At 40.8% G+C, this 110,867-nt stretch overlaps 1 protein-coding gene across 5 annotated transcripts; it reads left to right on the forward strand.

Moving 5' to 3' along the window:
• Positions 1 to 38,788: 38,788 nt before the first annotated feature.
• Positions 38,789 to 96,269, forward strand: TUBGCP5 (tubulin gamma complex component 5). 5 transcript variants are annotated; one of them, XM_007182898.2, is made up of 23 exons: positions 38,789 to 38,955; positions 48,438 to 48,491; positions 48,611 to 48,719; positions 63,797 to 63,893; positions 64,301 to 64,380; positions 64,781 to 64,916; positions 67,604 to 67,718; positions 72,704 to 72,793; positions 73,559 to 73,652; positions 74,156 to 74,402; positions 75,902 to 76,104; positions 77,179 to 77,294; positions 78,850 to 79,118; positions 80,092 to 80,290; positions 81,814 to 82,002; positions 82,804 to 82,986; positions 88,585 to 88,669; positions 88,908 to 89,028; positions 89,504 to 89,679; positions 91,123 to 91,248; positions 91,867 to 91,955; positions 93,747 to 93,847; positions 95,722 to 96,269. In XM_007182898.2, the coding sequence occupies exons 1-23, from the start codon at positions 38,810 to 38,812 to the stop codon at positions 95,775 to 95,777; spliced, it is 3,081 nt and encodes a 1,026-aa protein (XP_007182960.2). In that variant the 5' UTR covers positions 38,789 to 38,809; the 3' UTR covers positions 95,778 to 96,269. The 5 variants fall into 5 exon arrangements, with proteins under 5 accessions (XP_007182960.2, XP_057407569.1, XP_057407568.1 ...); XM_057551585.1 differs by lacking the exon at positions 38,789 to 38,955 and adding an exon at positions 48,815 to 48,907 and having other exon boundaries at positions 48,476 to 48,491; XM_057551583.1 differs by lacking the exons at positions 38,789 to 38,955; positions 48,438 to 48,491 and adding exons at positions 48,815 to 48,907; positions 50,293 to 50,427.
• The last annotated feature ends 14,598 nt before the right edge of the window (positions 96,270 to 110,867 follow it).

The following is a 110,867-nucleotide window of genomic DNA, read 5'->3' on the forward strand; positions in this document are numbered from 1 at the left end:
CTCACACTAAAAGCCTATTTACCTCAGTTCCTTCTACCCGATACATCATGTGTAGCTCTTAACAAAAATTTAAAAGACATGATAAAACAGGGACCGTTTCTATGCCCTTGAGCCCCTGAAATTATTCAGACTAGCCAATCCTAAATCCCGTTGCCCTGCCTCTGCCTCTTGACTTCACCTTGGTCAGTCTCTCTGTCCCAGGCCTCCACATTCGTCCCTACTCCCTCTCTTGGGAATATTGAGCACAATAAACTGTTTTCAGTGGCAATTGTCTCCTGATCTGTTGGCCTTACAATACCTAAGTAATAATAATAAAACATTGAAACAATTGGTCCAGCAAGCAGAATGGTTTGATCTCAGACCGAATGACTGCTCCTGACTTTCTAACAGGTCTTCCAGATGGCAGCAGCAGGCACGCTGCTGGCTGGCATGTTGTTGCTGTAGCCAAAACTGCTTTTTGTTGCCTCTACCAGATGTTGCTGTGAATCCCGTTCATAAATTTTGGAACTTGTGAACAAAGTCCTCCCCTGGTTCCCATCTGAGTCAAGGTGTCAAGTGTCCAGGACAGAGTACCTGGGGGTAGTTCAAATTAATTGGCTACTTGTGACAGTTGAAAGGCTCCTCCAAGGAGAGTGAGGGGTAACTCTTTCCAAGTGCCACGGGATGGATCTGAGCAGCCCACTGGGCAACACTGAGAAGTGGTGGGGCCATCAGAGTCATAATATTCTGTAACTGAGTTGGTTTCTTTGGCTTATTCCACATGATGGCAAGGGACTACTCTGAGACTACTCTGTCTCAAGCCATTCATGGGGTCAGTGTAAGGGCATCCCAGCTACGATGACACCCCCAAGTGTTGCCCAGTAGAGTATTTGCCCTTCCAGAATTTGAAATGAAATCTTTAAAAAAAAATTTTTATTGTGATAAAATATACTTCATAAAATTTACCATCATAACCATTTTTTTCTCTTTTAAAAAATTTATTGAAATGTAGTTGATTTGGGGCTTCCCTGGTGGCGCAGTGGTTGAGAGTCTGCCTGCCAATGCAGGAAACACGGGTTCGAGCCCTGGTCTGGGAAGATCCCACATGCCGCGGAGCAGCTGGGTCCGTGAGCCACAACTGCTGAGCCTGCGCGTCTGGAGCCTGTGCTCTGCAACGGGAGAGGCCACGATAGTGAGAGGCCTGCGCACCGCAATGAAGAGTGGCCCCCGCTCGCTGCAAATAGAGAAGGTCCTCGCACAGAAACGAAGACCCAACACAGCTAAAATAAATAAATAAATAAATTTATAAAAAAAGAAAGAAAGAAAGAAATATAGTTGATTTAAAATGTTGTTAGGGCTTCCCTGGTGGCGCAGTGGTTGAGAATCTGCCTGCCAATGCAGGGTACACGGGTTCGAGCCCTGGTCTGAGAAGATCCCACATGCCGCAGAGCAGCTGGGCCCGTGAGCCACAACTACTGAGCCTGCGCGTCTGGAGCCTGTGCTCCCAACAAGAGAGGCCACGAGAGTGAGAGGAAGAGTGGCCCCCACTCGCCGCAGCTAGAGAAAGCCTTCGCACAGAAACGAAGACCCAACACAGCCAAAAATAAATAAATTAATTAATAAATACTGAATGTTCTCCAGCTCCTGTAATAACCTGCAGCTGTTTGACCGCTCGGTGCAAGAGGCTGAATGTTGTCCATTGTCCCTGGAGCTGCTTCAGACCAAAGCAAAAAAAAAAAAAAAAAAGTTAGTTTCTGGTGTACAGCAAAGTGATTCAGTTATACATATATATATATATTTTTTTAAATATTTATTTATATTTTATTTTGCCGTGTGAGGTTTTAGTTGCGGCATGCGGGATCTTCGTTGTGGTGTGCAGGATCTTTAGCTGTGGCATGCTAACTCTTAGTTGTGGCAGGTAGGATCTAGTTCCCTGATTAGGGATTGAACCTGGGCCCCCTGCATTGGGAGTACAGAGTCTTAGCCATTGGACCACCAGGGAAGTCCCTGGTTATACATATATATATTATAATAGTTTGCATCTGCTAATCCCAAACTCCCAATCCATCCCTCCCCCACCCCCCTTCCGCTTGGCAACCATAAGTCTGTTCTGAGTCTATTTCTGTTTTGTAGACAAGTTCATTTATGTCATATTTTAGATTCCACATGTAAGTGATATCACATGGTATTTGTCTTTCTCTTTCTGACTTACTTCACTTAGTATGACAATCTCTGTGTCCATCCATGTTGCTGCAAATGGCCTTATTTCATTCTTTTTTATGGCTGAGTAGTATTCCATTGTGTGTGTGTGTGTGTGTGTGTGTGTGTGTGTGTGCCACATCTTCTTTATCCATTCATCTGTCAATGGACGTTTAGGTTGTTTCCATGTCTTGGCTATTGTAAATAGTGCTGCTATGAACATAGGGGTGCATGTATCTTTTCAAATTAGAGTTTTGTCCAGATATATGCCCAGGAGTGGGATTGCTGGATCACATGGTAACTCTATTTTTAGTTTTTTGAGGAACCTCCATACTGTTTTCCATAGTGGCTGCACCAGTTTACATTCCCACCAACAGTGCAGGAGGGTTCACTTTTCTCCAACACCCTCTCCAGCATTTGTTATTTGTAGACTTTTTAATGATGGCCATGCTGACCAGTGTGAGGTGGTACCTCATGGTAGTTTTGATTTGCATGTCTCTAATAATTAGCGACGTTGAGCATCTTTTCATGTGCCTGTTGGCCATCTGTATGTCTTCTTTGGAGAAATGTCTAGTTAGGTCTTCTGCCCATTTTTTTGATTGAGTTGTTTGGTTTTTTGTTATTGAGTTGTATGAGCTGTTTGTATATTTTGGAAATTAAGTCCTTGTCAGTCACATCGTTTGCAAATATTTTTCTCCCAATCTGTAGGTTGTCTTTTCATTTTGTTTATGGTTTCCTTTGCCGTGCAAAAACTTATAAGTTTGATTAGGTCCCATTTGTTTATTTCTGGTTTTATTTCTATTGCCTTCATAGACTGACCTAAGAAAACATTGGTATGATTTATGTCAAAGAGTGTTTTGCCTATGTTCAGTCCCCTCAGCTTGGGTCTTTGCTTGAGTGGAAAGGACAGATGCCAGGACCCTAATGATCTTTCTAGCTCTAACAGCCTGTAATTCCAGTTAAATTAAAAGGAAGGAAATCATTTTGGCCCCCCTCTCAATGTTAATTTTTTTAATAATTAGCAGGAAATCTTCAGGACCGGTCCCCAGAATTGGTGGGCTTGTCTTCTGTGGAGGTTTGGCGCTGTTCTGGGTGGGCCAGAACTTTCAGCCCAGCCTATGCTCCTAGAGAATGTGTGCCGGGCTCAAGAGAATGAGATTAAGTGGGCAGTGAAGTTAGCTGGATCCTCTGTAGAGGCATAGCAAACTCCTGGGGGGTGGCCCTTGGCACCTCAAAATCCTTACCAGACCCTGGTCCAGCATCTGGAAACTCTTGTTTCCAATTTTTTTCAAAATTCAAAACTTTTTCTCCCTGTTTTCTACTAGCCTCTGAAATTTCTAAAGTAGAATTTGGACCCAGCTGGGGGGAAATTTTTTTTTTTTAAGGTACATCTATATCTTGTTTACCCAGAAATAACTTTTCACTTTCATTTCTACCCATCAGAAATATGGTTAAAAAAGAAAGTTCTGAATGTGTTCGGAGAGAGTGAGCAGTTTGGGGTGGAGGCATATTTTGGGCCAGCATGACCCAGGGGTCCCTGCATCCGAGAGTCCTACTTCATTACTGGAGAGACCAGCCAAATACTCATAGAACAACTAGAAAATGACCAAGTGCTAAACAGGCTTCCAGAGCAAGAGAAGGTCCTGGACTGGACAGAACTCACTCACAGAGCTCCTTAGGTTTCAATAAGCCTCGAAGGGGAGAGTTCAGGCAGAGAAGGTTCTTGAAGAACAGCCTCTCAGAACACTGTGCAAGGACAGGTCGACAAGGTACCCAGGTTTTGTAAGGTCTGGGGTCGCTCATTCCTTCATCATCCAGTTCTGCCTGTTCTGGTGGAAAGAGAAGAAGGGAATGAAAAAGAAAAGTGGGGAAGAGCCCTAGAGCTGGGCTGTGCCCTCTGGGCCCTGCTGGCTCCAGGTGGGTTGGGGCAAGTGGCGCCCTGCAGTAGAGGCTGTCAGGGCTCTGGCTGGGCTGTATGACGGCCCGGCGGACGATCGTACGACCAAGGGCCCAAGGCCCTGAAGTCCCTACCCCCTCAGCCCCAGCAGCTGGACCTCGTGAGCCCTCGGAACCCAGCAGGGCCGGATCCGGAGTATCCCGTGATGGGAGGGCACAGAGAACACCAGGACCTCGAAATGCTGGAGCCCCTGGTCTCAGGCACACAGCAGGCTGGCCCGCCTCCTACTTTCCAGATGCAGGTGGTAGGAGGCATGGGCAGCAGAAGCGAGGCCTAGCGCCTGGGCCAGCTGGTGTTGCGCCCAGACCTGGCAAGCAGGAACCTCGCTGTGCCTGGTCCAGAGCCACGTGGGGAGCCAGAGTGGCCAGAGCAGGCCGTGGGCTTCTGGGGCCCTGGCGTCAGAACATATCACCTGGAACCTGCCCCATCTCCCCTGACCTCAGGAGCAGGGTTACTGACCTGGTTATTACTTGGTTTGCAGACCTCCTGGGGACACCAGCTGCTGAAGGCTTTAGCCTCCCACCCCCTCCCTCTCCCGCAGCTCTTTCCAAAGACACCCCCCCCCCCCCGGCCCTCCTCCCTCCCCGCCCTCCAGGCACTGCCCTCCCCATCCTAAAATCTCACCTTCCCGCTACATCCCAGTGGCCTTCGGCGCCCCCTGCGGCAACACTGGCAGGAGGCAGCATTCCAGCCCCTCAACCTCACAGCCCCACCCAGACTCAGGGCAATGGGGTGGGCGGGGGCGCTGACCGAGGGGACCCCTAACGTGCAGGCAGCCGGCTCCCTACGTCCTTGAGTTCCTCCTGTACTGGGAGCTCTGAGAAATTCACAAAGCAGGGGCTGCAGGCCGCAGCCGACTCCAGCACAGTCATTCCCTTTCCCAAGGGAAGGACATTCCCTTGGCAAGGCAGGGACAAGCCAAGAGGACGACTGTCCTTTTGCACCTGGACCCCATAGTACAAACTTGTGTGCCCTTTGGTCCCAAGGACACAAGACCTATCTGAGGCCTCAGGCCCCGCTGGCGTGCTCATCGATATTGCTCTTACAGAGCAGCGGGTGGGGCTGGCAGGGCACCTTGCGAGCAGCAGCTGCAGCACTTCCTGGCCCAGCTGGAGCAGACTGCCCTCCCTCAGGGAGCTGCCCTCTCCCCCACAGCCTGCCCTCTCTCCCTCTCTCTCTCTCCCCCCCTCTCTCCTCTCTTGGCCACCTGTGGGCAGGGTTCTGGTCTGGGTGGGTTGCATGGTGGGTTTGCAGGAAAGGATGAGATACTGCCCTCTGGACTTCCCGGCTGGCTTCCATCGGATGGAGCAAGTCTGAGCTGAACTGGAACACAGTACTCAATGCTAGCAAACCGTATGCTCAAAATGGACCAATGGCTGACGTGAAATTTGGAATACTTCTTACAACTACCATTAAATATGTAGTTTCCATGTACTGAAAGTGACCTCCATCCCACATCTTCAAATTAAGGGGAATAAAATGGTTCATATGTGACTCATATAATTGTAGTGATAAGTGCAGGCAATTTAGTCATGAAGGAGAATGACCCTGTGTGATTCTCTTTGTTCAGTTCCATGAGTCTCTGAGGACTTTGTGAGGTGTCACACTTTAAGTATCATTACTGCAGCTCAAGAGATCATTTGAAATGCATTTCATAGACCAGTAAATGAAAGTGTGAGAGATGAGTCCAAGGTCAACAGATCCAAAATAAGAAACCAGATAGTTATGTTTTTTTCAAAGGCATGCATCAGCCACTTGGATAGTTGGTATGCTAACACTGTCCACCTAGACTTTAAATCCAACCTCACTGACCCATATATGAGGTGGTCGAGAAACATTTGGGTGCTTACTTGAAGTCTTATTTTAAAATTACCCTTTACTGCTGCAACAGTGAAGTACAGTTCCTTAGTACATAACACTCCTTTTTTTTCTGGTCTACATTCTGGTTCCTTGTCACCATCCTAGGTTCCAAGTGAATATGAAAACACAAGGGGAAATAGTTTCCTCAAAATCACTAGTTCAACTGGTTTAACCTATTTACAAAAACAGGAAGGTCTGTCAGAATGAGAAAGTTCTTAGAGATCAAGGAGTTGGTACATGGGCACTCCAGCAGGTGACCACTACACCAACCATTCTTTTTTCAGATCATTATTCCTAGGGGTTTATTGATTTTATAAATCAAGTTTGGGCTTTGTTAATTTTCTCTATGGTTATTCATTTTCTATTTAACTAATTTCTGCTCTTTTTATTTACTTCACTTACTTGGGTTTGATTTGCTCATTTTTTTTTTCTAGCTTCTTAAGAGGAAACTTGGATAACTGTTTTTTTTTTTTTTTTTTTTAATAGCTACTTTATTTATTTATTTCTTTATTTTTGGCTGTGTTGGGTCTTCGGTTCGTGCGAGGGCTTTCTCTAGTTACGGCAAGTGGGGGCCACTCTTCATCGCGGTGCGCGGGCCTTTCACTATCGCGGCCCCTCCCGTTGCGGGGCACAGGCTCCAGACGCGCAGGCTCAGTAGTTGTGGCTCACGGGCCCAGCTGCTCCGTGGCATGTGGGATCTTCCCAGACCAGGGCTCGAACCCATGTCCCCTGCATTAGCAGGCGGATTCTCAACCACTGCGCCACCAGGGAAGCCCCTGGATAACTGGTTTTAAACTTATATTTTTTCTTTTTTTAATGTAAGTATTTAAAGCTATACATTTCCCTCGAAGCACCACTGTAGCTACATCTTACCAAATTTGATATGTTACATTTTTATTATCATTATTTGAAATATTATATAATTTCTTCGTTATTTCTTCTCTAAAGCATGGGGTTTTATAAAATGTATTGTTCAATTTCCAAATATTTAGGGCTTTTCTAGATATCTTATTATTACTGTGTTCTAATTTAATTCCAGTGTGGTCAGAGAACATTTGTAATATTTTAATATATTGGTTTACATTGACCCAGAATATCTCAGTGTAATGGAAATAAATGGAAATGCTAGAGTAATGGAAATAAAAACAAAAATAAACAAATGGGACCTAATGAAACTTAAAAGCTTTTGCACAGCCAAGGAAACCGTAAACAAGACCAAAAGACAACCCTCTGAATGGGAGAAAATATTTGCAAATGAAGCAACGGACAAAGGATTAATCTCCAAGATTTACAAGCAGCTCATGCAGCTCAATAACAAAAAAACAAACAACCCAATCCAAAAATGGGCAGAAGACCTAAATAGACATTTCTCCAAAGAAGATATACAGATTGCCAACAGACACATGAAAGAATGCTCAACATCATTTATCATTAGAGAAGTGCAAATCAAAACTACAATGAGATATCATCTCACACCGGTCAGAATGGCCATCATCAAAAAAATCTATAAACAATAAATGCTGGAGAGGGTGTGGAGAAAAGGGAACACTCTTGCACTGTTGGTGGGAATGTAAATTCATACAGCCACTATGGAGAACAGTATGGAGGTTCCTTAAGAAACTAAACATAGAACTACCATACGACCCTGCAATCCCACTACTGAGCATATACCCTGAGAAAACCATAATTCAAAAAGAGTCATGTACCACAATGTTCACTGCAGCACTATTTATAATAGCCAGGACATGGAAGCAACCTAAGTGTCCATCAACAGATGAATGGAGAAAGAAGATGTGGCACATATATACAATGGACTATTGCTCAGCCATAAAAAGAAATGAAATTGACTTATTTATAGTGAGGTGGATGGACCTAGAGTCTGTCATACAAAGTGAAGTAAGTCAGAAAGAGAAAAACAAACACTGGATGCTAACACATATATATGGAATCTAAAAATGGTTCTGACAAACCTAGGGGCAGGACAGGAATAAAGACGCAGATGTTGAGAATGGACTTGAGGGCACGGGGAGGGGGGAGGGTAAGCTAGGATGAAGTGAGAGAGTGGCATGGACATATATACACTACCAAATGTAAAATAGCTAGTGGGAAGCAGCTGCATCCCACAGGGCGATGAGCTCGGTGCTTTGTGACCACCTAGAGGGGTAGGATAAGGAGGGTGGGAGGGAGATGCAAGAGGGAGGAGATATGGGGATATATGTATATGTATAGCTGATTCACTGTGTTATACAGCAGAAACTAACACACCATTGTAAAGCAATTATACTCCAATAAAGATGTTAAAAAAAAAAGAATGCTAGAGAAACAGAGGCATGTTGCTCAGTGAAAAGGCTTGCTCTTATCTTGAAAGCTGGGGATCGTCACTGAAAGCTTTTAGCATGGGAGTGACATGATCTGTGTTGTAGAAAAATCACTTTTTCTAAATGTAAGCCTGGCTTGACAAGAGGAAGACCGGTTAGGAGATGGTTGCATCCAGGTGAGGATGGGAGTGAATGAAGTAAGTCAGGGCAGAGGTTTGAACAGGAGCTAATATGAGAGCCACTCAAATCTTCAGGTTCTGGCATTGGGTTGGGCAAAAGTGGTGAGAGGGAGGCACTGAGGACGACCCTGAGGTTTCTGGCATGGGCAAATGAGCAGTGTAGGATGGTGGGTGAGACCTCCAGCCTGGGAGTCAGAGACATTTGGTTCTGTATACAAACTTTAAAAAAAAAAAGGATCCCTGTCCTGGTGGGGGATACAGACTGAAAAATACTCACTTTCAATACCAAGTAGTCACAGCAAAGATAAAGATAAGTACAGGACCCAGCCTGGGATGGGGAGGCGTGGTGGGAGAGTGGTTTAAGGCATGCTTGCTAGAATTTTACGGCATTGGAGTAAAGAAGGTGAGAAAGGTGCTCAGGATGGAGGGGGCTACATGCCTAAGACACAAAGGAACAAACAGGATGGTGGCCTGGGAGATGTCCTTGACTCTCTGGCTTGGGTTCCACTCACCTGCTAACAGAACCCAGATCTACATTTCAAGGCAGACTGCTGCCTCTGTCCACTGGCCACCGCCACATCAAAGTCCCACCTCAAAGCAGTGTATCCGGTGAGCCTTCCCTGCACGTGCAGCCCCCCATCCTGAAGTGCCCACTCAGTCTGCTCCTCATCTTCCTGACCCGCCTTGCTCAGTGACGCTCCCAGTCACACAGGCTAACACTTCTGGGATCCTGAGAACCAGCCTCGACTCCTCTCTCTCATGCCCCATATCCAACCTGTCACCAAATTCTATTCCACTTTTTCAAAAGTTCTAGAACCTTGTAAAGCAATTATAGTCCAATAAAGATGTTAAAAAAAAAAGTTCTAGAACCTGCTCCATCGCCATTACCATCTTTATTCCAGTTTCCAGCAGCCGTAGGAGCACCTCTCTCTTTTCACATTATTTTAATTGAAATATAGTCTATATACCATAATATATCCTTTTAACGTGTCCGATTCAGTGTTTTTTTAGTATTTTCACCATGTTGTGCAGCCATCACCCTTATCTAATTCCAGAACATTTTCATCACCGCAAAAGAGAAGCTCTGTACCCATCAGCAGTCCCCATTCCCTCCTCCCCCTTCCCTCTGTCAACCACTAATCTACTTTATGGCTCTATAAAGTTCCCTGTTATGGACATTTCACATAAAGGAAATCATACAATATGTAGCCTTTTGTGTGTTTGCTCAAGAATCCATCTCAGGAATTTCTCGGATTTCTTCAATATTACGGCAGTGATTTCAAAGCCTGCTTCACTGTGAATTTCATATCAAAATGAATTAAGCATAACGTTTTTAAGTTTCATCTATGTTGTAGCATGTATTAAACATGTTTTTTATTTTCTGTTTTCTGATGCTTTGACATCTGGGGCCTTGCTGACTCTGGAGGGATGGCCTCTCCCAAGGCTAGCTAATTCCTAGAGATAGTAAATGACTCCTCTGCAAATGCACCTTTCATTTGCAAACCAACCAATTCACTGCCCACCTCCTTTATCAGGGTCAATACCAATATCCACCTGTCCTAATCACCCCAGGTCCAGGTACCAGACAACTAGGGACAGCCTCTATGCCCCAGAGCCCACTGAAATTATTCAAAGTAGTCAATCTTAAACCTGTTTCCCCTGCCTTGCCCATTACTTCCCATGGAAACCACAATAAAGTTTCTTGCCCATGTTTTCTCCTCACTCCCTCTGCCTCTTGACCAACGCAGTGCTGTGTGACTCCCCGTGGCAGGGTGTGCCCCCTTCTTTTGGGAATTGTGAGTAACAATTATCTATTCAATGCTAATTGTCTCCTGATCTGTTGCCCTTACTAAAACCCTCAAAATTTCTACTAATACACTGTATTTTTTAACAGTTGGAAAACCACTTATCCTTATTATCAGTGTCAGGGGTCCACCTTCAAGAAGGTGAGGCTCACCTGCATCACATCAGGATTCCCAAGTGCACCTAGGTACCTAGATCTGACCTTCATTTGTCGAACTTGTTCCAGGAAAATCCTATGGTTTCTTCTTTTGCTTCCTCAGCCCTGATTAACCTGGACAAGAGCGAGATTTTAGCCACTCTGGTTTGTGATGGAATCCAAGATTGATTCAACATTCTTCGTTCTCACCTCTCCTGCACTGACTGACCCAGTCAGTCACAATTTGTTTATTTTGTTTTCCAAGCTGGGCTCTAGCACCATCCTGGTGGAGGAAGCACCTTAGCAGACTGTCCAATCTGCGTACAAACATGGAGTAGTCTTTCCTTACCGTTGACACACAGCTATCAATCCAGTATATAAATGCTGCTACTTTGCAGCCCGCTTTACCCTCTCTCCAGGGCAGCCAGGGAAGTGAGGGGTTCCAAAGCAGAGGTCCTAGGGACACTAAGTCAGTACACAGTCTTCAGGCTGACCTCCATCCACTCACACAGAAACACATTTCTCTCCTTCAACAATCATCATCCTTGTACCATTTCAATGGTGTGATCTAATCATGACTCAGCATGCTGTTTGTCTATTGCTATGTAACAAACCACCTCCAAATTTGGTGGCTTGAATTGAAAATAGAGTCTCAAATACATATTTCTGTACCCATATTCATAGCTGCATTATTCACAATAGCCAAAAAGTAGAAGCAACCCAAGTGTCCATTGACGGATGGATAAACAAAATGTGGTATATCCATAAAATGGAGCCTTTAAAAGGAAGGAAATTCTACACATGCTACAACATGGATGAACCTTGAGGACATTATGCTAAGTGAAATAAGCCAGTCACAAAAGGACAAATACAGTGATTCCAGTTATATAAGGTACCTAGAAGAGTCAAATTCATAGAAACAGAAAGGAGAATAGTGATTGCCAGAGGCTTGGAGGAGGGAGGATGGGAAATTATTGCTTAATGGGTCTAAAGTTTCAGTTTTGCAAGATGAAAGAGTTCTGGAGATGGATGGTGGTGATGGCTGCACAACATTATGAATGTACTTAATGCCACTGAACTGTACACTTTAAAATGGTTAGGATAGTACATTTTATGTTATGCATATTTTACCACAATTTTAAATTTTTACTGGCTTAAAATTATACTCTGTTATTATTTCTCATAGTTGTGTGGACTGACCAGGCGGGGAGCCATATTTGGAGACTAGCTACCACAACCCATCTCAGGGATTTCTTAAGTTTATTCTTTTTTTTTCTTTCTTTTTTTTGGCTGCGTCAGATCTTATTTGCATCACATGGGCTCTTCCTTGTGGTGTGTGGGCTTCTCTCTAGTTGTGGCATGCGGGTTTTCTCTCTCTAGTTGTGGTGCACAGGCTCCAGGGTGCGTGGGCTCCGTAGTTGTGGCACGCAGGTTCCAGAGCATGTGGGCTCCGTAGTTTGCTGCAGTCAGGCTCTCTAGCTGAGGCACAAGCTCAGTAGTTGTGGCGCACGGGCTTAGTTACCCCATGGCATGTGGAAACTTAGTCCCCTGACCAGGGATCGAACCTGTGTCCCCTGCATCGGAAGGTGGATTCTTTACCACTGGACCACCAGGGAAGTCCTTCAAGTTTACTCAATATTACAGCAGTGACTTCAAAGCCTGCTTCATTGTGAATTTCATAGCAGCAGCCAAGTTCCCAGAGAGCTTGTTTCAACTTATAAAGCACTGGAAAAGTTGTGAGCTCTTCTTGGCATATCTGCTACCAACCTCCTTTCCCATTCTAGAAAAAAAAATCTCAATTTCTTATGAAACTATGTGTCCTTCGAGATTAGCTTAGAAGTCAACTTCTAGTTGGTAATTTCATGAGGGCATCTTTTAGATAGGGTAACCACTCATATTTCAGAGTATATTTTGTGTTTCTATTATCAATGCCTGGCCCTTTCTCAGTTAGCATCGAGTTTCCTGCAAACCAGGAAACCCATCAGCCTTAGGCAAACCAGGATGGGTGGTCACTCTACTTTTAGACCTTCTCAATTTTATGAACTCACCTAATGTTACATAAGGCTGATATTCTCAAACCATGTATATGTCTTAAAATTGTGATTCCAATCTTGAGATCTCTACAAAATTCCTTTGTCTTTCTGGTGGTTGTCCCAATCCATGATGCTTTGTGTCTGGTGCACTTGACTCCAGAGCTCTGTAAATCCAATAATCAGGCAATAAAGGTGCATTTTTAGATTGGGCCTATGGTGATTATTTTAATCCAAGATACACTTGGACACCATATCTTAGATCCACATTCTCATATGGTAAGCCAAGTGTTAAAATGTAACGCATATAAACCAGGGAGTTCACACAACCCAGTCTTGATGGGGTTGTCGTAGTCACAGAACCAACAATTTGGCAGGAAAATATAACAAAAAGCAATTCAAATTTTATTTGGCTTGTGAATACTAATAAACTACTAGTTTTCTCCTTGTTATAATAGCATCAAACATCACAAAGTAGAAAGATTTCTGAGTAGACTAGAATCCTGCTGAGCGGCTCTGTGCCCTGGGCAAGGACAGTGAGGAAGGATACCCAGCTCTGCTCCCTGAGGTCCTCATTAGAATTAGAAGACCCCTCAGAAATCAGTCAGCATCAGTCTCTTTTACTAGTTTTCTATGATGTCTCTATTCAATAAATTCTGGATGACAATGTTCTTGGATAAATTTAATCTCTCTTAGCTTCAATGCCTAACATATTTCATATTTTGGTAAAGTTATGAGCATCTATATTCTAAGATTTTAAAAATATAGATAATATATTAAAATTTTAATGACAAAGCATGATGATCCTATGGGAACTTTCCCATACGAGCACTCTTTTTCATGACTACATTGGCTTCAGCAATATTACGTTTGGAGATAAGCTCTACTTTGACTCTTTGTGTTTCCATTATCAGTACATTGTCTTATCCATAACTAACCCCTACGTCACCTCATCATTTTTGACTCAAGGAGGCAGACAGCAGCCCACAGGAGGGTAGGTATAGCTGAATAGTATGAACCTCAAAGGAAGGAGGCTATTGCTTAATGCAAGGTAAATGAGGGCTTGAAAGTAAAAAGGGGGAAGGAGAGAAAGACAACAGCCCTGCTGGGCTCATGGAACTTGGGAATATGCGGAAAAATTATCAGTACTTGTTCCAGAGGACTGCAAGGGAACAATACCCTCAGGGAAAACCAGGAGGTAGAGCAGGACTTTAGGAAATTGGGAAGGAAGTTGAGGACAAGGAGAATTTCAATTGCAGGGAAAGAAAGATTTAAGAGGGCTCATTGGAGCATTGGGAAGAAGAGCATAGTGAGGTGGTGGTGATCCCACAGGCCTGATGTTCTCCAGGACTACAGGATTTCTCCTCCACCCATGGTCCAAGGAGAGCTGCATCACTGGAGAAGCTGCTTCCTCCTCTTCAGAGACAACTTGAAGCTCCCACCAACCCCATGCTGAGACTGAGGCACTGCCAAGTGCGACCCAGCCCCCAGGACCTTGAGCTTCCCACCTAGGCCACTGAATACGATGTGCTGTTCCAAGTCCTCTTTGCATCCTTCCACCCTCACAAAAACATCCCCTGGCAACAGAGAACAGTAACTGAGATCAAAGGCTTTAGAATTAGTAGGACTTGACACATAGCAGCCACAGAACCTACAACAGGTGAGTTACTAGCCATTCTAACCCTCAGTTTCCTCATCTGAACCATAGGGATAACCATAACTCCTTATAATAGTACTGGCCTCTTTCTCTGAGAACTTAATTTGGTTTGGGCGGTGGCGCTCTTGTAGAATGTTGAGGTTTGGGCCTTCTAGCACAGGTATGCAAACTCTGCATTCACAGCCCTGGGCCCTCCGGAGCCTCTTCTCCTACCCGTTCTTGCTGTCCTTCATGCCTGCCCACTTCAGTTCTGCGGAGGGGAGCACTCGTTTTTGGACTTACTCCCATTGGCTGCTTCCATTTTACTAATGCCTTTTTTTTTTCTCTTTCAGTCATTTCTTTTTTTTTTTTAATTAATTAATTTATTTATTTATTTATTTTTGGCTGTGTTGGGTCTTCATTTCTGTGCGAGGGCTTTCTCTAGTTGCGGCAAGCGGGGACCACTCTTCATCAGGTGCACGGGCCTCTCACTATCGCGGCCTCTCTTGTTGCGGAGCACAGTCTCCAGACGCGCAGGCTCAGTAGTTGTGGCGCACGGGCTTAGTTGCTCCGCAGCATGTGGGATCTTCCCAGACCAGGGCTCGAACCCGTGTCCCCTGCATTGGCAGGCAGATTCTCAACCACTGAGCCACCAGGGAAGCCCTCTTTCCGTCATTTCTAATGGAGAAACATATGCTACAGCTGCTGCCACTTGATGTTACAGAGCCAAAGGAACTGAAAACCATATTATGATTATGTGTGATATGAAGACAGGCAAGATATTTCTACTTATTTTGGTGCTTACATAGTACTCACTGGTAGATATAAAATGGTTAAGCAGTCATCCTCTTGGAGCCCTTGCAGAAAACGGCGGGCGGGGATTTTTTAAATGGTATTAAACAGAAAATGTTGTGATGTCCTTGTTTTTGATGGGTTTTCACGTTCAGCTCCTACCCTGAATTGGGAAATTCTTTTTCCTACCAAAGAGTGAACCAGATAAATCCTTTCCTTCACCACAGTACAATAGGAGTTTCACAAAAAGCAGGAATGGCTGGCTATAGGGTCAAACCTCTGACTTCAGCCTCAGGGTCAATAATACAGGGGAGGTGGTGGACACAGAGAGATAGAGGGGGAGAGAGAGGAGGAGACATAGGAGAGAGAGAGACAGAGAGAAAGAGACAAAGACAGAAAGAGGGAAAAAGAGAGGCCACTCCCTGGAGAATAAGTAGCAACAAACCTTTGAAAGAACTAGTAGAAGCAGACTTCTCTGTAACACCACAGGTTAGGACCCTGTTCTTAAATTCTGAGCAAACATATAAGCAGAGGCACAATACAGAAACATTCATTAGGAAATTGGAATTGAAACCAGAATCTCTGGGAAAATTGTTTATAGTATGTCTAATATTGTTTCCAAGTTAACTGTACGGACAGTTGCACGTAGCTCCCATTCTGTTTGAAGGCTCTCAGCCACTTTCAACTAATCCTTTTGTTGTCTCCATAAAATCCCAAGTTAAGTCCCCACTCCCTGGATATGCCTTAAGCAGACTAAATATGGCCTCATTATCCCACCTCAAATTCTGATAATAATCTCTGTGCTCTACTGACTTGTCACTAACAGAGAATTATTAAAGTGGCTATTCACATATGGCATGTATTCTGTTTTCTAGTCTAGTTAACTTCTTACCTTAACCCAGGAACTAAAGCCAGGATGGCTCTGACCTCACAGCTGTGGTTGGTCATCACTGAATCCCAGACTGAGTGTCTCTGCAGGAGAGAGGGAGGTGGTGGGAAAGGAGGGAAAGTAGTCAGTATTTACCACGTGACTGCCTCGTCCCCGGCCCTGTGCTACCATGGATGTTCTGATTAATTGTCCAAACCACTCTATATCTACCTTCCAGATGGGGAAACAGGCTTAAAATGTTTGAGTAATTTGCTCAAGATCCCAGGTTAAGGACAGAGGAAAGCCAGAATTTCAACAGAGCTCTGTCCTATTCCAGTGCCTATGGTCTCTTCACGGGAGATTTGTGCAAATATCACCTAATCTCGAGCCTTTACTCTCAGTCTCAAATCACACAGAGCATTTCCAAATACACTTCTGACAATAGCATTATTCTAAGGCATGCCAAGGAGTCATGGGAATGATGTTTCATTATGGGAAGAGACACAGAGATGGAAAGAAGAGTAGACAAAGGCAGACAAGAACTGAAGCGGTTTTACTGGGATAAAGCCAGTGTACCTAAGATTGCCTCAGACCTGTGTATCCTGTACTGCCTGGCTATCCATCAAGCTTTGGCTCAAAGGCTGCCTGACCCCTGTGCTGTCCCCACTTCATACTCCCCACCCCTGAATCCCCTTGACTCAATTAAAAGACATTCATATACCTGACTGCCATCCCAGGGTGAATCTATTCCACCATGCCTTCCTTCGCCCCACCCCACAATGCCCCAGGCAGAAATAGCTTCTAAGTGGGTAGAAAGGATCCTGAGCTATGTAGGCCTCTGTCCCCATGCCAAAATGAACTCAGAGGTTCAGCTTGTGGCTTCAGTTCAAGGGGGCAGGAAGGAGAGGACCAAAGGGGACCTACTAAAATGTAACTTTGGAACAGGCAAAATCCATGCGCATCTTGCCAGATAAACCTATTAGTGTTACTCCCAGACTGGTGGTTCTTAAACTCTTTGAACCTCTAGTAGTAATAGTAGTAGTAGTAAATACTCCAAAGAGGTTTATGTGAGTACAAGAGTTTAGCCAACTCTGAAATTAGAGGGAACACAGTACACAAGATTTCCCTTACTTCTGTCAACAACTGCAAGTTTAGGGGTCCCTAAGATCACCCTTGGGTGTGATATTTCCCTGGAAAGACTCACAGAATTCACTGAAAGCAGTTATACTCATGGTTATAGTTTATTACAAGAATACAGATTGAAATCATCTTACTGAAGAGCACAAAGGGCAGAGTCCAGGAAAAATACCACACCTGGAGCTTCTACAGTCTTCTCGCCATGGGGTCAGGATGTCTCACCTTCCTGGCATGTGTGACAGCATGCACAGAGTGCTACCTACCAGGGGGGCTCACTCAAGTGTCAGTGTTCAGCGTCTTTACTGGGGCTCTATTAAATAGGCATGGGTGATCTCAGGCTCCAGCCCCTCCGAGGGTGACACAAAGAAAGACCCCACTCACACATTGATAGTCTTTCTGGTGTGGCCAGCGCCCGGTCTAAATCATATTGTTAGACTATCCAGTGTGACCCAAGGCTTGCAAGCAAACAAAGGTTATCTCCCGGGAGCTAAGCGTAAAGGCCAGACCTTTCTTTGGGCAAGGTTAAATTCTTAACTATGCAGTGGGTTATATCTATGGATGTTTACTAAATTAGAAATTAAAACAAAAGTTTTAAAATATTTACTGATTTGTGTAAAAAATATATACCAATTACATGTTAACATAAAAAAGTAATTTAGGGCTTCCCTGGTGGCGCAGTGGATAAGAATCTGCCTGCCAGTGCAGGGGACACGGGTTCAAGCCCTGGTCTGGGAAGATCCCACATGCCGCGGACCAACTGGGCCCGTGAGCCACAATTGCTGAGCCTGTGCGTCTGGAGCCTGTGCTCCGCAACAAGAGAGGCCGCGACAGTGAGAGGCCTGCGCACCACGATGAAGAGTGGCCCCCGCTCGCCGCAACTGGAGAAAGCCCTCGCACAGAAACGAAGACCCAACACAGCCATAAATAAATACATAAATAAATAAATAAAATTAAAAAAAAAAAAAAAAAAAGTAATTTAATGAAAAGCTATTTTCCCAAAACAAAAAAGAAATCAGTAAGAAGAGTTGCAATGTTTTAAATTTTTGCAAATCTCTTTAATGATTGGCTTACTTTAACTTGTCTTTTCAGGTAGCTGTGGATACTCTTCTTTGATATGACACTAAAACAAAACTAGCTGTAGTTTCTTAAAGGTTAATTACCGTGTGGAATCTGAAGCCTTAACAATGAACTTTGTGGATTGTTATATTACGGTTTGGCTTATCTTGCACTTTAGATGGATTTTTTACCCATAAATGATTGTAAAACATCACTGTGATGGTTAATTTTATGTATCAACTTGACTGGGCCACAGGGTGCCCAGATATAAGGTTAAACATTATTCTGGGTATGTCTGGATGAAACTAACATTTGAAGCAGTAGACTGAGTAAAGCAGATTGTCCTTACAATGTGGGCAGGCCTCATCCAATTCACTGAAGGTCTGAATAGAACAAAAATTTGAGCAATAGAGAATTGCTCTCTCTGCCTACAGTCTTTGAGCTGGGACAGTTCCTCTGGTCAGACTCGGACTCAGACTAGAATTTACACCATCCGCTCTCCTGGTTTTCAGGTCTTTAGACTTAGTCTAGAATGATACATAACTCTCCTGGATCTCTCTCTATCCTGCAGATCTTGGGACTTCTCAACCTCCATAATCGCGTGAGCCAATTTCTTCATAAATATTCTGTTTCTCTGGGAAACCCCAACTAATATAACCATGCATTGATCATTTGAAAAATACGGGTTCAATGAGTTATGCAGATATTCCAAGTATTAATATACTTCCTTATCCAATATCAAAAATCACATTTGCTTCACTGTTGAATAGAAAAGCCTTTAAGTACTGGGAAGCCGTCAAGCTCATGGTGAATACAAGTATTCCAAAATCATAATTTTTCCTTCCAAGCCCAGATTTTAACACTGGCAACACATTCTTTCAGTTGTTTTCCTTGAAGTCAGAGACTCACTTTGATTATTTTTAAAAAATGACTACCAAACACCCAAGTTTGAATATTCATAGAGTTACTGAGTCTAAGCTCGTACTGCTCACCGCACGACAGGCCAATAATCGAGAGACGAGTTTTTGGGACAAAGAATAAGACTTTATTTGGAAAGCCAGCAAACCGAGAAGATGGTGGGCTCGTGCCCCAAAGAACCATCTTGCCTGAGTTAGAATTCAGGCTCCTTTTATACTAGAAGGGGAGGAAATAAAGTCAAACACTTCCTATTTCCCATCAGCCTCCGGAGGGAAAGTGTAATTTCTTCCTCCCTGCAGTCATTCACAGGTGGGCCTGGTCGGGATGTTTCCTGTGAGCTAAACAAAGGTATTTTAGCTTAATGCTCATTACCTGGGAAGCAGGGTTCCCAGACATGGGCCATTATGTATTATTTAAGCTTATAGGCAACATCCCTGTAGTGATTAACTTGTAATAGAATACAAAATGTTCTTCCCTATTACAATAGTTTATCATAGTTGTTCTTCTGAGTAAAAATGGTGTTTCATTAAAAAAAAAAAAAAAAACACAGTTAGTACAAATCACAACTCAACAATCACCCCAGTGTGCTCCTCAAGAGCCCATCTGGTCTGGGACAGAAGTAACAGGCACAAGGCTGGCAACAAGGAGCCACTGACCTCAACAACACTGCCCTGCCCAAGCACAGGTAACGTGAACTCACCTAGCAACTGGTACCTAAGCACTCAGAGATTAGGGGCCCATGATAAGCACCCCATTCTCACAAGGGGCTGCCCACTTCATGCCACTGAAGGGCTTGATCAGCTCACTGAGCCACCAGCAGGCAGCTGGGCATATCTGAGTCAAATTCTAGTTTCCTGTTGCCTGTTCTGATGGAGCGCTGGGAGACTGCCCACAGAGCATCTGGAAGCCCTGAGTGGTCCACAGGGGCACCTTTTCCCTGGGGTTTGATAGGGCACCTTGGGAAAGAAAACAATGTTGTTGAGGCCAGCAGTTCCTTTGTTGTGTTTACAACAGTGGAAACTCAGGGAAAACTCAGCTTACAAGTGCTACAGTTAGGGTGGAGGTCATGGCAAAACCTCAGACAATAGCAAACAGGTGGCAGTGGTCAAAGCACAAGCACTCCAGCAGGGAGTGATGCCTTCCAGGCTGCTTCCACCGTTCAGCAAATCCTGTTAGTAAGGCAGGAGCAATCAGGTGTCATCTGTCTCTGGGGACAAACCACCCTGCTCACTGCACTGATTGTTTTAACCATAATACCTCGGGTGAGGTATGGTAAGGTCAGGGGCAGATCAAGAGAGAAAATGGGAAGAATTTTACAGTTTGTTATACTCAGAGTCCCCTGAGAGAACGTGCATGCCACACAGGCCCACTCAGGGGAAGCACCGGGTTCAGTCGGGAGGCAGAGGGAGATAGAGGAACAGTGGGCACTTTACTGTGGTTTCCACAGGAAGGAACAGGCAGGGCAGAATAAGCAGGCTCATTAGCTAGTTTGAATACTTTCACCAGCTCTGGGGCATAGGGGCTGTCCCTGGTTATCTGGTACCTCCCCCTGGGTGATCAGGGAATGTCAATAGTGAGTCAGAGTGTGAGAGTCAGATAAGGTAGGTAGTTGGGGGTGTGGACTTCATTGGCTGCTCAAGAAGGGAAACTGACCAGCCTCTAGCCAGGGCCTCAAAACTAGGTCAAGAAGGCATTTATAAAAACTTTATTACAAGTGGCATTGAGTATATTCACAATGTTGTGTAACCATCACCACCATCTTTTTCCAGGACATTTTTATCATCCTAAACAGTAACTCTGCACCCATTAAACAATAACCCTCCACTCTTCTCTACACACACACCCCCAGTTAACCCCTATTCTACAATACTTCTGGCTCTATGAATTCGCCTGTCTTAGATGCTTCATCTAAGTGGAATCATACAATATTTGTTCTTTTTAATGTTCGAGGTTCATCCATGTTGTAGCATTCTCTTCGGTTCCTTTATGATTTTTATCTCTTTACTGATATTCTCTATTTGGTGAGAAATGTTTCTCCTGGTTTCCTTCATTTCTTTGTGGATGGTTTCCTTTCATTCTTTGAGCATATATAAGACAGTTGGTTTAAAGTCTTTGTCTATTATGTCCAACGTTTGAGCTTCCTTGGGGACAGTTTCTGTTAATTTCTTTTTTCCTATTAACGGACCATACTTTCTTGTTTCTTTACATGCTTCACAATTTTTTTGTTAAAAACTGGACATTTTGAACATTATAATGTGGCAAATCTAGAAATCAGATATTTCCTCCTCTCCAGAGTTTGTTGTTGCTACTTACTGTAGAGTGTTTGCTTAGTGACTTTTCTAAACTATATTTGTAAAGACTGTATTCTTTGTTATGTGAAGTCCCTGAAAAGAAGAAAGAAAAAAGAAAAGCCTCTTTACAAACTTTTAAGATTCTGGCAGGCAGAGATCTACACTTGTCTTATGGGCCCTAAGACAAGCCTGGTATGTAAGTTCCCTTGCTTACGAAACCTGTCACTTACCAGTCTGGAGTGGTCTGCCTCTTTCTTCAGTTTCTCTCTGCCCTCCATGCAAGGGAGCAGGTTTCAGATTTTACCCAGGAAGCCCCTGAGTGTGTGAACCAACAAAATGCTAGCAAACATAATTTAACAGACTATTAAAAGGATTATATAATGGTGTTGGGAAAACTGGATACACGCATGTAAAAGAATGAGGCTGAAATCTTACCTTACACTACATACAAAAATCAACTCAAAATGGGTCAAAGAACTCAACATAGAGCTAAATGTATAAAACTCAGAAGAAAACACAGGGGAAAACCTCATGGCATTGAATATGACACCAAGAGCATAGGCAACAAAAGGAAAAAAATAGACAAATTGGACCCCATAAAAATTAAAAACTTCAAAGTTTTTGTTTATTTTTTTATTTTAATAAATTTATTTATTTTATTTATTTATTTTTGGCTGCGTTGGGTCTTCGTTGCTGCGCGCGGGCTTTCTCTAGTTGGTGTGAGTGGGGGCTACTCTTCGTTGTGGTGTGTGGGCTTCTCATTGCAGTGGCTTCTCTTGTTGTGGAGTACGGGCTCTAGGTGCGTGGGCTTCAGTAGTTGTGGCTCACACGCTCAGTAGTTGTGGCGCATGGGCTTAGTTGCTCCGCGGCATGTGGGATCTTCCCGGACCAAGGATCGAACCCATGTCCCCTGCATTGACAGGCAGACTTTTAACCACTGTGCCACCAGGGAAGTCTCAAAGGAAAGTTCTTATGAGACACTGTTTCTTTGTGAGAGGCTCTACCTGGAAAAGCATTGTGCTAGGAGGTTTTGCTCTATGGGGATATATTGTGTTTCTGCCCCCTTCCAGAGCTGAGACCTCTCTGGAGGCCTTAGGGGTACTCTCTCCTTTGGTTGTGTCTGCCCCAGTGCCCAACACATACCTTCCAGAGTCACAGATACATCTAATTCAAGTGGTACCCCTGACTGGGAGGTGCTCAGAGCTTTAATCTGCTTCACTAGCATCTTTCCCTTGTCAAAGGTAGCTTGTTGCTCTGATACCCAGTCCTATATGTGCCTTTCTTTACCAGATGGTGAGAGATGGAGGCATTGTGCCAGATGGGGAATGAAAGTCCTCCAAACCCCAAAATTCCTACAAAAGCTTGCACCTCTTTTACATTCTTAGGGATTGGATAGGTTTGTACCTTACCAATCACAGCTTCTGAGACAATGTGCATCTTATCCAACAAAACAACTCCCCAAAACTTTACCATGTTGCCTGGGCCTTGAATTTTCTGTGGGTTCACCACCCATCTTCTCCCTTGCCGATGTTAGCAAAGTCTGCAGAGTGTCCTGCAGCAGAGGCAAGTCTTCACATTCAACATTATATCATCAATGTAAGGGGCCTGTTTTACTGATGTGGGAAGGAGAACAGGGGCAGGTCTCAGGCTACCATCCATGACATATGGTGGGGCTGTGCAGGCAGCCTTGGGGAACTACTTGAAAGGCCCACTATTGTCCCTCTCACATGAAGGCAAATAGATCTTAGTTACAAAAACCTGTATTTGTCAGAGTCTTTTCCACGAATCTCCTTGAAGATGAAGACTTTTGCAGGAACTTTTGCAAAAGCAACAAAATAAACAATAACTGTCTGTAAATGAGAAAAGACTTTAAAATAGCCATGGTTAAAGATCTGATGAGAGTTCATTATAATGCAATTGACAAGGAAACTTCATTATCTCTGTGACATACAATTAAAAATTATGAATGATAACATCATACCAGGATATATCAGATTTTTAGGAATTTCATACAAATATACCCTAAAGAAAGTTTAGCATCTGCTTCCCGGGTAATTTAACATATAAAATAAGCCCAATTAGTTTAATATCTCTCTTTTATAAGGAAAAAGAACATATCTTTTGAGATATTTCAGGGGCCCTCTAAAAAATCCCAAAGTTAGTTCAAGGTCAACAAGACCTCATTTAGAATTTGATTTTGGGGAAGCTTGTCAAAAATATCAAAAGGCTTTAAAACACTTGATTAAATAGGATCATAGTTCACTGTGAAACAATACTTAGTTATCCATTTAACTAGAAAAATATAGAAAGTTACATAGTTGTAAAAAAAATAACTCTTTTAACAGTTTTCTTAAGTAATCAAAAACCTGATAAAGACAACATGAAGCACAGGAAATTATTTTACTAGAACACAGAATCTTTGTTTTTAGGCAAATTACTTAAAAGGTAAAAAAAAAAAAAAAGCAGTTCCAAATCCCATCAAAAACAGACCAATAGTCCAATAAAAGTTTGTGCTTCTAGCAGATGAAAGAAAATTAAGTTCTTAGTTTTACATAAGTGCACTATTGATATCAAAGCTTATTTTTCCTTTAAACCAATTAGAGACCTTTTACAAATTAATTTTGGTAATACCCTCTGAAGGTTAAAAAAAACCACATATACATAACATATATCCATAGACATACATAAACTTAGAGACAGACACGGAGATCCCATAGCATTCATTCCAAAACCTTAGCCATACATCAGGTATAACAATACAAAACTCACTAGTTTATAAATAACAGTTGAATCCAAATTGTGTCCCTGGCAGGCAGAATGAGTTAAGGTTACCCATTCATACAGCTAAAGATTTTACTAATATTTATGTAGAAGACTTAATACTTGTATTTGCTCATGACAAATAATCTTATGGAGGCTGTGGACTAAATCTGGGGTGAGAAAGCTTCTGTATTTTAAAAAGTCTGTTTACCCCCTTTTTCCCTCAGAATCTGTGGGCAGTGTTTTAGTTATCTCCTGGCATGTTTACATTTCAAAGACATGATAAGATTTACAACTGCAAAGGACAGAGAAACAATGAAGTTTTCTTCCAAGAATTTTGGGGTATATTCCTCTACTATCAGAAGTCTAGAGCAATTACTATTTAAATTTTTCCTTTGTATTAGGGCACAGGGCGCTCCAACCATTTCACTGTTAATATAACAATTCACCTTCCTCACTTTCCCAGGGATTTCACTTCTTAGTGTCCCAATCAGGATTTATCACAAATGCTTGGATTTTCATCCATAGCAACTTGCACCCTCCCAGCTTTGCAAAACAACACACTAAGGTCTGCAACTTATTATCCTGCTTTCCCACCTAGTCTGCTAACCCTGAAGCCAGCAGAGCAGTGGACACCACCAGTCATTCTCTAACCTCAGCTCTTCTTCCAACATTCTAACTCGACCTTCAGCTTCTAGCTGGGCATTGGTGGCCAGCCCACTGTGCAGCCGTGCATTCCACTTCTCTGCCACAGTGAGCTCTGCACAGTTCCTCAAACAAGTGAATTAGACCAGCCAGCATTTGGTGCATCCCCATGTTCACGTGGCAGTCCACAAGCACCTAACATACAGATCACCCTCCCCACATAGAGACTGATGGCCAGCTCAGGATTTCCCCTGAGTATGCCTCTTTCCCAAGGCCCATTTCTTTGGTCGCCTGGCTGGCTCACCAATTGTTAGTTCACACACTCAAGAGTTTCCTGGGTGAAATCTGAAATGGGCCCCCATATACAGATGGTACGGAGAGACTAAAGAAAGAGGCAGACACTCTAAATTGGTAGGTAGCACGTTTAATAAGCAAGGGGACCTGCATACAAGGCTTGTCTTGGGCAGCCACAAGTAGACCTCCATACTCACCCACCAGAATCTTAGAAGTTTATATAGATGTCTTAACTGAGTTCCGTCAGACGTATGCCATCCAGATGGTCTCAACAGCACTTTATTATCTGAAAGCTGTGTCCCTGTGGCAACTTCTAGTATGGGGAAGGCAAGTGAATAAACAATCCAAGGACTGGGCAGGGGGTGAGGAGCCTCAGGTTGCCTGGGTCTAGCTCACGGGTCAACCAGCAGTGACGTCTTCTCAATGACTTCCTCCAGCACATTTTGTGGAGAGTCTTTGCATCAATAGTCACAAGGAATATTGGTCTGTAGTTTTCTTTTCTTACAGTTTCTTTGTCCAGTGTTAGTATAAAAGAAATTCTGGCTTCAGAATGAGTTTGGAAGTATCCCCACCTCTTCAATTTTTTAAAGAGTTTGAGAAGGATTGGTGTTTATTCTTCTTTAAATGTCGGGTAGAATTCTGCCAGTGAAGTTATCTAGTCCACGCCTTTTCTTTGTTGGGAGGTTTTGGTGATTGTTTAAAAAATTGTGGTAAAATACATTCTTTGTTGGGAAGTTTTTGATTACTGTTTCAATCTCCTTGCTAGTAATAGGTCTATTCAGATTTTCCATTTCTTCATGATTCAGTTTTGGTAGATTGTTTTTCCAGGAATTTGTCCATTTCGTCTAGGTTATCCAATTTTTGGCATACAACTGTCCACGGTACTCTCTAATAACCCTTTTCATTTCTGTAAAATCCATATTAATATCCCCACTTCCATTTTAGTTATTTGAATTTTTGTTTTTTGTTATCTGAGTCTTCTTTTTTCTTAATCTAGCTAAAAAATGTTTATCACTTTTGTTGATCTGTTCAAATAACTAACTTTTGGTTGTATTGATCTCTCTACTGTTTTCCTATTTTCTATTTCATTTATCTCTGCAGTAATTTTTATTATTTCCTTCCCTCTACTATCTTTGAGTTTAGTTTGTTCTTCTTTTTCTAGTTCCTTAATGTGTGAAGTTAAGTTGCTGATTTGAGATCTTCCTTCTTTTTTTTTTTTAAATATCTAACTGGGCCAGAGATGCCTTTGCATGTCGTTTCTAGGAGCAGTCTCCGCTCACAGTTTTTTGTTTTTTTGGTTTTTTTTAAAATTTATTTATTTTTTTGGCTGTGTTGGGTCTTCGTTTCTGTGCGAGGGCTTTCTCTAGTCGCGGCAAGCGGGGGCCACTCTTCATCGCGGTGCGCGGGCCTCTCTTGTCGCGGAGCACAGGCTCCAGACGCGCAGGCTCAGTAGTTGTGGCTCACGGGCCTAGTTGCTCCGTGGCATGTGGGATCTTCCCAGACCAGGGCTTGAACCCGTGTCTCCTGCATTGGCAGGCAGATTCTCAACCACTGCGCCACCAGGGAAGCCCCCTTCTTTTTTAATGTAAGCATTTACAGCTATGAATTTCCCACTGAGCACTGTTTTTGCTGCATTCCATAAGGTTTTTTTTAATATAAAATTTATTTATTTATTTTTGGCTGCATTGGGTCTTCATTGCTGCGTGCGGGCTTTTCTCTAGTAGCAGTGAGGAGGGGCTACTCTTTGTTGTGGTGCACGGGCTTCTCATTGCAGTGGCTTCTCTTGTTGTAGAGCATGGGCTCTAGGCACGTGGGCTTCAGTAGTTGTAGCACATGGGTTTAGTTGCTCCGCGGCATGTGGGATCTTCCCGGACCAGGGCTCGATCCCATGTCCCCTGCATTGGCAGGTGGATTCTTAACCACTGTGCCACCAGGGAAGCCCCTTCCATAAGGTTTTGTATGCTGTGTTTTTGTTTTATTTTGTCTCAAGATATTTTCTAATTTCCCTTGTGATTTTTTTCTTTGACTCATGGGTTGTTTGGAGTATGTTGTTCAATTTCCACACACTGTGAAATTTTCAGTTTTCCTTTTGCTATTGATTTCTAGTTTCATTCCACTGCAATCAGAAAATATACTTTGTATGGCTTCAATTTTTTTAATTTTTAAGATTTGTGTATCCTAACATATGGTCTATCCTGGACAGTGTTTCATGTGCACCTGAGAAGAATGTGTATTCTGCTTTTCTTGGGCAGAGTGTTCTGTATATACCTGTTATGTTCTAACCATTATTGAAAGTAGGGTATTGCAGTATCCAACTACTGTTGTAGAACTATTTCTCCTTTCAATTCTGTTAATGTTTGCTTCACATATTTAGGAACGCTGATGTTTGGTGCACATATATTTATAATTGTTAATATCTTCTTGGTGATTTGACCCTTTTATCAATATATTATGTCCTTTTTTGTCTCAAACAACAGTTTTTGACTTAAAGTCTACTTTGTCTGGTATTAGATAGCCACCTCTGCTCTCTTTTGATTACTGTTTGCACGGAATACATTTTCTATCCTTTCACTTTCTACCTATACACGTCTTTTAAACACAGGTATGCAGGTCTAATTCAACAAGTAATTGATATTTGAAATATCAATGTAATTCATCACATCAACAGGCGAAAGAAAAAATCATATGATTATATCAATAGATGCAGAAAAAGCATTTGACAAAATCCTACACCAATTCTTTTTCTTTTTTTTTTTTTTTTTTTGGCCATGCTGTGTGGCTTGTGGGATCTTAGCTCCATGACCAGGGATTGGACCCGGGCTCTCGGCAGTGAAAGTGCGGAGTCTTAACCAGTGGACTGCCAGGGAATTCCCTAACACCAATTCATATTAAAAACTCTCAGTAAAATAAGAATAGAGGGGAATTCCTTAAGTTGATAATAAACATCTACAAAAAAACCTACAGCTAACATCATACTTAATGGTGAGAAACCAGATACAAAGAACTCTTAAAACTCAACAATAAGAAAACAAAAACTCAGTAAAAATAGGCAAAAGATCCGAACAGAACCTCACCAAAGAAAATATATAGATGGCAAATAAGCACGTGAAAAGATGCTCAACATGATAACTGCCAAAAATGGAAAGAGGTGAATGTCCTAGGTGAATGGATTAAAAAAACTATGATGCATACATATAATGGGATATTATTCATCAATAAAAAGAAATGAGCTATTAAGCCATGAAAAGACATGGGGGAAACTTGAATGCATATTACTAAGTGAAAGGAACCAATCTGAAAAGGCTACATACTGTGTGATTCCAACTATATGATATTCATGAAAAGACAAAACTATAAAGACAGTAAAAGTATCAGTGCTTGCCAAAGGTTTCCGGGAAGGGAGAGGTGAATAGTTGGAACACAGGGGATTTTTAGGGCAGTGAAACTATTCTGTAAGATACTATAATGGTGGACAAGTGACATTACACATTTGTCAGAATCCATAAACTATTTAATGCAAAGAATGAACCCTAATGTAAATGATGGACTTTAGTTAATAATAATGTATAAATATCATTTCTTCAATTGTAACAAATGTGCCACACTAATGCAAAATATCAATAAGAGGGAAACTGTGTGGGGGTGAGGAGAGATGGGGTACACTTTCTGTACTTTCCCTCAATAATCCAGAAATTCCACTCCTAGGCGTATACCCAAGAGAAATAAAAACATATAGCCACACAAAAACTTGTACACAATTATGCATAGCAAGATTATTCATAATAGCCAGTAAGCAGAAACAACTCAAATGTTCATCAACTGATGAATGGGTAAATAAAAAGTGGTATCATAAAATTACTTGGAAAAAAAGAAATTAAGTATTGATAGTTAATACATGCTACATGGATAAACCTGAAAACATTATGCCAAGTGAAAAAAGCCAGTCATCAAGGACAATTTATTTCATGAATCCATTTATATGAAGTGTCCAGAATAAGCAAACCTATAAAAACAAAAAAGTAGATTGGTGGCTGCCTAAAGCTGGAGGGAATGGAAGTTGCGAGGTAATAGCTAAGAGATCCAGGATTTCCTTTAGAAAATTAAATTTTCTAAAATTGTTTATGGTGAGGATGCACAACTCTGTGAGTATACTAAAATAGCCATTGAATCATATAGTTTAAATGGGTGAAGTATATGTAGATGAGTTATATCTTACTATAACTGTTTAATAAAACAGATGGCAGATGAACCTATGAATACAAAAATAGGTTTAAAACTGACAGATGAACAGAAAGATAGTTGAAAGATGGATAGACAGTCAGATAAACAAATAGTGTAAAGGTAAACAAAGACAGATGGACAAGTGGCCACATAGAAGCACATACAGAAAGAGAGATAGATGATAGGTAGATAGATAGATGGTGGGTAGATACCTATATACTTGCATAAGGAGTTAGATAGAGAGACAGGCAGATGGCTAGATAGAGGGATAGATAGATGGACATACAAGCATTCACACAGACAGGTAGGTAAATAGGAAGGAAGAAACAAAAACAGAGATGATAGAAAGTAGGCATAAATATAGACAAAAAGATAGGTAGAAAGCCAAAATGACAAACATACAGAGACCTGCAGATAGACAGTTACTAGGACTGACAGACAGAAAGACAGATCTACTGATAGTGCAAAGACAGACAGAAATATAGACTAATGGACACTAAAAAACAGAAAGAAGATAGACATAAGCACACATAAATATATGCATACATAGACAGGAAGATGGACAGAAAATATAAAGACAGAAAAACAGACTGGCATGAAGACAGACACATGGACAATTAGACAGATGGAGAATTAGATATACAATTATTCTACTAATAGTAGTAAGACAAACAGAATGACAGAGAGACAGACACACAGAGAGATACAGAAACAGAGAAAAAAATCAGGAAAAAAAGAGACAGAAGGACAGATCAATATTATGATAGAGTGATATAGATGATGAAATGGATAAATAGACATATTGACAGATTGACAGAGAGACATATTGACAGCTATATAGATAGACAGGGAGCAGAGAGAGACTTAGAAATAGAGAAACAGAAAAATAGGCAGACAGAGAATCAGACAGAAAACCAACAGAGTAAACAGATGGTCAGATAGGTGAACAGAAATTAAGACATCTAATCAGTCAGAAGACAGACATATTGAAGGAGATATAGACAAATAGATGTATAAAGAGACGGACAGAGAAACAGACTATAGACACAGATAAATAGAATAAATAAGCATTCAGACACACAGACAAGTAGATAAATCAGGAAGAAAGATGGACAAGGGTTCCACTTATGTGATGCTGGCATGAGAGGCTCTGTGGGCCAGCAAAACAAGCGGAGCTGTGAAAACATTTAAAATATCTGAAAATAGTCCTAAGGACATACTGTACAACAAATGAAGAAACTTTTTTTTTTTAATTTTTGGCTGTGCTGTGTGGCTTGCAGGATCTTTGTTCCCTGACCAGGGATCGAACCTGTGCCCTTGGCAGTAAAAGCTCAGAGTCCTAACCACCGCCAGGAAATTCCCAACATTTATTTTTTAAATCAACTAACACTCAATAAAAACAGCAACAGTCTATAGTGTTTGAGGCACAACCAGCTCTCTTCCTCCCCAGCCTTCTCAGTGTGCTGAAAGCTCCTCTCCAGGTGGTGGCCAAGAAGGCAGGGCTCCTCTCCCCTCAGCTCCCCACTGACCAGCGTTTCTCATCCCCTGCAACTCCAAGTAAAGAAGCTAACTTCCTGGTTTGTGCAGCTGAGCAGTTGGGGGATCCCTTTGCCCACCCAGCGCCCAGAGAAGTGGCCAAGGACCCTTGAAAACAATCACCCTCTTAATTAAGAGCAAGGAGCAAACTATGGCCAGCCGGCTCACCACCCAAAGCAGGGTGGAGACAGCTAAAAGAGCCCTCCTGGGGTCAAAACACAGTGATCGCAAATACACAAACCACTCAACACAGTGTCTCTCTCTTTCTCACACACACCCCCCACTCCAATAAACTTCGTGCCCTCATATGTCACAGTGTCTCACACACAAAGCCCACCCAACACAGTGTCTGCCACAAACACACAACACTAAACACAGTTTCATACACTTGTGTCTCTAAACAGTGTTTCACAAACTCACACCATTAAGCAGATTGTCTCACACAAACCCCAAGAAACAGTGTCTCACAAATAAGCAAAACACTACTAAACACAGTCTGTCTCTCACAGACACACACAGCTAAACATAGTATCACACCACAATTCAAAACACTGTCTCACACACGGCAAACAAAGTATTTCACAGGCGCACACTCACATGACAACTGAGTCACACGCATCCTCCACTATACACGCATCTCACTGCAGTGCAATGGCTGTAATTACAGACCCATTGTCTGGATGTACAATTGTACATGTATATTATTGGTATGATTTTATAGTATAGCTTTGTTGTACAATAGATATGTTGAATAGCACAGAGAATGAATGGAGCCCACTGGCTGTGTGAGGAATTAGGTGGAACAGCACCTGTTGAGCCTGCAAGGAGGGATGGTTGAATAACTCAGAGTGGTTCTGCAGAAGAGTTGAATCACAGCCCGCAAGTTCAAGGGACGCAGTATGTGGCTGGGAAACTGCTGGTGAGCAGAGATTGGAAGTTGATGGCACAGCCTGGCTGGATGTTAATGTGAATATCATAGAGGAAGGCATCAAAGGGAAACTGCAGAGACACAGTAGGTGCTGTAAACTTAAAGAATAGAGTGTCATTCATCATCCCGTTATAGAAAAGGTTAAGTCGCAACCCACTGCAGTCACCCACTGACGGTGTACCCTGTGGGAAGTTCAGGATGAAAAAAAACAGGATGAGGCACTCTGTGCTTTGGATAAACCAGCTCCTAGATAGTTAGATGCATATCTCAGAGAGAATTTCAGCGAGCCCAGATTCTTGCATCTTCCCATACGTAGAAAAGCACCAAAATCTTTACCTCGAGATATCTGTTCTTTGTGACTAGCAGTAATCTTTTAACCAAGATGTATGCTTGAATACATGTATTCCCTAGCCAAAAAACTCATACATACACTGGCTGCTCCCCTACCTCTTTGGAACAGTTCCCCAGAGCTATCTGAGAGGCTGTCTCCCAGGCTATAGTCCTCAGTAAGACCCTGAATAATACTGAAACTTACAACTCTTATGTTGTGTGTTTTTCTTCGACAGTTTACAAGGAGAGAAGGTTGAATGGCACCCATGTGGGTGTGCATGGAGTGTACATTGAATGCTACAGATGGATGAGCAAGAGGTGGCTATTGATTCAGAGTGGGTGTGCTAGAGTGATATTTGAATGACAGAGCAGGTGGGCAAGATGCAGACTTAGGTTGGGGCACAATGGTGTTCAAGCAGCGGTTTTGAATCGACACAGCTGCTCCCAGGGGCTGAAAGTGAGAGTGGGTGTCCAAGGAGTGGAACTGGATGTTCAAAGGCTGAAAGATCATGTATAACAGCTGGAAATGAGGAGGCTCACAGTGGGTGTGCAAGGCACGTAAGCCAGATGACTCAGTTGGTGTGCAGACTATTAGGTGCATGGAACACCTAGATGAGCAAGGACTCATGTTAGGATGACGTAGAATGGGTGAGCAAGGAACTATTGTTTCTCTACGAGGAGTTGTGATTGAATGGCCCAGGCTGTGTGCAAAGTGTGGAAATGGAGAGAACAGCCTTGTTGTGCAGCAGCTGCCAGGTAAATAGCACAGAGGGGGCATGTCAGACAAAAGCCGGATGGAGTACAGTGGGTGTGCAAGGTAGTGGCCACCTGAAAACACTCTTACATCCCCCTCCAGTGGCAGGGCCAGAAGAAGGGGGAGAGAGGGTGTGGGCTGGGGAGAGGCAGGGCAGTCACAGGATGTACCTCCTGAGAAACTAAGTCTCCCCCTGGAGGCAGTGACCACCAGGCTGGAGAGTCTTAAGGAAGATGCCTTAGGTTTGCCTGGCCATTGCACACGCTCACCAAAACCTTTCTGCCACCTCTGGTGGGTGGGGTCAGCCCAGGCTAATCTGGTCCAGCTGGATGAGGTCTCTCATGAGGCCCAGTCATGGAAGCACCTCCTGAAAATGTTTTCTAAGTCCTCTCTGGAGGATAGAACCTGCCTGGTCCTAGATGAGCATGTTGAAAAATGTTTTAAAGTCCTTCTCCAGAGGCCTGGACCAATATTTCCCCAAAGGAATACTTCAGAAATGTTCTGGGAAGCGTGTAGGGTGACCAGCCCCATAAAAACTTCGGCAGGGCCTGGGGACCTTCCCAGGGCAGCAAGAGCTGGTCCAGCTGGTGTCCACCTCCGCAGGTGAGTTGGAAACATCTTCTGAAGGTGGTTCAATAAAAAGGGCCACGTGGACACTTCTCGGCCCGTCTTGGCTGGCGTCATCTCTCCTCTGAAGCAACACAGAAAACCTTCTGCAGGTGCATCCTGCAACAGGGCCCCATACCCGCCTATAACCGACACAAGCTGACTTTGGTGGAGTCCCTGGCACCCTCCCCAGAACTTCCTGGCCCCCCTCCAGAGGGAGACAGAGACATCTTCATGGTGTGCAACCGCCTGCACCCAGTGAAGGGTTGTGGTGGGACGGGGGCACCTCCTTGGCCTGACTGTACGAACTGAACAGTCCTGGCCCCCCCCCCGCCACATTTGGACATTTTTTGGTGGAGGCTGCTCATTACTGAGACCCCACAGGACTGAGGCATGACCAGGTGTGCAACCTCTAGGCCCCCTGGCCAACCCAGACCGCTGTCCCCACTCCAGGGGGTGGCCTGGAAATGGTAGGGAGATTCACACGCTCACCAAGGCCCAGGCGGAACCGTGCCCAGCCCCTCCCTTGCTGCCCACCAGCGTGGACTGTGACGAGCCTTGGTGCCCCAGGGCCTGCCTGTCCATCCTGGGATGTCCCCACCGCCAGAGGGGACAGAAGACATTGGGAGGCACACTGACCAAGCAGAGTCAGTGAGGCCCGGGTGCCCCCTGCCAAAGATAAACACAGCGAGACATGAATTAAAACCAGAAAACAGGTTTTACTCAGTAACTTCTGGCAGTAGGGGATAGAGCTGATCTCTGTTCCAGAGTGCAGAGCTGATTTGGGCATTTTAGGGGAGAATGATGGAGGGGCGTGTGGCGGCTGGGCACAGTCAGAGAGCTGAAGAAGTACACAGGGTTGCTCAGTGCAGATGCGATCTGTTCATCTGTTTGTTCACTGGCAGTTTTGGAAGTTAGGACAGAAACTGGGAGACAGAGGCCTTATCCTTAGTGATTACATTTCCAAGGGACGGCTCTCAGGTCCTTGAGAGAGATGCTTCTGAGTTGCAAGAGATACATACAATCACAGACCCCTTTCAGTAAGTCCTCTAAGAAAGGGAGGGCAGGGGCCAATCGTCAGGTGTTGGCTGGAACAAATAGTACACTTCATGTCAGCACTGGGCGTTCCCAAGCAGGTATTTTGTTTAGGGTGGGGGGCAGTGGTGGGACCTGGGGTCATCCTAGAGACACATGCTGCCAAAAGACAAGACACAGTTTGGTCAAGTCTTTTAGTGGAAGGGTTTGGATGGAGTTGTTCTGTGCCATGAGTTCTTTTTTTTTTTTTTTTAAGCACAAGGAGTGGTGTTTTGGTTGTTTGTTTTGTTTGTTTGTTTTAATTAATTAATTTATTTATTTCTGGCTGTGTTGGGTCTTTGTTTCTGTGCGAGGACTTTCTCTAGTTGCGGCGAGCGGGGGCCACTCTTCATCACGGTGCGCGGGCCTCTCACTGTAGCGGCCTCTCTTGTTGCGGAGCACAGGCTCCAGACGCGCAGGCTCAGTAGTTGTGGCTCACGGGCCCAGTTGCTCCGCGGCATGTGGGATCTTCCCAGACCAGGGCTCGAACCCGTGTCCCCTGCATTGGCAGGCAGATTCTCAACCACTGCGCCACCAGGGAAGCCCCTGCCATGAGTTCTTGCAGTTCTCACTCTCGGGGCCTCAGAGGGTGGGCCCCATGCAGCGGTGTGGGTGTGCATGGACAGCTTCCACAGTCGCCCCTCTCTGGCTGGATCATTCCAGGACTGTACAAAACATTGTGTGAGGTGCTCCCAATGCTGAGGGTGGGAAGCCGGTCCCAGACACCCTCTCCAAGCCTCCCTGGGTCCAGAAGTGGACATGGAAACATTTTCTAAAGGGGCGTGTGATGACAGGGCCCCATGCGGGACTGTGGCTGGACCATCGGCCCCTCCACAGCATCTCTGGCAGGCCACTCACACACATCTCCGTGTGTCTCTGGAGGCACATCTGTCCACTGAGCCAAACCTAGGACTGTGGCCGGGACAGTGCTATCACTGGGCCTCCCTGTCCATCCCAGATCAGTCTCTGCCTCCAAAAGGGACTTAGGAAAAATTTCAACAGGCACATCTGGTAACCAGGCCCCATGCAGGACTGTGCCTAGGCCCCAGTACCACCCCATGGCATCCCTACCCAGTGCTATGCACAGAGAAGACTTGGAGACATTTTCCACAGTTGACCAGGGCCCATGCCTGACCATGGTCAGGACACTCCATGGGGCTCGCTGGCCATCCCAGGCCAGTCTCCACCACTGATGAGAGCTTAGGAAAGTGGTTGGGTGCCTGCAGTGCCCCCTTCTCTGGTTGGGACATGAAAACATTTGGGGGGCTGCACGAAATGACCAGGCCCACACGGGATACCACCAGGCCTGGGCACGTCCTTCTTGATTCTCACTGGCTCCCCATCATTGGAATGGGTCTTAGGAATGTTTTAGGAGTGACTTCTACGACTGGGCCCCATGAGGCACCCTTCCAGGGGCCTCTCTGGCCAGCTCAGACCAATCCCCATTTGTAAGGGGGATACAGAAACAACAGGTGAGATGAAGACTCCCTCTTGGAGCCTCCATGTCGGTCACAGGCTGGTGTTCACCACCAAAGTGGGACATAAAATGTCCTGTGGGCACATCAAAAACGGGACCTCACACACTACTCTCCCTGGGCAGCCCTTGCTGACTTGGGCCAGTGCCCACCTCCTTCAGAGGTGAACATCTAGAGGCCATCCAATGACCAGACCCACACAGGACCAGGGCCTGACCCTTAGTGCCCTCTCAGACCTCCCTGGCAGGCTCATGGTGGCACACACCCACCCTTTGAGGGGAACTTGGAAATGTTTTTGGAGGCACACTAATGACTTGGGCCCATGCAGGACCATAGCTGTGTCCACGCTGCCCTCCCCTGCTTCCCATCTGGCTTGGGCCAGTCTCGGCCAGAGTGGGACTAGGAACACTCAGGTGGGTGCTGCTGACAGCCGGGCCTTTGTGGGACTGTGGCAGAGCCCAGAGCCCTCTCCAGGCCTCCCTGGCAGGCCGTTCACATCTCAGCCACTGGAGGGGGATTGAGAAATGTTTTGGGGAGGCACCCTTTTCATTCAGAGTCAGATACCAGCCCAGGTCAACAGGGAGGCCCCAGGGGGCACCCCAGTTCTGGCCATGGTCCCACTTGGAGACTAAAAGGTGGGTGCACATTCTGAAGATATTGATGTCTCCCTCTTGAGGGGGTCATCACCGAGACAAGCCTGGAGGCTGCAGAGGCACCTTGGCCCTGGCTGTGCTCCTGCCTGGTGACTGGTCCTTGGAGGCACCTCAAAACATTTCTAAGCCTCTCTGTGGTGTGGAAAAGCCTGGGCAGGCCAGGGAGGCCTGGAGAAGGAGCCTGGATAGGTCCTGGTATTGGGATCCCTACCCCCAAAGTTTCTAATTCCCCTTCCAAGGCCAGGACCAGCCCCATTAGTACAGACAGGCCTGGGGAGGGCACTCTGACCACAATCCTGCATCAGTCCTGGTCACTGGCTATATCTCCCCCAAACATTTCCAATTTCCCCTCCAAAGTGGGCAACACCTCAGGCTGGCCATGGATGAAGGGAAGGGCATTGCACCTCCCCCAAACTTTTGTAAGTTCCCTCTAAAAGCCAGCCCAACTTGGCTGGGCATGTAGATCTGTGGTAGGCATCCCTAGACTGGCACAGTCCCATATACGGCACACTCGACAGAAACACCCCTTAGGTATCTCTAAGTCCCTCCAAAGGGGACATTGGCACAGGCTGGACAGGAGGATGGGGATGGCACCCTTCGCCAGGTTGCAGTGGTGCCTGGGGCCTGTTCTTTGCATGCACTTCCAGAAGATTCATCCAGGGGCCATTCTGGAGGGCTGCACTGGCCTAGGCCAGCAAGGGACACATGGCAGTGCACCCAGCCTGTTTGCTATCCTGTCTTTGTATGTTCTTTCCAAAAATGTTCCCACATCCCCTGCAGAGTGGGTGACCAGCCTTTGAGGCCCACAGAGGGTATCTGGGGCCCAATTGTAGTTTGAATGGGGCTCAGTCATCAGAGGCACCTCTAGAAAAAATTTCCAATTCCCCTTCCAGAATGGGAACCTTGGCCCAGGCCAGCCAGGGAGGCCTGGGAGAGTAGCTCAGTCCCTACTGGGTCCAAGTCATTGGGAGCGCCCTGTGGAAAGTTTTCTAAGTATCCCTCCAGAGGTCAAGACCAACCAGCTAGATGGGGAGGCAGGAAAGACACATGTAAGTGTGTATGTATACTTTGATTTTGGAGATGTACAATAAGCAATTATAGATCTGGAGTGCTAAGGAAAATGTGAGCTGCATACACAAATTTGAGAGTTATAAACACACAGATGACAGTTGAGACTGGAGTAGAAAAGACTGCCTAGGGAGAGAGTATAAATTCCATTTCGCAGAATCATTTCTACTGCTATGATTTTCCCCTTCTTGTGGGATTTGTGCAGTTGTGTGCAGCCTATGTTTTAGGTAGCTGTTTGTGTCCCCTCAAAATTGATAATTTGAAATCCTAATGCCCAATATGCTGGTATTTGGGAGGTGATTAGAAAAGGAGGGTGGAGCCCTCAAGAATGGAACGAGTGCCCTTATAAAAGAGGCCCCAGTGAGCTCCCTTACCCCTTTCACCATGTGAGGACACAACCAGAAGTCTGCTTCCAGCAAGCGGGCCCTCACCCAATCATGCTGGCACCCTGATCTCAAAATCCAGCCTCCAGAACTATGAGAAATAAGTTTCTGTTGTTTATAAGCCACCCAGTATGTGGTACTTTGTTACAGCAGCCCAAACAGACTGAGACAGTGGTGTATCAGCTATCTTTTACTACGGTAATGCAATGTAATAAACCATGTGAAAACCTAGTAGATCCCTAAAAGAAAAAAAAATTTAATAGTTCTATGTAACAAGTCTTGGAATGGTTGCGAGGAATACTTAACGGAAACAGTTTTAAAGTACAGTTTTAATTATGAACAACAGCAAAGACATTACTCTACCTCTGGCCAAGGGGGTTTACCAAGTTCTCCTTGGGCCACTGGGAGTCATTGGCAAGAGGGGGAGGTGTAGCGCTCAGCCTGTGTGTGGGACAACGCACTTTCCTTACACCTGCCGGAGCGTGGGCCATGTACTGTGGCCCTTGTAAGCAGAGGGGAACCGAAAGATCACTGGAGATCACCTCTAGGAGAAACTGAAGCTTAGAGAAGAATGGGCAACTAACGGATTATGGTACCTGAAAGTGCAGGTGCAAACAGATACACCGAATGAGAAGTGGCTGCTCTCAAAACATTAGGAGTTAAACCATCAACCAAGGTTAGCCAGAGACTATTATTAATAAAACTAATAATAACGGCTACCCCTTTTAAGACGTTCCTAAACTTAACCAGGTGAGACTGGAGAACACACACCCAAACCACCAACAAAAACCAGAGCCCAGACTTAACGCGACTGCAGCGCGAACTCTCGCGAGAGAGGCCGCAGCCTCGCTCAACTAGGCGGTAGCTCGAACACTCGCGAGAGCGAGCGCGACCTCGCGAAGGGCTGTGGGAGTGCCGGAGGTATGGCGTCTCCGGCTCCGTCTTGGAGCTGGCTGGACCGAAGGCAAGAACGCGATGTGCGCGAGCTCGTCCGCCTTGTGGCGGGCGTCCATGACGAGGCGGACCCCAACTTCCAGCTCGCCTTGCACTTCGCTTGGTCCAATTTCAGGTGCGGGCGCGGCACCGGAGCCGGGGACGGGAAGGGGACTGGCGAGGTGTGGGGCGCGTGGCGCGACCGGCAGAGCCCCAGCTCGCCTTGCAGCTCCAGCTGCTTGGTGACCTCGCGCCTTCTGGGTCCCCGACGCGGTGACACACGCAAGCTCAAACAGTGGGTTGTGGGTTGCTGGGGGTCGTCCTCCCGTCTTAGAAGTGCGCCCCTAGGGAAGGGTTCTGTCTGTCCAGTTCCCTGCCCCGCCCACTGCGCTTAGCGCGGGCCACTGCCCATCAAACAATTTTTTGAATGGATGGGTGAGTAAAGTTTTAGAGCAAAATAATGGTCATACCCTATTTAAAACTGTATTCTCGCTGACTCTCCCTCCCTGCTCGGGCCACTCCAGATCTCTTTTACCCTGCTCTTTTTCTTTTTCCAAAACGCGTAGCATGACACATTGGATAACTTACCTGTTGTTACTGTTTGTCGTCTCCTCCCCCACCTTCATGCAGAATACAGGTTCCACTAGGGTAGGGATCTTCGTCTGTTTTGTTCATTTCTTATCCCAGCACCTAGAACAGTTCTTGGCATAGAGCACACCAGGCCGCCTAATGTAACTTCTAATACAGTTTTTCATGTAATTAATTTTTAAAGATTTATTCAGTTTAGGTACTTAGGTGAAGTCAGAGCTCCCGTTTTTCTTTATGGAACATGTAAATTAGACGATACTGTTTTGATCATTACCTGTAATTAAATTATTATTTTTAAAAAATTATTATTAGAAGAATGTTAGTCATTGTTAATATTCTACCTGTTTAATTTCAATAGAAATCTTCTTTTTTTTCAGTTCAATTAATTGAGTATTTTTGAAGTACTTGCTATTTATCTTATTCAAAGCAAACATAAGACATAGCCCTTCTCCCAAAAGAGCTAAAAATTTAATTGAGGAAAATGCCCATATACGCATGAAACTGGAAACTGCAATTGTAATACAAAGCAAACAAGAACCCACTCTTATTAGTTATGGGATCTAGTTTTTCTTGGTCATTTTCCAAAGTATTCCCAATGGCCTTGCTTCCCTCATATCATTTTATCTTTAAAGTCACCTTTTTTTGGGATAGTTAATCATTTTAATGATCATTCAGATGTCGTTCTCCCTTGTAGGTTTCTGTTGTGTTTTTTTTTTTCACACACACACACTGTATTTTATTTTTACAAGAGATGAATAGACTGACACCAAGCATTGTACATGGATGACCACAACAAAAGCAACAATGATTGCAATTACCAAACATGAAACACACTCATACTATGTCATAATATTGACATTCAGTCCAGTAATCCTCCACTGTAACAGCTCCTTTACTTTGCAGTGAAAATTGATTTGTATATTCTTTGCCTCTGTGTCCTTGTGGGATTTTTTTTTTTTAATTCAGACAGAAAGTCACAAAAATTATACTCATCCTCATCAGTTCACTCAGTCCCATGTAATTTTTTTTTTCATCTTGATCTTTTGTTAGCACTTTTATGAGTTCATCAGTTTTTCATTAGAGTTCTGAAAATGCTTATTCATTCAGTTCAGCAGTACAGTCAGTTACCAGAAACCTGTACTTGTCAGTCTTTTCCATGAATTTCTTGAAGATGAAACCCTTTTATAGGAACATATTTGCAAAAGCATCAGAGCACACCCAGAACTGTCTGTAAATGACAAAAGACTTAAAAATGACTACAGTTAAAGATTTGATGAAAGTTCATAATAATGCAGTTGACAAGAAAATTAGTTATTTCTGAGATATACATTTTAAAGTAATAACTAGGATTATGACTTATAACATTATACCAGAACATATAAGATTTTTAGAAATTTCATGTAATGTCTAAAACATTTATATTAACATATTTCCATACAAATAACCCAATGAAAGTTTAGTATTAGTTGTTTTGTTTGTTTGTTTTTTTATACTGCAATTTCTTATTAGGCATCAATTTTACACACATCAGTGTATACATGTCAATCCCAATCGCCCAATTCAGCACACCACCATCCCCACCCCACCGCAGTTTTCCCCCCTTGGTGTCCATATGTCTGTTCTCTACATCTGTGTCTCAACTTCTGCCCTGCAAACCAGCTCATCTGTACCATTTTTCTAGGTTCCACATACATGCGTTAATATACGATATTTGTTTTTCTCTTTCTGACTTACTTCACTCTATGACAGTCTCTAGGTCCATCCACGTCTCAACAAATGACTCAATTTCGTTCCTTTTTATGGCTGAGTAATATTCCATTGTATATATGTACCACATCTTCTTTATCCATTCGTCTGTTGATGGGCATTTAGGTTGCTTCCATGACCTGGCTATTGTAAATAGTGCTGCAATGAACATTCGGGTGCATGTGTCTTTTTTTTTTTTTATAAATTTATTTATTTATTTATGGCTGTGTTGGGTCTTCGTTTCTGTGCTAGGGCTTTCTCTAGTTGTGGCAAGTGGGGGCCACTCTTCATCGCGGTGCGCGGGCCTCTCACTATCGCGGCCTCTCCCGTTGCGGAGCACAGGCTCCAGACGCGCAGGCTCAGTAGTTGTGGCTCACGGGCTTAGCTGCTCCGCGGCATGTGGGATCCTCCCAAACCAGGGCTCGAACCCGTGTCCCCTGCATTGGCAGGCAGACTCCTAACCACTGCGCCACCAGGGAAGCCCGCATGTGTCTTTTTGAATTATGGTTTTCTCTGGGTATATGCCCAGTAGTGGGATTGCTGGGTCATATGGTAAGTCTATTTTTAGTTTTTTAAGGAACCTCCATATTGTTCTCCATAGTGGCTGTATCAATTTACATTCCCACCAACAGTGCAAGAGGGTTCCCTTTTCTCCACACCCTCTCCAGCATTTGTTGTTTGTAGATTTTCTGATGATGCCCATTCTAACTGGTGTGAGGTGATACCTCATTGTAGTTTTGATTTGCATTTCTCTAATAATTAGTGATGTTGAGCACCTTTTCATGTGCTTCGTGGCCGTCTGTATGTCTTCTTTGGAGAAATGTCTATTTAGGTCTTCTGCCCATTTTTGGATTGGGGTGTTTGTTTCTTTAATATTGAGCTGAATGAGCTGTTTATATATTTTGGAGATTAATCCTTTGTCTGTTGATTCGTTTGCAAATATTTTCTCCCATTCTGAGGGTTGTCTTTTTGTCTTGTTTATGGTTTCCTTTGCTGTGCAAAAGCTTTGAAGTTTCATTAGGTCCCATTTGTTTATTTTTGTTTTTATTTCCATTACTCTAGGAGGTGGATCAAAAAAGATCTTGCTGTGATTTATGTCAAAGAGTGTTCTTCCTATGTTTTCCTCTAAGAGTTTTATAGTGTCCAGTCTTACATTTAGGTCTCGAATCCATTTTGAGTTTATTTTTGTGTATGGTGTTAGGGAGTGTTCTAATTTCATTCTTTTACATGTAGCTGTCCAGTTTTCCCAGCACCACTTATTGAAGAGACTGTCTTTTCTCCATTGTATCTCTTTGCCTCCTTTGTCATAGATTAGTTGGCCATAGGTGCGTGGGTTTATCTCTGGGCCTTCTATCCTGTTCCATTGATCTATATTTCTGTTTTTGTGCCAGTACCATATTGTCTTGATTACTGTAGCTTTGTAGTATAGTCTGAAGTCAGGGAGTCTGATTCCTCCAGCTCCGTTTTTTTCCCTCAAGACTGCTTTGGCTATTCGGGGTCTTTTGTGTCTCCATACAAATTTTAAGATGATTTGTTCTAGCTCCGTAAAAAATGCCATTGGTAATTTGATAGGGATTGTATTGAATCTGTAGATTGCTGTGGGTAGTATAGTCATTTTCACAATACTGAATCTTCCAATCCAAGAACATGGTATATCTCTCCATCTGTTGGTATCATCTTTAATTTCTTTCATCAGTGTCTTATAGTTTTCTGCATACAGGTCTTTTGTCTCCCTAGGTAGGTTTATTCCTAGGTATTTTATTCTTTTTGTTGCAATGGTAAATGGGAGTGTTTCCATAATTTCTCTTTCAGATTTTTCATCATTAGTGTATAGGAATGCAAGAGATTTCTGTGCATTAATTTTGTATCCTACAACTTTACCATATTCATTAATTAGCTCTAGCAGTTTTCTGGTGGCAGTTTTAGGATTCTCTATGTATAGTATCATGTCATCCGCAAACAGTGACAGTTTTACTTCTTCTTTTCCAATTTGTATTCCTTTTATTTCTTTTTCTTCTCTGATTGCCGTGGCTAGGACTTCCAGAACTATGTTGAATAATAGTGGTGAGAGTGGACATCCTTGTCTTGTTCCTGATCTTAGAGGAAATGCTTTCAGTTTTTCACCATTGAGAATGATGTTTGCTGTGGGTTTGTCATATATGGCCTTTATTATGTTGAGGTAGGTTCCCTCTATGCCCACTTTCTGGAGAGTTTTTATCAGAAATGGGTGTTGAATTTTGTCAAAAGCTTTTTCAGCATCTATTGAGATGATCGTATGGTTTTTCTTCTTCAATTTGTTAATATGGTGTATCACATTGATTGATTTGCGTATATTGAAGAATCCTTGCATCCTTGGGATAAATCCCACTTGATCGTGGTGTATGATCCTTTTAAGTGTTGTTGGATTCTGTTTGCTAGTATTTTGTTGAGGATTTTTGCATCTATATTCATCAGTGATATTGGTCTGTAATTTTCTTTTTTTGTAGTATCTTTGTCTGGTTTTGGTATCAGGGTGATAGTGGCCTCATAGAATGAGTTTGGGAGTGTTCCTTCCTCTGCAATTTTTTGGAAGAGTTTGAGAATGATGGGTGTTAGCTCTTCTCTAAATGTTTGATAGAATTCACCTGTGAAGCCATCTGGTCCAGGACTTCTGTTTATTGGAAGATTTTTAATCACAGTTTCAATTCCATTACTTGTGATTGGTCTGTTCATATTTTCTGTTTCTTCCTGGTTCAGTCTTGGAAGGTTATACCTTTCTAAGAATTTGTCCATTTCTTCCATGTTGTCCATTTTATTGGCATAGAGTTGCTTGTAGTAGTCTCTTAGGATGCTTTGTATTTCTGTGGTGTCTGTTGTAACTTCTCCTTTTTCATTTCTAATCTTATTGATTTGAGTCCTCTCCCTCTTTTTCTTGATGAGTCTGGCTAATGGCTTATCAATTTTGTTTATCTTCTCTAAGAACCAGCTTTTAGTTTTATTGATCTTCGCTATTGTTTTCTTTGTTTCTATTTCATTTATTTCTGCTCTGATCTTTATGATTTCTTTCCTTCTACTAACTTTGGGTTTTGTTTGTTCTTCTTTCTCTAGTTTCTTTAGGTGTAAGGTTAGATTGTTTACGTGAGATTTTTCTTGTTTCTTGAGGTAGGCTTGTATAGCTATAAACTTCCCTCTTAGAACTGCTTTTGCTGCATCCCATAGGTTTTGGGTCGTCGTGTTTTCATTGTCATTTGTCTCTAGGTATTTTTTGATTTCCTCTTTGATTTCTTCAGTGATCTCTTGGTTATTTAGTAACGTATTGTTTAGCCTCCATGTGTTTGTCTTTTTTACGTTTTTTCCCCTGTAATTCATTTCTAATCTCATAGCGTTGTAGTCAGAAAAGATGCTTGATATGATTTCAATTTTCTTAAATTTACTGAGGCTTGACTTGTGACCCAAGATGTGATCTATCCTGGAGAATGTTCTGCGTGCACTTGAGAAGAACGTGTAATCTGCTGTTTTTGGATGGAATGTCCTATAAATATCAATTAAATCTATCTGGTCTATTGTGTCATTTAAAACTTCTGTTTCCTTATTTATTTTCATTTTGGATGATCTGTCCATTGGTGTAAGTGAGGTGTTAAAGTCCCCCACTATTATTGTGTTACTGTCAATTTCCTCTTTTATAGCTGTTAGCAGTTGCCTTATGTATTGAGGTGCTCCTATGTTGGGTGCATATATATTTATAATTGTTATATCTTCTTCTTGGATTGATCCCTTGATCATTATGTAGTGTCCTTCCTTGTCTCTTGTAATATTCTTTATTTTAAAGTCTATTTTATCTGATATGAGTATAGCTAGTCCAGCTTTCTTTTGATTTCCATTTGCATGGAATATCTTTTTCCATCCCCTCACTTTCAGTCTGTATGTGTCCCTAGGTCTAAAGTGGGTCTCTTGTAGACAGCATATATATGGGTCTTGTTTTTGTATCCATTCAGCAAGCCTGTGTCTTTTGGTTGGAGCATTTAATCCATTCATGTTTAAGGTAATTATCGATATGTATGTTCCTATGACCATTTTCTTAATTGTTTTGGGTTTGTTTTTGTAGGTCCTTTTCTTCTCTTGTGTTTCCCACTTAGAGAAGTTCCTTTAGCATTTGTTGTAGAGCTGGTTTGGTGGTGCTGAATTCTGTTAGCTTTTGCTTGTCTGTAAAGCTTTTGATTTCTCCATCAAATCTAAATGAGATCCTTGCCGGGTAGAGTAATCTTGGTTGTAGGTTCTTCCCTTTCATCACTTGAAGTATATCATGCCACTCCCTTCTGGCTTGTAGAGTTTCTGCTGAGAAATCAGCTGTTAACCTTATGGGAGTTCCCTTGTATGTTATTTGTCGTTTTTCCCTTGCTGCTTTCAATAATTTTTCTTTGTCTTTAATTTTTGCCAATTTGATTACTATGTGTCTCAGCGTGTTTCTCCTTGGGTTTATCCTGTATGGGACTCTCTGCGCTTCCTGGACTTGGGTGGCTATTTCCTTTCCCATGTTAGGGAAGTTTTCAACTATAATCTCTTCAAATATTTTCTCTGGTCCTTTCTCTCTCTCTTCTCCTTCTGGGACCCCTATAATGCGAATGTTGTTGCATTTAATGTTGTCCCAGAGGTCTCTTAGGCTGTCTTCATTTCTTTTCATTCTTTTTTCTTTATTCTGTTCTGCAGCAGTGAATTCCACCATTCTGTCTTCCAGGTCACTTATCCGTTTTTCTGCCTCAGTTATTCTGCTATTGATTCCTTCTAGTGTAGTTTTCATTTCAGTTATTGTATTGGTCATCTCTGTTTGTTTGTTCTTTAATTCTTCTAGGTCTTTGTTAATCATTTCTTGCATCTTCTCAATCTTTGCCTCCATTCTTATTCCGAGGTCCTGGATCATCTTCACTATCATTATTCTGAATTCTTTTTCTGGAAGGTTGCCTATCTCCACTTCATTTAGTTGTTTTTCTGGGTTTTTTCCTTGTTCCTTCATCTGGTATATAGCCCTCTGCCTTTTCATCTTATCTATCTTTCTGTAACTGTGGTTTTTTTGTCCACAGGCTGCAGGATTGTAGTTTTTCTTGCTTCTGCTGTCTGCCCTCTGGTGGTTGAGGCTATCTGAGAGGCTTAATGGGAGGCTCTGGTGGTGGGTAGAGCTGACTGTTGCTGTGGTGGTCAGAGCTCCGTAAAACTTTAATCCACTTGACTGTTGATGGGTGGGGCTGGGTTCTCTCCCTGTTGGTTGTTTTGCCTGAGGCAACCCAACACTGGAGCCTACCTAGGCTCTTTGGTGGGGTTAATGGCAGACTCTGGGAGGGCTCACGCCAAGGAGCACTTCCCAGAACCTCCACTGCCAGTGTCCCTGTCCCCACGGTGAAACAGAGCCACCCCCCGCCTCTGCAGGAGACCCCCCCAACACCAGCAGGTAGGTCTGGTTCAGTCTCTCCCAGGGTCACTGCTCCTTCCCCTGGGTCCCGATGCGCACACCACTCTGTGTGTGCCCTCCAAGAGTGGGGTCTCCGCTTCCCCCAGTCCCATCGAAGTCCTGCAATCAATTCCCACCAGGCTTCAAAGTCTGATTCTCTAGGAATTCCTCCTCCCGTTGCCAGACCCCCAGGTTGGGAAGCCTGACGTGGGGCTCAGATCCTTCACTCCAGTGAGTGGACTTCTGTGGTATAAGTGTTTGCCAGTCTGTGAGTCTCCCACCCAGCAGTTATGGGATTTGATTTTACTCTGATTGCGCCCCTCCTACCGTCTCACTGTGGCTTCTCCTCTGTCCTTGGACGTGGGGTATCCTCCTTGGTGAAGTCCAGTGTCTTCCTGTCGATGATTGTCCAGCAGACAGTTGTGATTCTAGTGCTCTCGCAATAGGGAGTGTGAGCATGTCCTTTTACTCCGCCATCTTGGTTAATCCCCAATAGAAATCTTCTTGAATAGTAAACAGTTTTGCAAAATCTGTAATCTTGATTATCAACCTTAATGATCATAAAGTGCCTACTTGGTTTATAATAAGAATAGATGAGTCTAACAGCCCCCCCAAGTTTCTGAAATAAAATACTCAGTTCTTAAATGTAACTTATAAATATAACAATGCCTGAATAGGTGATATAAATAGAGATATTTAAATGCTGTATCTCAAATAATTTTTCTATTAATATTTCTAAATGACAGTAGGTAAGTGGACATCATTTTAGAGTTGGGAGAGGCATTAGCAGTTATTATCTACTTTTGCACATTGAGAAACTAAATTATTATAAGTAAAGTGGTATTCCAGTCAGCCATTTATTGGGTTAGAATTAGATATGTTATTTAGTAGTATAATTTACTTCTTTTAAGTACAGATTGTGTGGCTTTGATACTAAAAGATGAAAAACAAGAGGTGAGTGAGCTGTACTATAATTTCATGATGCTTTAATCCATCAGAAAAATGAACAATTCATGTTTGTTTTTTAAAAAACTGTGACCACATTCTAGGCCTTAGAAATTCATAGATAGGTGAAATAAAGCTTCTGTCCTTCAGTAAGACAGACAAAAATTAATTACATATGATATAGAATAGGACTTCTTAACCTGAGGGCCTGAAGATAGAATTCAGGTGTTATGGATTTGGACAAGAAAAAAATTACACTAACCTCTAACTAAAAAGTAGCATTTCCTTCAACTATGAATGAAAGCAACAAGTAGTTGCTTATTGTATGACTGTGTCACCAGCAGAAATCACATATTTCACTGCCATATTGTAGTTATTGCAGATATTTTTAAATGTTATTTACTGTTACATAGTTATGAACCCACTGCTAGATTTTGTTATTTAATGCTGTAACAAAGATATATGTTTCTTACTGTATCACAAACTGTAAAAAAATATTTCACAACTGTATTTCAGTATGCTTGGCTTCCTTTGTATTTCATTTTATGATTAAAAGCATTATCCTGAGAAGGGGTCCCTAGGATTCACTGGGCTTTGCTGGCATAAACAGATTAGGAACCCCTGCTATAGAATGTGTTGTGCTGGACTTGGATGCAGGGCATTATGAAAAGACAGAGAAGCCAGAGGACAGGGTTGGGTAGCTCAGGACAACCTGTGTCCTGTGGAAAGAATGCTTGAGCAGTCTCTCAGATTCAGTGGTTGTTTGCATGAATGATAGAGGTGATAACAGGGAGAGAGGTACACTCACTGGAGACATATAGCTGAGAATCGGGTGTCGGGGAGATGTGCAGGGCTGTGAGACTAATCTGCTTAGCTATATGACAAGATTGTTATAAGAATTACATTTTCTCTTTTAGATTTCATCGTTTCTTAGATGTCAACAGCCACAAAGTAGAAAAGACAATAGAAGGGTAAGTAAGTTTACATGTGTGTATATATGTGTGCATGTTCAGATATATATGAATTTTCTTATAGACCTTTTTATTAATATAGCTTTATAGTTATCAGTTGATTTTTTTTAATGTTTTAGGATTTATGAAAAATTCATCATTCATTCTGATCTCAGCAAAGCTGCTAGTTGGAAGAGATTAACTGAGGAATTTCTAAATGCATCACTTCCAAGCATAAAGGAAATCAAGGTATGCTATATTGTGAGATCTCTGTATTTTACTGTTTCTAATCTGATTATTGTCAGCCTGTTTCTATTAACATTTAAACATTCATTCTGTTTTAGTATTGTCCACTGACTAGAACCAGAATCTCCTGGAAATTGACTTAAGTGTTGCCATCAAATCCAGTGTGTCTCAAGCTTGTGATGAAAGAAGAAGTATGTTCTTGTTTAATCATCTTAGCCCCAACCTATTATGGAAATTGAGATCAGAGATTGGCAGAAATAATAGCACTATCTGGCTGTCCTTAAACTTTTAAATGACTTCTCTGCACTTGGCAATAATAATTATCCATATATTGCTCACTAGATGCCAGGTACTGTTCTAAGGACTTCCATGTTCGATCATGGATCCCCAAGACCACCCTTAGGCTCAATGATTCACTGGAAGGATTCACAGAGCTCCAAAAAAAAAAAAATTGCTCTCCTTACTGTTATGGTTTATTACAGTGAAAGGATACAGATTTAAAATGAGCAAAGGGAAAAGGCATGGGGTGAAGTCCAGAAGAAACCAGGCACAAGCTTCCAGATGTCCCTTCCCAGTGAACTTGCATGGGGATGCACTGAACTCTCCCAGTGACAAAATGTTGCAAACTAGGGAAACTCTCCTGAGTCTTGGTGTCCAGGGTTTTTTTGGGGGTCAGTCACATGGATATGCAGTGCCCATGTGGCTGACCTTAGCTACTCAATCTCCAGCACTCCCAGAGGTCAAACCAAGGACTTCAGGCCTACAAAATCATTCACCATAAGTCACATTGTTAGCATAAACTGTCTGGTCAGGCTGATACAGTGTGGCCCAAAGAATGGCATACAAATATACTGTACTAGCAGGATATTCCAAGGGCTCAGAGGATATCTTAGGAGCCAGTCAAGGGCCAGTCCTGAAGATCTTTGAGATGTTCAGGGTTTGGGCAACCCAGGCCTCCTGAGTTAACCCTTTAGTGCATACATATATTAACTCAATCTTCACAATAACCTCTGTGGAGTATTCTGTTATTGATAGGCTTTCCCTTTGTCTGCACTGAGTTGGTGGCCTAAGAAAGAAAGCTTTAGATAATTTTTAAAACTGTCCATAAATTTAAGGAAGGGCTATAAAGGTATTTCTGGAGGAGAGAACTGCAGTGCTATGAACCCATGCCCTAAGGATTAGAAATACACTTCTGTGATTGTTCCTGCACGGAGCATTTTGCAAGAGAAGGAGGCAAATCTTTTTTTATATCTCTTCTTGATTCATTTTGTATAGCTTTCTGGGTAGATTATAGAACTTAGTAATTTAGGCACTGTGACACCATAATATCAATAATAAACATAAAGGCAAGCATTTTCAGGGCATTCACTACGCGCCAGGCACTGTTAGTCCAATAAAGACCATCTTCAGTACATACTGTTACTATCATTTTGCCAGGCAAATGCCCCAATCTCAGTTTCATCTGTACCAGTGAAAATACCTACGTGGTGCAGAATAATTAAATGAAACAGTGAGTGTCACTTCTGATTCCTACTTTGACCTTTTTGTTGCCGTCTTTGGCTGTTTTTCTGTACAGCCCCAGGGCAGGGCTCACGGAACACCGTGGAACCACGTTCCCTAGTTCTTCAGTGGCACGTCCTGTGTCCTGCACCTGCCCTTCGCCTTGTGCCTGAGGAGTCTCGTCATTTAATATTAAATGCAAATATTCTCTGTACGTACTATGCATTTAACTTGTTTATTATGTTTGTTATTGTTTATTTCCTGGCTTCCCTTTAACATAGGAGTTTTACAGGGGTAGGCTTTGCTTCTGATTTCTCAGGCACCTAGAACAGAGTAGACAATAGATATTTGTTGAGGAAATAAATCTGTGTATTCCTTTCTGCCTTGCTGTCCCTCTCTGTCCTTGGCTTCTTCCCCACTTACACAGGCAGAGTTGGTTGGTTGCCCTTTTCTCCTTTGCTGTGGCGTCTTTGACACATCTCTTGTAGTGCAGCAATAACGTCACATTTTTTCAGCTTTATCGATATATAACTTACCATAAAATTCCTCCATCCTGAATGTACAGTTCACTGATTTTTAGTAGATATGTAGTTATGCAACCACAGTCCAGTTTTAAAACATTTCCGTCACCCCAGAAGTTCTCCTCAAGCCCAGTTTTTTTGCAGTCAATGCCTGCTCTCACCCCAGCCCCACACAACTACTGATCTACTTACTGTATGTATAAATTTGCCCTTCTGGACATTTCATATAAATGAGATTATACAATATCCAGTTTTTGTGTCTGCTTTTCTTTCATGATGTTTTTGAGGTTCATCCATGTGTAGCATGTGTCCATATTCTATTCCTTTTAATTAATGAATAGTATTCCATTGTATGGATATGGCCACATTTTGCTTAATCACCAGTGGATGACATTTGGATTGTTGCCAGTTTTTGGTTAGTATGAATAATGAACTGCTGTGAATATTCTCATATGAGCTTTCTTCACGCTTCTTGGTAGATTTCTGGGAGTGGAAGGTCTGGTTTATATGGTAACCTTAGGTTTAACCTTTAAAAACACTGCAAAATTATTTCCCAAAGTGGCTGTATCGTTTTATATTCCCATAACAGTGTTTAAGTGTTCCAGTTTCTCCACATCCTTTCCAACACTTGTTATTGTTTGTCTTTTTGATTGTAGACATCCTAGAGAGTAGGTAGTAATGTCTTCTATGGTTTGATTTACATTTCCCAAGTGACTAACGATGTTGAGCATTTTATCATGTGCTTTTTAGCCATTTGTATGCCTCTGTGATATTCATTTGAGTCTTTTTTTTTTTTTTATGGCTGTGTTGGGTATTCGTTTCTGCGTGAGGGCTTTCTCTAGTTGCGGCAAGTGGGGGCCACTCTTCATCGCGGTGCGTGGGCCTCTCACTATCGCGGCCTCTCTTGTTGCGGAGCACAGGCTCCAGACGCGCAGGCTCAGCAATTGTGGCTCACGGGCCTAGTTGCTCTGCGGCATGTGGAATCTTCCCAGACCAAGGCTCGAACCCGTGTCCCCTGCATTGGCAGGCAGATTCTCAACCGCTGCGCCACCAGGGAAGCCCCTCATTTGAGTCTTTTAACCATTTTTAAATTGGATTGTTTGTCTTCTTATTAAATCCTCAGGGTTGTTTGTGTATTTCTCATGCAACTTATTCATCAGAAAAATGATTTACAAATATTTTCCTCTAGACCCTACCTTATCTTTTCATTTTCTGAGTGATGTTTTTTGAAACTCAAAATATTTTTAATTTTAATGAAGTCCATTTTAGCTTTTTGTTTCTTTCATGACTCATGCTTTTGATGTCATATCTAAGAACTCTTTGCCTAACCCAAAGATATACTTTTCTCTTCTGTTTTCTTCTAGCACTTTTAGTACTTGCACTTAGATTCGTGACCCACTTTGAGTAAATTGTTGTATATGTTGTGAGGAAAGGATCTAAGTTTGTTTTTTTGTTTTTTGTTTTTGCCTACGAATATATTCTTCTGTCCTGTCACCATTTGTTGAAAAGATTATTCTTTTCCTATTGAATTGTCATGGCAACTTTGTCAAAAACAAATTTACCGTATAAGGATTTACAGGTTTTCAGTTGTTTCATTAATCTTGTATGCCTGTCCTTACACAAATACTACATACTACACTGTCTTTATTACTGTAGCTTTATAGTAAGTTTTGGAATTGGGTGATATAAGTCCTCCAACTTTTTTCTTTTTCAAAACTGTTTTGTCTATTCTAGACCCTTTGAATTTCTGTACATATTTTAGGGTCAACTAAACTTCTGCAAAAGCCAGCTGGGGTTTTGGCAGGGACTGCATTGAATCCATAAATCAGTTTGTGAAGTATTGCCATTTGCTGGGTTGAATCGTGTCCCCCAGATAGATATGTTCAAATCCTATCCCCTGATAATCTGTGCATGTGACCTTATTATAGGGTCTTTGACAATGTAAGCAAGTTAAAATGAAGTCAAACTGGATTAATTCATTGATTGGTGTCCTTATAAGAAAATAGAAATTTGAATACAGAGACACACATGGGGCAACACCATGCAGTGAAAGAGGCAGAGATTGGAACAATGCAGCTATGAGCCAAGGAACGCCAAAGATTGACAGCAACCATGAGAAGCTAGGAAGAGTCAAGGAAGAATTCTTCCCTTGAGCCTTCAGAGGAAGCATAGACTGCCAGCACCTTGATTTCAGACTTCTAGCCTCCAGAACTGAGAGAGAATAAATTCCTTTTGTTTTAAATCACATGGTTTGTAGTATTTTAAGGAAACCCTAGGAAACTAACACACAATCTTACCAGTATTAAATCTTATGAACTCTCCATTTACTTAGATCATTTTTAATTTTTTCACCAATTACCTCATTTCTTTTACATTTATTCCTAAATATCTTATTCTGTTTGGTGCTATTATGAATGGAATTGTCTTAATTTCATTTGCGGTTTGCTTATTGCTAACATGTAAAAAATAGAACTCATTTTTATATTGATTTTTTTTTACACCTAGCCTTGCTAAACTCATTTATTCTAGTAATTTTCTTCTGGATTTCCTTAGTATTTTCTACACTTAGGATTGTGTCATCTCTGAATAAAGACAGTTTGACTTCCTCCATTCCAATGGGAGGTGTCTTTTTGTTTTTTGTCTTATTGCACTGGTATCAATACAATGCTGAACAGAAGCCAAAGTGCACACCTTTGCCTTGTTCCCAATCTTAAAGGGAAAGCTTTAGTTTCAACCATTTATTATGATGTTATTAGTTTTAGGATTTTCACAGATGCCCTTTATCTGAAGGAGGATGTTCCTTTGTATTCCTAGTTTGGTGAAAGTTTTTATCATGAATGAGTGTTGGATTTTGTCAAATTTTTTTCTGTGTCTCTGAGATATCTTTTTTTGCCTTGAATTCTATTCATGTGTCTTAGTCAGCTCAGGTTGCCATAACAAAATACCACACACTGGTATTTTGGTGGCTTAAAAAAACAGAAATTTATTTTCTCACACTTCTGGAGACTGGGAGTCTAAGGTCAAGGTGCTGGCCAATTCTGTTGCTGGTAAGGACTGTTCCTGGCTTGTAGGTGGCTGCCTTCTCCCTGTGACCTCACATGGTGGAGGGAGAGAGAGCTCTCTGGTCTTATCCCATTGGACCAGTGCTCCACCCTCATGACCTGATTACCTCCCAAAGGCCCCATCTCCAAGTACCATCACAATAGGAGTTAGATTTTCAACATATAAATTTGAAGGGGACATAATTCAGTTCATAAGATATGGTGTATTACATTAAATGATTTTTGGTTGTTAATCTGATTTACTTGTGTGTGGACTGAGAAGTACATTCCTACTTAAGCTCTTTTCAAGACTGTCCTGGTTTATACTTTGTGTGGGCTCTCTTATCTCTGCACATGAACTCAGTCTCCATCGGCCAAAGATGTGGATGGCTTGGGTCCACTCCAGTCTCTGCTGTGCACATCACAGCCTCTAGTCAACCCAAGACATGTGGAGAGCTTAGCAAGCCCCCTTTCATTGTCTTGCATCCAGGAGCTCCCTGATAAACCCTCAACTGTTCTGCTGGTCCACTGCTTGCCTGACACTCAGACCTGCAACTACTGGTTTCCCCACTCACTTGCCACTGCAATCACCACTAAGACAATGACAGCAAAGCTGCTAGTGTTCACTTGCTGTCCAGCCCTGGTTGAAGTACCACTCTGATGGAGCTGGTGGGAGAAGGGAGGTAGCTTTAGGCGTACATGCCTCAAACTCACACTGTTCTTACCTGAGGTTATTTTCATGGATAAACACTGCATTTGTATGCCTGTGCTTGATCCAGAGCACTGAAATGGTTGTCTTTGGCAGTCTTGTCCAGACTTACAGTTGCTTTTTGGCGAGAAGATTTGAAGGTCATCTTCCTCCATCATGCCAGAAGCGAATCTCTAAACCCCACTTTACTTAGATTTACAAATAGATAGACATAGTTTCCATAGGAGTTACTCAATAAATGACACTTTACCTCCAGGCTTGAAACGATGTTTGGCAAAGGAGAATTTGGGGTTATTTGTTATTCTAGAAGAAATAAGCAAAGACTTTGGCATATCTGTAAAACCCCACTGGAACTAGGAATTCTGGCTCTTTGTAGCTTTGGATTTCAAAGGATGTGGAAGTGGAAAATTATTTCTAACTTTGAGATTCAAGGCCACCTCTGATATAATGAATGTACAGCACATGGAATTACTCATTCAATATATATGTACATGTATTTCTTGACTTTCCATGGAGTAGCAGGGATTGAGCAGGTCTTCATAAGACAGACTATGAAGGGACACATGGCTGATTTAGAGATGGAGCTCTAACTCTTTACTTTCATCTCTTTGCAAACAGGTAGCATAAAAGAGCAAATTAACCCGTGTTTTAAAGGTTAATTGAAGTATAATTGACCTACAACACTATGTTAGTTCCAGGTGCACAACACAGTGGTTTGATATTTCTAGTTACCATGTGTCACCATACAAAGTTATTAAAATATTATTCCTATGTTCCCAATAGTGTGCATTTCTTCCCTGTGACTCATTTATTTTGTAACTGGAAGTTTGTACCTCTTGATCTCCCTCACCTATTTCACTTATTCCCCATCCCTCTTCCCTCTGGTGACCACCTGTTGTTCTCTGTATCTGTGACTCAGTTTCTGTTTTGTATGTTTGTTTTGGTTTTCATTTGTTTTGCTTTTTGATTCCATATATAAGTGAAATCATACAGTCTTTGTCTTTCTCTGTCTGACTTATTTCACTTAAGCGTAGTATCCTCTGGATCCATCCCTGTTGTCGAAAAAGGCAAGATTTCATTCTCTTTAATGGCTGAGTAATAGTCCATTGTATGTATATAGCACATCTTTTTTATCCATTCATCTATCAATGAACACTTAAATTTCTTCCGTATCTTGGCTATTGTAAATAATGCTGCAATGAACATAAGGGTGCATATATTCTTTCAATTTAATGTTTTTGTTTAGTGGAATTGGTGGATCTTATGGTAGTTTTTTTTTTTTCTTTTTTGGTTGTGCTGCACAGCTTGCAGGATTGCAGTTCCCCGACCAGGGATTGAACCTGGGCCATGGCAGTGAAAGCCCAGAATCCTAACCACTAGGCAACCAGGGAACTCCCTATTTTTTATTTTTTGAGGACGCTTCATGCTGTTTTCCATAGTGACTACACCAATTTACATTCCCACCACCAGTATACAAGAATTCTTTTTTCCACATCCTCGCCAACACATCTTATTTGTTTTCTTTTTCATAATAGCCATTCTGACAAGTGTGAGGTGATATCTTGTGGTTTTAATTTGTATTTCCCTGATGATGACTGACATTGAGCATGTTTTCCTGTGTCTGGCCATTTGTATGTCTTCTTTGAAAAAATGTGTATTCAGATCCTCTGCCCATTTTTTAATCTGATTGGTTTTTTTAATATTGGCTGTATGAGTTCTTTGTGTATTTTGGATATAAACCCATTTCGGGTAAGGTATATGGTTTGTAAATATCTTCTCCCATTCAGTAGGTGGCCTTTTCATTTTGTTGATATTATCCTTCATTGTATAAAAGCTTTTTATTTTGTGCAGCCCCATTTGTTTATTTTTGCTTTTGTTTCCCTTGCCTGAGGAAACATATCCAAAAAATATTGCTAAGACTGATGTCAAAGAGTGTACTACCTATTTTTTTTTTTTTAGGGGTTTTATGGTTTCAGGTCTTATACTTAGTCTTGAATCCATTTTGAATTTATTTTTGTTCATGATGTAAGAAAGTTGTCCACTTTGATTCTTTTGCATGTAGCTGTCCAGTTTTCCCAACACCATTTATTGAAGAGGCTGTCTTTCCCCATTGTATATTCTTGGTTTCTTTGTCATAGAATAATAGCCCATATAAATGTGGGTTTATTTCTGGGCTGTCTGTTCTGTTCCATTGATCTGTGTGTCTGTTTTTGTGCCAGTACCATACTGTTTTGATTACTATCGCTTTGTAGTATAGTTTGAAATCAGGGAGTGTGATACCTCAAGCTTTGTTTTTCTTTTTCAAGATTGTTTTGGCTATTTAGGGTCTGTTGTGTTGCTGTACAAATTTCAGAATTATTTGTGCTAGTTCTGTGAAAAGTGCCATTGGTATTTTAATAGGGATTACATTGAATCTGCAGATTGCTGGGTAATGTGGTCCTTTTAACAGTATTAATTCTTCCAGTACATGACCATTGTAGATCTTTGCATTTCTTTGTGTCATCTTCAATTTCGTTCACAGTGTGTTATAGTTTTCCAAGTATAGGTCTTTTACCTTCTTAGTTAGATTCATTCCTAAGTACTTTATTCTTCTTGATGCAATGGTAAATGGAATTGAGTTCCTAATTTTTCCTTCATTAGTTCATTGTTAGTGTATAGAAATGCAACAGATTTCTGTATATTAATTTTGTATCCTGCAACTTTAGTGATTTCATGAAAGAGTTTTAACAGTGTTTGGTGGCATCTTTAGGATTTTCTTATATATATTATCTTGTCATCTGCAAACAGTGACAGTTTTACTTCTTCCTTTCCAATTTAGATTCCTTTTATTTCTTTTCTTCTCTGATTGCTGTGGCTAGGACTACATTGTATAAAAGTGACAAAAGTGGGCATCCTTGTCTTGTGTCTGATGTCAGAGGAAATGCTTTTGCCTTTGAGTATGGTGTTAGCTGGGCATATCATATATGGCCTTTATTATGTTGAGGTATGTTCCCTCTATACCCATTTTTTTGAGAGTTTTTGTCATAAATGGATGTTGAATTTTGTCAGAAGCTTTTTCTGCATCTATTGAGATGGTCATGTAACTTTTATTCTTCAATTTATTAATGTGATGTATCACATTGATTTGCAGATGTTGAATCATCCTTGCATCCCTGGGATAAACACCACTTGATCATGGTATATGATTCTTTTAATGTATTGTTCAAGTCAGTTTGCTAGTATTTTGCTGAGGACTTTTGCATCTGTGTGCATCAGTGATACTGGCCTGTAATTTTCTTTTTTTGTGTGATATCTTTGTCTGGTTTTGGTATCAGGGTGATGGTGGCTTCATAGAATGAGGTCGGAAGTGTTCCTTCCTCTGCAATTTTTTGGAATAGTTTCAGAAGGATAGCTGTTAACTCTTCTCTAAATGTTTGGTAGAATTCACGAATTCACCTGTGAAGCCACCTGGTCCTGGACTTTTGTTCGTTGGGACTTTCTTTGATTACTGATCCAATTTAATTACTGGAAATTGATCTGTTCATATTTTCTATTTCTTCCTGATTCGGTCTTGGGAGATTGTACATTCCCAGGAATTTGTCCATTTCTTCTAGGTTGTTCATTTTATTAGGCATATAGTTGCTCGTAGTAGTCTCTTGTGACCGTTTGTATTTCTGTGGTGTCAGTTGTAACTTCTTATTCATTTCTGATTTTATTGAGTTGGGCCTTCTCTCTTTTTTTTTCTTTTCTTTTTTTTTTTTTTTTGATGAGTCTGATAAACAAATCACCAAATTTGTTTATCTTTTCCAGGAACCAGCTCTTAGTTTCATTGATCTTTTCTATTATGCTTTTGTCTTTATTTCATTTACTTCTGCTGTAGAGCTTTATGATTTTTCCTTTTATTAACTTTGGGTTTTATTTGTTCTTCTTTTTCTAGTTCCTTTAGGTGTGAGGTTAGGTTGTTTATTTGAGATTTTTCTTTTTTCCTGAGTTAGGTTTGTATCACTATAAACATCCCTCTTAGAACTGCTTTTGCTGTGTCCAGTAGATTTGGATCATTGTGTTTCCACTTTCATTTGTCTCCAAGTATTTTTTTATTTCCTCTGATTTCATCAGTGACCCATTGGTTCTTTAGTGGCATGTTGTTTAGCCTTCACGTGGTTGTGGTTTTTGCAATTTTTTTCTTGTAGTTGATTTCTAGTCTCTTAGCAGCATGGTCGGAAAAGATACTTGATATGATTTTAGTCCTCTTAATTTTCCTGAGACTTATTTTGTGGCCTAGTATGTGATCTATCCTGGAGAATGTTCTCTGTGCACTTGAAAAGAATGTGTATTCTGCTTTTTTGAATGGAATGTCCTACATATATCTATTTAGTCCATCTGATCTAATGTATCATTTAAGGCCAGTGTTTCCTGATTGATTGCTGTCTGGATGATCTGTCCATTTATGTAAGTGGGCTGTTAATGTCCCCTACAATTATCATGTTATTTTCAGTTTCTCCCTCTATGTTTGTTATTATTTGCTTTCTGTATTTAGGTGCTCTATGTTGGGTGCATATATATTTACAGGTATTGTATATTCTTCTTGGATTGATCCCTTGATCATTATGTAATGTCCTTTGTCTCCTTTTACAGTCTTTGTTTTAACGTCTGTTTTTGTCTGATTTAGGTATTGCTACCCCAGCTTTCATTTCCATTTGCATGGAAAACCTTTTTCCATTTCCTCACTTTCAGTCTGCCTGTGTCTTTGGATCTGAAGTGAGACTCTTAGGAGTGGAATATATATGGGTATTTTTGTATCCCTTCAGCCACTCTGTATTCTTAGATTGGAGCATTTAGTCCACTTACATTTAAAGTAATTATTGATAGGTATGTTCTCATTGCCATTTTGTTAATTGTTTTGGGATTGTTTTATTATTTCTTTTTTGTTCCTTTCTTCTTCTTTTGTTCTCTTCTCTTGTGATTTGATGACTATCTTTAGTGTTATGTTTGGATTCCTTTCTCTTTTGGTGTGTGTGTATCTATTACAGGTTTTTGGTATGTGATTACCATGAGGTTTGTATATAGCAAGCTAATATATACACGTGATTATTTTAAGTTGCTGATTTCTTAAGTTTGAACACATTTTCACAACCCTGCATTTTTCCTCTCCCCACAACATTTAATGTTTTTGACATCAGATGTTATATCTTTTTGTTTTGTGTATCCCTTAATTTACTTATTGTGGATATAGATCATTTTACTACTTTTGTCTTTTTTTTTTTTTTTAAAGATTGATTGATTGATTGATTGCTATGTTGGGTCTTCGTTTCTGTGCTAGGGCTTTCTCTAGTTGCAGCAAGCGGGGGCCGCTCTTCATCGCGGTGCGCGGGCCTCTCACTATCGTGGCCTCTCTTGTTGTGGAGCACAGGCTCCAGACGCGCAGGCTCAGTAGTTGTGGCTTACGGGCCTAGTTGCTCCGCGGCATGTGGGATCTTCCCAGACCAGGGCTCGAACCCGTGTCCCCTGCATTAGCAGGCAGATTCTCAACCACTGCGCCACCAGGTAAGCCCCACTACTTTTGTCTTTTAACCTTCCTGCTAGCTTTATAAGTGGTTGATCTACTACCTTTACTGTATATTTGCCTTTACCAATGAGGCTTTTACTTTTGTAATTTTCTTATTTCTAGTTGTGGCCTTTTCTTTTCCAGTTGAAGAAGTCCCTTTAACAATTCTTGAAAAGCTGGTTTGGTGGTACTGAACTCTTTAAGCTTTTGCTTGTCTGTAAAACTTTTGCTCTCTCCTTCAAATCTGAATGATAGCTTTGCTGGGTAGAGTATTCTTGGTTGTAGGTTTTTTTCCTTCCATCACTTTAAATATATCATGCCACTCCCTTCTGACCTGCAAAGTTTATGCAGAAAAGTCAGATGATAGCCTTATGGGAATTCCTTTGTAAGTAACTTGTTTTTCCCTTGCTGCCTTTAAGATTCTCTCTTTAACTTTTTTTTTTTATTTTATTTATTTTTGGCTACATTGGGTCTTCATTGCTGCACACGGGCTTTCTCTAGTTGTGGTGAGCAGGGGCTACTCTTCATTGCGGTGCACGGGCTTCTCATTGCGGTGGCTTCTCTTGTTGTGGCGCGTGGGCTTCAGTAGTTGTGGCTCACGGGCTCTAGAGCGCAGGCTCAATAGTTGTGGCGAACGGGCTTAGTTGCTCCGCGGCATGTGGGATCTTCCCAGACCAGGGATTGAACCCATGTCCCCTGCATTGGCAGGCAAGTTCTTAATCACTGCGCCACCAGGGAAGTCCATCTCTCTTTAACTTTAATTTTTGCATTTTAATTACAGTGTGTCTTGGTGTGGATATCTTTGGGTTGATCTTGTTTAGAACTCTCTGTGCTTTCTGGACCTGGATGTCTGTTTCCTTTCCCAGGTTAAAGAATTTTTCAGCTATTATCCCTTCAAATAAGTTCTCTGCCCCTTTCTCCTTCTTCTGGGGCCCCTATAATGTGAATTTTAGTACTCTTGAAATTGTCCCAGAAGTCTCTTAAGCAGTCCTTTATTTAAATTTTTTTGTTCAGCTTGTATGGTTTCCACTACTGTCAGTTCACTGATCCATTCCTCTGTATCATCTAATCTACTGTGAATTCCTTCTAGTATATTTTTTATTTCAGTTATTGTATTCTTCACCTATGTTTGGATTTTTTTTTGTATTTTTTAACTTTTTGTTATGCTTCTCATTGTGTTCATTCTTCTCCCAAGTTTGTTGAACATCTTTACGGTCATTGCCTTGGAAACTTTACCAGGTAGATTACTTATCTCCACTTTGCTTCTTTCTTCTGGCCTTTTATTGTGTTCTATCATTTGGAACATGTTTCTCTGTCACCTCATTTTGCCTAATTCTCTGTTTTTACTTCTGTTCATTAGGTGGAATGCTTACGTTTCCCATACTTGAACAAGTGGCCTTATATAAGAGATGCCCTACAGGGCCCAGCAGAGCACTCCCCTCTGGTCACCAGAGCTATTTGTTCTATGGGTGCCCCCTCTATGGGCTGCATGCACCCTTCTGTTGTGGTGGGCTGACTGCTGTGGGCGCAGTGGTACACAGGATGGTCCTTAGCACAGTTGGCTGCCAGACTCAGCCTCAATTAGGTCTGCCCAACTGCTGGTGGGCAATGCTGGGTCCTGGCACAGCTGGCTGCAGGACCCAGGAGGTCCTGGGGCTGGTGCTGGCCCACTGGTGGGTGGGATTGGGTCGTGGGCACACTGGTAGACAAGGCTAGGTCTCCAAATGGCTGGCAGCTGGCCTGGGAGCCCTGGGATTGTTACAGACTGGCTGGTGGGCAGGTAAGCCCCCTGTGCTAATAAGCTAGAGGAGGACTCCAAAATGGTGCTTGCCCATACTAATGTCCTTGTGGTAGAACAAGCTCCCCAAGATGGCTGCCAGCAGCATCTGTGTCCCCAGGATGAGACCCAGTTACCTCCTGCCTCTCTGGGAGGTTCTCCAAGATCAGCAGGTGGGTTTGACCCAGGCTCCTTTCAAATTAGTGCTTCTGCCCTGGGTCCCAGAGCATGTGAGCTTTTGTGAGTGCCATTTAAGAGTGGAGTCTGTATTTCCCACAGCCTTCTGGGTCCCCTGAATATAAGCCCTACTAGCCTTCAAAGCCAAACATTCTGGGGGCTTGTCTTCCCAATGCAGGACCCCCAGGCTGGGGAGCTCAGTAGGGGGCTCAGACCCCATACTCCTTGGGAAGAACTTTTGCAGTTATAATTATCCTCCTACTTGTGGGTCACTGACCTGGGAGTATGGGTCTTGACTATACCATGTCTCCACTCCTCTTAACCATCTCATTGTGGTTCCTTCTTTGTATCTTTAGCTGCAGAAGATCTGTTCTGCTAGTCTGCAGAGCATTCTCACTGATAGTTGCTCTGTAAATAGTTGTAATTTTGGTGTGCCCGTAGGAGGAGGTGAGCGCAGGTCTTCCCAATCTGCCATCTTGGACAGTCTCCTGTATCATCTAAATGTTAAGTTCCAGGGCCCTAACTTTTAGCAGCAGTCTTCTTTTTTCTTTAATGCTATTAGTGACTTCAATTAAAACATGATATTAGCTGATTGATAGGTTATGTTTTAGCCATTAATGCTAATTTTTAGTTCAGTGATTACTTCAGTTAATGAGTCCTCTAGGTGTCAAGCTCCCTTATAGATGTTAGCAAAACAATGAGCAAGGGGTAGGGGAATGGCCTCATCCAGGTCCTCTTCCCAGGACCATGTGCTGCTTTTGTGCATCACCATGCAGCTACAGGGTGGTAGTTCTGGTCCTTGGCAAGGTAGGGAGGTCTGCAAGGGCACTGTGTGTGCTCTTGCTTTTACTGTACATAGTTCTCTCCTCTTTCACTGGTAACATTCACCTGTTTCAGATGTACAAAGTCCTTCCAAAATAAACAATCTGATGTTAGCAATTATTACTAAATCATAGTTTTATATATTGGGAGTTATTTTCTTCAAGTATTTACATTTTAGACTACTCTTCTCTATGGAATGAAAATTATTTTTTTTTGTTAAAGGAATTTAACGCATTTCTAAGCAGAGAATTCGTGATATATTGCCTTATCATTCCCAGGAAAGTTTACCAAGTATCTGCTGTGTACCTATTATCACTGGGTGGTAGGAATATGGAATAAACAAGACATGATCATCACTACCCAAGTAGTTGTGAATAGCTGTTTAATTATAATTATGATAAATACTATGAAGCTGTACATAAAGTACTATAGAACATATAATAGGGAGAGGTAACCTGAGACTTCCTTACCTTCCTTGATTTTAATTCACCTCCTCTCCTTTCCATGCATAGTTTATGACTATTTGCATATTTAGAGTATTTTTAATTTTTGGCAGCTTTTTAAATGTGATTTTTAAAATACAATTTAAGTTTTAAAAAAACTTAGAAGTTGAAGAATAGTAAAGGGAACTCCTGTGTACTTTTTGCTTGGGTTCACCAATTGGTGTCCTTTGATCTGGAACATTCCTCACCCTTTCTTTTTTTGACCTTGACATTATTGAAGAGAGCAGGCTAATTATTTGGTAGCTTGTTCTCAATTTAGGTTTGTCTGAGATTCCTCATTATGATTCAGGTAGTGCATTATTTGACAGGTTCCTTATCTGTACACGTTTGAACTATAAAAACAAGTTTAGAGTTTGAGATTTATTTAGGTATGATTTTTGTTTTCTTAAACCAGGAAAAAAACTTGAGGACCTAACTGTCATGGGGTTATCTTTTCTTTACTCAAACTAGTTTAGAAAGCTCTTACCAACCTCAGTGATTCATATTTTTCATTTCTTGTTTTAAAGACAGATGCACATTATTCCATACTGTCACTTCTTCTATGTCTGTCTGATTCTCCTTCAAACAGCAATTATGTGGAAACACCAAGAGATAAAGAAGTGGGTACGTTACCAAATGCTCTTCATATATAACAAATAAAAGAGAAATTGGTTTTATGACTTAATTACCAGACATCGAGATTTTATAAAAAGTTGTAAGAAAAATCTGTGAAACTAAAATATTTCTGTTGTCTTAAATGCAACTGTAGTTGTAAATTTTCTTTTAAAATATGAATTCTGACTTTGTAAGTTAAACTTTCAATTATATAAAGAGAAAAATCACTTTTGAAGATAAAGAAATTGAAATTTTAAATGTATTAGACTGTCAATTTATTGAGTGTTTCAATATTTTTGAACTTTCATTTCCCAAGTGTATCTTATTTTGAGTTTCGTTAGACTTTTTATTGTAATTTGAGTTTTTTTCCCACATATTTTTGATCAAGCTGATGAAATTCTTCTGTTACATTTTAGAAAAGAAAGATGATTTCGACTGGGGAAAATACTTGATGGAAGGTGAAGAAATTGACCTTGGCTCAAATGTAGACACACCAGTAAGTAGCAGTGGTTTTGCTACTGAAAATATAAATACATGCCAAGTTATTTAGATGATTTTTATGGGTCCTTCTGCCGTACAGCAACTTATCTAAAACAGGAACACTCTTCACTAAATTAGAGTGGTTTATTATGGAAGTTTTATTAAGATTTTGCACCCAAACATCAGTACTAGGAAGTTGATCAGAAAATATATGTATCCCTTAAGGTGCTGTAAATCTTGGGATTTTGCCACCAAAACTAATTCCATCCTGTAATAGTAACTTTCAAGACATATAGAAAAAAGTTTTATTTGATAAAGTTTTTGCTTTTCTTCTGAAATTTTATTGATCTTTTAGTCTAAATAGCTCCAGTTGTTAGGTGCTCTAAGGGTAAGGTGTATTTCCTTCTTTTAATCAGAATTGGTCTGAAGAAAGTGAAGATGAAGATGATCAACAGCCTTTAAGCAGAGAGGACTCTGGGATTCAGGTGGACAGGACACCATTAGAAGAACAAGATCAAAACAAAAAACTGGGACCTCAAGTCAGCTGGAAAGGTAGTGTGTGTTCTTAGATTCTGGCATCATTTTCTAATAGAAGAATTCTCTAGAAGGAAAGGCAAGCTTTGAGAATCAGTTCCATGTGGTTTAAGATATTGGTAAGCTCTGCCATCCTTAAAAACAAACCTTTTTAAACCATTAGTAGATCTTTCTTCTGTAGTGCCTAAGAAGTAGCTCTATAGAATTAATGTTGAAAAGGCATTTACAGTGCAATTTTGGTCTTTTTTTTTTATATATAGTTCTGAGAACTTTGTTAGTCCTAAATGGTTGTTTCTTTTCTTTTTTTTTTTTTTTTGAGAAGGATTGGCTTTGCTAAAGTTAGTGACTAAATAAAAGGAAAAGATCCATACAATTTATTTATTTATTTATTTATTTATTTATTTTACAATTTAATTTTAAATTTGAATGTCTGCTTTTTCAGTTTTTAGTGAAAAAATATGAATTGGTAGAATCTAGAAAGAGCTGGAAACAACCTTAGAGATTAGAACATCTAATCCTACTTCTCATTTTGTAGATAAAAAACAAAGGCATGGTTACAGTGTTTTTCCCATGGTCACAGCCGTGAAGCTAACCCCAGAAGCTGGGGTCTGTGACCTAGCCCTGTTCATTGTACCTGAACCTTGCCAAATGCACATAAAGTAGTTAAAGCTGGTTTAGCATGCTAACGATTTTCTGCTTTCTTTTCTCTTCCCTTTCTTTTTCATTCTTGAATTGGACCTTTAGGGTAGAGTGTGGATTAATCAGCTCAGAGCACGTGAGCAGCAGCAGCAGCCCGTGCAGGGCCTTTTGGTTTAATTTCTTCTCTTCTGCTCTTTCTGATTCTCATTCGCCTTTCCTTTTCTCTGCCAGCCCAGTGGCAGACTCCTATTCTAATGTATTTGATATCTGTTCTCAAACATGTTGAGTTCTTGTAAAGTACATTGTTTTGGTTGGTCGTATTTCTTTTTTAAAATTACATACTGGTATTATGCTATGCGTAAACTCTGTTCTGTTCCTCTTTTCATTTAACTCTTTTTTTTTTTTTAATTTATTTATTTATTTTTGGCTGTGTTGGGTCTTCGTTTCTGTGCGAGGGCTTTCTCCAGTTGCGGCAAGCGGGGGCCCCTCTTTGTCGCAGTGCACGGGCCTCTCACTGTCGCAGCCTCTCCTGTTGCGGAGCACAGGCTCCAGACGCGCAGGTTCAGTAGTTGTGGCTCATGGGCCTAGCTGCTTCACGGCATGTGGGATCTTCCCGGACTGGGGCTCGAACCCGTGTCCCCTGCATTGGCAGGCAGATTCTTAACTACTGTGCCACTAGGGAAGCCCCTCCTGTCAGTTCTTATACCTTATATCTTCTTAATGACATGTTAACCATGTCTCTTTTCTGGCCAGCCCTCTTGTCTGCAGAGGAAGCAGTGGCAATGAGCATGGGTTTTCTGGTGTAGTTTTTATCCCAAGAGGGTTGCCCCTAAAATTCCTTAATTAAGTGTGATAGTTTTTGGCATAGGTTCTGGATATGTGTCCTTTGTAAAATTAAGACTTTTATTCCTGGGCTTCCCTGGTGGCACAGGGGTTGAGAATCTGCCTGCCAATGCAGGGGACACGGGTTCGAGCCCTGGTCCAGGAAGATCCCACATGCCGCGGAGCAACTGGGCCCGTGAGCCACAACTACTGAGCCTGCGCGTCTGGAGCCTGTGCTCCGCAACAAGAGGCCGCAACAGTGAGAGGCCCGTGCGCTGCGATGAAGAGTGGCCCCCGCTTGCCACAACTAAAGAAAGCCCTCACACAGAAGCGAAGACCCAACACAGCCATAAATGAATGAATAAATAAATAAATGAATAAATAAAAATTAAAAAAAAAAGAATAACTAGCATCACAGGCCCACATGGCAATACCAGAAAACTTTAAAAAAAAAAAAAAGACTTTTATTCCTGCTTTTCTAGGAGTCTTTAATTATAAATAAGTATTGAACTTTATCAAGTGCTGTTTTTTATCTGTGAGATAATTCTATAATTCATCACTTTTACTCTAGTACTGTACTGATAGATTTTTTTGATAGTGAATCATTCTTGAATTCCTGAGCTAAACTTCCTTGATCATTCTGTTATTTTTTTACTACAGTATTGGATTGGGTTAGCCTTTTTTAATTGAGAATTTTTAATCTTTATTCTTTGATGAATTACTTTTTCTTATCATGTCTTTATCTGGTTTTAGAAGCAAGGTTATATTGGCCTCATAAAATGTTAGGCAACTCTCCCTTTTTCTGTTTTCTACAACAATCTGTATAAGATAGCTAATCCTTCAAACCCTAGTACTAGTCCTGAGACTTTGGGGGTGCTTGGGAACATCTTAGGTTACCATTTCAATTTCTTTTATGATTACTGAATTATTCAAGTATACTGATTGTGTGTTTTTATTCATGGGTCATTTTAAAATCGAGTAATTTTTTTTTTTTTTTTTACTGTCTAGCAGTGACATTTAATTAAATTTTGTATGTCTCTCTGTGTATGTGTGTGTGTGTATATATATATGGTTTTAAGTAAATGATTATATATATAAATGTTGTTGAGTAGCTGTTATTTTAAAGACCCTTTGTCAATTGAATATTTGAATGGAATCGTAAGTCCAGATATTGTATCAAAGCTGATCAAGTATTTTGTTGTTAACTCTTATAACTTAAATGTAAATAAATTTCCTTCCACTAGATGAGTCAGATGCCCGAAGCTGGCTGGAACAACATGTGGTCCGTCAGTACTGGACAGTCAGGTCCTCGAGGTTTCCTCATAGTTTACATTTGCACTCCAATCTAGCTGCTGTCTGGTAAGAAGCTATTTTCCATTTCATGTGTTGATAGAGGAAACTTGGATATTTTAATATTTGGTTTTGAGTTGTGACTTAAATCAAATGCTTCCTTGAACTTTTTTTTTCAACATTTTTCAAAATTGAAGTATTGAATTTACAATGTTGTGTTAGTTTCAGGTATACAGCAAAGTGATTGTTATACATACATACATTTATATATGTGTGTGTGTGTATATATAATCCTTTTTCAGATTCTTTTCCATTATGAGTTATTACAAGATGTTGAATATAGTTCCCTATCCTATACAGTAGGTCCTTGTTGTTTACCTGTTTTATATGTAGTAAGGTGTATATGTTAACTCCAAACTCCTAATTTATCTCTCCCCCCTTTCTGCTATCCCCTTTGGTAACAGTACGTTTCTATTCTATGCCTATGAGTGCATTTATGTCTTATAAATAAGTTCATTTCTATCATTTTTTTAGATTCCACATGTAAGTGATATCATGTGATATTTGCCTTTCACTGTCTGACTTACTTCATTTAGTATGATAATCTCTAGGTCCATCCATGTTGCTGCAAATGGCAATGTTTCATTCTTTTTATGGCTGAGTAATATTCCATTGTGTGTATGGGTGTGTGTGTGTGTGTGTGTGTGTACCACATCTTCTTTATCCATTCATCTGTCCATCTGTTGATGGACATGTAGATTGATTCCATGTCTTATCTATTGTAAATAGTGCTGCTATGAACATTGGGGCTCTATTTTTAGTTTTTTAAGGAACCTCTGTACTGTTCTCCATAGTGGCTGTACCAATTTACATTCCCACCAACAGGGGAGGAGGGTTCCTTTTTCTCCAAATCCTCTCCAGCATTTATTATTTGTAGACTTTTTAATGATGGCTATTCTGACTGGTATGAGGTGATACCTCATTGTAGTTTTGATTTGCATTTCTCTAATAATTAGTGTATTGAGCATGTTTTCATGTGCCTGTTGGCCATTTGTATATCTTTGGGGAAATGTCTTTAGGTTTTCTACCCATTTTTTGATTGGGTTGTTTGTTTTTTTCATATTAAGCTGTATGAGCTGTTTATATATTTTGGAAATTAATCCCTTGTCATTTGCATCATTTGCAAATATTTTCTCCCTGTCAGGTTGTCTTTTTGTTTTGCTTATGATTTCCTTTACTGTACAAAAACTTTTGAATTTAATTAGGTCCCATTTGTTTATTTTTCTCTTTATTTCCATTACTCTAGGAAACGGATCCAAAAAAATATTGCTGAGATTTATGTCAAAGAGTTTTCTGCCTATGTTTACCTCTAGGAGTTTTATAGTGTCCAGTTTTATATTTAGGTCTTTAATCCATTTTGAGTTTATTTGTGTATATGGTGTTAGAGACTGTTCTAATTTCATTCTTTTACATGTAGCTGTCCAGTGCCCAGCACCACTTATTGAAGAGACTGTTTTTCTCCATTGCATATTCTTGCCTCCTTTGTCGTAGATTAATTAACCATGAGCGTGTGGGTTTATTTCTGGGCTTTCTATCCTGTTCCATTGATCTGTGTGTCTGTTTTTGTGCCAGTACCATACTGTATTAATTACTGTAATTTTGTAATATAGTCTGAAGTCAGGGAGCCTGATTCCTCCACCTTCGTTTTTCTTTCTCAAGATTGTTTTGGCTATTCAAGGTCTTTTGTGTCTCCATACACATTTAAAATTTTCTTGTTCTGGTTCTGTGAAAAATGCCATTGGTAATTTGATAGGGATTGCATTGAATCTGTAGATTGCCTTAGGTAGTATGGTCATTTTAACAATATTGATTCTTCCAATCCAAGAATACGGTATATCTTTCCAGCTGTTTGTATCCTCTTCAATTTCTTTCATCAGTGTCTTACAGTTTTCGGAGTACAGGTCTTTTGCCTCCTTAGGTAGGTTTACTCCTAGGTATTTTATTCTTTTTGATGAAGTGGTAAATGGGATTATTTCTTTAATTTCTCTTTCTGATATTTCATTGTTAGTGTATAGAATTACAACAGATTTCTATATATTAATTTTGTATCTAGCAACTTTACTGAATTCATTGATAAGCTCTAGTAGTTTTCTGGTAGCATCTTTAGGATTTTCTTGTATATATTATCATGTCATCTGCAAACAGTGACAGTTTTACTTCTTTTCCAATTTAGATTCCTTTTATTTCTTTTTCTTCTCTGATTGCTGTGGCTAGGACTTCCAAAATTATGTTGAATAAAAGCGGCAAGAGTGGGCATCCTTGTCTTGTGTCTAATGTTCGAGGAAGAACATTTCGCCTTTGAGTATGATGTTAGCTGGGCTTATTGTATATGGCCTTTATTATGTTGAGGTATGTTCCCTCTATACCCATTTTTTCGAGAGTTTTTATCATTAATGGATGTTGAATTTTGTCAAAAGCTTTTTCTGCATCTATTGAGATGGTCATGTAATTTTTATTCTTCAATTTATTAATGTTATGTATCACATTGATTTGCAGATGTTGAATCATCCTTGCATCCCTGGGATAAACCCCACTTGATCATGGTGTATGATTCTTTTAATGTATTGTTCAAGTCAGTTTGCTAGTATTTTGCTGAGGACTTTTGCATCTGTGTTCATCAGTGATACTGGCCTGTAATTTTCTTTTTTTGTGTGATATCTTTGTCTGGTTTTGGTATCGGTGATGGTGGCCTCATAAAATGAGGTTAGAAGTGTTCCTTCCTCTGCAAATTTTTTGAATAGTTTCAGAAGGATAGCTGTTAACTCTTCTCTAAATGTTTGGTAGAATTCACGAATTCACCTGTGAAGCCACCTGGTCCTGGACTTTTGTTCGTTGGGACTTTCTTTGATTACTGATCCAATTTAATTACTGGAAATTGATCTGTTCATATTTTCTATTTCTTCCTGATTCGGTCTTGGGAGATTGTATATTCCCAGGAATTTGTCCATTTCTTCTAGGTTGTTCATTTTATTAGGCATATAGTTGCTCGTAGTAGTCTCTTGTGACCGTTTGTATTTCTGTGGTGTCAGTTGTAACTTCTTATTCATTTCTGATTTTATTGAGTTGGGCCTTCTCTCTTTTTTTTTCTTTTTTTTTTTTTTTGATGAGTCTGATAAACAAGTTACCAAATTTGTTTATCTTTTCAAGGAACCAGCTCTTAGTTTCATTGATCTTTTCTATTATGTTTTTGTCTCTATTTCATTTACTTCCGCTGTGGAGCTTTATGATTTTTCCTTTTACTAGCTTTGGGTTTTATTTGTTCTTCTTTTTCTAGTTCCTTTAGGTGTGAGGTTAGCTTGATTATTTGAGATTTTTCTTTTTTCCTGAGTTAGGTTTGTATTACTGTAAACATCCCTCTTAGAACTGCTTTTGCTGTGTCCAGTAGATTTGGATCATTGTGTTTCCACTTTCATTTGTCTCCAAGTATTTTTTTATTTCCTCTTTGATTTCATCAGTGACCTGTTGCAGACTGGTTTTCTTGCCTCTGGTGTCTGCCCCCTGGTGGGTAAGACTAGTCCAGGGGCTTGTTCAGGCTTCCTTGTTCAGGCAGGAGGTACTGGTGCCTGCCCACTGATGTGTGAAGCTGGGTCTTGTCCCTCTTGTGGGCAGGGTTGTATCTGTGGGCGTGTGTAGAGGCGGCTGTGGGCTCAGGAAGTCTTTAGGCAGCCTTTCTGCTGAGGGGAGGGGCTGTGTCCCTGCCCAGTTTGTTATTTCACCTGTGGCGTCCCCACACTGGAGCCTGCAGCCTACTGGGTGGGGCCAGGTCCTGGTGCCCAGAGGTCGGCCTCCATGAGAGCTCACGCAGGTGAATGCTCCCTGATATAGCCACCACCAGGGTCTTTGTCCCCAGGATGAGCCACCAGCCATCCCCCACCTCCCCAAGAGACCCTCCAAGACCAGCAGGTAGGTCTGGCCCGGGCTCCTATCATATTGCTGCCTTTGCCCTCAGTCTCGGTGCTCGTGAGATTTTGTGTGTGCCCTTAAGAGTGGAGTCTCTATTTCTCTCCATCCTGTGGAGCTCCTGCAGTCAAGCCCCACTGGCCTTCAAAGCCAAATGCTCTGGGGGCTCCTCATCCCGGTGCCAGACCCCCCAGACTGGGGCGTGCCTCACATGTGGGAGAACCTCTATAATATAATTATTTTCTGGTTTGTGGGTCACCCACCTGGGGAGTATCGGATTTGATTATATCACGAGTCTGCCTCTCCTACCTGTCTTGTTGTGGTTCCTTCTTTAACATTTTCTGGTATGTCTCAGTGTTTTTCATCAGTTTTTCTTTCCACAGTTAGTTGTAATTTTGCTGTGCTCGTGAGAGGATGTGAGCTTAGGGTCCTTCTACTCTGCCATCTTGACCGCTCTCCTCAGTCACTTATTCTTCATAACACTTTGCACTTGCCACTTAACCTGTGATCAGTTCCTCATCGAACTAGCTCCGCTTGCCTGATGAGCAGCAAGCCAAGTGCTGAAACTCCCAAGGTTTGCAGCAGAACGGGTTTATTCACAAGGCAGCCAAGTGAGAAGGGAAAACAAATCTCAAATCTGCTTTTCCTTGAAATTTTTAACAATTCCAATTAAGCAGTTTTGTTATTTAATTATTATTTTTAAAATGAAATTATTTAACTATAATCTGTCTTTTGATTTGTTATTTTCAAAGTGAATGGATTGGTATATATTAGGCCATTTATTTTATTTCTGTTTTAGTGTACTTACTGCAAAAATAGTTACTATTTTTCCAAAACAACACTACATAGTTTTAAATATTTGCCGAAGTCAGCAATAAACATAGCAGTTAGAATTGCTCTGAAAGTGCTTCTCTGAGAGTATATCAGTTGACTTGTGAAAATGAATATGGGAGGAAATTTAAAGTATGTATTAATGTTTATTTGCTTATTGATTACTGGTTAAATAACCACTAAATTACACATATTCTTTGAGACTTCTACTTTTACTTAATGAGAAATCTTTTCATTGACATTTGATGTTTGTTATCTAATAGGGACCAACATTTGTACAGCAGTGACCCATTATATGTTCCAGATGACAGAGTTTTTGTTACTGAGACGCAGGTTATTCGGGAAACCCTTTGGTAAGACCTGTTAACCTAATTCATAGTCTAAAGACTTTATTAATGAGAAGCAGAATTTTGGTTTTTTGAAGAAAAATGTTTGAGGGTTTTTCACATGCATATTAGAAATAGGCCATTAGGTATGAACCCAAGTCAGGTCCCTGTGGACACCTAAATTTGGATTGGCAGACTCAGGAAGCCCAAACTTTAGAGTCGACCATGGAGATTTTGGTATATTTACTTCTTTTCCATTTTAAATAATGTCATATATGATTTAACCAGGATTAGACTATCACTTTTTAAATATCTGAATTCAAGTTAAGGTTTCTAATTTTCTGCTTACTGCTTTTTAGGCAGAGCATATCAGTGAGAGTTACCTGTGCCCTGTACCTAGGAACCAGGAATCTAAGAATTTAGATTGTGTTCACACAAAAATGAAGATGAAGAATGTAACATGTAGTGCTGTTACTACTGAGATTTCCAGTTTCTGGTTCTTTCTGCCATAAAATATAATACTGACATGCTTAAAAGTGGGAAGATCTGTTTGGACCATCACGTATGTGAGGAAATGTTTTGACAATACTGTTTTGTACTTTTTTAAAGATGGTACTGAAATAATCAATCTTAAAGTAATCAGATAAAAAGACTGATGTCTTCTATTTTCTAATTATCTGACCTCTTTGTCTTCCCTTACCCTCCCCTTCTGAATCTTTTATTAAAATTTCTTAGGCACTACTGTAGTGAATATTTTTCTAAACTTAAAGTACATTCATCTTTTTATTTCAGGTTACTTTCAGGGGTAAAAAAGCTCTTTATATTTCAGCTGATAGATGGAAAGGTAACTGTGAGGAACAATATTATAGTAACTCATTTGACACATGTAAGTTATTTGTATTTATTGTAATTAAAATTAAATAATAAGATTTATGTAAATCATGGTTATGTAACTTTAGAACATTTTGCAATATTAAAATTAACTATTAAATATATTTAAGTTACAAAAGGCAAAATTAAGTTTGTATTTTTATAGTGCTTAGAGAATTCTTTTATATTGTTTGTGGTGTTCATATTTAGTTTTGATTTGTATTTTCTGTCATTCTTTATTGGGAAAGCTGTCTACTGTAAATTTTTTGCCTACAGTACATTTACCTTATATTTATGTGTTTTTTTAAAAGTATAAGCCACAGTTCTATATTTTATAAAAATTAATGCTTACACTGTTTCCTCTGAATGTAAAACTAAATACTCGTTTTATTACTTTGTCTTTTACTAAGCATACTGTTTAAAAAAGTCACAAAAGAAATATTTTACAGTGAGGGGGATATGAATTAGAATGCCTACAGAAGACTGACTTTAAATCATTCTGGTTTGCTTCTGTTGTAGAGCTGTTTACGATCAGTGCTAGAACAAATAGCAGCATATGGCCAGGTTGTGTTTCGACTCCAGGAGTTTATTGATGAAATCATGGGGCACAGCTCTGAAAGCCTGTTACCTGGAAATAGTTCCGTTCCTAAGAAGTCGACAGAAGCACCTTTTAGAACATACCAGGCTTTCATGTGGGCCCTGTACAAATACTTCATTAGTTTCAAAGAGGAACTTACAGAAATTGAGAAGTGCATCATCAATAATGGTATTTAAATATTCTTCCCTTTTACTCATAACACACGTAACTCATATTTTGAATGCCATTTAGGTTAATAATTGATATAAGATTTGAAAATTACATGGCAAATAAGTAATTCTCCTGAATACACTCATTTTTTTAAATTATTTTAAATTTGTCTTTTTAAGCCATTCATATCTCTAAAAATCCAAACAGTATAGAAAGATTTACAGTGAAATTTTTTCCTCCTGCATTAGTTCCCCAGCCTAGAGACAACCAACTGATCCATTTCTTGTGCATCCTTCCAGAAATAATTTAGACATATGCAAGCAACATATATTCATATACATATGCCTAGTAGTCTTTTAACTGCTCTCTTCAAATTGCTTTCTAATTTAAATTTTGAGGATTATACCGTACAAGTATTTAAAGAGCCTCCTCGTTCTTTTTTACATATTGAGCATTTTGTTGTATATCATAGACCAGCCCCCTTTTGATGGACATTTGGGCTGTATCTGATCTTTTCCTGTTGGCAACAGTGCTGCAGTGATAACCACTTACATACAAGTAATTGTACATATGTGCACCAACTTACCTATAGCACAAATTTTTAAGAGTGGAATTGCTAAGTCAAAGGGTATGTGATGGCATATGTGATTTTAGTAGATATTGCCACATTGTTCTCCACGGAGGTACAGATAAATAACTTTACACCCTTGCCAGCAATATATATGGGTACCCGTTTGTTCCCAGTCTTGCCAGCAGTGTGTTATCAAACTTTTGGGTCTTCACCAATATGACAGGTGAAAATGGTAACCCAGTGCAGGTTTTCCCCCTTAACTTTTATTTACAACTAATGCAAAAAATAGTACATTGAGGTCCCATGTTCCCATCACCCAGCGTCCTCCAGTGTTGACACCTATAGTACATTATCAAAACTAGGAAATTGACATTGGCACAGTACATTAACTAGTCTGCAGGTCTGACATGGGTTTCACCAGTTTTGCAGGGCCTTGTTTTTTTGCGAGGAGGTAAGCAGTATCTTTCTGCCGTTCTTTTACATTTTATCACATATGTAGATCTGTAAGACCGCCTCCATATTTAGGGTTCAGAGCTGTGCCATCCTGACGAAGGGACTTGCTCTTGTTGCCTTTAGTAGTCACCCTCTCTGCCTCCCCGCACTAAAACAGGAGCCCATTGTAGTCTGTTTTGTATTTGCCCAGAGTAGTTTTATTCTGCATTTTTTTTTCATAAGTGAGGTTGAGTATCTTTCTATATGTTTAAGAATTGCTTGAATTTCCTTTTTCATGAATTGTCACTTCCTTTGTTCATTATTTTTCTGCTGAGTTGTCTTTTCCTTCTTTAGGGGGTTCTTTTTTGGGGGAAATCAGTTCCTTGTAACATGAGATTAAAACCTGCCATCCTCCGGTTTGCCATGCCTTTCCATAAGTAGGTTAGCATTTATATCACATTTTGAATGCAGATATTTTTCCTTGCTAATGAGTTTGATTTCTTGATATTTGCAGATACTACAATAACTCTTGCAATAGTGGTGGACAAGTTGTCACCTCGATTAGCTCAGCTCAAGGTTCTGCACAAAGTGTTTAGTACTGGAGTAGCAGAAGTTCCACCTGACACTCGAAATGTCGTTCGAGCATCTCACCTGCTCAACACCCTGTACAAAGCCATCCTTGAATATGACAATGTTGGAGAAGCCTCTGAGCAAACTGTATGTGGGGATCCTTGTCTAGTCCACCGTGTGTGACTAATTCTGCTCAGCCATAGGAGTGGTTGATAGCCTGTCGTAGATATTTGTAAAAATAGTGTATCAGACAGCTGTTGTGAGTTTTCAAATTAGGTTCTAAATTTGAGGCTGCAGGAAACTAGCTTTTCATCTATAATTGCCAAGATCACCAGATGGATGAGGCAAGAATAAAACAAAACATAAAAGCAAGATGTGAAAAATACCTAGCTGATTTATATAGATATTTGTAATAACTCTTTCTTAAATAAAAATACAGATCTATTATATGAGGTATCTAGAGTAGTCAAATTCTGTTTCTAGTCAAATAGAAACAGAGAAGAGAATGGTGGTTACCAGGGACCGGGGGAGAGGAGAAAATGGGTTAGTTAATGGGTACAGAGTTTCAGTTTTGTAGCCTGAAAAAGGTTTAGGAGGTCTGTTTTCATAACAATATGAATACATTTAACAGTACCAAACTGTACACTTTAAAATGGTTAAGACAGTATAGTTTATATTATGTATTTTTTTACCATAATTTTAAAAAATACAAATCTAGACTTTAATCTAGAAAGCTGCATGTTTCTTTGGGTACATAATTTAGGTGTTTTGCCTAGTTTGTTGGTGTGACTCTTTTTCCTCACCATTTTGGTACTGCATTTCAATAAAAAGTTGATTTCTTTCAGCTCTGTAATTTCTTTTTATTAGGAACTATAGTAGAACAGAATCACTTCCTTGTTGTTAATGGACATTTTGCTAATAGCACTGTTTGGATAGGATAACCATATCCCAGTTTGGACTGTCCAGTTTAGACCTGTTGTCCCTGTAACTTTCACTCCTAAGAGGGTCCTGCTATGGACAATGTGGTCTTCTTATATTTAGGTGAGGTTTTTCATAAGGATTTTATAGCATGTGGTTTGGATTTTTAATTTCTTACTTTGTTTCAAAAAACATAGAAATTGGATCACTTTTTAAAAGGTGCTTCAGAAACGCTTGAGCCTCATTTTATCTGGAGATGAGGGAGTTCTGAGAATGGTTGTGCGTGCTGCACTGTCTCCTCAGGTCTCCTTGCTGTTCTCGCTCTGGGTGGAGACCGTGCGGCCCTACCTGCAGACTGTAGATGAGTGGATCGTGCATGGGCACCTGTGCGACTGTGCCCGGGAGTTCATCATCCAGAGGTGAGGGAGGCACACCAGGAGCTGGCTTGACCTCTCTTCTCCCGTGTGGAGGTCGTACACTTCTGTTAGCTTCACATGATCCATAGGCAAGTTCTGTTGCATTTTTATAGAAGACATCAGGTACCAGTCCAAAAATGATTTTTCCAAGTTTTATGTCAATCACAGCTTTGCTTATAAGCAAATTATATTTTTGAGTGATCGTGTGTTTATGGCTGGTATGGTGAAAGACGCACTGAGTCCCTTAAAATGAATTAGGTGATGTCAGATGGCTTCATTAATGGGAACCAATGGGAATAAATTATCTATGAGATAAAAGATGTGAAAATATTACAGAATATGCCTCTAATATATTTATTTCTCCTAATTAGCTGCTCTTTTTACCTTTTTAGTATAATATTTAATAAAACAATTAAGGAAAGTCTTAATCATCATAAAATCTATTTATGATGATTCCCCTTCACTTAATTGATTTTTCTGAACAGAATCATGGAAACTGCAATATAGAACTATTTGCACTCTCTTAACTCAGTCTTAAGTTCTGCACTCTGTACAGATACATGTTTTTTGTTTTGTTTTTTTTTTATTTATTTATTTATTTATTTATTTATTTATTTATTTTATTTTTGGCTGCGTTGGGTCTTCGTTGTGGCATGTGAGCTTTCTCCAGTTGCGACGAGCGGGGCCTACTCATCTTTGCAGTGCATGGGCGTCTCATTGCAGTGGCTTCTCTTGTTGCAAAGCATGGGCTCTAGGCATATGGGCTTCAATAGTTGAAGCATGCAAGCTTCAGTAGTTGTGGCTCGCGGGCTCTAGAGCACAGGCTCAGTAGTTGTGGCACATGGGCTTAGTTGCTCCGCAGCATGTGGGATCTTCCCAGACTGGGGCTCGAACCCGTGTCCCCTGCATTGGCAGGCAGATTCTTAACCACTGCACCACCAAGGAAGTTCCTAGATACATGTTTTTATTGATAGCTATCCATTTAACTCATCAGAGAGAGTAACTTTCTTAGAGCTACAGAAAGGTAACCCTGTTTACACAGTGCTCACATAAAAGAACTGGCCTTTCTTTAGCTGAATCTTGGGTCTCATTATGTCTTGTTTCTTCTGTTGCACATGAAGATTTTTGTAAAAATGAGATTCTGACTATCCTTAGGGAGTGATGGGTACACCTTGTTTCATTGTTAAAATAGTCTAGTGGAAATAATTGTGGGAAAAATGATGTGGAATTCTGGAGTTTACTTTCAGAGGAGATGGGTAAACTTTTATTCTACCTTTAAAGAGAACCAAATTAATCATATTTTGTTTAATTCCAATTCAGGAAACTTTCTGCTTAGTTAGATTTTACCTATACCATTCACAGTATTTGTCCACTTTTCTTTGTTAAGCTGAAGTCAGGTAAAACATCTGTCCCATTTTACCTAAAGATTGCATTGTTTTACTAATAATTGATATTACTGTGTTTTGGAATGTTTGGACAACATGCCTAAGCTAGAATAGATATACTGTTGTTTTTAAGGAAGAAAAGTTAAAGTTTAAATTCTTTTGAATCCCTATAGAAACAAGAATGTTCCGGTAAATCACAGAGACTTTTGGTATGCAACTTACACACTATACAGTGTATCGGAAAAGACAGAAAACGAAGAAAAACTGAGTGATAACGCTAGTGCGAGTTCTGGCAGTGATCAAGGGCCCTCCAGCAGGCAGCACACCATGGTGTCCTTCCTGAAACCCGTCCTCAAGCAGATCATAATGGCTGGCAAGTCAATGCAGCTGCTGAAGAACCTGCAATGCATGGAGAGCACCACGTGCCAAGCCACAGCCAGAGGTAACCCCTTAGTGGTGGAGTAGCTGCTCCAATCTTCACGCTTGCCATCCTGAGATACGTCATTATTTTGCAGTTTGAAAATTATCAAAGCCTTTTATTTTCATGGAAGTGATCACCATGATCAAACTGATAGATAATGCTGCTCCTGACTGAAAAAAGATTGTCCTCATTGGAAACTTTTATCACGGTGTTTGAAAGGCAGTGATAATACGTTCCACATGCATTTTACTTATTCTTGATGCCTTAGGACTGGTCCTTTAACAATAATTCTCTGCTATTTCTTAATGCAGAGCAGCATTTGGCCCCTGAGGACATGAACTCTGGCAGATAGGAATTTGTTGGTGAACGGTTCAGACTTGATCATAGATTTTGAGAAAATCTTGATATAATTTCTGTTTTTTTTGGATGTTATTTAAGCAATATACTTAAGGTTTTATCAACTGACTAAAAAGGCTTTGAGAGGTATAGATGTGACCTTAGTTGTTTTGTTTGTAAATCATCTTAATGTTACGTTAATTAGTTTGAATTATTATATCTACTTTAAGTAATATTTTCACTTTGTGGAATGTTTCTTTTTTAACTGAATAATAAAATGTAAAGAACTTTCCAGGGCCACTGTTGAAAGTGTTTTTTCCAATGTAATTGTGATTCCTATTAGTGTTATCATAGTGCTATCTAATATAATGGTAGCTTTACTTTCAGGCATCCTGCTTATGCTGTTACTCTGTTCAGAAAAAAACTAGCTTATACTTTGAATGTTTAACCATGAACTTTGCAATTGTCTAACAGGGTATAAAAATGTTTAGTTTTACTAAGGGTAGTATACTGTAAGGGTAACAAAACAGGGATAGACCTTCATAGGCCAAAGGAAAGATACCAGGCTATAGTATATTTAGATAAGTTTACTTAATATTTCGTAATGTTAGTTATTTACTAGAACATAATTCACCTTACGCATTTCTTTATGTTTCAGATGCAGAAAGAAAAAGTCTGTATACCCTGTTTCTGGAGTCTGTGCAGTCTCGTCTTCGACACGGAGAAGACTCCACTGCACAGGCCCTCACTGAGCAGCAGGCCACCAGAGAGACCCTCATTAAGATGCAGTCCATTGCCGAGAGGCACCTTGAACTGGATGATGTTCGTGATCCACTGCTGGCGATTAATTTTGCAAGGTGATACACACCTGCAGGATTTTCAATGTTTGAAATGGCAGAATCCGTGCTGCAATATTTAGTAACTGTTATCTCTGCCAGGTAGGGCTTTCCAGCCTTAAAAATAGAAACCTTTGTAGCCTCTCCTTTCTAATGAATGAAATACAAGAATATATTGTGTTCACTTATTTCAGATACATAATTTAGCCTCCTTATTATTTGTGAAAGTCCACAGATTTTCACGTGCCCTAGGCCCACGGGCAGCGCTGTCACTCATACAGAAGACGCTCATGGAAGTTGGGGGTCCTGGGACATGTTGAGTCAGACCCTCCCGATGTATCTTGGCCCTTAGGGGCTTTTAGGTAATTGCCCCAATGAAATAAGTTATTAGTACCCACACAATACCCTGTTTATTGTCTAATGGCCATTATTCACTACTTTCAACCCTAATGGCTAGAAAGACCTACTCAGTACTTGATCTTTTAGGCAGAAGCAACTCTGTGAAGGACTGCTTCACACAAAGAATACTTTGAGGAAAAAGATTTTTATTTCTATAATAGTTGGTAATTTTATGACTCAAGATAAATATGGGACTCCAGAGTTTTGATTTAAGAGAATTCTGTTGAGATGAATGAATAAAGAACATGTGGTGTATATGTATACAGTGGAATACTACTCAGTCATTAAAAAGAATGAAATTCTGCCATTTGCAGCAATATGGATGGACTTAGAGGATATTATACTTATTGAAATAAGTCAGAGAAAAACAAATAATGTATGATATCACTTATATGGGAAATCTAAAAAAAATACAGGGCTTCCCTGGTGGCTCAGTGGTTAAGAATCCGCCTGCCAGTGCAGGGGACCCGGGTTCAATCCCTGGTCCAGGAAGATCCCACATGCCGCGGAACAGCTAAGCCTGTGTGCAACAACTACTGAGCCTGCACTCTAGAGCCCGTGAGCCACAAATACTGAGCCCATGTGCCACAACTACTGAAGCCCACATGCCTAGAGCCCATGCTCCGCAGCAAGAGAAGCCACCGCAATGAGAAGCCTGTGCACCGCAATGAAGAGTAGCACCCGCTCGCCACAACTAGAGAAAGCCCGTGCGCAGCAACGAAGACCCAACGCAGCCAAAAAATAAATAAATAAATAAATTTTAAAAATAAAAATAAAAAATACAACAAACTGGTGAATATGGCAAAAAAGAGACAGATATAAAGAACAAAATATTGGTTTACCAGTGGGGAGAGGGAAGGGGGAGGGGCAAGATAAGGGTGAGGAATTAAGAGGCACAAATTACTATGTATAAAATAAATAAGCTACAAGGATACATTGTACAGCGCAGGGAATATGCCAGTATTTTATAATAACTATAGAGTATAACCTTTAAAAATTGTGAATCACTATGTTGTACACCTGAAACTTATATAATATTGTAAATCAACTGTACCTCCATTAAAAGAAAAAAGAATTGATGTCTTTTTTTAAAAAGAGAATTCTGTTGACAGCTCTTAAAAAGAAGACATATTTTTATATTAAAGGTTGTATTTGGAACAGAGTGACTTTCACGAGAAGTTTGCGGGTGGAGACATATGTGTGGATAGATCATCAGAATCTGTGACTTGCCAGACTTTTGAATTAACGCTGAGATCTTGCCTCTATCCTCATATTGACAAGCAGTATCTAGATTGCTGTGGAAACCTCATGCGAACTCTAAAAAAAGATTACAGGTATGAGGAGTGGTTTCATTTGGGAGGTAGTCGGTAGTTTATTGTACTTTAAGAATAGCTGAAGTTATTTTTAAACCTAGATTTCAAGCTAATTTTTATTAGAGTAAGGAATGGATATGCAATAAACAGTTTTCTTTTGAGAGGATCAGTAGACCATCAGTGTTTTCTTAACTTTATTGTGTAATTTGTTTCTGAGAATTTATCCCAAATGAAATATAGCAAAAGCTTGTTACACAAAAATGCTTGTCATGAAGTTCGCTATCAGAGAAAAAACATGAAATTACTTAGTAATGGATGACTAGTTCTTTAAATTGTGGCATATCCATATTAAAATATGGCATATTCATTTCCGTGTATGAACTTTGTAAAGTTCATACAAATTATGTTTATACAGAGTTTTAAATAATGTAAAGTTTCTTAAATCTTAAAAAATAGGATATATAATATGGTAGGAACTATTTTTTTTAATGCATGGAAAAAAACACTGGGAAGAAATACCCTAAATATTAACAGTGGAAATTCGTCATGAATTGGATTAACTTTTTTTATTACACTTTTGTGACTTTGCCAAATTTTCTTCAATGTTAAGAAAAATAACTTCTTTTTGATTATTAAAAGTAAACCATATGCTGTTTTTATTATTTTTGAAAATCTTTAAGATGTGTTAGTATTTCTAATTTTAGTAAATGTACAGTGTAAACCCATTTCACTAAAAATGATGGTGTACAAAACCTGATCCTGATCTAGAATCCTATCTTATGAGCCTAAGATCTTTCTGTCACTTATTTTCTCTTCATTCAGGTTGGTTGAGTACTTGCAGGCCATGAGGAATTTCTTCTTAATGGAAGGGGGAGATACCATGTATGACTTCTACACGTCAATTTTTGATAAAATAAGAGAAAAGGAAACCTGGCAGAATGTGTCTTTTCTTAATGTCCAGCTTCAAGAAGCAGTAGGACAGCGTTATCCTGAAGACAGTTCTCGGTAAAATATGGGAGGACCTTTTATTTTAAATATTATAAGATAATCCATGTGTCATGAACTCTTTTATATGTTATCTTATTTAATCCTCACACCAACCCCTATGAGTTTTACTAATGTTATTTTACACATTAGAAAACTGAGGCAGGGACTTCCCTGGTGGTCCAGTGGGTAAGACTCCGGGCTCCCAGTGCAGGGAGCCCAGGTTCGATCCCTGGTCGGGGAACTAGATCCCACATGCCGCAACTAATAGTTCATATGCCGTAACGAAAAAGATCCCGCATGCCCCAGCAAAGATCCCACGTGCTACGACTAAGACCCGACACAGCCAAATAAATAAATATTTTGAGAAAAAAAAAAAAGCTGAGACAGCAGCGACTTGCCCACTGAGTGAGAGATGTGAGATGGCACTGTGTGGTCTCTCAGGGTCTGATGGCCTTGCTCACATGGCTGGAGTCCATGCTGGCCGCCTTCCTTCCCCACGCCTTGCTCTCCAGCCGGCTGCACCGGCCTTCACTGTGCTGTCACAGGCGGTGTTCTGAGAGAGTGAGAGCAGAGCCCTTGGCACTGGCCAAGGCCTGAGCTGCAGCCCTCACCTCACAGACCCTCACTTCCACCACAAACCAAGTCAGAGGCCAGACCAGTTAGAGGGGAAATAGATTCCACCACTTTTCACAGACAGGGTTGCCTGTTTTCGAGCTGCTGTACTAGCTTATCCCCAGCTAGGGAGCTCACCTTCCCTCCTCGCTGTCAGTCTGCCTGCGGAGCAACTGGGCCAGGCCTGTGGGTTGGTGCCATTAAGTCTTTGTGTAACAGAGGCTCATTTTCCACCCTGCTTGTTGGTCCTTTTCCTGTTCCATGGCCTTGCTTGGCTACCTTGCTTGGCTCCCTCAGTGGCCCTTGAAAAGTAATAATGATAATAATTAACATTTATTACATGCCACTTAGGACATTGTTTTCCTCACAGCCATGCCAGGTTACTGACCGTCTACTGCTTAGTAGTAGATAAAATAATTCCTTTTATTTATGTCATGTGTTACCTTTGATGATTCCATAAGAGCAGAATTTTCATCAATTATATGGTTAGTAAAAGCAGGGTAACCGCTAGATTCTTTTCATAGTAAGGAATTAGTGCCTAGCAATCCCCAGGGGGGGCCAGGGAAGGTTAAGGTTCTATTTTTCACTATCAATAGAAACTCATGAATTTTGTTATTTTTAGTATGTTTCAATCTATTACAGTTATTCCTTTTTTCTTGCTCAGACTGTCCCATCTTTACCCAGACGGAACTCCTTCACTTGACTCTAGTAATCTTGGAGAGCATCTTTGCTTTCAGGACTGGATGTCCGGACTCATCCTGTGCACTTCCTGCCCCAGGCTCTGCACCTCTTCCAGGAGCACTGGTCCTGTCTGTTCTGTGGCTTTAAAAGCCCTTGGTCTGTGTCCCAGAGTGTTCGTCTATACTGGATTATCAATACTTCTGGGCTCACTCAGTGGATGGAGCTAGGAAATATGTAGAAAGAGGAAGATGAATCATAAGCTCATATTGATATTTCCAGTATGTATTAAAGATTACAGGGTTTCACTTTTTTGATTTTCTTTTGTATCTTGAGTGCTTACTAACACATGAACATAAATATTTATTATATTTATTCTATAATAAATCATAATAGTTCCAAAGTAACAATAACAGCAACAAGCCCACTGAGAGTTTAAAACATACTTGTGACTATATTCTCTTCCTTGTACTTTCAAGTCAAGGTCACCTGGAACAATTCTCAATGTGATTATACCACTAATATAGGGCTGGGTTCATTTGTTTTATTTTCTACTTTTAGGAATCACTTCATTTTTATTTTTCTTGATTCCATTTTGTTTTTTAATTGTATAAAACATCTATATATTTCTTAAGTTAAAATCTTTGATACAAAATTACTTTTAGGGAGCTCTGGCTTCTGTTCCTGTTCGTGCCTATTTTCTCCCTTCCCTCATTACCTTTTTTATTAGATTTTATTTTATCCTTCCAGCGTTTATTTTTTGGAACCAAAACCATATGTGTACATATTCCTTTTTCTCCTCACGTGTTACACAAAAGGAAGCACACAGTGTGCACTCTCTAACACCTGCTTAACTTTTCTTAAGTAGATAATACATCCCAGACCCAGTGCATTGCAGGCTAGAGAGCTTGTCCTCACTACTTTACAGCTGATTGTGTTCATTCAACCAGGTGTCCTGTTGGTGGACACGTGGATTCTGTTCTTCTGCGATGTATGTATGCAGTGACTGGTCTTGTGCATTTCACTTCTTATTTTTGCCAGTGTGACTTTGGAGTATTTTTCTAGAATGGGATTGCCAGGTAAAAGGGTAAACACCTGTGTAACTCTGCTAGCAGTTACCAAATTCCTCTTCATACAGGCTGTGTATTTTCTAATTCCCACCAGCAATGAGGCTTTCTCTACAGCCTCACCAACAGAATATGTTGTCAGACTTTCGGATTTTTGCCAGTCTGATGATGAAAAATGATGTCTCAGTGTAGTTTTAATTTACATTTTTCCATGTGAGCGTAGTTATCTTTTCATATGCTTGTTTTTGCATTTGTTTTAAAGTGAACTCTCCGTATCTTTTGCCACTATTTCTGTCAGTATCAAGTTGTTGGTCTTCATCCTCTCCATTTTTAGAAGCTCTTTTTTTTGTTTTTTTGGCTGTGCCACATGGCTTGTGGGATCTTAGTTCCCCAACCAGGGATCAAACCCATGCCCCCTGCAGTGGAAGTGCAGAGTCCTGACCACTGGACCACCAGGGAATTCCCTAGAAGCTCTTTTTATAGGTTTCCCAGTTTGGCATTTGTCTTTTTGTTCTGCTTATGGTATAACAATTTCTTGTTTTGTCATGAAGATATTTTTTAGTTTTATAATCTATCTTTTTTCTTATTACTTCTGAATTTTAAGTGATAGTTAAGAAAGTTTTACTGTATCCAAGTTTATAAAGAAATTCACCCATGTTTTTTAATGCTTGAATGGATTTTTTTACATTTAGATGTTGATCCATTTGGAATTTATTCAGCTAAAAAACATGAGAAATAGATCCAGTTTTATCTTTTTTCCAAATGACTAATTGGTTGCCATCACTTATTTCTTTAAAAAAAAAAAATCTGCCTTTCCCCATTTATTTGATACCCCTTTATCATTAAATTTTCATATGCACTTGAGTTATATGCATTGGGTCTCTCTAAATTTTCCATCCTGTTTCACTGTTCTGTTTATTCACATGCCAATAGCATTCTGTTTTATTAATAGGGTTTTCCTGGCTATTCTTGCTTATTTATTTTGACAAATGTACTTTATTTATCATCTTGTCTAGCTCCATCCAGCAAAACAAAAACAAAAACATTGGTGCTATTTTTATTGAGATTCCCACTCATAGATTAACTCAGGACAAATGAGCCACCCCATTGGGACCCCTTCTCCTGTGGCTTCCATGTGTTCTAGGTGCCTGTCTGTGCCCTCAGGCTCCCTGAGTCTGCACCCACAAGTCTCCTTCTCGGTTCCAGGCTCCCCTGCCCTGCCCATACCCCTCCCATGTCACTGGTGCTCCTGCATCCTCCCTGTGAGCCCCTTGCCCTCCGCCCACCCTTAGCATAGCTTCTCGCTCTCCTGCCTCGGGCACCTTCATTCCATGTCGATGGCTTCAGCGACCCCTGGTGACCTGCAGGTCAGTACCTTTAGCCCAGGTGCCTGCACAACCAGCGCCTCATGACTTTCCTCAGATGCCATGTGTCCAAAACTGAGCTTCATCGTTGTCTCAGCCCTTTGTTTCTTCTGGATGGGACCACTGTTCATCCCAGTGCCCAGTGTAGCTCACCTTAGATTCCTTCCTCTCTGCCGGCCCCCACATACCCTGGTCCCTCGGTTCTGCCTCCTGGGTGACATTCCCCATGCACTTCAGCGCTCGCTGGAGAGCACCTCCCTGCCGCCTGCTAACCAGCTGTCTCGGCGTCCCTCCCTTCCGCTTGGCCCTCCAGGGCCACACGGGACACTAGCCGCCCCGCCCCCACACACGCTCCCACACACGCTCGGGGTCCTTGGCGCCTCGGAGCAGATGGGCCCAGCTTCTCCTGAGAAAGAGCTTTTCACTGTCTGGCTCCCCACCTCGCTTCTTGTGCACACAGAGACAGACACATCGCCTTCTCTCTCCACCACACTTCCCACTTCAGGGATTTGGGACATTTCTGGTTCCCCTGAGAGCTGTACTGTCTCCCGCAGAAGCCTTCACGTGTCTGCACCCTCCAGTTAACTGAGTTAGCTGCTCTCCCATGGGCATGGCCAGCAGTTGTCTGCACTCCTGCAAAGCTCTGCCCCCCTGGCTTGGTGACTGGAGGGTGATTGCACATTTTGTTTGCTCTGGGCTATGAGCCCCTGGAGGGGGGGAGGGATTGGCTTTTTATCACCTGCTTAGTGCAGCACTTGACAAGGTATTCAGTAGGTGCCTACTAAGTACTTAGTAGATGCACGTGTAACAGACTTACGAGATAAAAAATTCTGACTAGTCTGTGATATGGAATGAATTGGCTAAACTCGTAAATCACACACCGCCCCTTACATCTCTAGTTGTAAGGCTAACTCCTGCCTCGACCTTACAGTTAACCTTCCGTGGGCTGCATCCAGGCATTGTCACGGGTGCCTCTGTAACCTGGGAGAGTCACGTCCTTTCTCAGCCCAGTGACAGAACTGCTCTGAGGAGTGAAGGAGATAAGTGCCTGGCTCAGGAACATTTCCATGCCCTATGGTAGCTGCATTCTAGAGAGTCACACTCAAACTAGTTGGGAAAGAGTGGATGAAGCCATGTGTGACACCTTTGCTTTAGAAGCAGACCCCATTTTTTTTTTTTAACATCTTTATTGGAGTGTAACTGCTTTACAATAGTGTGTTAGTTTCTGCCCCATAACAAAGCGAATCAGCCATACACATACACATATCCCCATATCTTTTCCCTCCTACGCCTCCCTCCCTCCCACCCTCCCTATCCCACCCCTCTAGGTGGACACAGAGCACCGAGCTGACCTCCCTGTGCTACGCGGCTGCCTCCCACCAGCTATCGGTTTCACACTTGGTAGTGTGTATATGTCCATGCCGCTCGCTCACTTTCAGACCCCATTCTTGCCCACACACTTGCATATGCCTGCTCTCCAGGGTGAGGAGAACAGCCTCTCCCTGCCCCAGACACACACACACACTCCCTCTCCCTCTCTCTCTCTCTGTCTCTCTCTCCCCACCCTCTCTCCTGCCACCCCCAACAGAGGGTCCGTCTCCTGAGCCTCTTGCTGAACTCTACCAGGACTAGGCACCTGGCAAATACAGCTAACCTTCCCTGACTTTGTCTTTTTTCCTAAGTAATTTACTATAAGTATCTTCTTTTTTATAGCTAAACCCATTATTTAAAAATTTTGCCCCCCTTCCTTATTTCTGAAACCTGATTTCTATTCTGGAATATATGCTTAGAAAAATATGGAATATCTGCCTTCCTTTTATGAAATGTCTTTTTGGAATATGTAAATTAAATAACTCAAAGTGCTAAATAACTAAAACTGATATTTCTTTATCTAGTCTATCTATATCTTTTGAAAATGTTGACACAGCTAAGAAGAAACTCCCTGTTCATATCTTAGATGGTCTGACCCTGAGCTATAAGGTATGTGCTGATGTTCTGTGTAAGAACATTTTGTATTAAAATGAAGGCATACAAGGGACTTCCCTGGCGGTCCAGTGGTTAAGACTCCGCACTTCCAATGTAGGGGGCGTGGGTTCAATCCCTGGTCGGGGAACTAAGATTCCCACATATTGTGTGGCACAGCCACACACACAAAAAAATTGAGACATATGAGTAATAGGTTACTTTCTATTCTAATTTTCTGTTTTTGTTTTCATAGGTCCCATGGCCTGTGGACATTGTTATAAGTTTGGAATGTCAAAAAATTTATAATCAGGTGTTTCTTCTCTTATTGCAAATAAAATGGGCAAAATATAGTCTGGATGTTTTACTATTTGGTGGTAAGATTTGTTTTCAACAGATAAATTATAATTTAATTTTAGCACTGAAAAAAAGGTTGGTAGTCTTAGGTCATTTTTTATGTATACACAAGTGCCAAAATGATATGTATTTATGGCAATAGCTTTACAGACATCAGAATTAACTTCCCTGAATGAGTACAGTTAATCTGAAATACAATAACTAAATTAGGAATTTAGCCGGAATAAAAATTCTTAGGTTATGTGAAAAAGTTTTAATGACAAGTTAATGGGACTTTGTTGTTATATTTTTGATGACAGTGATAATCAAGGTGATACGGCAGCTTTTACTGCTTCACCTTCCAGATAGGGAGGATGGGGTCCCTGCTGTGCATCCAGCCGAGTGCCCTTTACAGGGCTGGTGACCACGCCATTACAAGTCCTGCTCTGGGCAGTGGTGCAGGTGGGGTCTGAGTGGATGCTCTTCCCACGCCCTCTCCTCTTCGTTCCTTCACAGAACTAGCTAGTCCTGCTGAAAGACCACAACTTGAAGGACTTTTAGGTGGACAAGACACAGCTGCTAATTTTGGACCACAGAAGGAGCCAGTAAGACAGCAGATTCATCGTATGTTCCTCTTAAGAGTGAAGCTCATGCACTTTGTGAACAGCTTACACAACTACATCATGACCAGGGTTCGTGTCTGTCCATCCACTCAGTTCTATCACTGTGTATGCATCTGTTCATCGAGAATTACTTGTAATATATTTATAAATACAAACAAGCACACAAAATACTTATAGACTGTAGGGCTTCCCTGGTGGCGCAGTGGTTGAGAATCTGCCTGCCAATGCAGGGGACACGGGTTCGAGCCCTGGTCTGGGAAGATCCCACATGCCGCAGAGCAACTAAGCCCGTGAGCCACAATTACTGAGCCTGCGCGTCTGGAGCCTGTGCTCCGCAACAAGAGAGGCCGCGACAGTGAGAGGCCCGCGCACCGCGATGAAGAGTGGCCCCCGCTTGCCGCAACTGGAGAAAGCCCTCGCACAGAAACGAAGACCCAACACAGCCATAAATAAATAAATAAATAAATAAATAAAAATTAAAAAAAAAAAAAAATACTTATAGACTGTAAATGTAAAGATAGCACATACTAAAAACTTGATCATAAAATAACATGGCAGCAGGGGGAAGTGTTTTTTAAAACATGCCAGAGCACATGTATCCAGACACTGTGTCTCCTGTCTAGTGACCCCTTGGGATGACACACGCAGAGCTCCTCTTTTGGACTTGCCATCAGAACTTGCCACGTAGTCCTTTAAATGTCACCAGTGGGAACAGGGCTGTCCCTGGAAAATGGCTTCAGTTTTTTGTAATGGAAGCCTAAAAACAAATCTGTCAGGCTAGTATGGGGTGTAAGGAGGAAAATGCAGCCAGATTATATACTTTTTTCTTAAATATAAGAAGTAACTCGTAGAGTAAATCTGCTTTTCTTACACATATTAAAACCAGTTCTAGAGTAGCTTCTGAAGAGGAGTTCAGATGTTTGAACAGTAGCAGTGTTATTCGAGGACAGTACTCATTGGGATTATAATGGTTGCTAAAAAAAATCTGTAGTCATTCTGGTAGGTGGGTTCTAAGAACCCACTTTTGTTTGGATGAAGTGAGCCTTTGAAGCCTGTGTTTTAGACATGATACACATGGCAGAGGTGCTCTCTGTTTCCCGTGCACTAGCGGCCTTCAGAGGGCCAACCTTAAGCCCGTAATTGTTGAGAGTAAATGGTAGCTTACCGTTTACTCTCTACCATGGTAGTTAAGTTTTTGTTTAATTTGTTTTTTGTTTTCTACTTGAAGTACAGTTGTGTTCCTTTTAAAGAAAGACCATTATGTAAGCAGTGGAATTTATTAAAACATATAAATTCAATTTACCTGGTGACTTTTTTTAAAAAATCACTGCATATCCTGTACAGTTCATATACTTGCCCCTCCACACAGGAGCAGTCTGTTAGTCCAGAGTGAGGCATTCCCTCCCTGTGCAAGTGAATGTAGAAGAGGTTGGTAAAAAAGTTTTGTGTGTGGCACATTAGTTCTCAAAGAAAAAAATCTATTGATTAAATTTGTCATCTTTCTCTTTCAAGATTCTTCACAGTACAGGGCTGGAGTTTCAACATCAAGTCGAAGAAGCCAAGGATTTAGATCAATTGATTAAAATTCACTATAGATACTTGTCAACCATCCATGATCGATGTCTGCTGAGAGAAAAGGTACGTGAGGTGTCACCTGTGAACTTGGCCACTGAGGCAGGAATGAAGCCAGCCAAGGGAAGTTGTCTCTCTACTTTGGAATTTTATACTTACTAAGCTTCTGATGTGCAAAATATTCTTAAAGGAAGGACCAGATCAAATAGGTTACAGATTTGTGCCATATGACTGGAAGTTACATGTAAGAGAAACAGTTGACAACTTTATTGGGACAGTCTGCACTCACTCAGCACTGTGATTGGATTCAATAAGAAAATTTTATTTGCAGTTATGGAATAATAGTGCTTTGGTCAGGAAATGTGTCCAGCTTGATGTGAATATATGGGATTAAGTCATCTTACAGCCATTGGAATAACTTGCCCCATTCACTGGTGAATTCAAATGGCTGTCCCAGGAAATGGTAGCTTGCTGGCTCTGTTGGTCAGACTCTGCTGCTGATATACCTGTACTGTGGGTGCAGTAGGCATGTGGCCCAATTCCAAGTGCATTTTGTTCAGAGCCTAGAGAAGGCAATGATTTCACTGAGCTTTTTCTGTGACTCATTTAAATTAGGTGCAAGTGTTGGTGTCAGTGTCCAAACATGGTCACAGAGCCTGTGTTCTTCCATTGCTTTCTCTCCAGGTCAGTTTTGTGAAGGAAGCCATCATGAAGGTGTTGAACTTGGCCCTCATGTTTGCAGACGGTTGGCAGGCTGGCCTGGGGGCGTGGCAGTAAGTACGCAGTTTGTGGAGCCTCTGTGCTGTGACCAGTTTCACTTTTAGCTGGCTTCATTCTGGGAGCCTTGTTTTTCATCTTGGCAACACATCACATACACTTAAAATTATGGAGAGAATTGAAGAATTGAATTTGTTCATCTGAGCTAGGCAGGATCAAGAATTATGCAATTCTTTTCTGAGCGGTAAAACAAGAAAAATCTGAAGTCTTTTGATTAGGACAAGCAAATATCCTTAAATTACATTCCTGTTGTATAGGTTTGCTAAATTTTTGTTAATGGATGCCTTCGAGCATACACAGAAGTGGGCGGGGAGCATAACAGACCCTGGGGTCCATCACTCCACTTCAGCAGATGCCAGTGACAATCAGTTCTGTTTTGTGTTTACTGCCCACTCCCACTCCCATTCACTCAATTATTTTAAACCAAATTCTGGACATCATGCTAGATCCTAGTCCAAAATTGTATTTTAGAGAGCTCTAAAAGAATGATTGTATATTTTACTTTTAGGGTGTTTATTATCCACACCTATCACATAGAAAGTCAGAGGACCCAGGAGCTCTTTCTTCCTATCCAGAGTACCATCCTCTACTGTTACCTTGAATGTGCAGCTCAATAGTTTGTCCCTGTCTTGTTTATAAAATTAATGTAATGCTGCTATTATTACTTCCTTGAAATATATTTAAAAGAGCAAGTCTGGTTGACTGGGCTGTTGGGATAATAGCTTGTACTTAGTTGGTATTAGTAAGGAGCTGAAAGTTCATTATAGCACTAATCTAAAATCTTAACATATGGCTGTGTCAGAATACTCTAAATGGTAGATAAAAATTCCTCATTGGTAGATAAAATTCCTCATTGCAGGGGTTAAAGATGGTAGATAAAATTCCTCATCGCAGGGATGAAAACAGAAGTCTTACTTTATTATTGCTGTCTGAAGTGTGTGCAGCAGACTCTCCCTCCATGTCACTGTCAGGTGGCGGAGAAGGTAATAACACTGCTGCGTATACTTGGCTAAAATTGAACTGTTTCTTCAACAAGGGGGTGAGGAGGACTTAAGAGGCACATTAACCATCGCAGTTTATGGAAATTAACTGATCTTGATTCACATTTAAAGCAGAAAGTGAAAAATGTTTAAAGCAAGGTGAAATTTTTAAGCAAATGGTATGGTGGCTATGATTTTAAAGGAGTATGTATCTTTAGTGTGTACACACTGAAATATTTATGACTGAAATGCTATGATGTCTCAACATTGCTTCTAAAGATATGGGGCTGAGGGTGTAAGTAGGACTGCCTGCAGGGCGGTGACTACTGAAGCTGGGTACGGGTGTTTGCTATTTCCCGTAATAACAATTTTTTTAGTAAGTTTAAAATGTAAGGTTTTATATCTTTATGTGCTGTTTATTTCAAAGAAGGTGTGCTTGTGGAAAGTAAAAGTATAGAACTGTGCAATAGAAAAGGGAATATCCTGTTATCCTCACTCTAGAACTCACTGCCATCCTGAAGCAGCAGTTTTGTATCCTAATGACACTTTCCTTCAGACTCTTTGAAAGTTTGGCAGGAAATTTTATATTTTATTTTAGAATCTTTAGACTTAGGATTCTACGTAATTAAACTGAAGCACATTTGAAATTACTCCAAAGGTATTTTATAGCCTACCTAGTAACTCCTTAGACTTAGGAGTCTACGTAATTAAACTGAAGCACATTTGAAATTACTCCAAAGGTATTTTATAGCCTACCTAGTAACTCCTTATGCATTTACCTAAATTGAAATTTACTTTCTTTCCTAGAATGGAATCTATAGAGAAAATGGAGTCTGATTTTAAAAACTGCCATATGTTTCTTGTAACAGTTTTAAACAAAGCTGTCTGTAGAGGATCCTTTCCCCATCGTGAGTATTGTGTTAAAATATTACTGCTTTTATATTTTGGGATAACTAAGTCTACCTGTTATTGTTTTGGTACTGATCTCATGAAGAATTAGAATTTTTCACCACTTCAAACCTGGAAAGTCCCTCAGCAATTGAATTGTTTTTCCCAAATTACAGTGGAGTGAGTGAATCAGATGTAAAACATTGAGACGGAAGATTTTCCTTTCTAGTATATCATGTGTTACACCAATGGATTTCTAAAACCATCGTTAAGTAAAGCAGATGGCAGAATAGGTTTCAGTCACACTTCACTGTCATGTGTAGCCTTTGTAACTATTCCTTTTCAAAAGATAGGGTTTGCGGGGGGGGGGGGTTGTTTTTTGTTTTTTTAGCAATTTTAAAATTCCCAAGGCTGCCTCTTACACAAGGAAATGCAGGCCTGACGGTTCAGTACACAGACAGTGTGTGAAGCAGACAGAGGTCTGTGGGGTGAGTCATGGGGAGAAGATAGTCATTTAATCTACAGACACAAAGGACTAAGTAGTATCTCTTGCAGAGCTTTTTTGAGAAAAGTATGCAGGGCTAATTTGTTCCCTATTACTGTATGTTCAAATTGTGATATGCTCATTAAGAGTAGCTGAACATTTTTTAAAATACTGTTAGAGTAACGAGTGAACACAGAATAAACAAACAAAAACATATCATCGGAAAGTTGTGAATGCAAAGAAGTCTAAATAAATTCTGGGATGAGATGAGCCCTTCAGTGCTGACCTGCTGCACCCACAGTACAGGTAGGCGGGGCAGTGACCGGCCAGAGGCACATAATCTTTGCAAGGATAGAGAAACCCATTGTCGGTGTGGCACACTGGAATCCTAGAGGACCCCACGCCGAGCCAGTCCTCCTGACCCCCGGCCCTCCCCGACGGCTCTTTGTAAGTGGTGAAGAAGCTGGGGGCTGGCCAGGCAGGAAAACAGAGAGAAAGTTCTGATCTCACAGTGCTTACTTAGATCCCTGTATTCCTGTGTCGGGTGACTTCTACAGCGAAGAGGCATTTGTTTATTACGCAAGTATTTAAAAACAAATTAATGTTGTAAGCCCCTACTGCCACCTCTCAGCCTCCCCCATTTTTACCCTTGGCCAAAAAAAAAACCATACTGTGTTAGAGGAAACATTGATGCATTTGTCCATTTTTGCACTGGGTTACGCAAGGAGATTCCACTCATAGCTCAGAACATGGCGTTTTGTTATGAATTGAGGCCAGATTTTATGACATTTTGAAAAATGTGATTTGTTCAGTGTAATGCCCAGACTTTTTTTGTTTTCAAAACTAAAATGGGGCTTCCCTGGTGGCGCAGTGGTTGAGAATCCGCCTGCCAATGCAGGGGACACGGGTTCGAGCCCTGGTCTGGGAAGATCCCACATGCCACAGAGCGGCTGGGCCAGTGAGCCACAATTACTGAGCCTGCGCGTCTGGAGCCTGTGCTCCGCAACAAGAGAGGCCGCGATAGTGAGAGGCCCGTGCACCGCGATGAAGAGCGGTCCCCGCACCGCGATGAAGAGTGGCCCCCACTTGCCGCAACTAGAGAAAGCCCTCGCACGAACCGAAGACCCAACACAGCCAAAAATAAATAAATAAGTAAATAAAGTAGCTATAAAAAAAATTAAAAAAAAAAAAAAAAAAACTAAAATGATCTGAAATAGAAATAAATCGTACTTTCTCAATTGTATTTAATAAATGAAGATTACCATCTTTATTATATGTTAAAAATAATGAGTATTTTAATTAAAAATAGAAAATGTCTCTAAATACTTTTCAAGACATTTATTAGAGCCTATTTAGCCATTTTCAAACATTTAAACCTATTTTATTAACCTATTTTTATTCTTCCCACAGTGGAATCTCTAGCACTGTCACTCATGGCTGGCATGGAGCAGATATCTTCAGTGTAGTAAATGCCTCAGATTTAATCTTCATACATACACGTTTCCACCACATACAGCTGCGAAACGGGAATCTATTTTGGTTTGTTTTTAAAACTGTTGTCTACTGTCTAGACAAGTGGGTTTTATGTGTTTTCTCTGGAGATTATTGGTTAGTATATAGGGTTATGCATATAAAACTGTATCAATAATGCAGAATGTGTATAGACTGTTTACACTTATATTTCCTACTATAAGCTATAGATTTATGGTATTGATACCTTTAAATGTAAAATAATCTTTTTTGAAAATGTAATTATTAATATTAAAAATAAATTAAAGTACTTTATTCCCCTTTTGCTTAGTCACAGAAGTTTTGTTTTCTTTTATATGCCTGGGAAGTTCCAAAATGGAAAATAGCTTCCACCAGTGTCAATAAATGTAAAAGCCAGCTGTTGATATATCCTATTGTATGGCTTTTGTGAGCTATCCACAATTAATTAAAACTATATTTACTGTTCAGTTTTCCCACATTTTCTTTATATACTTCTTGGCATGTCTGTAGCACTTATGACTCAGCACTATATATTTACTACTTATTTTTTAAAAACAACTACTGAAGTCCACATAGCCTCAGAGCTGAGCACCAGGGGCCTCTGCCCTAGGCACAATCTCAGTCGTTTTACAGCATCAGCATTTCCTGCATGCAGATGGCAAAGTCGGCTAATAAGCCCTCCTGGGAACGAGCCCAGGTCCCAGGCTTTACTCTGAAGTCTTGGAAGAAATTCACTGAGGAGGCCTTCAAATGCCAGGGATGAATAGTTACTTCCAAGTCTCAAGAAAACACTGCAGTATAACCTAACAACTATAAGATATGAGAAGTATTTCTTGATCTGGTGCTTTAAGTCAAAACCCTGTAGAAACTGATGGAAGCATATGCTCGCATGAAGCAGTCATGATGGAGTCAAGGTTCAAACAATGATGGCCTGGCTCTTTTGGTAAAGTTCTTTATGCATAGCAAAAATCATCACATCAAACATACCAAAACATAATTCTTTCATAAACTGAATTATGTTTATTATCAATGTTTCTAAACCTGGGATAGAAGATACATTTATTTATAGGATATTTAGGAAAGTAAATATTTTCATTTTAAAAAATGAGTATTTGGAATTTGTTGTTACCTTAGACTGATTTTATACTGTATTTGTTCTTTTCTCATGACTTTAAGAGTTTCCAAGGGAAGATTAGCAAAGTTTAAATTGGGGGAAGAATAGACTTCACAAAGTGTCACCAGTTGGTTTCTTTGGGAAGGAGCCTCCAAGATGCAGAGTGCCCAGTGGGAAGAAGGGAAAGGGTGATGAACTGGCTGGAGAGAAAAGCCAGCCCTGCAGGGCTGAGACAGTAGGCTTCTATCCCCCACCTTCATCAGTCCTTGGTTGTGGGTCCCTAGGGCAAGCACGACCTCTCCAGCTGAGGCCACCCCAGGAGCAGTGACACTGCAGCTGTCTGCTGGCCGTGCACCAGCACATCAGCTACACTCATCAGGTGATTCTTGAGTCATCTAAATAAAGGACTTTTACACTATAAGTAAGAGCTGCTCCTTAACTAGTTTGTGTAGGAAAGTTAATGCTGTGATGTACATTAAATTGTCTTCTCCTCTGTGTGGAATAGATAGGATCTCTTTTACTTAATTTTTCTTCTGGTTCTGTTTGGACCTTTAATCTTATGGTTTTCCAGTGGGGCATGTTAGGAGCTTGGAAGTCATCACTCCCATCCTTGGAACAAGAAAAAAGCTGAACAAACTGAAGATCAATAGCCCTTCTTAGACCCATCAGACTTGAGGTCAGAGGGCAAACTGCTGCCCCCCAAATTGGAGAGACAAGCAGACATAGAGAATCACATTGTACCAGAGCAACAGCAGAAACCTCTTCAGGAGCCAGAACCAAGCTAAGGAAATTTAAATCATAATTGACAAATCGCTAGAGGCTCAGTGTGGACAAGACTCTGAGTTAAAAACTCCAAGGGGCCCAGACTTGAGGGATGGGACACACTTTTGTGACTTTTAGGGGGACTACCAGGTTTTCACAGTGAAGATCAGAGAGAAATCCTCTTGTGTTTCTAGCATGAGGAAGAGACTAGTGTCCATTTTGTAATATGCCCAGAGAATTCTGTTTTAGCCAGGCTGAGTAGAGGGAAACTTTTACCAGAGCCTAATGAACCTGGAGGAAGGGAAACACCGAATTCCAGCCCCTTCTAGTCTTCTGTGTCACCTAAGAGAGAGAGAGAGAGAGAGTGTGTGTGTGTGTGTTTGTGTGTGTGTAGCGGGTGGAGGGAGGAGATAACTGAAAAGCACTTGTAAAGGTCATAGCACGGGGGCACAGGCTCACAAGACAGAGCTAATCATAGCTAATCATAGTACTACAAAATGCTTTTCCTCCTCCACACCTTGCTGCCACACCAGTAGGGCTTCTGTGTAACAGGGGAATACAATGAATTACAACTGTAAGCTAAAACCTTATTTAATAAGAAGTCTCCAGGGAAACCTGACCACAATAGGATACAAAAACCAGGACACCAGAGGAAATTGTAGCTTCTGACACCTACCACTACAGCAAATGGTAAAACAGTCTAACTGCTACCCAGATAAACTTAAAATGTTACACTAAAGGCCTGTTTGCCTCATTTCCTTTTACCCAGCACACCATGTCCAGCTTCTATCAAAAAGCAAAAAACAGGGCTTCCCTGGTGGTGCAGTGATTGAGAATCTGCCTGCTAATGCAGGGGACACAGGTTCAAGCCCTGGTCTGGGAAGATCCCACATGCCACGGAGCAACTAGGCCCGTGAGCCACAACTACTGAGCCTGCGCATCTGGAGCCTGTGCCCTGCAACAAGAGAGGCCGCGACAGTGAAAGGCCCGTGCACTGCAATGAAGAGTGGCCCCCGCTTGCCACAACTAGAGAAAGCCCTCGCACAGAAACGAAGACCCAGCACAGCCAAAAATAAATAAATAAATAAATTTATTTTAAAAAAAAAAAGCAAGAAACAGTTTGAAGAGACAGCAAGCATCAGAACTGGATTCAGATTTGGCAGAAATGTTGGAATTATTAGACTGGGGACTTAAAACAACTATGATTAATATGCTAAGGGCTCTAATGGAAAAGGTGGACGCCATACAAGAACAGATAGGCAATGTAAGTAGAGAGATGGAAACTCAGTAAGGACATGGTTGAACTGAACTGGATCAAATAGTCATTTTTAAATTACTTCAACAGAATACAATTCAAACTTATAGAACATTCAGCATGATAGGCCACATTTTTGGCCATAAACTACACCTTAACAAATTTTTAAAAATAGAAATCATACAGAGTATGCTCTCAGACCACAATGTGAATGGAATAAACAAGCAGGGGCTGCAGGAGGCGGCTTTGTAGGGTTGACCAAAAAGTTTGTTTGGGTTTTTCTATAAGATGTTATACGTTATACAGGAAAAACCTGAACAAACTTTTTGGCCAACCCCAATAGTAACTAGAAGTGGAGGTGGTGGATGTGATTGGTTTGGATGATTCTGTGGGTTGGCAAGGAAGTTAAACCTGTTAGATTGAGGACCAGGTAGGGTGCAGCTGGTTCAGTGGATAGGAGAACTAGCTGGGTGGGTCATGTTTCTAGAGAGCAAGGGAACTCATGATTAGGCCTTTCTAAGGGCCTGTGAGGCTCAAAGATGTAAAGGCAGCACATGAAGTTTTAGGTCTTATAACAGGTGTGAGGTTAGGGGTCTAGTTGCAGCATGATTTGTTGAAAAGACTATTATTTTCCATTGAATTGTCTTGGAACCCTTGTCAAAAATCATTTAACTAGGGGCTTCCCTGGTGGCGCAGTGGTTGAGAGTCTGCCTGCCAATGCGGGGGACACGGGTTCGAGCCCTGGTCTGGGAGGATCCCACGTGCCGCGGAGCGACTGGGCCCGTGAGCCACAATTACTGAGCCTGTGCGTCTGGAGCCTGTGCTCCGCAGCAAGAGAGGCCGCGATAATGAGAGGCCCGTGCACGGTGATGAAGAGTGGCCCCCACTTGCCGCAAATAGAGAAAGCCCTCACACAGAAGCGAGGACCCAACACAGCCATAAATAAATAAATAAATATGCTTGTACTTTGCAGATTTGAATAAAAATTTAAAAAATATATATATAAAAAAAATATTTGAAAGGGGGAATAAGATTAGTGTTCATAAAAAAAAATCATTTAACTATAGATGTATGTGTTCTCAGTTTTATTTCATTCATCTATGTGTCCATCCTTATGACACTACCACAGTGTCTTGATTATTGTATCTGTGTAGTAAGTTTTCAAGTCAGGAAGTATGATTCCTCCAGTTTTGTTCTTTTTCAAGATTGTTTTGGCTATTCTGGATCGTTTGCATTTCAATATGGATATTAGGATCAGCTTGTCAATTTCTGTAAAAAAAAGGCAGTTGGAATTTTGCTAGGGATTCCATTCAATCTGTAGATCAATTGGGAGAGTACTGCCATTTTCACAATATTTAATTTCTAATCCATGAACATGGGATGTCTCTATTTACTTAGGTCTTCTTTAATTTTTTTTAACAATGTTTTTATTTAGTTTTTAGTGTGCTAGTCTTATATTATTATCAAATGTATGACTATTATTTTTGATGCTATTGGAAGTGGATTTTTCTTCATTTTATTTTTTAGTTCTGCAAGTGTACAGAAACAAATACAGGTTTTTATATGGTGATCTTGTATCCTACAACTTTGCCGAACTTGCTTATTAGCACTAATGTGCGTGTATGTCTGTTCCTTAGGATTTTCTGTATACAAGATCATGCCAACTGCAAATAGAGATAGTTTTACTTCCTTCCAATATGAATGACTTATTTCATTTTCACACCTAATTTCCCTGGCCAGAACCTCCACTAAAATGGTGGATAGAACTAGGACAGGAGAAAATGTCCTTAAAATCAAGGAAGATTGACGTTACTGTTAGTAGAATGTAATTATATGAAAAAATCTTTATTCACATAACAAATGATTTGCTGAAATCGAGGCAAAAAATAAATTTAATGAAATAAAGATTTGAAGTTGTAAAATATTTGTGCTTTTATTTTATTACACCAGCATTGCTTGCCCAATCAACAGAACTCAATATGTGCTATAAATAGTCTTTCTTATTTTAATGACTTTCAGTTTTGTTCTTACGAAGATATAATTGTCAAGCAAGAAGATAAAACATACTTTATTTATTAGTTTGTTAACTTGATTAACTTAAATATAGACACCCAAGTATATGAGCCTCTTGCCCCAGGCTTAATTTCACCTGGATTGGCAAATATCTTTAGGATAAGTTGTCTCCAGTTCACCCCTTTGCCTCTGTCAAGGTTCTTGCTTTCTTTTAGCTGTTGGAATGTTCCTTACTATTTTGTCAGGTGTACTTAAGATTTTAAGATTTCTAAAGCATATTTTAATCAGTATATTTAGTCGTTTTCAATGAAAAGTTTCTTCTGAAAAACCTAGCTTACCAATAACCAAAATAAGTCTCCCATTTAAAGTAGATGAATTACTCTAGAAACAGGCCTCTCAGATATGGTACCAATAAATAAGCCGCAGTCTGGCACCTATCCACTGTGACTTTGAGTTTATACACAAGATACTTTTCACTCCATAAAATTTTAAGAACCAGAAGAGAACTTTGAAAGTATACCATACAACTTTTCATTAAAACAAAATAAAATTCAAGAAAGGTCCGCTCCACTCCAAGATTTTATAAAATTTCCCATTATTTCCCTTAGGAACTTTTAAGTTTTCATTTTTATATTTAACTGTTTGTTCCATCTAGAATTTATCTTGATGTAAAATATAATGTGTAAGACCAACTTGGGAGTGATTTCCCATGTGAACAGATCCAGGAAAGCCTCCTTGAGAGGTGACATTTGAAAGTCATGTCTTATCAGTCATGTAAAAGGTGGGGATGGGAAGAATGAGCCTGGTGTGTCCATGACAAAGCAAGACCTGTGTGGCTAGTGCACAGAGAGCAAGGGGCATGTCAGGAGACAGGCTTGGAGAGGTAGTTGGGTGTGTCATGCTCAAATGTGGGGTGGAGAGGGGAGTCCAGGAGGAGCCCCTGAGGACAGGAAGCTGGTGCGATGACAGGGCTAAACCTATGTGTGCTACTCTACTCGGCAGTGGCCTTCCAATTGGAGTTTTTGTACCCTGGGGTACATGAAGACTCTCCAGGTATTTTATGGGCATGAAAAATTTAAGGGAATCTCTGTATCTACCAATCCTAGAATTAGGATTCAGAAGTGACATGGTTGGCCTGGGCTAACACCTATGAAATTTAAAAATGAAGTCAGACATTTTCTGATAGGAAGTGATCTGACTTAGCTCATTACTTCAGTCAGAGAATGGTTTTGCCAGTGAGGACTGGTTTTGCAATTACGTTAAACAGGGATATTTGGCATAAATTGCATAGGTAATGTGTAGCTTTAAAAATTTAATGAAGACATATTGAAAGCATTTGTGATAAACCAATAGAGCAGAAACTATAGCCTTTGCAAAGTTTTAAAACATAAAAAACAGATGTCAACTTTAAAATGTGTGAGGGGATACAGATTTCTAAAATTTTTATTTAAGAGAAAATGTTTGAAGACCATTGAGTTAGAGCATAGGCTCAACTTCTGTAACAAAGAGACCAGAACACATTTCCATGAGGAAAGAGTTCATTTCTCTCCCGTGATAGTGCGGAGGTCCAAGTGGGGTTCAAGGTGGCTGAGTGGTTCTACACCATGAGGTTGAGGACAGAGGTCCCTTCTGGCTTCTTATTGCCGATGATGTTGCCCTTGTTTGAATAGCCAAGGCCAGCTGGCAGCCCTCTGTCTACCTTTCAGCCCACAGAGGAAGAGAGGAAGCAGAGGGCAAGCATCTGTCCTACATGTCACACCTACTTGCAAGGAGACTGAGAATTTAGTTAAGGTACCTAGAGTTCCGGCCTTTTTCAAATACTGAGATATAATTTACCTACGCTTATTCACTTTTATCAGAGATTGATCTGAGACCTGATCCAAATTCTCTATCTCAGAAAATGCCCTACATACTTCCACTTTGGGTTAAGACACTAAAGACCTTCATTTCTGTGGTTAACAAGAAAAAAACAAGGCAAAATAAAATTGTACATTTGTATGGGCTTAGTACAGACTGTCTATACAGAAACCTTGAACTGAATTCCAAAGAGAAACAAGCCCTTCCTAAGAGAGCAAAGAGCTATGCAACTTCCATACCCTGAGAGGGATGAATGGTGCAGGTGTGAGTTTGCAGTAGGACTTCATGTGCCACAGATGGAGAGAATATACAGTTGAGAAGAAACCAGTTGAGTCTTTGACAAGCAGTGTGGTCTGGTAGGATGGATTGGAATGTGAAAGCTGCGAATGAAAGATCAGTCACTTGTCCCAACAATTTTTTCCCCCAGTCCTGCCCAAATTTTGCTGAGGAGGTGGCAGTAGATAAAAAGCTGGGAGTGTAGTAGTCCTGTGCCTTCTCAGAGTGATTGTATTCTGGAGCCCTGTCAAAGCGAAGTCCAAATGTGAACCAAAAGTATCTGAAACTGCAGCCCAACCCCTCCTAGTTCAAATAGTCACAAGATTAAAGAGGTGGTGGTATTAGAGGCTAGAGATTGGGAACCACAGGTTCAATATGATTAGTGCAGCTCAGCTGCAATTCAGTTCAAACCTAGGAGGAATCTGTGGAATCCTTTCCTGTCACCAAATATAGGACTCAGATTCTGACACTCCCATTCTGAAGTGTGTGTTTTTCCCCACACTACAATTCTTCTTTTTTTTTTTTAATGCTTTCTTTTTTTTTTAAAGATAGCATTCCTTCTTTTTTTTTTGTAATTTTATTTATTTATTTATGGCTGTGTTGGGTCTTCGTTTCTGTGTGAGGGCTTTCTCTAGTTGCGACAAGCGGGGGCCACTCTTCATTGCGGTGCGTGGGCCTCTCACTATCGCGGCCTCTCGTTGCGGAGCACAGGCTCCAGACGCGCAGGCTCAGCAATTGTGGCTCACGGGCCTAGTTGCTCCGCGGCATGTGGGATCTTCCCAGACCAGGGCTCGAACCCGTGTCCCCTGCATTGGCAGGCAGATTCTCAACCACTGCGCCACCAGGGAAGCCCCACACTACAATTCTGACACCAACTGGCTGTCTTATAATTCAGCTCAGTTCTGACACTATCCACCTGCAGGTAGTGTCAGATCCCATAGGTTAAGGGCTCAGTCCTACAGTACTGCCATATACCCCACTTCAGATGCCAATCACAAGTCCGGGTTGTCACCTGTTCTGACTGATCGGCTGTACATCGGAGGTGCCCACGACCCCCTCCTTGGGTTTGATTTGCTAGGATGGCTCACAGAGCTCAGAGAAACATTTTACTTACTAGATTACCAGTTTATTATGAAAGAATATAATTTAGCAGCAGCCAGATGGAAGAGATGCATAGGGCAACGCATGGGGAAAGGGTGCGGAGCTTCCATGCTCTCTGAGCACAGCACTCTCCCAGCATCTCCATGCGTTCACTAACCCACAAGCTCTCTGAAGCCCATCCTTTTTAGGTTTATATAGAGGCTTCATTACATAGACGTGATTGATTAAATTATTGGCCATTGGTGATGAAGTCAAATCTCCAGCCCCTCTCCCCTCTAATCACATGGTTGGTTACTCTGGTGACGAACTCCCATCCTTAGGTTAGCTAGGCTAGGGGCTTTCCAAAAGTCACCTCATTAACAAAAAGAAACTGGAAAAATGTCTTTAAAGTGTTGAGAAAGACTGCAGGTTCTAATGATGGCAGGGTAGTGCATATCAGACTCATATTTTTACCAGTAGTGATAAAGTCTAGACGAAATGTTTAAAATGGTATTAAAAAAAAACAAAAGACACCTTTATTGCTCTCATCACAGGAAATCCTAAGGATTTTAGGAGCTCTTTGTCAGGAACAGGGATAAAGACCAAATATATATCTTATTATAAAACACAGTATCACAAGGACAGAGTTGCATTCTCTAGGAAATTAAATAAAGCAATATTATACTACAGTGTCCAATGTTCTTTTTATAGACAATATCTAGATTACCATTTTAAAACTTAGAAGACGTGTAACTAAGTATCACCCTATATAACAAAATGGGACCCATAATCAAGGAAAAACATAGTCAATAGAAGCACACCCACAGTTAATTCAGTTATTAAAATTACCAGGCAAGTACTTTGAAATAATTTTATGAATGTGTTGAAGAATTTGCAGGAATAGATGACATACATGGTGAAGAAGACAGGTATTTCAAGGAGAGAAATGGGAAGTCTAAAAAGAAACCTAAAATATACCTCCCAAAATTTTAAAATTTATTAGATGGATTTATCAGCAAATCTGCTGAGACTGAAAACAAAAAAGTTAATAAACTTGAAGACATTACTAAAAATTACAGGAAGAAAGAGAAAAATTGGGAATGAAAAAGTATCACTAATTTTGTGTGATAATATCATGTAATCTAACATACATGTAATTGATGACCCAGAAGGAAAAGACAGAATGTGCCAGAAAAATATTTTAAGAAATAATGGCTGAGGGACTTCCCTGGTGGTCCAGTGGTTAAGACTCCGCGCTCCCAATGCAGGGGGCCTGGGTTCCATCCCAGGTCAGGGAATGCCGCAGACCGGCTGCAGAAAGCTAGAAGTTCCTGGCGGTGAGGGGTAAGGAACTGAAAAGCACCAGTATGGGGTCAGAAGGGCCAAGACAACTGATGGTTGCAAGGCAAGTTTATTCAAAGAGCATGAATGTATATATAGGTTTAGTACGGAACGAATATCAGACAATAAATCAGTAAACCTTGTATTTCCGCATAATTCTGTCGCCACTATCTATGCACCACTATCTATGCGTCAGCATGCCTTATGGGCCATTCTTTGGAGATACAGACTTCCCCCTCAGGGCAGCACGTCCTTCTTCTGGGGAACAACCAGGGGCTCTTAGATGCAGAGCAGGCACCTGGAGCGAAACTGGCCGCAAGCCATTTTCCTTTTTTACGCTCAATACCGCAGCGTCAGGAGTGCATACCAAGAGAGAGACAAGCAGTTCTCCGGAAAGCAGAAAGCTGAATAAGCTTACAGCTTGGGGGCCACCACATTTCCCCCTTTTTTATTATTTTTTAAAGCTTGATAATGAAGCTTTAAGCCATGAACATCCTGACGCAAGACAGCGAAGCGCCCCATTACAAATCTGACAACACAAGGTAATAAACCGATCACCAATAAAAGTAGTACACCAATTGATATCAGGCCTGAGAGCCCTCCATGAATCCATTGTATCGGGTTTAGCCCTTGTAGTTGATCTAATAATCCTTGAATCAAATTCTGGGGTCCATCTTCGTCCAGGTGGGCCTCTTGAATAGCTTGTATTTCGGCATTTAACTTTTGAATATCAAGGCTAATGTGTCCATCAGTCCATACACTTAATATATGCATTTTTACTTTTTCCCAATCCCATTGTGAATCATTATATAAATGTTGAGTTACACAAATCCAGGTATATTTGGCATGACAAATCAAACGCATTTTTAATTTTAAAGCCATAACTTGATCCCCTATTCCTATTAAAACATTTTTTAATTCATCTACTTCCGTTTTTAGTTGGGTATCAATATGACTTTGTAGGGCTAATGCTACACTAGTATTTTTAGATAACTGATTAACATAATGAGCCTGGTGAATAGTTTGTGAAAGAGCAATCCCAGCAGTGGCCGCAGTAGCAGTTAAAGCTGCTAAGGCTAGGATTGCACATATTAGAACACCTATAAATCTCTTTGGTCGTTTTAATGCTTCAGTCAATTCCAGCCAGGCTTGCATGCCAGTGTTATGATACCATGGTTCAGACAAATTAACAGGTAACATTATATAAGAAGGTTGCTTCATAATCATAACAGATGTAGATCCTTTAACGGGCAAAACACAACTACTAAAGATACAATTAACACAAGTAATATTATAACCTATAGGATTCATAGTGTTTTCTACAATTAAATCTCCAATCAATAAAGCATAAGGAGGAGCAACGCAAGTAATCACCGGTCTATAAGAAAAGGATAAGGCAAGTTTCCAGAATTCCCATTGCTTGTAAAAAACAAGGCTGTTATTATTAACGGGGACAGAAGAAACTAGTATAGTGCCATTATCATAATTTAAAGTACACCAAACAGAGGCTTTAGTCCATGTATCATTACAAACAGGAAAATCAAACTGCGGGAATTCAGAAGCCATAAAAGCAGGAAATTGTAGTCCTGTGACAGTCTTTACGACCGTAATTTGATGTCCAGCTAATAACGTCCCTTGATTACCTATGGTAGTTTCAATACACAAATAATGTCCAGTATCTTCAGTCCTCAAGCGATATATGCATAGAGAATGATCCAACGAAGTATTAGAAGCAAGCTTAGTTACTCTAGCATTTATGTGAATGGGAACGTTATCCTTATACCAAAATACAAAGGTGGATAAATCTTCTCATCTAGAAACAGTCTGTTTGCAAGGAAGACAAATATTAGATCCCACAGCTTTATAATTTTTACGTAAATGAGTAAAAAATTGAGAATTTACAGTGGTTTGGTAAGAAATAGCATGTTCTAAAGCAACAGCCTTAACACAACCCGAATTGGTACTCATAGGACTTAAACAAACAGGGGGAGTATTAAACCAATTAGAGTAATTAACAGAAGTATTAGTAATAGGCAAATTTCCTAGCACTCTTCCAAAAGTAGAATCATTATAGAAAATTGGAAGGTCAGCTTCAGACCATGTAACAGGTTGTAATAAAGGAGGATCGGGTACATAAGCCCAATAAGATTTAGCCTCTATAGGTGGGGCTGCCAATACAGCTATCATGGCTAAAAAAAAAGGTAAGAGGAGAGCGAGGATGAGCACTCTCCTCCATAATCCTACGTGCTTGAAATACTAAACATTACAATTGATACCAAGTAATTTGATTTCGATCTCCCCTCGCCTCCCTGACAAGTTGTCTCCTACTCCGTCGCCGCATTCTTCTCGTCCGCCGGGGGAACCGGTTGGGGTGTGCTGTGGTCGATTGCGAGAGCCTCAGGCGACGCATTCTTCGAGTCAGGGTGTTTATTGGTGATGGCATGATAATGTCGAACCAAGCGCTCCGGGAGCCACCGAGGAGAGTCTGCCTCCCTAGGGAAAACACAAACATGGCCTCGGCCCCATACTAAAACAGGGTCTGGTCCATGCCAAAGGTTAGTCATGGGATCTTTCCATTTAACAAGCGCTTTTTCAGGAGGGGTTCCAGAAAGACCTGTAAACAATCGTTCATAAGGCGTGTGACTAAATGCATCTAAAGTTAAAAAATTTAAAATAAATAAAGCATGATTAAGCATAATCTGAGGAGATCTATCATATTCCCCCTTTTTTATTTTTTGTAATGTAATTTTTAATTGTTGGTTGGCACGTTCTACAATACCTTGACCCTGAGGATTGTAGGGAATGCCTGTTTTATGTGAAATATGGAAAGTTGCACAAAAATTGGCAAAAGCTTTACTCGTATATCCTGGAGCATTATCTGTTTTTAAAGCTTTAGGAATTCCCATAGATGCAAAACAATGAAATAAATGAGTAATTACATATTTAGTAGATTCCCCAGCCAAAGGCGTAGCACATATAAAATTAGAGTAAGTATCAACAGTTACATGAACAAATTGTAATTTACCAAAAAAGGGAATATGAGTAACATCCATTTGCCAAAGATGATGAGGGAGTAAACCCCGAGGATTGACTGCAAATTGTGGAACAGGAAGGTGGGGTAAACATTTAGAGCAGGACTTAACAATGTATCGGGCTGTTTCTCTAGAAATAGAGAATTGTTTTTGAAGCATAGCAGGAGATTGATGATGTAAATTATGTGATTGAGTAGCAAGATCCTGAGGTTGAGATAAACTTAAGGCTATAATCTTTGTATTTTCGTCAGCCAATTGATTTCCCAAAGACAATGGGCCAGGGAGACCTGAATGGGCTCGAATATGTAATATGGCTACAGGAAAGTCATGCTGACGAATAATCTTTTGTAGTTGAAAGAAAGTCTGAAACAACTGAGAATCAACAGTATTGCCAATTATAGCAGTTTCTATGTTATGCAAAATAGTAACCAAATAATGGCTATCCGTATAGAGATTAAAAGAACGGTGTGAAAAGATTTGAAAAGCCAAGGAAATCGCATGTAATTCAACTCGTTGGGCAGAGGTATGATCTGTTTGTTCTTTATGAAGTAAGTCATCAGAAATAACCACAGCGATGCCATTGGCAGAACCATCAGTAAAAACATTTGGGGCATTGAGAATAGGAGTTGAACAGATAGTTTTAGGAAAAATAAATAGATGTTGAGTAGCAAAATGAAGGAGCTTATTAGAAGGATAATGATTATCAATAATTCCTGAATATCCAGCAAAAGCAAGAGCCCAAATATCAGAGACAAATAATAGCCAAGAATATTGATAAGTAGTATAAGGTATAATAATAGAATTTGGTTCATATCCTACCAACTGAATATTTCTTCTACGACCCAACTGAACAAGGGTTGCTATTAACTCATAATAAGGTGTAATGACTTTATTAGGCGTATTTTTCATATGAATCCATTCAAGAATTCCTGTTTCTTGCCATAATAAGGCGGTAGGGGTATGTGACGTAGCACAGATTATTAATAGTATAGGTAAAGAAGGCTCAATTCTAGTTAGCTGAGCAGATTGTATTGCTTTGTTTACAAGCTTGAGTGCTTGTTGAGCTTCAGAAGTTAAAATACGAGGGGAAGAAGGATCAGGACTTCCCTTTAGGATATTAAAAAGAGGCTGTAACTGACCCGTAGTTAATTTTAAAGAAGGTCGCAGCCAATTAATATCTCCTAATAACTTTTGAAAATCATTTAAAGTTTTAAGAACGTCAGTCCGTGTCTCTATCTTCTGAGGTGTAATATTATAATTTGTGATATACTTACCAAGATATGAGAAAGGTGGGTTCATCTGTACTTTGTCAGCAGCAATGACTAATCCTGATCGTGACAAATGACTTTGAAGGGAATTATAAGCCTTAAGTAAAATATGTTTATCAGAATAAGCAAGTAATAAGTCATCCATATAATGAATAAAATATATCTGAGGGAACTGTTTACGAACAGGGGCAATAACTTGAGCTACAAACTGTTGACATAAAGTAGGACTATTAGCCATACCCTGAGGCAGCATTCTCCATTGATAACGTTGCATAGGTTCTATAAAATTTAAAGAGGGTAAGCTAAAAGCAAATCGCAACTTATCAGCCGGAAATAGAGGAATAGTAAAAAAGCAATCCTTAAGATCAATAATAATAATCATATAATTTTTAGGTATGGCTGCAGGAGAAGGCAAACCTGGTTGCAGAGCTCCCATAATTACCATAGTTTGATTAACAGCACGTAAATCTTGCAATAAACGATATTTTCCCGATTTTTTCTTTATAACAAATATAGGAGTATTCCAAGGGCTATTAGACTTTTCTAGTCTGCCCAAAGCAAGCTGTTCATTAATTATATTATGGGCCGCCATTAATTTCTCCTTAGAAAGGGGCCATTGGTCCACCCAGACAGGATTATCAGAAATCCAAGTTATAGGGTCAGCATGTGGTGGAGGAGAATCCAAGGCCCCTAGAAAAAACCCAAGCCTGTTTTATCCCGTTTATTCTCAGTCTGTAAGGGTAATTTATTTCCCTGTTGATTTTTTCCCAAACCATTCCTAGGATCATACCCTTGATTTAACAACATATTAGTTACAGTAGGGTTGGGACTAAGCAATAGGATTCCCATTTGTTGTAATATATCTCTTCCCCAAAGGTTAACTGGCAATCCGGGCAATACGTAGGGTTTGAATATTCCTTGATTACCTTCAGCATCCTGCCAATGTAGGTATTGCGAACTTTGTTGTGGAGAATTAGATTGGCCAATACCTTGCAACTGTGTAATGGTTTGGTGCACGGGCCAATTTTTTGGCCAATGTATAAACGAAATAACAGAAACATCAGCAC

This window comes from Balaenoptera acutorostrata, chromosome 8 (genome assembly GCF_949987535.1).
Source record: "Balaenoptera acutorostrata chromosome 8, mBalAcu1.1, whole genome shotgun sequence".
Taxonomy (NCBI): Eukaryota; Metazoa; Chordata; class Mammalia; order Artiodactyla; family Balaenopteridae; genus Balaenoptera; species Balaenoptera acutorostrata.

Excerpts from the sequence above, each read along its gene's own strand:
- TUBGCP5 (XM_007182898.2), top strand. The coding sequence starts at position 38,810 with ATGGCGTCTCCGGCTCCGTCTTGGAGCTGGCTGGACCGAAGGCAAGAA. Across the intron at positions 72,794-73,558 it reads GTTATTCGGGAAACCCTTTG|GTTACTTTCAGGGGTAAAAA; the intron begins GTAAGACCTGTT and ends TTTTTATTTCAG. Across the intron at positions 91,956-93,746 it reads GCTGGCCTGGGGGCGTGGCA|AATGGAATCTATAGAGAAAA; the intron begins GTAAGTACGCAG and ends TTTCTTTCCTAG.